Source organism: Rana temporaria, chromosome 4, assembly GCF_905171775.1.
Source record: "Rana temporaria chromosome 4, aRanTem1.1, whole genome shotgun sequence".
Classification (NCBI taxonomy): domain Eukaryota; kingdom Metazoa; phylum Chordata; class Amphibia; order Anura; family Ranidae; genus Rana; species Rana temporaria.
The window spans coordinates 419,571,970-419,709,011 of NC_053492.1; the positions used below are offsets into that span (position 1 = coordinate 419,571,970).

The window sequence follows — 137,042 nt, forward strand, 5'->3', positions numbered from 1 at the left end:
GATCAAATACCACCAAAAGAAAGCTCCATTTGTGGGGAAAAAAAGGATGTAAATTTTGTTTGGGTGCCACGTTGCGCAATTGTCAGTTAAAGCAACACAGTGCCGAATCGCAAAAAGTGCTCTTGTCAGGAAGGAGGTAAATTCTTCCGGGGCTGAAGTGGTTAAAATGATGATTTGGTGAAAATACTCACCTGTCTAATAATTGTGCACAGTGTAGGCTTCATTGAGTAAATGAATGAATAGATTCAGTGAATGTGAATATGCTCACAAACATACACTGTAACTTCCAACAAACATGAGAAATAATTATGATGTTGCCGTTCCACTCTAAACCAAATCACCGGCTTCATTTTAATCTTGTAATGTTCCACTGTCAGCAGCTCCAGGCGGTGTTCAGAATTGTACAGGCTCATCAGTCAGTAAATAACAATTTGTAGAAAGTTATAAAATTGTCCTCCACGTGAAGACATTGTGCTCGTGATGCCTCAGTTACAGGCAGAAAATAACAGCGTTGCATAAGTGCGAGACTAAGCGCTGACTTCGGAAAGAAGAATGTCTAGTACAGAGCAGGCTGATCTCCGGAGAGGAATGTTACTGCGGCTTATTGTACAGCACATGCTGGATTTCATACATGTTTATAGGGTGACCAGCTGGCCACTAGTAGAGGGGACATCAGTCATCAGTAAAGCTGGAGGTACATTATATAATCTGATTGTACCTCCTTTATATTTGCCAAAACTATGTAATAAGAGGACCCACCCAGGGGAGGACTGACAACTAATGGGGCCCTCGGGCAATAGGAGATTATGGGGCCCCCAGGCAATAGGACATTATGGGGCCCCCAGGCAATAGGACATTATGGGGCCCCCAGGCAATAGGACATTATGGGGCCCCCAGGCAATAGGACATTATGGGGCCCCCAGGCAATAGGAGATTATGGGGCCCCCGGGAAATAGGAGATTATGGGGCCCCCAGGCAATAGGAGATTATGGGGCCCCCGGGAAATAGGAGATTATGGGGCCCCCGGGAAATAAGAGATTATGGGGCCACCAGGCAATAGGAGATTATGGGGCCCCCAGGCAATATGAGATTATGGGGCCCTCGGGCAATAGGAGATTATGGGGCCACCAGGCAATATGAGATTATGGGGCCCTCGGGCAATAGGAGATTATGGGGCCACCAGGCAATATGAGATTATGGGGCCCTCGGGCAATAGGAGATTATGGGGCCCCCAGGCAATAGGAGATTATGGGCCCCCAGGCAATAGGAGATTATGGGGCCCCCGGGAAATAGGAGATTATGGGGCCCCCGGGAAATAAGAGATTATGGGGCCCCCAGGCAATAGGAGATAATGAGGCCACACAGTACAGTATACACACACAGTATACAGACACACACAGAATACACACACACACCGAGAAGGTACTGGAGAGGCGGGGAAGCTATAATATTGTTTTTTTTAGACCAAAAGGATGTCGGTAAGGGACATTTCAGGGACACAGATTTTTACATACTGTCCTTGGTTTTACTGAGGCTGGCAACCCTGATGGGGCCCCCTAGTGGCATGGGGCCCTCGGGCAGTGCCTGAATGGTCAGTCCGCCCCTGGACCCACCTAAACAGTCCATTCAATTCGTATTAAATTAGGTAGCACTTGCATCATAGATGATGGTACAGATTGTACAATAAGACTGTATAGTGTATGGTTGCCTTTATGTTTTGCCATTTTCACCAAACATACAGGGCTAGATTCAGGTAGGGCACGCATTTTAACAGCAGCGCAGCGTATCGTATTTACGCTATACAGCCGCAACTTACAGGAGCAAGTGCAGTATTCACAAAGCACTTGCTCCGTAAGATGCGGCGGCGTAGCGTAAATGGGGCCAGAGTAAGCGCGCGTAATTTAAATGTAGAAGGGGGGGGCGTGTTGTATGTTAATGTGTGATGACCTGACGTGATTGACGTTTTTTACGAACGGCGCATGCGCCGTCCGTGTACATATGCCAGTGTGCATAGCTCCCAAGTACGCTGCAACAACGTCATTGGTTTCGACATGAACGTAAATTACGTCCAGCCCTATTCGTGAACGACTTACGCAAACGACGTAAAAAATTCAAAAATCGAAGTGGGAACGACGTCCATACTTAACATTGCGTGCGCCTCATATAAGCAGGAGCAACGTTATGCCGAAATAGCCTTACGCGAACGACGTAAAAAACTACCGCCTGGCGCACGTACGTTTGTGAATCGGCGTAACTAGGTAATTTGCATACTTTACGCCGAAAACAACGGAAGCGCCTCTAGCGGCCGGCGTAAAAATGCACACAATTATACGCCGCCGCATTCAAGTTACGTCGGAGGAGGAAGCCTATTTTTTGGACGTATCTGCCTTGGAGAATCGGCATAACGATACGCCGGCGCAGATTTGAAATTACAGCGGCGTATCTGGAGATACGGCGCCGTAAATGCTTGCTGAATCTAGCCCACAGTATATAACCTTCAAGCATGTGGTTTGTAAATCTTGTCGTGGTTGCTAATACTTATGTAGCACTACCCCTGTAGGGGTTGCAAATGTCAGAGTTCCCCATTGCTGCACAGCCAGTCACATAGCATTTTCTTCTTGTATCCAGACACAGAAATCAGTCCTGGCTTGTTTTTGTTGTTTTTTTTATTTTTTTTTATTAGGGGTTGATAACTCGGGTGGGGTAAGGGATTATGGGATGCCCAACATGAAAATGATCAAACAAACAAACTAGGGACAACATCCTCCCTATGTACAGATTCTTCTTCCTTCCTCCTGCACAAAGTTGGTTTATTTTTGTACAGCTCCTGCTGGGTCACTCCTGGAACAGTCACTTGTTAGCTCAGCAACAGTCCATTACAGGCTAGAAACTTTCAGTCTCTTTGTAAAGTAGCACATGTGGAGTGAACGGCATGTTCCCACTGATCCCAGCTCTACTGCTTGCAGAAACGATATCTCATCTGAGTCACCTCTTTGCCACCATCCCACCTGGCTGCTTTCTCTTCTTAGTCCCCCCGACTGACACACACACATGGAGATCTCCCAGAGCAAGGTTGGGTGAGGACTTGGCACACTGCTGTCTTCAAGAGAGCACTCCTACAGCTGGCAGTCTCTCCCCTTGTCTGTCCTTGAAAAGTGCTGATCTACTCAGGGGCGTAACTAGAAATCACAGGGCCACATAGCAAAATGTTGTATGGGCCCCCCCCCCCCAGAAAAAAAATCACGCCCACCAAAATGCCCCACATCCTTTATTTGATATCATTATAACTAAAGAGGACCTGTCATGGCTCTATACATGTATAGGAGTATAAAGAGGACCTGTCATGGCATTATACGTGTATATAGAAGTATAAAGAGGACCTGTCATGGCTCTATCCTCCTCCAGTCAGTCCCACCCCCCAGTTAGAAACACCTCCCAGGGAACACATTTAACCCCTTCCCTGACAGTGACATTTACACATTAATCAGTGCATTTTAATAGCACAGATCACTGTATAAATGTGAATCGTCCCAAAAATGTGTCAAAAGTTTTTGAACTCTCCACCGCAATGTCGCAGTCTCACAAAAAACAAAACAAAAAAAACAGATCACTGCCATTACTAGTAAAAAAAAATAATAATAATAAAAATGCTTGAAGTGCATAATTTCTATTATTACATTGTTATATAAAATAGTTCAACTCACCATATTGCAGAATCAGTAGGAGCCCCGAGCGTGTCACTTGCCAACGCCACCTGCCTTCAGATGCGGATTGTCACTTGCCGCGTCACCAGATGCGGGTTGTCACCTGCCACACATTGCAGATTGTTACTTGCCACGATGTCACACATTGAGGATTGTCACTTGCCACCTGCCACACAATGCAGATTGTCACTTGCCACAACGCCACCTGTCACACATTGTCACTTGCCACAACGTCACCTGCCACACATTGCGGATTGCCACTTGCTGTGTCCCAGAGTAAAGGCAGGCAGCAGAGAGATAATGTAATCTCTCTGCTGCCCGCACAGTGGGGACGGAACTGCAATGATGCAGATGATGTCATCTCTCTGCTCCCCCGCCTGCTGATTGGCAAGCAAGCCCGCTCACCTGCTGACTGTCCCGCTCGCTGACTGTTCTCCTGTTCTGCCCGCAACGCCCAGGTGAATGGAGCGTGCTGGCAGAACAGGTGGAGCGGGCTGGCTGGCGTCAATTTACCTCACAGTGCAGCGTGGAGCGGGCAGAACGGGTTGGCAACAATTTGTTTCACAGTGCAGCGGGGAGTGGAGCGGACTGGCGGAAATTTGCCCCTCAGTGCAGGCAGGGCCGGTGCTAGGCAATTTGGCGCCCTAGGCAAGACCAGCTACATGCCCCCCCCCCAAAGAAAATGTCCCTGCGTCCATCATATGTAATGTGCACCAGTAAATTTAAGGGGGTGGGGTGGTATGAAGATTACAGGGGGTGGTAGGAAGATGACAGGGGTGGGTGGTAGGAAGCTGACAAAGGTGGGTGGCAGGAAGAAGACAGGGAGGATGGAGATGACAGGGGTGGGTGGTAGGAAGTTGACAGGGAGGATGGAGATGACAGGGGTGGGTGGTAGGAAGCTGACAGGGAGGATGGAGATGAAAGGGGTGGGTGGTAGGAAGCTGACAGGGAGGATGGAGATGACAGGGGTGGGTGGCAGGAAGCTGACAGGGAGGATGGAGATGACAGGGGTGGGTGGTAGGAAGCTGACAGGGAGGATGGAAATGACAGGGGTGGGTGGTAGGAAGCTGACAGGGAGGATGAAGATGACAGGGGTGGGTGCAGGAAGCTGACAGGGAGGATGGAGATGACAGGGGTGGGTGGTAGGGAGGTGACAGGGAGGATGGAGATGACAGGGGTGGGTGCAGGAAGCTGACAGGGAGGATGGAGATGACAGGGGTGGGTGGTAGGGAGGTGACAGGGAGGATGGAGATGACAGGGGTGGGTGGCAGGAAGCTGACAGGGAGGATGGAGATGACAGGGGTGGGTGCAGGAAGCTGACAGGGAGGATGGAGATGACAGGGGTGGGTGGTAGGGAGGTGACAGGGAGGATGGAGATGACAGGGGTGGGTGGTAGGGAGGTGACAGGGAGGATGGAGATGACAGGGGTGGGTGGTAGGATGCTGACAGGGAGGATGGAGATGACAGGGGTGGGTTGTAGGGAGGTGACAGGGAGGATGGAGATGACAGGGGTGGGTGCAGGAAGATGACAGGGAGGATGGAGATGACAGGGGTGGGTGGTAGGAAGATGACAGGGAGGATGGAGATGACAGGGGTGGGTGGTAGGATGCTGACAGGGAGGATGGAGATGACAGGGGTGGGTGCAGGAAGATGACAGGGAGGATGGAGATGACAGGGGTGGGTGGTAGGAAGATGACGGGGAGGATGGAGATGACAGGGGTGGGTGCAGGAAGATGACAGGGAGGATGGAGATGACAGGGGTGGGTGGTAGGAAGATGACAGGGAGGATGGAGATGACAGGGGTGGGTGGTAGGAAGATGACGGGGAGGATGGAGATGACAGGGGTGGGTGGTAGGAAGATGACGGGGAGGATGGAGATGACAGGGGTGGGTGGTAGGGAGGTGACGGGGAGGATGGAGATGACAGGGGTGGGTGGTAGGGAGGTGACAGGGAGGATGGAGATGACAGGGTGGATGCAGGAAGCTGACGGGGAGGATGGAGATGACAGGGGTGGGTGGTAGGGAGGTGACGGGGAGGATGGAGATGACAGGGGTGGGTGGTAGGGAGGTGACGGGGAGGATGGAGATGACAGGGGGTGATAAAATGTATGACAGGCCTCAGAAGTAGGGTGGTGGGATCATCGTGCTCCTCGTCATCCCCCTGTTCCTGGCATCCCACTGGGATGCCAGGAACAGGAGGATGACGAGAAGCATGATAATGACAGGAGACAGTAGGTGGCATCACAGCATTAGGGCTATGTGTGAGGTCATCACAGGCAGCTGGTAGCAGGGATGTTCGGGCGCCCTTGTTCAGGGAGTGACGTCACGGGAATCGGATGCTGTCAGTGTCGGGCAGCGGACCGATGATGCACAGTACCTCGAGACTCGAGAATAATCGCTTCGCTCTGGCAGGTCTTCCACACTACGGGTGTCCATCCTGGAGTCAAGGAGCTGCTCAGCATTACCCGCGCTCTGCACATGGTACTTGGTTGGTAGGAGATTCGCAGAGCGCGGGGAAGGGGAGGAGCCAGGGGAGGAGCACACCACCTACTGACCAAACAATTGGATGATCGAGGTTGTGACAACCTCCCAGCACTGCCTCCTCTTCCTCCACAGGACTGCGCGGCGGCAAGGCTTAAGATTATTCATGTCACACATTAAATGCAGGGGGAGTGGAGCGGGCGGAACGGCATGGCGGGGCTATTCATCCTCACCGGGCCCCACTCGGCTGCGGGCCCCATAGCGCCCGCGTGGGTCGCTATGGAGGTAGTTCCGCCACTGGATCTACTCACTGTATCCCCTTGCTCTCGCCGCCCCTCGGGTTAGGGTCCCTCCAACTGCCTCCTGTGGTGAGAACCTTCCGGGCCAGCCTCCCGAGCTCCAGCCTGAGGTAAAGCCCCTCCCTGGCTGGGGGCCCTCAAGGGCCACTGACAGCCTCTCCTCAGCACTTCTTCTCCATCTTCCATTGACTCCCTGACTGGCATGACCCATGCCTATTTAATGGCTCCTTAGTCCCCTGCCAGGCCCACTCATGGGGATCTGCTAAGGGCCCCTAAATATTCAAGGAAACCCCTCCCAGCTTCTGCCCACTATATTCTAGAACGTTCTCCAACATTACAGAAACAGTGGGAGGCACAAGAGAGCTGTCGGGATGAGTCACCCAGTCCTGAACTCTAGTAACCCTGACCCAATTACAGACTCACAAGCTAAACATGAGTCAGAGTATAGTTTGCCTACTCTCACTACTAGTAGCACACACTAGAGGGTGCTACACTTAAATACAGTCCAACAAATTAACTAAGCTTCCTGCACTGTTATAATGTCATAGGAAGCAGTCACTAGTGGAGTGCGCCTGTTTCAGGTCTATCTGTGCCACCCGTACCAGGTTCTGTTTCAGAGTCAAATAGAAACTAGCATAGGTCTGCGCCTGAGCAGATTCCCACCAGGTGTGACTTGTCAATAGACAGATCACATCCCTTCCCCTGCTCGTGCAGTGATTACCCTACATGAGCAGAGCATGCCCTAAACTGAGTGGGGCGTGGGGATGGGCAGAGAGATTGGAGCATGCGGCTCCAGGTTTCTATTTTCTGTGCTGCCTGTCATAGACATGGAAGACCAGAGAAAAGATCATTCCTTTGCTTGTGCTTGCACCTGCAGCAGTTACCCCCAAAGGAGCCACTGGATGCATTGGGTCCCCTGTTCCCGTGCTTACCGCTCTGCAAATAGCACCACACATTCTGACACACCTGGCTGGGTGGGGAATATTTTTAGCAGATGCAAAATATATGCAGTATATGTCGAACCCCGGTAGCAGAGAAAACATGAAACAACAGCAATGATATAGCAAACAGTTAAACTATAGCATGGAATATATGGCAAAAACAACCATTGGGTGTAGAGAGCAACTTCTCTTAAACCCTACACTGGGGGCAATCCTAACTAAGGATAATTACGCCATTACAGCAGTTCAGCATTCTGCAATATACTCCCCTCTGCTGGCCAGCTCAATGGGGCCCAACTGTTACATTGGAGTGCTCGGGATAATGTCCCTTTGACCACTAATGATGGTACTGACTCTGGTTCCTTTATGCACTGTTAATGTCACTGGCTCTGTGAGTGAACACTTTCCCTCTTTTGTCAAAGTGCAATGTGGATTTGGCCAGCAGCCTCTCACCAACTTCTGGTGTTAAACAGGTGGTCTCCCTCTGGATACTGAGTGAAATACAGACTGTTTGTGTCCATTCGCCCCAGTGCCTTGTGGAATTTGTAGTTTACTCCTTCCAGCTCACCAAGCCAGCTCAGTTTGTCAGAACTACACCTCCCACAATCTTTGCAGTCCACATCCTGTGTGCCTTCCTTGGGCTCAACACTAGATATACAAAGATCTACAATAGGAGTCTCCTGCTGTAGGTGTTCCTGTGTAAAAGTCTCCTATGCTGCTAGACCTAGAATCCTTTTCCAGTCAGTGCTGCAGACTGGGATACCCACCACTCGGTTATTTCCCCCAATTATATATATTTCTTTATTTACTGTACTAACTAGGGGTGGGTGGGGACTGATAGGGAATTGAGAGATTCAGGAAGTTGCTATCAACACAACATTTATCCACATGCAACAGTACCATCTTTCTAATGAGTATGCCTGAGTATAGGTTAAAGTCAGGGCCAGCGTTAAAGCAGTACAGGAGGAATGGCTGCCTTTGCCTTATGGACTTCCCTTCCCTGTTTGTCATATGCAAATAGGGTGTGGGGGGCAATCCCTGAAACCGATTTCCCTGTGGCTCCCCCTGCAGTGCAGCTGGCTTCTCCTCTCCCTCCCATCAACTTTCAGCTGCTGCAGGGGGGAGCCTCAGGGGGATCAGTTCCAGTATTTGGTCCCCCCTCTGCTCTGATCACCTTCCCTTCCTGCTGCTCTAAATCCTTGTGTGCCCTTTCCTCTGCAGCTGTCTTCTTCTCCTTCTCTTCCTCCTGCCAGTTGCAGTTTCTGTGGAGCACAGGGGGTGGCTTCAGGATAGAGTGCCGTTGGGGGGGGGGGGGGGGGTCGTTGGAGGCGGGTGGTAAATATATCATATTTACTGGCTCTTTCTTTTCTGAATGAACACAATCATCGCTCCTGTGTTCATTCATAACTGAAGCATCAAAACTATGTTTACTTTGCTTCAGTTTGTAAATGAACAGGAAGCCTCTACAGAGTGCTTCCTGTACATTGACCTTCAGAAAGGGAGTGGGACTTCAGGGGTCTGTTTAGACCTCTGATATAACACCAAAGTCCTCCAACAGGGCTGTTAAAAAATGTAAAAAGAAAATAAATATAATTGTAAAAAATAATAAAAAAAAATAAAAAAATGAAGGGCTCGTTCACACATCTAAATGTGCGAACCGCATGTATATTACTCTTCAAAAAGCATCTGGCAGACAGTGAGGAGGCGTTGTATCACCTCCATACCGCCTGCTTTAACTTTTGTACCCCACACTGCACTCTGCAACCATGAGCAGTTCATGCAATTGTGGGGCACTTGCATAGCAGCACTGCTTACTTCAAAGGATCACATTTGAGAGGGTGTACAATTTCTGCCATGGCTGTGGCATGTTTGCATTGCCCAGCCTCTGCAGCTAAAGAGTGTGGAAGTTGTGGAGTGGTAAAAGCGCAGCTCAACCATGGTGTTTTACAGTGAATAAGTGGCTTGCTAATGTATCTGAAGCAAGCCTGGGTTAGTGGTTAGTGGTTCCTAATGCACATGGGCTGTGCTCAGGGCCGTACACCTACAAGTGATGTTGTGATTGTATCTGCTAATAACGATTTTAGTGTATTTTTAGTGAACAGATCATTTGGATTTTTTTTCGGGTGGTGGTTGTTGATGAGCTGGGCTTCTCAGGTAGGCTGTATGGGGCCCCATTATTTCTAACAGCAGCTATATTAAAAGTTTCAATGTAATTTCACTTTGGGTAGGGTGAACAAACATCCCCAGTTTCAGGGGACAGTCCCCTGATTGAGGACACGGTCCCCGGTTCAAGTCTGTCCCTGGTTTTGTCCCCAGATTGGATTTAATAGGGGGCAGGGGCAATTTCAAAGACAATCAGTGCAGAATTAAAATAAAAAAAATTAGAATTACATCCCCCCGCTCCGCTGTGCCTACTAGCATAGGGGGGTTGTATTTTTCCCATTATCTGTGCCTCTTTCTGATGATCATGTGCTGGTCGGAGCGGAGGGAATATTTCTTCCGTTTCGGGTGCATGTCCATTCAGCTTCGCCCGCATGTTCTTCTGCTTGGCTCAAATCCTGGCCAGCCACCTGCCCATCTCCTCACCTTCCCTGGCGGAGTGATCTTCCTCCGCTCCCCATCCAGTAGTAGCCGGGGCCCGAAGAGTAAGACTTGAGAGGCTGTGAGGTAGGCGGCGACGGGCAGAGAGTCGCTGATTGTTGCCATTACTAGTAAAGAAAAAATATGTCCCTGGATTTCATTTAAAAAATCTGGTCACCTTAACTTTGGGTGCAAACATATTAATAGAAACTTTCTGTGCCAGTAATCTGTAGGGTCTGCTGTTCATATAACAGTTTTGCTCCAGAGGTGCACCTATCCTAAGCAATATTGCACCTGGACAGCACCAAACCACTCCTGGAAAGTTTGGTAACTTCACAAATGGATTGTTCACAATCTTTCTGCTGTGCAATGCTGAATTTTTTTTAATTCATGCAATAGGTAAAAACTCCACTAGAGGGCAATGTGTAGCAGGTATACAAGAAGATGCTTCTGTACAGCTCTTTTGAAATGCAATATAATGGAGTCTTATGTCTGCTAAGGTTGCAAAAACAATGTAACTGATATGATTTTCTGAGAGAACTCTTTTTAGTTTGAAATCTCTTATCACTTCTGTTTCTTCCAATTTCCATTGTTTTCAAGCAACAGTGTCGATTGAGATAATCTCCCAAATTTCTGGGAAGAGAAAGTGTGACACCTTTTAGGACTAATGCCCTTTACACACGATCGGTTCGTCTGATTCGAACCGATTGTGTGTGGGCCCCGTCGGTGAAAATACTTAGAACCTGTTTTAAAATTATCCGATGGTTAAAAAACCGATAGAAAAAAACGATCGTCTGTGGGCAAGTCCATCGGTTAAAAATCCATGCATGCTCAGAATCAAGTCGACGCATGCTCGGAAGCATTGAAATTCATTTTTCTCAGCACGTCATTGTGTTTTACGTCACCGTGTTTTTCAGAATAAGTAATGCAATCATTTAGAGCACAGGTGTCAAATACAAGGCCCGCGGGCCGAATCCGGCCCTCCAGGCCATTTCATGTGTCCCCCAAGTGGGGTGCACTGTGATGTAAGCAGGGCTTTTTTTCAGGGGGAACTTGGGGGAACTCAGTTCCACCACCTCTGGCTCAGTCCCTTTGGTGCCTGCTCACCACAATTACTTGTAAACACAGAAGTCTGGTTTCTGTGTTTACAAGTGACAGCTCTGCACTCTGTGTGTAACCCCCTGAACTCTGCATTCTGTATGTAATGCAATCCTGGTATTTAATGCCCCTTTAAGACCCTTCTACTGTTTGTGAAATCTGAACGGGGTCGTGGTTGAGTTCCTGCACCTATTTTATGAGAAAAAAAGCTCTGGATGTAAGGGAGAGTGGGGGACTCAACTTCTGATGGTGGGGTGGCTCTTGACATCTAATGGAAGGGGAGGGGATGCGCTGGACATCTGATCTTACAGATACAACCCTTTTAAGGACAATCATAATGCTGATGCGGCCCACAATGAAATTGAGTTTGACACCCCTGGTTTAGAAGCTAAATGAAAACTCCAGTTCACACTTTATGATCAGTTACAGCAAGTCGTTTTTTTTCTGTAACGCTCACCCCCGAAGGAGCCGCTGATTGATTTGGGATCGGCAGATTAAGTTACCCTGACATGGCTCTAGGGGGTGCGGTGGTAAAACAGATAGTGAGCGAAGGTCCAGACAGTGATTGAAGAGTTTTCAATGCTTTATTTCCAGGCCAACACGGCCAACATCAACATCAGTTTGGAAGGACAAGGTTGATGAAAGGATAGTAGGAGAGAACCTTGCAGTATCAGGCCTGGATATTGGATGGAGCAGTCAGTACTGCTCTGTATAGCACCAACTTATATAACTCATCGCCACTCTACTTAGAGTGGGTAAAGTGCCCCCGGACAGACCCCTATGATAGGCCTGGCAGCCGAAGCGTCACTCTGAACTGTCTGGGAGGAACAGGTCTGTCTCACAGACCCGGCTCTAGGGCCTCTGCTACAGGCCAATTTCAATAAAGGACTTAGGTGAATAAAGAGCATCTCCTCCCAGCAGACTTTTTCCTAAACAGGCCCCCGGATGACAGCAATCATACCTTTCAGTGATCCGGACACCCAAACCCAGACTGGGATTCTCTCAATAGATCCTGGAACCCAGCGAAACACTGGAGTCCCCTTTCTCCTCAGGGTGAGGGTCAATGCAGTCTCAAGCTTTGGCCAGGCGGGCTGCGCTGGCGGGGTCCATGGATGCGCGTACCCTGAAGGTGGATACCGCACCTAGTACGGGGACCCTGCAAAGGTTTTGGAACACATGAAACCTGTCCCAGATATACTCTCCCCCAGCATGCTTTGCGAGGGAAAACTCCTCTAATTGGCTGCTGGGAAAGCTTACTCTGCCAGAACCCCTCTAGTGCCAACTGCCGGCCAGGGATGGCATTGCATCCCTGGACCACAGACTGACCCAGTGGACAATTCTGGAATGACAGAGGTCCCGAAATTTGAACAAATCATGAAAGGGAGCAACGTAACTCTCCCATTCCCGATTAACTTTAGCGTAGTGCCCATGCTGAAAGCAAGGGGGCGCTACATACTCCCCCCACTTGAAATGACACTGTCCCCAGTGTCCTAAAGCATTCAAGCCCGAATGCTGACCTGATACCTGCCAAACAAATAGAAAAAGGGAGAAAAGAATGAAGGACAGACTTCACACATTTGTATTACAAATTCTTAAAATTACACACAACATACACAACCCTATCTATCTAGTTGCCCAGTCTCCGCAGTGCTTGATAGTAGGTGGGTCCAAAAGAAAAAAAACCTGTATAAGAGAGAAAGGAGGGGGAAAAAACACACTACACAGTATATCCAATCTCAGATATAGTTTCTTAAAGGGGTTGTAAAGGAATTTTTTTTTTTTCATAATAAGCATCCTTTACCTGCAGACATTCCTCTTTTCACTTCCTCATTATTCATTTTTGCTCAGAAGTTGCTCTATTTCTTCTCTGTTCTGTTCACTTCCTGCTTGTCTGATTTTACTGACCACCGTGACGGGAGGGTTTACTGCGGTGGTCAGTAACGTGCCCACCCCCTCCTGGGAACTACATCTGTGCGGCAGGACGCTCCCTACATGTTAGAGACCTCAAGGAGGTGTGAATTACTGGGTGTGCCACAATTCATACTGGGAAATGTAGTTCTTACATGAACGAACGATGCAAACCAGGAAGTGAATGAGAGAACAGAAACTAGAATGCCGGAGGTGATATAGATGAAGGAATTTAATATGTATTTACTCGTTTTTTAACAGAATCATTACACTATTCTGTCTGTCTACCTTGCAGACATTAATTTTAGGCAAAAATGTTTTTCCCTTTACAACTCCTTTAAGTATATACAATTTTCAGGTTCAGGATTGAAGCTGTGTACACAAACCCGAGCGCAAAACTTCCTTCCCTACTGAGGAAGGTCCTAAAATATGAGTGCTGTGAGAGAAAAATACTAATTTGCAAGAAATAATTCAAAGCACAAAACCTAATATACACATTTTCTTTCCTACAAAGTAACGGTGCAGAACACTGCCCCTAGCGGTCAGTGCGCTGGTACTGCAGCAGGTAAGAGACCCAGCAGCAAAAATGAAAAAAAAAAAAAAAATAGTTCTTTCTCCTCATAGAATGTTCCAGAAGTTCTGCTAAGAGATTTTACAAGGTCCCCACTCTAACCGACTGAACCCAATCCCTCCCAAGAGTTCTTCACAAAAGTTCATGTGGTTCTGGAGGAATAAGGGGGGGAGGGGGAAAACTGTGATGAGAAAAAAAAAAAAAAACAGAGTGGGGGCATACTTGTCCGTAACTTTCCCCTTCCTTGGGTGAGCACCCAAACAAGGCAACTCGCCTGTTCACACACACAGGGCCCGGCAACGGGAACATCGGTACAGGGCGGCATGTCCCAGGTTGGAGGAGCGGTGAAGAAAAAAACATGGACTCACCAGCTCTCTAAGGTAGACATGGGCCACTTGGCCCGCATGATGCACTCTGGACAAGGTGCTTCTTCCTCCTTCTCTTTCCTTTTGAGCTCCAACATCCCCCAAAGCCCTGTTGCTCGGGGAACCGCGGCTCAAATAGGTGGTCGAGCAGATCGCCACCATCCGTCTGGGAGCCCTCTGACCACAGGTCAAGCTCCGAAGAACCCTTGGCCTCAGAGGGAAGATAAACCCTATCTCGGGCTGAAGCAGTGGCCTCGTCAGGCCGATAAAGCTTCCTCAGATTATTCCAATCTATGGGCCGGGCAAGTCTTCCATCAGTAGGCACGCATTGAACAGAGGCCGCGCCAACCGAAACGACCTCGCGGGCAGCTTCGGCCTGTATGCAGGCCGCACGGGCCATAAAGTTGCTTAATTCTCCCATCTCATCCAGCGGGCCTACCTTCTGGGGATTAGTGATCCAGGCAGCTGGTAGCAAAGACTTTTGGGACGGGTCGGCGACTCTCTCATCACACAGGGCCTCCGGCTCTGCGTTCTCCCCGGAGGGGACAGCTTCCGGCCACGAGGCCTTCTCCTCGGCGATGACGGCTCCTGAGGACCTGTTCACATGGTACTCCCGCAGGGGTCCCACCACAGGCACAGTGGCGAACAAGGGTGCCCGGCATCATTGGCATCGGGCAAAGGACAAGAGGCGGACGGCCAGCTCCTCACATCTGGGGCACAGGAGGCCCAACATCTCTGATGACAAAAAGACAAACTGCCCAGCCGTGGACAGCCTAACGCCGTATCTGTCACGGGCACTCCGAGCTTTGCAAGCTCAGAAGGCAGCCTCGGTGTGGTCACAGGGCGCCTCAGGGCGATAGGGGTCTTGGAACTTTCAGACATCTCTCCGGCAGTGGTCCATCTCGTTCAAAGAAAATGGTGGTTCTGCCGATTTTGGCGTGCTAATGGGCGTTCCTACCCCTCGCTTGGCGCGAAATTCTCTGGACGTTGCACGCAGGGGAGGGTGGCTCCGCCCACTTGGAAAGAACCTGTCCGGCACACGAAGCAGGCGCGTACTAGGCCGCATGCACGCCCAAGCTCAACAGTGCGAGGTTAACTGCCTCGCGGCCGGACAGTTCTAGCACACAACACCGGACACTTTTCGCTCTTTAATAAATAGCCACCCACTTCTTCTTGTTGTCAATGGTAACAGCCGAATCCCGGAAGAGCCCCCACGTGTAGCGCTCACCCCCGAAGAAGCCGCTGATTGATTTGGGTTCGGCAGATTAAGTTACCCTGACATGGCTCTAGGGGGTGCGGTGGTAAAACAGATAGTGAGCGAAGGTCCAGACAGTGATTGAAGAGTTTTCAATGCTTTATTTCCAGGCCAACACGGCCAACATCAACATCAGTTTGGAAGGACAAGGTTGATGAAAGGATAGTAGGAGAGAACCTTGCAGTATCAGGCCTGCATATCAATGAAGCAGTCAGTACTGCTCTGTATAGCACCAACTTATATAACTCATCGCCACTCAACTTAGAGTGGGTAAAGTGCCCCCGGACAGACCCCTATGATAGGCCTGGCAGCCGAAGTGTCACACTGAACTGTCTGGGAGGAACAGGTCTGTCTCACAGACCCGGCTCTAGGGCCTCTGCTACAGGCCAATTTCAATAAAGGACTTAGGTGAATAAAGAGCATCTCTTCCCAGCAGACTTTTTCCTAAACAGGCCCCCGGATGACAGCAATCATACCTTTCAGTGATCCGGACACCCGATCCCAGACTGGGATTCTCTCAATAGATCCTGGAACCCAGCGAAACACTGGAGTCCCCTTTCTCCTCAGGGTGAGGGTCAATGCAGTCTCAAGCTTTGGCCAGGCGGGCCGCGCTGGCGGGGTCCATGGATGCGCGTACCCTGAAGGTGGGTATCGCACCTGGAACGGGGACCCCGCAAAGGTTTTGGAACACATGACACCTGTCCCAGATATACTCTCCCCCAGCATGCTTTGCGAGGGAAAACTCCTCTAATTGGCTGCTGGGAAAGCTTACTCCGCCAGAACCCCTCTAGTGCCAACTGCCAGCCAGGGATGGCATTGCATCCCTGGACCACAGACTGACCCAGTGGACAATTCTGGAATGACAGAGGTCCCGGAATTTGAACAAATCATGAATGGGAGCAACGTAACTCTCCCATTCCCCATTAACTTTAGCGTAGTGCCCATGCTGAAAGCAAGGGGGCACTACATTTCCTTTTGGGATAAAGATTGTTCATGAATAGGTAATTAAAATAAAAGATCATTTTAATCACCCTGTCAGTGTTAAGTGGTTTGTCTCATCCATGTAAACTGATACATGCTGCTGGAGAGCTTGAGCTTGTGAAAAACAACAGACTTGTTGCCTGGATCACCAGAAGAAAGTAGAAGAAAGAAAGCCTAAAAAGGAAACTAATGCAGGCACCACATCTAAGAATTGGTAAGCTGCAATATAATAATTTTAGGACTTAATATTGCTTTAACTGAACACCCTGAATCTGACTGGTTGCCAACTGCTCCAGATAATTCCCCCCTCACTGAATGAATCCCTTTTGCATTTGAAGCACCACTGAAATCTGCCGGCAATGGGTTAAAGCAACTCTTTACCCTATGACAGTCATTCTTGGGCTGTTAAAGCTATAAAGTAGTCTATTCACGCATTAATCACAGTTCACACGGCCGTTATAATACGGCAGCTAAGAAAACAAGCGATGAAGTCACCGGTTATTTTTAGCAAGAGACTAAATTTAGAACAGCAAAGGTGACCAGCACTACCGCCACCGTCCGCTAGATGTCACTGCGGCACACGCAGAGGGCAGACGGAGACGCTTGTGCCAGCGATGGATCAGCTCCGCCCCGTCACTGCAGTGCTCGGGAATCTGACAGAGTCGCGCTCACCAACTTGGCCCCGCCCTCTTCGGCTTCACCCCATGCTCACGGCTGGGGGGGCGGCTTGCCAGGAGATGGGAACTTCCGGTGTACACCGGTTTCCTGGGTTGCTGGCATTTAAATCCAGCTGGAAAAGGCTGATGTGCATCTTTGGATCCTCTGCCCTGACCTCCCATCATCAGCACACAGCTGAAAGAACATCATTCTTCCCTTGTACATCATTCTCCTAGCTAGTCATTGCCAGTGATTGCCTTGATCAGCAGCTGCAGAAGCAATAGCAAGAAAAAAAAAGAGAGCATTCTTCTTTCTAATCTGCCCATCATCAGGCTGCAGCATTGGCCTTGGACAGTTCTTACAGCATTTCTGAAAACCTCAGATTTTTATTTTATTATTTGCTGCTGAATTTGTAATTAGTTTTATTTAATTTTGCCTCTCTTGCCTGTATCTGCACCATGTTCAGCTGGCTGGGGACCGATGATCGGAGGAAGAAGGACCCCGAGGTCTTCCAGACGGTCAGCGATGGGCTAAAGAAGCTCTACAAGACCAAGCTTCTCCCCCTGGAGGAGTACTACAAGTTCCATGAGTTCCATTCACCGGCACTAGAGGACGCTGACTTCGACAACAAGCCCATGGTGCTGCTGGTGGGACAGTACTCCACCGGGAAGACCACCTTCATCAGGTAATTCTAGCTTTTGGGTGACGGGGGGCAAAGATGGGATGGGGGTTGTTGCCAGGGGGAATGGTGATACTGAGTGTGCCGTCGCCCATAGCAACCAGCCGATTCAGTTGCTTCCTGTCCAGCCAGATTTCGTATTGGTTCTGATGGTTTGCAGCCCTTGTGGGGGGGTCTTTGCAGGGTGCTGCTCTGCCCGAGCAAAAAGGATAATGGAGAGTGAAAGGATAGTCTAAAGCAAGGGTCTCAAACTGGTGGCCCTCCAGCTGTTGTAAAACTACAAGTCCCATCATGCCTCTGCCTGTGGGAGTCATGCTGGTAACTGTCATTCTTGCAATGCCTCATTGGACTTGTAGTTTTGCAACAGCTGGAGGGCCGCCAGTTTGAGACGCCTGGACTCTAAAGAGATGCTCCACAACCTGGGGGTGTGCCGTAGTATTGAACAAATAGAAGAAGAAGAAAATATGGACAGTCGCACTCCAGAAAAACCTTGATGGTTGTCTTTGTTTAAAAAAAGGAAAAATGCACTACAAGTCACAGCACACTACACGGGAGTAAAACAACTGACGCGTTTCGCACTATAAATTAGTGCTTAATCATAGCTGTAATTTATAGTGTGAAATGCGTCATCTGTTTTACTCCCGTGTTGTGTGCTGTGACTTGTAGTGCATTTTTTCTTTTTTAAATAAAGACAACCATCAAGGTTTTTTGGAGTCCATATTTTCTTTTTCCATTTGTTGCCTTGTGCATTGCCAGCACCCTCCATCTCCTGAGACCATACTGATCATCCTAACACAATCCACCTGAAGCGGTAACTTTCTTTCTTTCATTGTCTTGGATTTTGCAGTAGTGGGGGATGTACAGTAGTTATCAGTATTATTGAACAGTTAGGGGTGGGGATGTGCAGTTGGGTGTTGCAGTGGAAGCACTTAACAGCTGGGGATGGATGGGAATGTGCAGTAGTTAGCAGAAGTATTGAACAGCTAGGGATGTGCAGAAGTTAATAGTAGTTTCAAACAGCTGGGGTGGGCATTAGGTAGCCATAGTATTAAATAGCTAAGGATGTGCAGTAGTTAGTTGTAGTATTCAACACCTGGGGGTTTTCCAGTAATTAGCCTTTAGTATTCAACACCTGGGGGTGTGCAGTAGGTAGCCGTAGCATTAAACAGCTGGAGGTGTGCAGTAGGTTGCCGTAGTATTAAACAGCTGGAGGTGAGCAGTAGGTAGCCGTAGTATTAAACAGCTGGAGGTGTGCAGTAGGTAGCCGTAGTATTAAACAGCTGGAGGTGTGCAGTAGGTAGCCGTAGTATTAAACAGCTGGAGGTGTTCAGTAGGTAGCCGTAGTATTAAACAGCTGGAGGTGTGCAGTAGGTAGCCGTAGTATTAAACAGCTGGAGGTGAGCAGTCGGTAGCCGTAGTATTAAACAGCTGGAGGTGAGCAGTCGGTAGCCGTAGTATTAAACAGCTGGAGGTGAGCAGTCGGTAGCCGTAGTATTAAACAGCTGGAGGTGAGCAGTCGGTAGCCGTAGTATTAAACAGCTGGAGCTGTGCAGTCGGTAGCCATAGTATTAAACAGCTGGAGGTGTGCAGTAGGTAGCCGTAGTATTAAACAGCTGGAGGTGTGCAGTAGGTAGCCGTAGTATTAAACAGCTGGAGGTGTGCAGTAGGTAGCCGTAGTATTAAACAGCTGGAGGTGTGCAGTAGGTAGCCGTAGTATCAAACAGCTGGAGGTGTCCAGTAGGTAGCCGTAGTATCAAACAGCTGGAGGTGCGCAAGTAGGTAGCTGTAGTATTAAACAGCTGGAGGTGTGCAGTAGGTAGCCATAGTATTAAACAGCTGGAGGTGTGCAGAAGTTATTAGTAGCCAATAGCCTTAGTATTAAACAGCTGGGGATGTGCAATACTTAGCAGTAGTATATTGAACATATGTGTCTGGGTGTGTGCAGTAGCATTATTCAAGTGATGGGGATGTGCAGAAGTTGGCAGTAGGATTGAACAGTTGAGAATGTGTAGAAGTTAGTATATTGGTCAGTTGGGGATGTGTAGTAGATAGTTTATTGAACGGTTGGGGGTGTGTAGTAGTAAGTATATTGAACATTTGGGGTTGGGGGTGTGTAGAAGTTAGTATTTTGAACAGTTTGGGGGGTGTGTGTATAGTAGTTAGTATATTGAACAGTTGGGGTGTGTAGTAGTTAGTGTAATGAACAGTTGGGGGGTGTAGTAGTTAGTGTAATGAACAGTTGGGGGGTGTAGTAGTTAGTATATTAAACAGTTGGGGGTGTAGTAGTTAGTATATTAAACAGTTGGGGGGGTGGTTGTAGTAGTATATTGAACAGTTGGGGGTGTAGTAGTTAGTATATTGAACAGTTGGGGGGGGGGGCTGTAGTGGTATATTGAACAGTTGGGATTGGGATGTGTGTAGTAGTTAGTATATTAAACAGTTGGAGGGTGGGAGGTTAGCAGTAGTATTACAAAGTTGTGGCTGGGCTATGAACAGCTCTCTGGTGCTGAAGGACTACAAGACCCACCATGGCCCTGGTTGGCAGGGTATGCTGAGGCTTGTGGTTCCCTAACCTCTGGAAGTCTCTCTTCTTATTAATGAGCGTATTCACTAAATCAGGGAAAATAGCTATCCTTAGAGATGTCAGTGCCCGCATTAGTTAGTTCATGCTCTGGGTGGGGCGGGTATTTTCCTGTGCGATGTAATGGAGATCAGTGCCAGGGCGCCCAGGGATATGGAGTGTCATCTATAGCAGTGTTTCGGTTTCTTGCAGTCATGCCAGTTAAGAGATGGTTTTTTATTGGCTGCTGTGTGTTGATCAGCCTTTGGCATGTCTTTGTTGGTCACTGCCTTACTGAAAGTAATAGAGTAAGAATGCAAAAGTGGAAGGGATAGGAATGAGACAACTCCGAACTACAACCTGGGCTGTGCAGTAGTTAGTAGTAATATACAATTGGGGCTGAAGTATGCAGTAGTGATGAGTAGTTTGGTCCGGGGGGTGCAGTAGTTAGCAGTAGTGATGAGTAGTTTGGTCTGGGGGGTGCAGTAGTTGGCAGTAGTGATGAGTAGTTTGGTCTGGGGGGTGCAGTAGTTGGCAGTAGTGATGAGTAGTTTGGTCCGGGGGGGTGCAGTAGTGATTAGTAGTTTGGTCCGGGGGGGTGCAGTAGTTGGCAGTAGTGATGAGTAGTTTGGTCCGGGTGGTGCAGTAGTTGGCAGTAGTGATGAGTAGTTTGGTCCGGGGGGTGCAGTAGTTGGCAGTAGTGATGAGTAGTTTGGTCTGGGGGGGTGCAGTAGTGATGAGTAGTTTGGTCCGGGGGGGTGCAGTAGTTGGCAGTAGTGATGAGTAGTTTGGTCTGGAGGGTGCAGTAGTGATGAGTAGTTTGGTCCGGGGGATGCAGTAGTTGGCAGTAGTAATGAGTAGTTTGGTCTGGAGGGTGCAGTAGTTGGCAGTAGTGATGAGTAGTTTGGTCCGGGGGGTGCAGTAGTTGGCAGTAGTGATGAGTAGTTTGGTCCGGGGGGTGCAGTAGTGATGAGTAGTTTGGTCCGGGGGGTGCAGTAGTTGGCAGTAGTGATGAGTAGTTTGGTCCGGGGGGTGCAGTAGTGATGAGTAGTTTGGTCCGGGGGGGTGCAGTAGTGATTAGTAGTTTGGTCCGGGGGGGTGCAGTAGTTGGCAGTAGTGATGAGTAGTTTGGTCCGGGTGGTGCAGTAGTTGGCAGTAGTGATGAGTAGTTTGGTCCGGGGGGTGCAGTAGTTGGCAGTAGTGATGAGTAGTTTGGTCTGGGGGGGTGCAGTAGTGATGAGTAGTTTGGTCCGGGGGGGTGCAGTAGTTGGCAGTAGTGATGAGTAGTTTGGTCTGGAGGGTGCAGTAGTGATGAGTAGTTTGGTCCGGGGGATGCAGTAGTTGGCAGTAGTAATGAGTAGTTTGGTCTGGAGGGTGCAGTAGTTGGCAGTAGTGATGAGTAGTTTGGTCCGGGGGGTGCAGTAGTTGGCAGTAGTGATGAGTAGTTTGGTCCGGGGGGTGCAGTAGTGATGAGTAGTTTGGTCCGGGGGGTGCAGTAGTTGGCAGTAGTGATGAGTAGTTTGGTCCGGGGGGGTGCAGTAGTGATGAGTAGTTTGGTCCGGGGGGTGCAGTAGTGATGAGTAGTTTGGTCCGGGGGGTGCAGTAGTGATGAGTAGTTTGGTCTGGGGGGTGCAGTAGGTATAAGTAGTAATGAGTAGTTTGGTCTGGGGGGTGCAGTAGTGATGAGTAGTTTGGTCCGGGGGGTGCAGTAGTTGGTAGTAGTGATGAGTAGTTTGGTCCGGGGGGTGCAGTAGTTGGCAGTAGTGATGAGTAGTTTTGTCCGGGGGGTGCAGTAGTGATGAGTAGTTTGGTCCGGGGGGGTGCAGCAGTGATGAGTAGTTTGGTCTGGGGGGTGCAGTAGTTGGCAGTAGTGATGAGTAGTTTGGTCTGGGGGGGTGCAGTAGTTAGCAGTAGTGATGAGTAGTTTGGTCCGGGGGGTGCAGTAGTTGGCAGTAGTGATGAGTAGTTTGGTCTGGGGGGTGCAGTAGTGATGAGTAGTTTGGTCTGGGGGGTGCAGTAGTGATGAGTAGTTTGGTCCGGGGGGTGCAGTAGGTATCAGTAGTGATGAGTAGTTTGGTCTGGGGGGTGCAGTAGTTGGCAGTAGTGATGAGTAGTTTGGTCCGGGGGGTGCAGTAGTTGGCAGTAGTGATGAGTAGTTTGGTCTGGGGGGGTGCAGTAGTGATGAGTAGTTTGGTCCGGGGGGGTGCAGTAGTTGGCAGTAGTGATGAGTAGTTTGGTCTGGAGGGTGCAGTAGTGATGAGTAGTTTAGTCCGGGGGGTGCAGTAGTTGGCAGTAGTGATGAGTAGTTTGGTCCGGGGGGTGCAGTAGTTGGCAGTAGTGATGAGTAGTTTGGTCCGGGGGGTGCAGTAGTGATGAGTAGTTTGGTCCGGGGGGTGCAGTAGTGATGAGTAGTTTGGTCTGGGGGGGTGCAGTAGGTATAAGTAGTAATGAGTAGTTTGGTCTGGGGGGTGCAGTAGTGATGAGTAGTTTGGTCCGGGGGGTGCAGTAGTTGGCAGTAGTGATGAGTAGTTTGGTCCGGGGGGTGCAGTAGTTGGCAGTAGTGATGAGTAGTTTGGTCCGGGGGGTGCAGTAGTGATGAGTAGTTTGGTCCGGGGGGGTGCAGCAGTGATGAGTAGTTTGGTCTGGGGGGTGCAGTAGTTGGCAGTAGTGATGAGTAGTTTGGTCTGGGGGGGTGCAGTAGTTAGCAGTAGTGATGAGTAGTTTGGTCTGGGGGGTGCAGTAGTTGGCAGTAGTGATGAGTAGTTTGGTCTGGGGGGGTGCAGTAGTTGGCAGTAGTGATGAGTAGTTTGGTCCGGGGGGGTGCAGCAGTGATGAGTAGTTTGGTCCGGGGGGTGCAGTAGTTGGCAGTAGTGATGAGTAGTTTGGTCTGGGGGGTGCAGTAGTGATGAGTAGTTTGGTCCGGGGGGTGCAGTAGTGATGAGTAGTTTGGTCTGGGGGGTGCAGTAGTGATGAGTAGTTTGGTCTGGGGGGTGCAGTAGTGATGAGTAGTTTGGTCCGGGGGGTGCAGTGGTGATGAGTAGTTTGGTCTGGGGGGGTGCAGTAGGTATCAGTAGTGATGAGTAGTTTGGTCTGGGGGGTGCAGTAGTGATGAGTAGTTTGGTCCGGGGGGTGCAGTAGTTGGCAGCAGTGATGAGTAGTTTGGTCTGGGGGGGTGCAGTAGTTAGCAGTAGTGATGAGTAGTTTGGTCCGGGGGGTGCAGTAGTTGGCAGTAGTGATGAGTAGTTTGGTCTGGGGGGGTGCAGTAGTGATGAGTAGTTTGGTCTGGGGGGTGCAGTAGTGATGAGTAGTTTGGTCCGGGGGGTGCAGTAGTGATGAGTAGTTTGGTCCGGGGGGTGCAGTAGTGATGAGTAGTTTGGTCTGGGGGGGTGGAGTAGGTATCAGTAGTGATGAGTAGTTTGGTCTGGGGGGTGCAGTAGTGATGAGTAGTTTGGTCCGGGGGGTGCAGTAGTTGGCAGCAGTGATGAGTAGTTTGGTCCGGGGGGTGCAGTAGTGATGAGTAGTTTGGTCTGGGGGGTGCAGTAGTGATGAGTAGTTTGGTCCGGGGGGTGCAGTAGTTGGCAGTAGTGATGAGTAGTTTGGTCTGGGGGGTGCAGTAGTGATGAGTAGTTTGGTCTGGAGGGTGCAGTAGTTGGTAGTAGTGATGAGTAGTTTGGTCCGGGGGGTGCAGTAGTGATGAGTAGTTTGGTCTGGGGGGGTGCAGTAGGTATCAGTAGTGATGAGTAGTTTGGTCCGGGGGGTGCAGTAGTTGGCAGCAGTGATGAGTAGTTTGGTCTGGGGGGGTGCAGTAGTTAGCAGTAGTGATGAGTAGTTTGGTCCGGGGGGTGCAGTAGTTGGCAGTAGTGATGAGTAGTTTTGGTCTGGGGGGGTGCAGTAGTGATGAGTAGTTTTGGTCTGGGGGGTGCAGTAGTGATGAGTAGTTTGGTCCGGGGGGTGCAGTAGTGATGAGTAGTTTGGTCCGGGGGGTGCAGTAGTGATGAGTAGTTTGGTCTGGGGGGGTGCAGTAGGTATCAGTAGTGATGAGTAGTTTGGTCTGGGGGGTGCAGTAGTGATGAGTAGTTTGGTCCGGGGGGTGCAGTAGTTGGCAGCAGTGATGATGAGTAGTTTGGTCCGGGGGGTGCAGTAGTGATGAGTAGTTTGGTCTGGGGGGTGCAGTAGTTGGCAGTAGTGATGAGTAGTTTGGTCCGGGGGGTGCAGTAGTGATGAGTAGTTTGGTCTGGGGGGTGCAGTAGTTGGCAGTAGTGATGAGTAGTTTGGTCTGGGGGGTGCAGTAGTGATGAGTAGTTTGGTCTGGGGGGTGCAGTAGTTGGCAGTAGTGATGAGTAGTTTGGTCTGGGGGGTGCAGTAGTGATGAGTAGTTTGGTCTGGAGGGTGCAGTAGTTGGCAGTAGTGATGAGTAGTTTGGTCCGGGGGGTGCAGTAGTGATGAGTAGTTTTGTCCGGGGGGGTGCAGTAGTGATGAGTAGTTTGGTCCGGGGGGTGCAGTAGTGATGAGTAGTTTGGTCTGGAGGGTGCAGTAGTTGGCAGTAGTGATGAGTAGTTTGGTCCGGGGGGTGCAGTAGTTGGCAGTAGTGATGAGTAGTTTGGTCTGGGGGGTGCAGTAGTGATGAGTAGTTTGGTCCGGGGGGGTGCAGTAGTGATGAGTAGTTTGGTCCGGGGGGGTGCAGTAGTTAGCAGTAGTGATGAGTAGTTTGGTCCGGGGGGGTGCAGTAGTGATGAGTAGTTTGGTCTGGGGGGTGCAGTAGTGATGAGTAGTTTGGTCTGGGGGGTGCAGTAGTTAGCAGTAGTGATGAGTAGTTTGGTCCGGGGGGGTGCAGTAGTTAGCAGTAGTGATGAGTAGTTTGGTCCGGGGGGTGCAGTAGTTAGCAGTGGTGATGAGTAGTTGGGCCTGGGGGGTGCGGTAGTTAGCAGTAGTGATGAGTAGTTTGGTCCGGGGGGTGCAGTAGTGATGAGTAGTTTGGTCTGGGGGGTGCAGTGGTGATGAGTAGTTTGGTCTGGGGGGTGCAGTAGTGATGAGTAGTTTGGTCCAGGGGGTGCAGTAGTTATCAGTAGTGATGAGTAGTTTGGTCTGGGGGGTGCAGTAGTTGGCAGTAGTGATGAGTAGTTTGGTCCAGGGGGGTGCAGTAGTTAGCAGTAGTAATGAGTAGTTTGGTCTGGGGGGTGCAGTAGTGATGAGTAGTTTGGTCTGGGGGGTGCAGTAGTAATGAGTAGTTTGGTCTGGGGGGTGCAGTAGTTGGCAGTAGTGATGAGTAGTTTGGTCTGGAGGGTGCAGTAGTTGGCAGTAGTGATGAGTAGTTTGGTCCGGGGGGTGCAGTAGTTATCAGTAGTGATGAGTAGTTTGGTCTGGAGGGTGCAGTAGTTGGCAGTAGTAATGAGTAGTTTGGTCTGGGGGGTGCAGTAGTGATGAGTAGTTTGGTCTGGGGGGTGCAGTAGTGATGAGTAGTTTGGTCTGGGGGGGTGCAGTAGTTGGCAGTAGTGATGAGTAGTTTGGTCTGGGGGGTGCAGTAGTTGGCAGTAGTGATGAGTAGTTTGGTCCGGGGGGGTGCAGTAGTTGGCAGTAGTGATGAGTAGTTTGGTCTGGGGGGTGCAGTAGTGATGAGTAGTTTGGTCCGGGGGGTGCAGTAGTTGGCAGTAGTAATGAGTAGTTTGGTCTGGGGGGTGCAGTAGTGATGAGTAGTTTGGTCCGGGGGGTGCAGTAGTGATGAGTAGTTTGGTCCGGGGGGTGCAGTAGTGATGAGTAGTTTGGTCCGGGGGGTGCAGTAGTTGGCAGTAGTGATGAGTCGTTTGGTCTGGGGGGTGCAGTAGTTGGCAGTAGTGAGGAGTAGTTTGGTCCGGGGGGTGCAGTAGTTGGCAGTGGTGATGAGTAGTTTGGTCCGGGGGGTGCAGTAGTAATGAGTAGTTTGGTCTGGGGGGTGCAGTAGTTGGCAGTAGTGAGGAGTAGTTTGGTCCGGGGGGTGCAGTAGTTGGCAGTGGTGATGAGTAGTTTGGTCCGGGGGGTGCGGTAGTTGGCAGTAGTGATGAGTAGTTTGGTCCGGGGGGTGCAGTAGTTGGCAGTGGTGATGAGTAGTTTGGTCTGGGGGGGTGCAGTAGTTGGCAGTAGTGATGAGTAGTTTGGTCTGGGGGGTGCAGTAGTGATGAGTAGTTTGGTCTGGGGGGTGCAGTAGTTGGCAGTAGTGATGAGTAGTTTGGTCCGGGGGGTGCAGTAGTTGGCAGTAGTGATGAGTAGTTTGGTCCGGGGGGTGCAGTAGTTGGCAGTAGTGATGAGTAGTTTGGTCTGGGGGGTGCAGTAGTGATGAGTAGTTTGGTCTGGGGGGGTGCAGTAGTTGGCAGTAGTAATGAGTAGTTTGGTTTGGGGGGTGCAGTAGTGATGAGTAGTTTGGTCCGGGGGGTGCAGTAGTGATGAGTAGTTTGGTCCGGGGGGTGCAGTAGTGATGAGTAGTTTGGTCTGGGGGGTGCAGTAGTTGGCAGTAGTGATGAGTAGTTTGGTCCGGGGGGTGCAGTAGTGATGAGTAGTTTGGTCTGGGGGGTGCAGTAGTTGGCAGTAGTGATGAGTAGTTTGGTCTGGGGGGTGCAGTAGTGATGAGTAGTTTGGTCTGGGGGGTGCAGTAGTTGGCAGTAGTGATGAGTAGTTTGGTCTGGGGGGTGCAGTAGTGATGAGTAGTTTGGTCTGGGGGGTGCAGTAGTTGGCAGTAGTGATGAGTAGTTTGGTCCGGGGGGTGCAGTAGTGATGAGTAGTTTGGTCCGGGGGGTGCAGTAGTTGGCAGTAGTGATGAGTAGTTTGGTCTGGGGGGTGCAGTAGTGATGAGTAGTTTGGTCTGGGGGGGTGCAGTAGTTGGCAGTAGTAATGAGTAGTTTGGTTTGGGGGGTGCAGTAGTGATGAGTAGTTTGGTCTGGGGGGTGCAGTAGTGATGAGTAGTTTGGTCTGGAGGGTGCAGTAGTTGGCAGTAGTGATGAGTAGTTTGGTCCGGGGGGTGCAGTAGTGATGAGTAGTTTTGTCCGGGGGGGTGCAGTAGTGATGAGTAGTTTGGTCCGGGGGGTGCAGTAGTGATGAGTAGTTTGGTCTGGAGGGTGCAGTAGTTGGCAGTAGTGATGAGTAGTTTGGTCCGGGGGGTGCAGTAGTTGGCAGTAGTGATGAGTAGTTTGGTCTGGGGGGTGCAGTAGTGATGAGTAGTTTGGTCCGGGGGGGTGCAGTAGTGATGAGTAGTTTGGTCTGGGGGGGTGCAGTAGTTAGCAGTAGTGATGAGTAGTTTGGTCCGGGGGGGTGCAGTAGTGATGAGTAGTTTGGTCCGGGGGGGTGCAGTAGTGATGAGTAGTTTGGTCTGGGGGGTGCAGTAGTGATGAGTAGTTTGGTCTGGGGGGTGCAGTAGTTAGCAGTAGTGATGAGTAGTTTGGTCCGGGGGGGTGCAGTAGTTAGCAGTAGTGATGAGTAGTTTGGTCCGGGGGGTGCAGTAGTTAGCAGTGGTGATGAGTAGTTGGGCCTGGGGGGTGCGGTAGTTAGCAGTAGTGATGAGTAGTTTGGTCCGGGGGGTGCAGTAGTGATGAGTAGTTTGGTCTGGGGGGTGCAGTGGTGATGAGTAGTTTGGTCTGGGGGGTGCAGTAGTGATGAGTAGTTTGGTCCAGGGGGTGCAGTAGTTATCAGTAGTGATGAGTAGTTTGGTCTGGGGGGTGCAGTAGTTGGCAGTAGTGATGAGTAGTTTGGTCCAGGGGGGTGCAGTAGTTAGCAGTAGTAATGAGTAGTTTGGTCTGGGGGGTGCAGTAGTGATGAGTAGTTTGGTCTGGGGGGTGCAGTAGTAATGAGTAGTTTGGTCTGGGGGGTGCAGTAGTTGGCAGTAGTGATGAGTAGTTTGGTCTGGAGGGTGCAGTAGTTGGCAGTAGTGATGAGTAGTTTGGTCCGGGGGGTGCAGTAGTTATCAGTAGTGATGAGTAGTTTGGTCTGGAGGGTGCAGTAGTTGGCAGTAGTAATGAGTAGTTTGGTCTGGGGGGTGCAGTAGTGATGAGTAGTTTGGTCTGGGGGGTGCAGTAGTGATGAGTAGTTTGGTCTGGGGGGGTGCAGTAGTTGGCAGTAGTGATGAGTAGTTTGGTCCGGGGGGGTGCAGTAGTTGGCAGTAGTGATGAGTAGTTTGGTCTGGGGGGTGCAGTAGTGATGAGTAGTTTGGTCCGGGGGGTGCAGTAGTTGGCAGTAGTAATGAGTAGTTTGGTCTGGGGGGTGCAGTAGTGATGAGTAGTTTGGTCCGGGGGGTGCAGTAGTGATGAGTAGTTTGGTCCGGGGGGTGCAGTAGTGATGAGTAGTTTGGTCCGGGGGGTGCAGTAGTTGGCAGTAGTGATGAGTCGTTTGGTCTGGGGGGTGCAGTAGTTGGCAGTAGTGAGGAGTAGTTTGGTCCGGGGGGTGCAGTAGTTGGCAGTGGTGATGAGTAGTTTGGTCCGGGGGGTGCAGTAGTAATGAGTAGTTTGGTCTGGGGGGTGCAGTAGTTGGCAGTAGTGAGGAGTAGTTTGGTCCGGGGGGTGCAGTAGTTGGCAGTGGTGATGAGTAGTTTGGTCCGGGGGGTGCGGTAGTTGGCAGTAGTGATGAGTAGTTTGGTCCGGGGGGTGCAGTAGTTGGCAGTGGTGATGAGTAGTTTGGTCTGGGGGGGTGCAGTAGTTGGCAGTAGTGATGAGTAGTTTGGTCTGGGGGGTGCAGTAGTGATGAGTAGTTTGGTCTGGGGGGTGCAGTAGTTGGCAGTAGTGATGAGTAGTTTGGTCCGGGGGGTGCAGTAGTTGGCAGTAGTGATGAGTAGTTTGGTCTGGGGGGTGCAGTAGTGATGAGTAGTTTGGTCTGGGGGGGTGCAGTAGTTGGCAGTAGTAATGAGTAGTTTGGTTTGGGGGGTGCAGTAGTGATGAGTAGTTTGGTCCGGGGGGTGCAGTAGTGATGAGTAGTTTGGTCCGGGGGGTGCAGTAGTGATGAGTAGTTTGGTCTGGGGGGTGCAGTAGTGATGAGTAGTTTTGGTCTGGGGGGTGCAGTAGTGATGAGTAGTTTGGTCCGGGGGGTGCAGTAGTGATGAGTAGTTTGGTCTGGGGGGGTGCAGTAGTTGGCAGTAGTGATGAGTAGTTTGGTCTGGGGGGTGCAGTAGTTGGCAGTAGTGATGAGTAGTTTGGTCCGGGGGGGTGCAGTAGTTGGCAGTAGTGATGAGTAGTTTGGTCCGGGGGGGTGCAGTAGTTGGCAGTAGTGATGAGTAGTTTGGTCTGGGGGGTGCAGTAGTTGGCAGTAGTGATGAGTAGTTTGGTCTGGGGGGTGCAGTAGTTGGCAGTAGTGATGAGTAGTTTGGTCCGGGGGGGTGCAGTAGTTGGCAGTAGTGATGAGTAGTTTGGTCTGGGGGGTGCAGTAGTGATGAGTAGTTTGGTCCGGGGGGTGCAGTAGTTGGCAGTAGTAATGAGTAGTTTGGTCTGGGGGGTGCAGTAGTGATGAGTAGTTTGGTCCGGGGGGTGCAGTAGTGATGAGTAGTTTGGTCCGGGGGGTGCAGTAGTGATGAGTAGTTTGGTCCGGGGGGTGCAGTAGTTGGCAGTAGTGATGAGTAGTTTGGTCTGGGGGGTGCAGTAGTTGGCAGTAGTGAGGAGTAGTTTGGTCTGGGGGGTGCAGTAGTGATGAGTAGTTTGGTCTGGGGGGTGCAGTAGTTGGCAGTAGTGATGAGTAGTTTGGTCCGGGGGGTGCAGTAGTTGGCAGTAGTGATGAGTAGTTTGGTCCGGGGGGTGCAGTAGTTGGCAGTAGTGATGAGTAGTTTGGTCTGGGGGGTGCAGTAGTGATGAGTAGTTTGGTCTGGGGGGTGCAGTAGTTGGCAGTAGTGATGAGTAGTTTGGTCCGGGGGGTGCAGTAGTGATGAGTAGTTTGGTCCGGGGGGTGCAGTAGTGATGAGTAGTTTGGTCTGGGGGGTGCAGTAGTGATGAGTAGTTTGGTCCGGGGGGTGCAGTAGTGATGAGTAGTTTGGTCTGGTGTGGGTCCAAGCTTTAACATGTGATTGTAATTCCAAAAGTTGTTGTAAAGTTTTCTGAATCTGCGGCTTCCATGAAAAAGACTCCCCGGTGATCCTGCCATGACGGTCATTGTTTAGGCACTTCCTGTTATGGGTTGTCGGCTGTCTCCCAGTTTGATTGTCACCCTGTCGCATGCTGTCCGGATTGCCCCCCCTCCTCCCTCTGGTGTCACATTTGGCACCTTTCATTTGTCTAATACAGGTATTTTCTCCCACTTGCAGGGAATGAACGCAGCAGTATCAGCCCCTCCCCCGGCACACAAGTCCCAGAAGACAGCGGGGACCACTCAGAATGCGCAGCGTGACGTGCACATGCGCAGTAGGGCACCAGGCTGTGAAGCCACAAGGCTTCACTTCCTGATTTCCTTGGACCCCTTTTACACCGAGGCACTTTACAAGCGCTGAAACGCTAAAAATAGCAAATGTAAAGCGCCTCTTCTGGCGTGCTCGTGGGACGTCAAAAAAAGCCCTGCAAGCAGCATCTTTGAGGCGCTGCAGGAGCGGTGTATACCACTCCTACAGCGCCCCTGCGCAGTTAAATCAATGGGCAGTGCCGCCGAAGCAGAGAGCCTTTAGTAAATCCACCCCTTTCCCTCTGGCAGGAGCTTCCTGTAATAAAGACCGGTCACTGCTGCTCTCTCTCCTTGTGCAGGGTGACTGGTCTTGTCTCCGCCCCCTCATGTAGTTGCTGGGTCCCTCCTACAGCACAGTGATGATGTCACTGCTACGTTTACAAGGTAGTATCTGGGCTTCTGAAGACATTTAGTGCTGACAAAGGGATCTTTATCCTGTGTAGCTATTGAGGAATATAATCATCTGAAGGGGTTTGAAGTCCAGCAATAAGCACTTGAGATGAACGTTGTAAATCTCAGAGTGGATCTGATGTCAGGACTTTGGTCAGTGCCCTCCTGGAATTGAGTGGAGAGTAATAGAGTTTGCTTGTTAGTTATAAAATGTAGTTAAAGTATAACTAAGGGTAGAACTTTTTACAGTATTTTAGTTTGGGACAAAGTGGAGATGGATCAGAACCCCTGTCAGGTTTTATTGCTGTCTGTGACCCGTTAAGGAGATTCACCCTCTCTATTTTTTTTTCCCATCTCAAAAGAAAATCTCACATTTTAGGTTGTCCCCAGACAAGGGGAAATCTTCCAATGGGGACACTAGTTCTGGTGAGCTAGGGGTTCCCATGGGATTCCCTTAAAGGAGTTGCAAAGGCAAAAGATTTTTTATCTTAATGCATTCTATGCATTAAGATAAAAAGCATCCTGTGTGCAGCAGTCCCCCCCCCCCCCTAATACTTACCCGAGCCCCATCTCTGTCCAGCGATGTCCAAGAGTGTCTGGGACTCCCCTCCTGATTGGCTGAAACACAGCAGCTGTGCCATTGGCTCCCACTGCTGTTAATCAAAGTCAGTTAGCCAATCAGGAGAGAGAGGGGCGGGGCCAAACCGCAGCTCCATGTCTGGATGGGCACAGGGAGCTGCAGCTCGGCTTGGGTGCCCCATAGCAGTAACCTCAGTCCTCAAGTAGCCCCAACGGGCCGTGTTTTGGGATCTTCCCTTTGATAAAATAGCTCTTATCAGTACCATGCCATTGATATTGATTTAAAGCAACTGTGCAAAGTAAAGGAAAACCTGAAAACTTGGCCCTTTGGGGGTACTTGAGGACTGAGGTTGAGAACCACTGCCCCATAGCAAGCTGTTCGCTATGTGGGCACTCAAATGGAGGGAGGGGCCAGGAGCACAGAAGAGGGACCCTAGAAGAGGAGGATCCAGGTTGCTCTGTGCAAAACCAACTACACAGAGCAGGTAAGGATAACACGTTTGTTATTTTTATAGTAAAAAAAACAAAAACTTTACAATCACTTTTATTTGCAGGGATTTCCTCTCACTTCCTGTTTGGCTATGGGACAGGAAGTAAAGGTAAATCTCCAAAATGAGACACAGATGGCAAAAAAAATCTGACAGGGGTTATAACCCTGCCTTAGTCCAAATTGAAAATAAAAGTTTTGCCTATAGTTCTACGTTAAATGTGATGAACTCTTTGTGAGGGTTACTGCACTTGTATGGCATTGGTGCTCTTTACTTGCTTTGATGAATAGCTTAGTGGGCAGTCAAGTTGGATTATGATGATGAAGCATGCCCACAAGTGTGCCAATCTGATTGTACACTCTCCCTTAGACGCACCCATAATATGTAGTACAAGGGTCTACTTTAGGCCCTTTTCACACCTGAGCGTTTTGTCGCCTGAAGCGCGACGCTCCAAAACGCTAGAAGGGAAAAAATACATTATTCCCTATGGAGATGGTTCCAAAACGCCTGACGCCAAACGCCTGAAGCTCAAACAAGTTCCGGACCCTTTTTTGTTGTGCGAATTGGGCGGTTTGGGCGTTTTTGAGCATTTGTATTTCCCATAGAAAGTAATGGAAACGCTCGATTCAAGCTTCTAGCGCGACAACGAGCGTTTCTACGGGCGTTTTGTCGCTTTAATCAATAGAACATTTCACCCAGGCAGAAGATAAAAAAAATCTACCAACATAGCAACAAGTGATGAAAAGATGATAATTTTTCCTATTGGCTAAAATAAAAAACGTCGAAGTACAAAAACGTCGGACGACGCTGTATGCAAACGCGCAAATACGCATGAATACGTGCGACAAAACGCCGGAAAAAACAACCAAAAACGCTACGCTCAGGTGTGAATGCAGCCTTATTGGATCTTAGCTGAGTGGATTGTGTAAGATGAAGGGCGCCACGCTCCATCTTTTCAGCGTTCAGTTGAAATCCCTTTCCTCAGGACTACAGTAATTGAGAAGAAGCAGATCCCGGCACACAGCATCTCCTCCAATAAAACTTTATTGATGACACATTTTACACTCAAAGTAACAACCGCTAATGTGTTTCAGTCCTGTAGGCTAAAACATATTAGAGGTTGTTACTTTGTGGACATTATGTGTGAGTAATAAAGTTTTATTGGAAGAGATGCTGTTTAGGGATCTGTGCTCGGTGTATATACAGACTCTGGGAAAGTGACTACTCCTCCTATGTTGGGTGGGTGTTACTGGGAACTTGGATTTAATACCACCAAAGCCTTTTTTTTTTTTTAACCACTTCAATACCAGGCACTTTCCCCCCTTCCTGCCCAAGCCAATTTTCAGCTTTCAGCGCTGTCACTTTTTCAATGACAATTGCACGGTCATGCTACACTGTACCCAAACGGAATTTTTATGATTTTGTTACAACAAATAGAGCTTTCTTTTAGTGGTATTTGATCACCTCTGCAGTTTTTATTTTTTGCTAAAAGAATTTAAAAAAAAAAAACGTTTTTCTTTGTTTCTGTTATAAAATGTTGTAAATAAGTAAGTTTTCTCATTCACTGATAAGCTGCACTGATAAGGCGGCACCGATGAGGTGGCAACAATGAGATAGCACTGATGGGCATTGATAGGCGGCACTGATGGGCACTCATAGGTGGCACTGGTGGGCACTGAAAGGCTGCTTTGATGGGTAGTTATGTGTGGCACTGATAGGCGGCACTGATGGACACTGATGGCTGGCACTGATAGAGTGCACTGGTAGGCATCACTGGTGGCACTGGCAGGCATTTTTAATGGGCACTGGTTGGCATATCCCTGGTGGTCTAGGGTGGCATACCAGGTGGTCATGTGTGGTGGCCATCTCTGATGCTCCTGGCAGCATCCTGGTGGTCCTGGACGGCATCCACGGGGGGCTGCACTGGTAAACAATCAGTGCAGACCCCCCTGTCAGGAGAGTCGCCGATCGGCTCTTCCTGTTTACATCGTGATCAGCCATAACCAATCACGGCTGATCACGTGGTAAAGAGCGTCAGTCAGAGGCTCCTTACCGAGATCGGTGTAGCAGTGTGTCAGACTGACACGCCACACCACCGATGTCTGCGCACGCCGGCGGTTATACTGCTGGACGTCATACGACGCCCAGTCAGGATAACTCAACCACTGCACGGCTGTCATTCTTCTATATGCCGGGTGGGAAGTGGTTAAGTAGAGCAAGAAAGGGTTAATACCTCTGCTGGCTTACTTTTCTGTCTGTGTCTGGTTGGGGGGATTTCCCTTCACTTCCTGTCCAGAAATTGTGACAGAAAGTGAGAGGAAATCTCTCCAAAGTGAGGGGAAGGCTGGTTTCACACTGCTAACCGCAGGACAGGCGTAACCGTGGTTTTCCTGTGGTTAACCTCTTGTTTCCCATTGACTTTCTATTAGATCGCACTTTTTTGGCATGTTTTTTTGCAAGTGCACCAAAGATGAAGGACTTTTTGTGCGTTTTCAGAAAATGCACAACCTAATAGAAAGTCTATGGAAAACAAAGGGTTAACCACACACAAATGGCAGGTACACCCGCACTGCGACACAGCAGTGTGAAAACCAGCTGAGCTCTCCTCTGTCCTGGTTCACACTGGTGCGACGCGGGAACATTGCGAACCCACTGCAGGTTCCCACACCACACCTGACTCGCAATATGCGAACCCCTGAGAGTGTCAATACATTGTTAATGACACCCCCATTTCAGTTTCGCACTGCGAACTGACATTTGGACATTCGGATCGTATGGGTGACCAAAAAAAGGGGTCCTGTGCAAGTTTGGTCAGAATACGATGCAAATTCAGCCATACTACTGAAATCGAATCACACGCGATCTCGCACAGCGCACCAATGTGAACCGAGCCTCTAAGACCGTTCACCACAGGAACAGGTCACTCAGTAGAAGGTCTCCCTTCACCTCTTGTGCTTGTAATGTCTGCCAAATTTTGGGTTTCCCATGACTTTCTGTCTTAGCAACAATGGTCACCAGGACAAACAAAGAGTGGGGGCCAGATTCTCAGAGACTTACGTCAGCGTATCAGTAGATACGCCGTCCTACGTCCGAATCTGCGCCGTCGTAAATTTAAGCGTATTCTGGAAACCAGATACGCTTAAATTAGGCTAAGATACGAGCGGCGTAAGTCTCCTACGCCGTCGTATCTTAGGGTGCATATTTACGCTGGCCGCTAGGTGGCGCTTCCGTTGAGTTCGGCGTCGAATATGCAAATAACTAGATACGCCGATTCACGAACGTACGTGTGAGAGTCGTATGACTTGCCAAAGTCACCTAGACAAGGTTTGACTCGCTCTCAGCAGGTTTTGAAATGCAGAGACGCGATTCCTTGTACACACCGGATCACAACGCTTCCGGTATAAACCGGTATTCTGGCAATTGTTTTCTCTCCAGTTAAAGGAGAAAATCGGGATTTGCAGCCAGCACCATAGAAATGGGTTCACCTCCTTATCGTTGTATCCGCTATCTGGAGTCCTGTTATTTTGTTTCATGTTTATTGGGTTTAATCACAGACTATAAAAAAAACTTTACAAAGAGTATTGATTCATTAACCACTTCAATACCGGGCATTTTCACCCCCTTCCTGCCCAGGCCAGTTTTCAGCTTTCAGCGGCCTGTCACACTTTGAATTACAATTGCGCGGTCATGCAACACTGTACCCATTTTTATTATTTTTTTTCCTCACAAATAGAGCTTTCTTTTGGTGGTATTTGATCACTTCTGCGGTTTTTATTTTTTGAGCTATAAACAAAAAAATAGCGACAATTTTGAAAAAACACAATGTTTTTTACTTTTTGCTATAATAAATATCCCAATTAAAAAAAAAAAAGCAAAAAACAAATGTCTTCCTCAGTTTAGCCCGATATGTATTCTTCTACATATTTTGGTTTGCACAAAAGTTATAGCGCTTACAAAATAGGTAGGGTTGTCCCGATACCACTTTTGTAGGACCGAGTACAAGTATCGATACTTTTATCAAGTACTCGCCGATACCGATTACCCATACTTTTTCTAAATCTTATGTGACAGTTATATGTGTCAGTATTATTTTTTTTTTTAACAATTTGTTACATATTTTTTTTTTTTTACAATGCTTTCTTTTTATTTTAAGGGGGTGGGGGGGAATGGACAGTATCAGTGTGTTTTTTTATTTAATTTTTTTTTTTCAATTCCTTTTTTTTATTATTTATTGCAATTCCTTTTTTTTTAATCAGCCCTGTTGGGGGGCTTTGGTGAGATATCGGGAGTCTTAACAGACCTCTGACATCTCCCCTTTGAGACAGGGAACGGGACTAGGGACACAGATTCCTCAGTCCCTTTCTCAGCAGCACTGAAAATGAATGGAGAGAAGACAGCGGCTCCTCCCCATTCATAAGCCGAAACATTGTAAACACAGGTTACGATGTTTCAGTTATGTGAATGGACAGAGTCAGTGATCACTGACTCTGTACGTTCGGAAAAGGTAGGACCCGGATTTACCAGGTCCTACCTCCGCTCTCCATCCTGACAGTTTGAGGGGGTGGAGGAGGAACACGGAGGGGGGACACGGCAGCACGGTTGGGGGAGGTGGCAGCACGGAGGGGGACATGAAGCAGCATGGAAGAAGACACGGCAGGACGGAGGGAGATGGCAGTATGGAGGGGGACACGGAGGGAGATGGCAGTATGGAGGGGGACACGGAGGGAGATGGCAGTATGGAGGGGGACATAGAGGGAGACGGCAGCACGGAGGGGGACATGAAGCAGCATGGAAGAAGACACGGCAGCACGGAGGGAGATGGCAGCACGGAGGGGGACATGGAGGGGGGCTGGAGGAGGATACAAGGACAGTCAGCGGTGATCAGTGCTTGTAACTCCCCCACCGCACTGATCACCCTGACTGTCCAGGTATTGGGTGAAGCATCTGAGCATTTGCCCGAGTACAAGTACTCGGGCAAATGCTCGGTAGCGGGACAACCCTAAAAATCGGTTATTGATTTATGGCATTTTAATTATTATTATTTTTTTTTACTAGTAATAGCGGCGATCTGCGATATTGCGGCGGACATATCGGACACTTGACGCTTTTTTGGGACCATTGACAGTTATACAGCCGTCAGTGCTATAAAAATGCACTGATTACTGTGTAAATGTCACTGGCAGGGAAGGAGTTAACACTAGGGGGCAATCAAGGGGTCAAATGTGTTACCTAGGGAGTGATTCTAACTGTGGGGGGAGGGGACTGACTGGGGGAGGTGACCGATTGGTGTTCCTAAATACAAGGAACACACAATCTGTCTCCCCTCCCCTGACAGGACATGGATCTGTGTGTCCACGTTCCTGTTCTGTGACCAGCAATCGCGGGTGCCCAGCAGATATCGCGGTCGCTAGGCACGCGCATCTCCTCCCGAGTGACAGGTGCACCCCCTAGACCGCCAGGACCGAGGACGTCAAATGACAGCTGCCAGAGATTTCAGAAAACCCATGCCTGCACACGTCCCACGTCTGATAGAAGCAGCACAGACACACCCGTGTACCCCAACTCTACAGTACTGAACAATCCTATAGGGAGCCCATTAAACAGCTGGTCCCGGTCTCCACCATGTGTGCTCTACCAGATACAGCAATGACTCATCTCCCTGAAGATATATATATCACTATACAGTATACAGATGTTTCCTAGTATATACAGATTTATGGATGACATTAATTCCAGAAATTCCAAGCATGGGAAAACCTCCACTGTAATACTAAACCTCTCCGAAACGTTTGGCTAGATGAGAAAAATCTATCTATCCATCTGTCTCTGCTCTGTGAAAAGAGATCCACTGCAGATTGCACTTCACAGAGCGGAACAGGTATAAACAAGGCCTTGTGCGTCAGGGAGACATACTGTTGCCATTCAACACTTCAGGGGAGATTTAGGCCCAGATTCACAACTGAGATACGCCGGCGTATCTCCAGATACGCCGTCGTATCTCTGAGTTGCGCCGTCGTATCTATGCGCCTGATTCTTAGAATCAATTACGCATAGATTTACCTTAGATCCGACAGGCGTAAGTCTCTTACGCCGTCAGATCGGAACTGCATATTTACGCTGGCCTCTAGGGGCGTGTACGCTGATTTACGCGTCACCTAGATACGCGAATTCATGAACGTACGCCCGGCCGACGCAGTACAGTTACGCCATTTACGTTAGGTTTTTCCCGGCGTAGAGGTACCCCTGCTATATGGTGGCGTAAGTGCGGCGTACCAATGTTAAGTATGGCCGTCGTTCCCGCGTCGAATTTTGAATTTTTTACGTTGTTTGCGTAACTCGCCCGTGAATGGGGCTGGGCGTAATTTACGTTCACGTCAAAACCAATACGTCCTTGCGGCATATTAGGAGCAATGCACACTGGGAGATTTCCACAGACGGCGCATGCGCCGTTCCTGAAAAACGTCAATCACGTCGGGTCACAAATTATTAACATAAAACACGCCCCCTGTTCCAAATTTGAATTAGGCGGGCTTACGCCGGCCTTTTTACGCTACGCCGCCGCAACTTATGGACCAAGTGCTTTGAGAATACAGCACTTGCCCTTCTAAGTTGCGAAGGCGTAACGTAAATCGGAGACGTTACGCCCGCGCGAAGATACGCGGATCTACGTGAATCTACCCCTTAAAGTGATTGTCAAGGTTCGTTTTTTTTAAATAACAAACATGCCTATGATTACCTCCTCTGCGCAGTTGGTTTTGAACAGAGCGGCCCGATCCTCCTCTTCTGGGGTCCCTCAGTGGCGCTCCTGGCTCCTCCTCTTCTCGGGTGCCCCATTGGAGAGCTGCATTCCATTGGGGCACTGGTGCGGGCGCGCTCCTTCTGCTGCATCCATTGACACAGACAGCAGGACCTTTAATAAAACTGGTGCACTCAGAATCTGGTGCAGCTGTGCATAGTAATAGTAACCAATCAGTTTGTTCAATTACGTTTTCACAAAAGAAACTGGAAGCTGATTGGCCACCATGTACAGCTGCACCAGATTTGCACACTTCAGTTTTAGTAAAACTCCCCCGTCACGTATCATCAGATGCTGGAGATTCCTTGGCCAGCATAGCTCTTCAAGTGAACAACGTTTGGGACATTTTGACTTTTTATTTGCTTTTGATGTCACAATGTAGAGTATAAGATTTCCTATCATCTGTGCCCAGTCTTGCCACACAGAGTTAATCCAGCTCTGAGCAATCCTCTTTTATTGTTCAATGAAAATGAACAGACTTTCAGATAAAACCCTGTCTAAATAAAAAGTCCTTTCCTCTCTCCTTGCTTTGAGTGACAGGTTATTTACATATCTAGCTTGGACATGTTTATTATATGTTATGTTATGTTTATTATAATATGAGGTGATCCACAGTTCATTGTATATTACCAGGATGTGTTATGTGGGGGAGGGGTGGATTTCTCACTTTTTATACTGTGGATCACCTCATAGTATGATTAACATAACATATGATAAACATGTCCAAGCTAGATATGTAAATAACCTGTCACTCAAAGCAAGGAGAGAGGAAAGGACTTTTTATTTAGACAGGTTTTTATCTGGAAGTCTGTTAAAGGGGAGGTTCACCCTAAAAACTACTTTTTCTTATTCCACTGCCCCCCCACATTACAATCTGATTAAGGCTCTTATTATTTTTTTCCTGCTGTACATACCTTAGTACAGCATATTCACCCCTGCATCCGGGTTGCGAGTCCCGCGGGAGTGGGCGTTCCTCACATGTGTGTGATTGACGTTTTGCCCAAAAACGAGCCCCCCCCCCCGTCGCGTAAGCCGCGTCACGATTGGCGAAAGGAGCCGAACGGCCATGCGCAGTATAGCGCCGACTCGCCGTTCGGCTCCTTTCGCCAACCGTGACGCGGCTTACGCGACGGGGGGAGCTCGTTTTTGGGCAAAACGTCAATCACCAGCATGTGAGGAACGCTCACTCCCGCGGGACTCGCAACCCCGAAGCCAAAGGTATGTACAGCATGAAAAAAATAATAAGAGCCTTAATCAGATTGTAATGTGGGGGGGCAGTGGAATAAGAAAAAGTAGTTTTTAGGGTGAACCACCCCTTTAATTTTCGCTGAACAATAAAAGAGGATTGCTCAGAGCTGGATTAACTCTGTGTGGCAAAACTGGGCACAGATGATAGGAAATCTTGTACTCTACATTGTGACATAAAAAAAATTGGGTTTACATCCACTTTAGATCTTCAGATCTTCAAAACTTTTTACAACACATTTCGAGGGGTCTTGCAGCGCCCCCTTTGTCAGGTGTAGTTTCCAGCCTGCCCACAATGTCAGTGATGGAAGCAGCTGATAAGACCTCTTGCACATGGATGCCCAAGCCCCACTTGTTAAAGTGATTGTAAAGTCTTGTTTATTTTTTTGCTATTAAATAATAAACTTGTTATACTTACCTGCTCTTTGTAATGGTTTTGCACAGAGCAGCCCCGATCCTCCTTTTCTCAGGTCCCTGGCTGGAGCTTCTAGCCCCTCCCTCCTGTTGGGTAACCCCATAGCAAGCAGCTTGCTATAGGGGCACCTGAGCCAAGCCATGGCTCCGTGTATCCAATCAGACATGGATCTGCGCCTAGGCCCAAATATGTGAATTCACTGGAGCCCACCCTCACGTTTTTACACAGGGACTCTCTGAAATCTGATGTTCTGGTGTGCAAGTACCCTAAATCCTACTACACATGATCAGAATATTGTACAAAAAATATTGCTTTTGAATCGATCGTACGACAATCTGATCGTTTGCGCACAGCTTTCGTCTGAAATTATCCTGAAGGGACAAACAAACATTTTACGATCGTACAATTGTCGTTTAACTTAAGACGGCTATAGCGCAGGCTTAAAATGCTGGGAGGGCGTCCATATACGTTCTTGCGCTGCAGGCGTGCCCCATGGGATTGATTAAGGTAAAGGGCCAATCACAGCGGGCCCTTTACCATGTGATCCGCTGTCAGCCAATGACGGCTGATATTGGAAGTAAACAGAAGCTGGTTACCAGCTTTTATTTATTTTTCTTCACGCTGTCGGCATTTGTTAGAGGGAAATCAGTCCCTTTAGTGCCCCCCAGTGCTGCTAGTCAGTGCCACCAGTGCAATCTATCAGTGCCCATCAGTACTGCTAATCAGTGCCTACCAGCGCCACTCATCAGTGCTGCCAATCAGTGCCCATCACTGCCTCATCATCAGTTTCACTTATCAGTTGTGCCCATTAGTGCCGCCTCATCAGTGCCACCTATCAGTGCCCATCAGTGCTGCCAATCAGTGCCCATCACTGCCTCATCATCAGTGTCACTTATCAGTGCTGCCTACAAGTGCCACCTATCAATGCCGCCTCATCAGTGCAGCCTATCGGTGCCTATCAGTGAAGAAGAAAAATTACCCGTTTGCCAAATTTTATAAAAAATGTCGGTCTTTTTTTGTTTGCTTAGCAATTGTCATTCGTAGTGTGAGAGCGCTGAAAGCTGAAAATTGGCCTGGGCAGGAAGGGGGTATATGTGCCCAGTAAATAAGTGGTTAATTAGTACAGTTTTCATCTGAAAATACAAAACAAGTAAAATACATTACATCATTTCCAAATTGTTATTCTGTCATATGAGAATTGTTGTGCTTTAGTAACCCCTTCATTTTCGATATGAGCCTAGCATGCAAAAAAAAAAAGAATGGATGATCATTTGCCAGGCTTATGTATTGGCATGGACAGCTGTTGGAGGATTCTGTCCTGAATGTATTCCTGTGGTTGGTGTGCTGTATGTCCTTTGCTTTGTAGCGGATCTATAGATATACCCCGGGGGGGGTGCATTAGTGTTCTCTGATTGCATCTACAATACTCATGAAAATATCGATTTGCTTGAATGAGAAGGGAGGAAGTGTGGAGCTGCCGGGGGGCCCAATCCTTGTTTTATTAAAGTGGAACTCCAGCCCTACCTTCCTTCTTGCACAGTTGTACAGGTTTCTCTCCTGTGATGAAATAGCTTACTCTGATTTCACTTCACACTGTGAGCTTCTCACAATGTGCATCAGAAGCTGCTGCAAGTCAGATTGAGCTCACCTAATTTCCTGGCTGGAGGACATCAAACGTTATCTAGCACATTCCTCCCTCCCTGACTGTCCCTAGCCTTCCCTTTTTCTCAGTGGATTTCAGCTCCTTTAATAATGGAGAGTCAGCATCACATGCAAGCGTTACCTATGGTGGAATGCATGCAAATACTATATAAACTGCATAGAAACGCCCATTTCCAGACTGACGTCCGCCCATAAGGCATTTTGAGATTTGCATAACTCCTCCAAGGAGCCAGCTCACTGTGACATCAGAACTTACGGAGAGGAGTACTGAGGCAGGTTGTTGTCATGTTTTCAGGAAGCCATGTACAGCAGCCTGCAAGCCCCTCCCACCAGCCATGATCTCCCGCATTGCATAGAGACACAAAGAAACACAGTGATGACATCTTCTGAAAACAGAAAGATTATGGCCCATATTCTCAAAGGAGATACGACGGCGTATCTCCAGATACGCCGTCGTATCTTTGAGTCTGAGCGGTCGTATCTATGCGCCTGATTCTTAGAATCAGTTACGCATAGATTTCTATTAGATCCGACCGGCGTAAGTCTCTTACGCCGTCGGATCTTAACTGCATATTTACGCTGGCCGCTAGGGGCGTGTACGCTGATTTACGCCTAGAAATATGTAAATCTGCTAGATACGCAAATTCACGAACGTACGCCCGGCCGACGCAGTACAAATACGCCGTTTACCTTAGGCTTTTCCCGGCGTGAAGTTACCCCTGCTATATGGTGGCATAAGTGCGGCGTACCAATATTAAGTATGGACGTCGTTCCCGCGTCAAATTTTTTATATTTTACGTCGTTTGCGTAAGTCGTCCGCGAATGGGGCTGGACGTCATTTACGTTCACGTCGAAACCAATACGTCCTTGCGGTGTACTTTGGAGCAATGCACACTGGGATAAAACGCCAATCACGTCGGGTCACAAGTTATTTACATAAAACACGCCCCCCTGTTCCAAATTTGAATTAGGCGGGCTTACGCCGGCCTATTTACGATACGCCGCCGCAACTTACGGAGCAAGTACTTTGAGAATACAGCACTTGCCCGTCTGAGTTTTGGAGGCGTAGCGTAAATAGGATACGCTACGCCGGAAACAAAGATACGCCGATCTACGAGAATCTGGCCCTATATTTGAAAATATCTTTAGAATGTTGATATTTTATTTATTTATTTCAGATATTTTTAAAGCACTGTCAATTTACGCAGCACTTTGCATATACAGTAAAACCTTGGATTGCGAGCATAATCTGTTCCAGAAACATGCTTGTAATCCAAAGCACTTGTATATCAAAGCAAATTTCTCCATAAGAATTTATGGAAACTCAAATGATTCGTTCCACAACCATTTAAAAGTCCTTCAGTTTATAGTCCATATAAAAAGATTATAGCAATGTGATAGGTTGTGTAACCATAAAATGTTCATCCACAAATGGAAGCCTCCACAAGGGAATTTGTAGCTCCTGCTGGATTTTGCTTCTGAGTATAAAAGAGAAGAGAGGCGCCTCTAAGTGTAGCAATACGTTGCTAAATGTTGTACCTTCATTAAATGTAATCATATTGCTACTCTAAGGCCCCATACACACGAGAGGATTTATCCGCAGATACGGTCCAGCGGACCGTTTCCACGGATAAATCCTCTCAAAGATTTCCGCAGATTTCTATGCGATGGAGTGTACACACCATCGCATTGAAATCCGCGCGGAAATCCTCTGGCGATGACGTGTCGCGCCGTCGCCGCGATTATGACGCGGCGACGGCGCGACGCTGTCATATAAGGAATTCCACGCATGCGTCAAATCATTACGACGCGTGCGGGGAATCCCTTTGGACGGATGGATCCGGTAAGTCTGTACGGACGAGCGGATCCATCCGTTGGAATGGATTCCAGCAGATGGATTTGTTGTGCATGTCAGCAAATATCCGATCTGCTGGAATCCATCCCAGGGGAGAAATATCCGCGAAAACAGATCCGCTGGAGTGTACACACCATAGGATCTATCCGCAGAAACCCATTTGATGGGATTTATCTGCGGATGGATTCTATCGTGTGTATGGGGCCTTAGAGGAGCCTCTCTTCTCTTTTATACTCAGTTGTGACATGATGGTACTTGTATATCAAGTCAAAGTTTATTAACAAATGTTGCTTGTCTTGCAAAATGCTCTCAAACCAAGGTTTTACTGTATATTGTACATTCACATCAGTCCCTGCCCTCAAGGAGCTTACAATCTAAGGTCCCTTTCACACTGAGTAGTTTTGCAGGCGGTATAGCGCTAAAAATAGCGCCTGAAAAACTCCTGCCCCAGCATTCTCAATGTGAAAGCCCGAGGGCTTTCACACTGAGGCGATGCGCTGGCGGGAGAGAAAAAAATCTCCTGCAAGCAGCATTTTGGAGTGGTGAGAGGAGCGGCGTGTATGCCGCTCCTTTCCATTTAAAACAATGGTAAACCGCGGTAATACCGCCCGCAATGCGCCTCTGCAGAGCCGCATTGTGGGCGGTATTAACCCTTTTTCGGCCGCCAGCGGGGATTAATACCGCACCACAAGTGCCCGAATCCCGTGGCAATTCCGACAGTATAGCGGCGCTATACCGCCACCGCACCTCCACTGCCCCGTGTGAAACCGATTTCTCATACGATTTGACAGGTCAAATTGCATGACAATTCGCAGCCTATCGCTGGCAACGACACTGTTCCAATCGGTGCGACGCCAACTTTGCAGCACCACACTGATTTGCAAAAGTATTTCCTGCGCTACTTTTGCCCATTTCCCACTTCAATAGACATCTGTGCATGAAGCCGCACAGATGCGTTTCTTTCACCTGACGTCGCATGGACATGCTGCTTTGAAATCATGCGGCTTCAGATCAAGTCGCACCATTTCAAAGGCGTGTTCAGTGTGAACGAGGGCTAAAATGCAACTTGTCACAGGTCACACACAGGGGGAGATTTACTACAACTGGAGCACTGTGCCTGGTAGCCAATCAGCTTCTAAAGTCAGTTTGTTCAATTCAACTTTGGCAATAAAACCTGGAAGCTGATTGGTTTCTATGCAGATTTTGTACTCTCCAGTTTTAGTAAATCTCCCCCGCAGTCTGTAATTATTATTAAGATTGTATCAGTCACTGAGCTGGAATTTGTCCCTGACGTGTGACGCAGAAGTCAGAGTCCACAGCCCTGAATATGTTACTGCGGCCTGCTTACACTTACTGCTTCATTAACCCCTGCAGCTCTGGAGAAGTCCCTGCATCCTCCTTCTCTATAACAAGGGTGACACCTGCAAAGTGCCAGTGTGGGAACTGCCTAATGTCTTTATAGAGCCAAAGCCAGGGCTCGACAAATCCCGGTCGCCATGGCGACTAGAAATAGCGTACTGGCGACTTGGCTTGAAAGGTGGCCCTAAAACATCCTGCCTGCAGCTCGCTGTGATCCTGGGAAAAGGCCGCGAGCGGCTTTCCCAGGATCGCTGCGGGCAGGATGTTTAAGGTGAGGCAGCGGCTTCGGCCTAGTACGCGGAGCGCCTTTTCCCCAGGATCGCGGCGGACTAGGCCCCCACCTCCCCCGCCACTCGATCGCGGGGGGCCCGTGATGTCCGGTAATTGAGGCTGCGGCTTTGCGGCCTTGTGAAGTCCCCAGCTCTTCCTTGTGTGAGCTGGTGGTGGCCGTTGGTATTACAAGTTAAACAGCAATTCTAATGTAATTTTTCACTGCCATCTTCTTCCCTCTAATTAGAACCCCCAAACATTATATATATTTTTTATCCTAACACCCTAGAGAATAAAATGGCGATCGTTGCAATACTTTCTGTCACGCCGTATTTGCGCAGCGGTCTTACAAGCGCACTTTTTTGGGAAAAAATTACACTTTTTTTAATAAAAAAATAAGACAACAGTAAAGTTATCCCCATTTTTTTTAATATTATGAAAGATAATGCCGAGTAAAGGTTACGCCGAGTAAATTCATACCCAACATGTCACGCTTCAAAATTGCGTCCGCTCGTGGAATGCCGACAAACTTTTACCCTTTAAAATCTTTATAGGCGACGTTTAAAAAAATCTACAGGTTGCATGTTTTGAGTTACAGAGGAGGTCTAGAGCTAGAATTATTGCTCTCGCTCTACCGATCGCGGCGATACCTCACATGTGTGGTTTGAACACCGTTTACATATGCGGGCGCTACTCACGTATGTGTTCGCTTCTGCGCGCAAGCTCGTCGGGACGGGGTGCGTTTTCTGGCTCCTAACTTTTTTAGCTGGCTCCTAGATTCCAAGCAAATTTGTCAAACCCTGGTCAAAGCCGTTTCAGCTCTATACATACATACTCACAGATAAAAAGTCACAAGTGGCGTGTGTTTATGGACATATGCTCAGTAAAGTAGGAGAATTATGTTTAATCTTTTTTATTGGTTTTGCAGTCCCAATAAAACAAATCGTCAAAAGCAATAATGTCATTAAATACAAACGGGTCAGAGAAGCTTGATCATATCAGTGCTCGCAACTGTAGGTAATGCATAGCAAGAATACAAGTATCAAGAATAAATCCCCTTCCCGCCGAGCGTACGCATATATGCGCCCTCAGCTTGGGGGTTATACCGGCATGATGCCCGCAGCTGCAGGCCATTCCAATTCATCCTGTATATTCGCATTTGGATTGATATAAAGGTGAATTTGGATAGATTTGATATAGCAGGGAAAGCGGGTGGTCAGGTCTGGAGGACTGGGAGATCATTGGGGAGACTTCCCTTCACTTCCTGTCTCTCAGCCACAACAGGAAGTGAGAGGAAATCCCTGCAAATAAAAGGGAATTCTTTGGGGACCCCCATGTCACCAGAACTAGTCCTCATTAGAAGATTTTCCCTCTATTACTTTTCTGGGGACAAACCAAACTTTGGGATTTTTGTTTTGCTTTCAATGATAATGGTAAACTGAACAAATGGAGAGGGTGAATCTCCCTAAGGCCCCTTTCACACTATTACCACTTCAAAGTCGAGCGATTTTACCGCGATTTCAGGGAATGCCTGTGTAACTGGCATCAAAGTCAGACCAAAGTAGTGCAGGGACAACTTTGAAGTCAGAACGACTTGAAGTCGTGGTAATATAAATGGTTGTCATTGGAAACCACGGGGAATGACGTGTAGTCCCAAATCGTGGGACAAGTTGTATAAGTGTGAAAGGGGCCTAACTGGGGCACAGACAGCAATAAAAACTGACAGGGGTTCTAATCCCTCTTGACGCTATCCAAAACTAAAAGAAAATTTTTTGCCTTTACGCCGCGTACACACGGTCGGAATTTACAATGGAAAAAGTCAGACGGAATTTTTTCATTGGATATTCCGACCGTGTTTATGCCCCATCTGACTTTTTGCCTCGGAAATTGCGATGGACTTAGAAAGTACTGCCCGGATTCACAGACACTGGCGCATATTTATGCCGCCGTAGCGTATCTCCTTTACGCTACGCCGACGCAGCGCAGAGAGACAAGCACTGGATTCACAAAGCACTAGCTCCCAAATCTGCGCTGGGTTTCTCAGGCGTAAATCGGCGTAAGTGGAAGTGAGCATGAGCCATGCTAATGAGGCGTGACCCCTTGCAAATGATGGGCCGAGCGCCTGATAGATATGTATTGCCAACTGCGCATGCGCCGTCCCGTGGGCGCATCTCAGTGCGCATGCTCACAATCACATCGGAACAACTGCCTAAGATACGTCGGATCACTGCCTACAGCGTGAACGTAACCTACGCCTAGTCATATTCACGTCCTACGTAAAATACGTCGGCTTGTGTTCCCTGGTGCAGCCCTTTGCATGGATGCTGCTGAGTTACACCTCCTTTATGGGGCATAACTTTACACCGGACGTATGACTTTCCGCGCACTGCGTCGGACGGACGTCCGTGAATCGGCGTATCTCCCTCATTTGCATATTTGAATAGAAAATCAATGGGAGCGCCACATGCGTCCAGCGTAAATATGCGCCCACGATACGCCGGCGTAGGCAAGTTACGTCAGTCGGATGAAGCCTATTTTTAGGCGTATCTTAGTTTGTGGGTCGGCGCATAGATACGACGGCGCACATTTGTACTTATGACGGCGTATCTTGGGATACGTCGGCGCAAGTGCTTTGTGAATTCTGTTTGTCTGTATGGAATTCCGATGGAGAAAAAAACATGCATGCTCTGAAACAATTTGACGCATGCTCGGAAGCATTGAACTTCATTATTCTAGGCTCATCGTAGTGTTGTACGTCGGAATTTGGTGTGTCCGTGTGTATGCAATACTATTGGGGGTTGTTAGAGGATCCCTCCATTGTTTAACATGATCCCTTGCTTTACCAATACAGAACAAAGCATCAGGTTCACCTCCAAGATATATATTGCCCACATTGTTTAAAAATAAATGAACAAGTAGGGCTGGGCAAAAAATCGATTTGCTCATAAAATCCAGTTGGTAGGTCAAATCGATTCAGATTTTGACCAAATCGATTGTTTCGATTTTTTTTCCCCAGGACCGGCGCTGACACTGAGGAGCTGTGGGCAGGAGTTTTTAGGCGAGGCCGTGGCTTCGGCCTAGTCCATGAGGCCGGACGCCGCTGACTAGGCCAAAGCCACGGCCTCGCCTAAACTCCTGCCCACAGCTCCTCAGGATCGGCGTGGTGTCCATCAAAAAATAAATAAATATTTGAATTGTAAATCAAGTTTTTTTTATAAAAAAATCGCAGATTGTTTTAGGGGGGAAAAAACGCCCAGCTCTATGAACAAGGCACATGAGGATTGCTCTTGCTCCTCCCCTGCAGAAATTTCTCTCCAATGTCCAGCTCTGTTCCTCTTTCAGGATGATTTCAGCCATTTAGCTCCAGATACTGTATGTCCTGAAATGTCATGGAGTCATGTAAATCCTGATGCCTATGCAGTTTTTTTAGACAAATGTCTGACCCAAATCAGCCCCCTGTTGCAGCTTCACACCTTATGACTTACTACAGTGTTGCAATCTGATCACTGAGGGAGAGGGGACTGTGGAAAGGCTTCATCCTGTCTGCAGCAGACTGATAACATCATCTTAGCCTAGGCAAAGTCACTGGATGGGAGCTCAAGGATGGCTTTTAAATGATAAAAGATGGACCTTTTTTGAAGAATAATGCTATGTCCATGTTGTGACATGTCAGGAATGTATTTATACACGCTTGATCAAATACAGGTCCCCTTTAAGTGTCCAGTCTGTCACAGGTCCTTTTGTTCACCTTCAAGTAATAAATTATTACTATTATGGATAGAGCAAGAGAGGTTCGTAAACGCTGTCAGATTTTTTTCCTGCAATCTCTGTCTCATTGCATAGATTTCCCTTCACTTCCTGTCCCATAGCCAAACAGGAAGTGAAAATAAATCTCTGGCCCGGATTCACATACATCGGCGCATATTTATGCCGCCGTAGTGTATCTTTTTTACGCTACGCCGACGCAGCGCAGGGAGACAAGCACTGGATTCACAAAGCCAGTGCTGCCAAATCTGCGCTGGGTTTCTTAGCCGTAAGTCGTCGCAAGTGGAAGTGGGCGTGAGCCATGCTAATGAGGCGTGACCCCATGCAAATGATGGGTTGAGCGCCAGATAGATACGAATAACGAACGGCACATGCGCCGTCCCGTGGACACATCCCAGTGCGCATGCTCAGAATCACGTCGGAACGAATGCCTAAGATACGACGGATCACTGCCTACGGCGTGAACGTAACCTACGCCCAGCCATATTCATGTACAACGTAAACGACGTAAAACACGACGGCTTGAGTTCCCTGGTCCATACCTTTTGCATGGGTTGCGCCTCATATATGGGGAATAACTTTACGCCGGACGTACGACTTACGCAAACCGCGTATATTATGCGCCGGGCGCAAGTACGTTCGTGAATCGGCGTATCTCCCTCATTTGCATATGTGCATAGAAAATCCATGGGAGCGGCAAATGCGCCCAGTGTAAATATGCGCCCACGATACGCCGGCGTAGGCAAGTTATGTCGGTCGGATAAAGCCTATTTTTAGGCGTATCTCAGTTTGTGGGCACGGCGCATAGATACAACGGCGCATATTTACACTTACGCGGCGTATCTCGAGATACGTCGGCGCAAGTGCTTTGTGAATCCGGGCCAATGAATCTCTATTACGGGGAGGGGGGGCGGGGCACAGACAGCAATACAAACTGACAAGCATTCTAATCCCTCTGCACATTATGCAAAACGGAAAAAAAAAATGTTTTGCCTTTAGTTACACTTTAAGTAGATACAATGATGACTGTTGGCAATATTTTATTCATTGACCTCGTTCTTGTTTTCCCAGAAGAATAGATAGAGGAGGAGTCTTGTAGTTGGTTTCTGAATACACAGAACACTCTTTTATGCCAAAATAATTCCTCCTCTGGGTATGGCTGTCCCGGAACAGTGTAATCATTAACTCTCGCTTGTCTGGGTCATTTACTCATTCTTGTTTTCTCTTTTCCTACTGGGCTAAGTGTGCCTGCCTTGCAGTGTGCCAATATGCTGGCGTAGAGTGAACACCAAGGGGCGGTGGGGGCGTCCAGCCTTTCCCATGATGTGCATGTAATGTAGAGCTGCTTGTGCCGCCCTTCCTTTCACCACCCTACAGCTCTTTCTATCCCAACGAGATGGTCATACTGGTGAGCTTCTCCCTGTGTGCGCTCCTTTTTTTTTTTTTTATTAACCACTTGTCCACCGGGCCTATTTTGGCACTTCTCTCCTTCATGTAAAAATCACAATTTTTTTTGCTAGAAAATTAATCAAAACCCCCAAACATTATATATATATTTTTTTTAGCAGACACCCTAGGGAATAAAATGGCGGTCATTGCAACTTTTTTTCTCGCACGGTATTTGCGCAATCATTTTTCAACCGCCTTTTTTGGGGAATGAATTAAAAAACAACAAAACAGTAAAGTTAGCCCAATTTTTTTGTATAATGTGAAAGATGATGTTACGCTGAGTAAATAGATACCTAACATGTCACGCTTTAAAATTGCGCACACTCATGGAATGGCGCCAAACTTTGGTACTTAAAAATCTCCATACGTGACGCTTTAACATTTTTTACAGGTTACTATTTTCGAGTTACAGTGCTAGAATTGTTGCACACGCGACGATACCTCAGATGTGGGGTTTGAACGGCGTTTACATATGTGGGTGGGACTTGCATGCGTGTTCGCTTCTGCGCGCGAGATAACGGGGACAGGGGCGTTTTGAAAAAAAAATGTTTTATTTCATTCTTTTTTTACTTAACTTTTTCTATTTTTACACTTTTTTTTTTTTATCACTTTTATTCCTATTACAAGGAATGTAAACATCCCTTGTAATAGGAATCAGTGTGACAGGTCCTCTTTATGGAGAGATGTGGGGTCAATAAGACCCCACATCTCTCCTCCAGGCTTACAAGCATGAAATCGGTGAAAAAAAAAAACACTGATCACATGCCGACAGCTGCGATTGCGGCTTTGTTTACTTCCGGGTACCGGGCGTGACGTCATAACGTCGCGCCCGGGCCTCCGACGTTCATAGAGATGACTGGTGACCATCTGGTCACCAGTCATCTCTATGCTTTCCAGGCAGCGCCGACCGATTCGCTTTCCGGGCCCCCGATGGCACGGGAGAGCCCGGAGAATCACCGGATGGAGGAGGGGGGTGGGGAAACGTCCCCTCCCGCTGCCTATAAGAACGATCGAGCGGCGCCGCTTTGAACGTTCTTATTGTGCACAGAATCGGCGGCTGAAGACGGCGATATCTGAATGATGCCGGTAGCTGCAGGCATCATTCAGATATCACCGCTCAAAGTGGCGGACGTCATATGACGTCCTCCCGTGGACAAGTGGTTGAAGCTGCTTCAACACCTCCACATTCTTCCAAACGCCCAACGCGTTTCTCCTAAATGGGTATCATCAAGGAAGGCAGCATAGTTAGTTGGTGCAAGCTTAACCGAATAACTTTGTAAAAATACCATACCTGCAATTCTTTTTTAAAAACTATTCTTGCAGGAAGGCTCCCCCTTCACTACAAGGGTTAAATGCTTGTTTTTGGCTTGATAGTTACATAGTTACATAGTTACATAGTTAGTCAGGTTGAAAAAAGACACAAGTCCATCCAGTTCAACCTCAAAAAAATAAACAAACAAAATAAAAAACGCAATACAATCCCATACACCCAACTCCATACCCACAGTTGATCCAGAGGAAGGCAAAAAACCCCAGCAGAGCATGATCCAATTTGCTACAGCAGAGGAAAAAATTCCTTCCTGATCCCCCGAGAGGCAATCGGATTTACCCCGGATCAACTTTACCTACAAATCTTAGTACTCAGTTATTTTATGTACATTTAGGAAAGAATCCAGGCCCTTCTTAAAGCAATCTACTGAGCTGGCCAGAACCACCTCTGGAGGGAGTCTGTTCCACATTTTCACAGCTCTTACTGTGAAGAAACCTTTCCGTATTTGGAGGTGAAATCTCTTTTCCTCTAGACGTAAAGAGTGCCCCCTTGTCCTCAGTGTTGACCGTAAAGTGAATAACTCAACACCAAGTTCACTGTATGGACCTCTTATATATTTGTACATGTTGATCATATCCCCCCTAATTCTCCTCTTCTCAAGAGTGAATAAATCTAGTTCCTCTAATCTTTCCTCATAGCTGAGCTCCTCCATGCCTCTTATCAGTTTGGTTGCCCTTCTCTGCACTTTCTCCAGTTCTCCGATATCCTATTGATGAGCTTTTTAGTTAAAGGGGTTGTAAAGGAAAACATTTTAGCTTCCTTTATCTTAGTGCAGTCCTCCTTCACTTACCTCATCTTTCCATTTTGCTTTCAAATGTCCTTATTTCATCTGAGAAATCCTCACTTCCTGTTCTTCTGTCTGTAACTCCACACAGTAATGCAAGGCTTTCTCCCTGGTGTGGAGAAAGCCTCTTGAGGAGGGAGGGGGCGAGCAGGAGGGTCAGGACGCTCTCTACTTTGCAGATAGAGAAAAGAGCTGTGTGTTAGTGGGCGTCCTGACACTCCTGCTCGCCCCCACAAGAGGCTTTCTCCACACCAGGGAGAAAGTGACGCATTACTGTGTGTAGTTACAGACGGAAGAACAGGAAGTGAGGATTTCTCAGAAGAAATAAGGACATTTAAAAGCAAAATGGAAGGATGAGGTAAGTGAAGGAGGACTGCACTAAGGTAAAGGAAGCTATTTAGGGAAAAATACAATTCCTTTACAACCCCTTTAAGTTATTCCTCCCTCCCCCGACACCTGGCATTCTCTTCTTCCCAGACCTTTGGCATCATCACTTACATCCTCACCCTTTTCTGTCTCATAGAATGTAGGCCCTCCAGCATTGTATGTGATAACTGCTGGCAGAGCATTGAAGATAAAAGGGTTGTCCTGAGAGATCACATGGAGAGGAAGATTTTTCTTTTGCTTATGTATGTAACAAGACTGAAATGTGTGTTTTTTTTATTTTTTTCCTTAGTCCCGCTCTAAGTATGTTCATTTTCCATGCACTCACATTCCTCGTTTTAAGGTGCATCATTAAAAAATCGCATTAACCTATACACCCGAAATGCTTTACATATTTGACACCTTCCTGGTATTTCAGAGCACCCTGTGATGGAATTTTATCTTCTGAGTTTTCCACGTGTAGAGAGATGAATTTTCTCTGTTCACTGTCAGTCCATTTGTTGCTGTGACCCCTCTAACCTGGCAACTGAGATCAGCAAAACTAAAGGTATTCCCCACTCAAATGTGAATAATTCACATTATTACTATTATTCAGGGTTTATATAGCGCCAACAGTTTGTGCTGCACTCTACAGAATAAATGGAGACACTACAGTTACAATGTAATGCAATACAATTGGATTAGGGGGCACTTACATTCTAAAAGGAAGGGGCAAGTAATGCAAAAGTTAATGACTTGCCCCATGCTCCTCCATACCTATTTATTAGAATATTCTCTTCACACATCCCCCTCCCTTTTTTTTCATGGGGTCACATGATGCTTTGTCTTCAATTATTCCTTGCGGCAGCAGCGGGCGATATTCAGTCCTGCAGACACAGACTACACACTATATTGCCAAAAGTATTGGGACACGTGTCTTTACACGCACATGGGCCCGGATTCACAGACACTGGCGCATATTTATGCCGCCGTAGCGTATCTGCTTTACGCTACGCCGACGCAGCGCAGAGAGGCAAGCACTGAATTCACAAAGTCAGTGCTTCCAAATCTGCGCTGGGTTTCCAAGGCGGAAGTGGAAGTGGGCGTGAGCCATGCTAATGAGGCGTGACCCCATGCAAATGATGGGCCGAGCGCCAGACAGATACATATCGCCAACTGCGCATGCGCAGTCCCGTGGGCGTATCTCAGTGGGCATGCTCACAATCACGTCGATTGAGTTCCCTGGTGCAGCCCTTTGCATGGATGCTGCTGAGTTACACCTCCTTTATGGGGCATAACTTTACGCCGGACGTATGACTTTACGCGCACTGCATCGGACGGGCGTACGTTCGTGAATCGGCGTATCTCCCTCATTTGCATATGTGAATAGAAAATCAATGGGAGCGCCAAATACGTCCAGCGTAAATATGCGCCCACTCTACGCCGGCGTAGGCAAGTTACGTCGGTGGGATGAAGCCTATTTTCTGGCGTATCTTAGTTTTGTGGGCACGGCGCACAGATACGACGGCGCATATTTGCACTTACGCGGCGTATCTCGAGATACGTTGGCGCAAGTGCTTTGTGAATCCGGGTCTTGAACTTTAATGGCATCCCAGTCTTAGTCCGTAGGGTTCAATATTGAGTTGGCCCACCCTTTGCAGCTATAACGGCTTCTTCTCTTCTGGGAAGGCTGTCCACAATGTTTAGGAGTGTGTCTATGGGAATGTTTGAGCATTCTTCCAACGTTACTGCGCACCAGTGCACAAAGCAAGGTCCATAAAGACACGGATGAGCAAGTTTGAGGCCGGACCTCAACCCGATAGAACACATTTGGGATGAATTAGAGCAGAGACTGGACTTCTTGTCCAACATCAGTGCCTGATCTCACAAACAAGTTTCTGGCAGAATGGTCAAACATTCCCATAGACACACTCCTAAACCTTGTGGACAGCCTTCCCAGAAGAGTTGAAGCTGTTATAGCTGCAAAGGGTGGGCCAACGCAATATTGAACCCTATGGACTAAGACTGGGATGCCCACCCCTTGGCACGCTGCGTCATTGATTAGATTGACAGCAGCTCAACAGCGGCTTCTTCTCTTCTGGAAAGGCTGTCCACATGGTTTAGGAGTGTGTCTATGGGAATGTTTGACCATTCTTCTAACTAGGGTTGTCCCGATACCACTTTTTTAGGACCGAGTACAAGTACCGATACTTTTTTTCAAGTACTCGCCGATACCGAATACCGATACTTTTTTTTAAATGTCCCCCCACAAATGCAGCCATGTCCCCCCACAAATGCAGCCATGTCCCCCCACAAATGCAGCCATGTCCCCCCACATATGCAGCAATGTCCCCCATATATGCAGCCATGTCCCCCCTATATCCAGCCATGTCCCCCCTATATGCAGCCATGTCCCCCCATACCTAGATGCCGCTGCCGCATGGGTTAAACAGCGTGCGGGGAACATCACAGCTTTCATTTGAATAGCTGTAGTATTCCCCGCTGCGCCGCGTATAGACACTCCCCCTTGCTTGGGTGGGGCAAGTATTCTATTTAGGTATCGAGGGTATTTGCGGGAGTACAAGTACTCCCGCAAATACTCGGTATCGGTCCCGATACCGATACTGGTATCGGGACAACCCTACTTCTAACGTTACTGCGCACCAGTGCACAAAGCAAGGTCCATAAAGACATGGATGAGGAGCCAACAGCCTGAAGACGAGCGAGTGGCCAGTGCGTTCACGACACGTGACTTTCGAGGGCTCAGGTAAGTAAACGGGGGGGGGGGCTTGTAAGCATCGGATGTTTTTTGCATCCTATGCATTAAGGTGAAAAAACGCGAAGCTTTACAACCCCTTTAAGGTGAAAAAACACCTTTCACCCCCCCCAGCCCCCGTTTTACTTAACTGACCCCCGAATCTCTGTGGGCGCGATCCTGCATTGCTTTCCCCCGGGTCTTGTCAGCTCTTCATTGGATAGATTGATAGCAGCGCAGCCATTGGCTCCCGCTGCTGTCAATCAAATCCAAAGAAGCGGCCGCCGTGAGGCAGAGTCATACAATTGGCAGCTATCGACGCTGATTGTATGGCACCGAAGCACACCCGCAAGGTAACCCCCTTGGGAGAGAGCTTCCCAGAGGGGGGTTAGCTGTTGCGGGGAGGAGCCGCGAGAGACGCCGTGGGACCCCAGAAGAGGATGATCGGGGCCACTCTGTGCAAAACTAACTGCACAGTGGAGGTAGTAAGTATGACATGTTTTTTTTTTTTTTTGGATGAACATTTACAACCCCTTTAAAGTTCATGTGTGTGGGCTAATTTAAAAAAAATAACTGATTTGTTTAAAAAAAAAAAAAAAAGGTTTCTGAACCTCAAGGTCTCTCTATCCGACATGTTTCCAAAATAATCAACAGCAAATACTCAGAAGTAGCCACTGCAACTTATCGTCTTTGGGTTACTTTGCTTTATCCCTTGATATAGGATGTGGAATAGTTTGGCTCTATAGGTGATCTGGAATTGACATTTGCACGTATCCTTTCTGTCTTCACAGGTATCTTCTAGAACAGGACTTTCCGGGGATGAGGATAGGACCGGAACCCACCACTGACTCTTTCATAGCGGTAATGCAAGGCGACGTTGAGGGGGTCATTCCAGGCAATGCGCTAGTGGTGGACCCCAAGAAACCCTTCAGAAAACTGAATGCCTTTGGGAATGCCTTCCTGAACAGGTGAGCTTGTTTAGATGTTTCCTTATTTCCACCAGAGAGGAACTTGTTGGAAAACCAAGGATATGTTACAACCTTACCGTACAATGGGCTAGATTCAGGTAGGGCGACGTAAATTTGTGCGGGCGTAGCGTATGTTATTTACGCTACGCTGCCGCAATTTAGAGAGGAAAGTGCAGTATTCACAAAGCACTTGCTCCGTAAGCTGCGGCGGCGTAAATCTGCTGGCGTAAGGGCGCCGAATTCAAATTGTCAAGAGGTGGGCGTGTTTTATGTAAATAAAACATGACCCCACGTAAATGACGTTTCTCATGAACGGCGCATGCGCCGGCCGTGAACGTATCCCAGTGCGCATGCTCCTAATCTCGTCGCAAATAGTCAATAGTCGGCAGTATGCTGGATGGAATGGTATATAATTGTTTTAGGGTGAACCTCCACTTTAATATCACTTTAAAGCGGTAGTTCCCCCTCCAAACATTTTTTACCCTTAGATTGATGCTCATTTTGTCTAGGGGAATCGGCTAGTTGTTTTAAAATCGACGCTGTACTTACCGTTGTAGAGAGCGATCTTCTCCGCCGCTTCCAGGTATGGTGTTCGGGTATGGGCGTTCCTTCTTGATTGACAGTCTTCCGACAGGCTTCCGACGGTCGCATCTATCGCGTCACGATTTTCCGAAAGTAGCCGAACGTCGGCGCGCAGGCGCCGTATAGAGCCGCGCCGACGTTCGGCTTCTTTCGGCTACTCGTGACGCGATGGATGCGACCGTCGGAAGCCTGTCAATCAAATAGGAACGCCCAGTCCCGCAGCCCATACCCGGAAGTGGCGGAGAAGATCGCTCACTACAACGGTAAGTACAGCGTCGATTTTAAAACAACTAGCCGATTCCCCTAGACAAAATGAGCATCAATCTAAGGGTAAAAATTTTTTGGAGGGGGAACTACCGCTTTCAGTAAGAATCTGATTGGCTCATGCACAGCTGTTGCCATGATGTTGCACTCTCCAGTTTTAATAAATCCACCCCATTGCATTTCCTTCAGGTAAATCAGACTTGAAAGACATGGGTATGCCATCTTCTGGAAGTGCTTCTTTTCTGGCTGTTTTGCTGAGCCACTGGCTTCGGTTCTTTCTGCGTCACGGACCTGGAACAAGTAAACAGATCAGGAATGTCAGAACTGTCCTTATCTTCATGCTAGTTCTTGCTTGTTCTGGGATAGTTACTTAGGGCATTGAAGAAAGAAGGGTAAGCAATACAGATGGTTAGCCAACACGTTGCACTGTGAAAAAAAAATAGAACATGCGTTTCTTTTTAGCGCACACCAAGACAGCGCACTGGTGTGAAATGAAGTTATGGCACAAAAGGCAAATTGCCCAGCTCTTGTGTTGGGACTGCATTGGGCAACACTTTCTAATGCAGCCCAACAGGGGCTGGTGTAAATGAGCTCTAACACTGTGTTTGATTCCCGAAGCCTATCATATTTATTATTATAAGGCTCAGCATTAATATGTATGTGGTCTAACAGGCTGGGCGAGGATAGTGCTAAAGATACAGAAAAGAACCTCCTTGTGAAGATCCTGGTGTGGGCTGCGTTTAACCAAACATTAGGAATTTGCTTTGTACTGAGGGTTGTCTACACGCCCTTCTCTAATGTGCTGCCAAAGTCTGGACATTACAGAGCGAGGCACGGAAAGCTTGGGAGGAATATCTGCATTCCCATGAGGGCTGTTTGTACTGAGCACTCCGCACATGGACTAACACTGAGATAACCAACCCAACATTACAGGAGAGAGGAGGAAAGCTCTAGAGACTGGAGAACCTAAAATCCATTAGATATCAGCCATCTGGTTTAAAGAGAAAGTACAATGTGTTTTCAGTGACGCCCTTAAAGCCCAACGCCATTATCAAAGAAATAAAAAATTCTACAATTGTTACCAGAGGATCACAAATATCATCAGAGGAGGCTCCAGCACTGTGTAAGAGCTCATCCTCTTGTGATTTGTAACCATTGGCTTTTCCAGAATCCTGGGAGAAGGCCCAGTGACGTCACCTCGCTTAGACGAGCGCACCAGAAGGCGGGTGTAACATTAGTATTTTTTACATTTTTTCTTCCCAAGCTTTGCTTTTTTTAATTGAGTTCACTTTAAAATGAAGTGTCCTCTACTCCAGTGGGATGCTGTAAAGAGTCCTCAGGGGTGCCACGTCAAAAATCTGTATGTACAGTCCTACCTGCGTGGGTTCTGTCTTAAAGTGGAAGTAAACCCTTCAATTTGATAGTTACAAAAACAGTTAACATTCCCGACATGCCGGAAATGCTAGCTGTCACATTTGTTTGTGCTCTCAACCAAACTGCCAAACCATCCAATGGCTGGTTTCATAACAGGTCACATGTGCAGCATCATGGGAGTTGCAGATTAAACAGAGGTCAAGATGGCCGCTTCCTTGACTGAAAACGATAGGAGGGTTTACTTCCACTTTAACTCCAGTAAACAGGCAGGAGGGAGAGAGCACAGCCTGCACCTCCTCTCAGTGCTGACCTCCTCTTTGCCCCTATTTCTCCTTCTGGTAGAGACCTAAACAGCGGTGCCAGCCACCTGCCCGCATCCTACCAATCAATGACGTCATCCATTGCTAAGTACATATTGGGTGGCTGGGATGGCTGGGATTTTTGATAGGGGAATTTGTGCTAGGCGGGGGATTTGGGGGTGGGGGGGATTGTGCTAGAAGGAGGAATTTTGAATTGGGGGGGATTTGTGCTAGGAGGGAGGATCTTGGAGGGGAGCATTTTTATTATTGGGGGGGATGAACATCCGCTGACACCCGTAATCACCCTCCTCCGCAAAGATCCGATTTTGCGGACGGAAGAAAATCCTATTTTTTCTTCCGTCTGCGGATCGGATTGGATGAACACGGACACACGGTCCGTGTTCATCCAATCCCCCCATAGGGGAGAGCGGAGAAAAGACAGGGCGGTCCCTGCACAGTGTGCAGGGTACCGCCCTGTCAGCCGACGGCTCAGCGGGGATTTTACGGAGGATCCCCGCTGAGCTGACGGACACACAGAGGCGGATCATTACTGATCCGCCCCGTGTGAAAGGGCCCGAACTTTATTGTATTCTGACAGCGAGGACTCCACTGCCAGAATAAGCTGATCAGCACTGCAGCTGCCAATGGAAGGAATTTGGATCCATCTATGGCCAGCTTTAGGTCACCAGAAATGCATGTACTGTAGAGAAGACTCGGGGTTGGGTCTTCCTCGGTAGGTATGGTGTGAATTTTCACAGCTATGTTCTGATTATTGGACAGGGACGTGTGAGGTCAGGTTAAGAGACGGCTAATGCTCAGTCAATTTCCATCTTACATAGCAGGAATATTTGTGCTGTAAGCTCTAATTGAATGTGTGGTGTACTCGGGGACAGAGCAGGCAGGATGAGTGCAGATATTATCAAAATGATACATTTCCTTTAGGCCCCTTTCACACTTGTGCGACTTCTCATGCAACTTTGGACATCAAAGTTGCATGACAAGTCTTCCCCCATGTTTTCCATTGATAACCATTTATATATGTGCGACTTAAAGTTGCAACTACTTTGGTCTGACTTTCATGCAACTTGAGGGCCATAGACTTCAATGTTAACCTTCAAAAGTTGCATGAAAGTCGTGCCCGAATGTTATACAATGCAACTTGTGTGCAACAGTTGTCCATTATCACTGGTCAAAGCCAAAGTCGTATGCAAGTTGCACCCATTCAAAGTTGCACTCCAAAGTCGGCCCAATTTTGGAGTTGTACAAGTGTGAATGGAGCCCATTTAGATGCAAGTGTATGCATAGAGGTGCGTTTTTTGTAGTGCAAGTGTCCTTTAACACTTATACGACTCTGAAATTGCGCCGGCTTTGGCGAGTGCAACATGGATACGACTTTGACCAATGGTAATGGATAACTGCTGCACACAAGTTGCATTGCATAAAGCCCTGTACACACGATCGGTCCATCCGATGAGAACGATCTGATGGACCGTTTTCATTGGTTAACCGATGAAGCTGACTGATGGTCAGTCGCGCCTACACACCATCGGTTAAAAAAACGATCGTGTCAGAACGCGGTGACGTAAAACACAACGACGTGCTGAAAAAACGAAGTTCAATGCTTCCAAGCATGCGTCGACTTGAGCATGCGCAGGTTTTTAACCAATGGACGTGCCTACAAACGATCGTTTTTTTCCTATCGGTAAGGTATCCATCGGTTAAATTTAAAACAAGTTGGCTTTTTTTTAACCTATGGCTAAATAACTGATGGGGCCCACACACGATCGGTTTGGTCCGATGAAAACGGTCCATCAGACCGTTCTCATCGGTTTTACCGATCGTGTGTACGCGGCATAACATTCAGGTATGACTTTCCTGCAACTTTTGAGGGTTAACATTGAAGTCTATAGCCCTCAAGTTGCATGAAAGTCAGACAAAAGTAGTGCATTAAATTCTTTGAAGACACTGCAACTTTAACTTCATCTGAAATTGCACAATTTCAAAGTCGCATCTTAGGTGGGACTTTGAAGATATCTGTGTGGCCTCTCCAGCATATAAACTGAATTGCACGTGCATGTACAGCTCCGCTTACACTGCCGGTCCAGTCTCTGTGTGCAGGGATAACTGACTCCTGCGCATGCACAGAAGTGACCTCATCCCATGCTAGCCAATGAAGATGGCCGAAGACCGCCATACAGCAGAGGATACGGGTGGCCACTAGGGATCGGACTGATGGAGCGAAGGTAAGTTTAATTCAGCTTCAGCACAACTAAATGCATAAACTGCATGTAACATGTAAACGGGCCCTTAGGGTGACCATCACCCTTTAACCCCCCGCTGCCACCAACGTATGCCATACATTGGCAGCAGAGGGGGTGAGGTAGAGGGGTTACCATAGGTGTGCGCAGCCTTTGGCATTAGGGTGTGCACCCCAAAGCTCAAACACACTCTACGGATCGCTCACAATGTTCATTCAGAAAGAGAAGGGGCCGGTAAATGGCATATTTACTGGCCCCTTCCCCCATTCATCCTAAAAACATCCACAGCAACAACTGGTGGGAGAGGAGGGAAGCCGGCAGTGCTGTGGGGGGAAGGAGGGGGAGCCAGGGCAGTAGGGGGAATCTGTTCTGCACAGAGTGATTAGGGTGTGCCTGGGCACACCTGGCACACCCTTAGGTAGATTCACAAAGAGTTAGGCCGGCTTATCTACAGATAAGCCGACCTAACTCTGAATCTAAGCCGACCTATGTTTAAGCGTATTCTCTAACAGAGATACACTTAAACATATCTAAGATAGGACGGCTTGCGCCGTCCTATCTTAGATTGCAATGTTTTGGCTTACCGCTAGGTGGCGCTTCCATTGCGGCCGACGTAGATTATGTAAATGAGCATTTACGACGATTCCCGAACGAACGCGAGCCCGCCGCAGTCGATTAACGTCGTTTCCGTAAGCGATAGGCCGCCTAAAGTTATTCCACCTATGAGGTGGAATAACAATATTAAGTATGGCCGCCGTTCCCGCCGCGAGGTTCGAATTTTTTACGTCGTTTGCGCAAGTCGTCCGTGAATCGGGATTTACGTCGTTTACGTACACGTCGAAATCAATAGGCCCGTACGGCCTACTTAGCCGCAATGCGCACTGGGAAATGTAGTCGCCCGGCGCATGCGCAGTGTCAAAAAATGTAAAAAAAACGTGAGGTCAAGCCTCATTTCCATACAACACGCCCCCCTCCAAGTCATTTGAATTGGGCGCGCTTACGCCCGCTCGTTTTAGGCTACGCCGCCGAAAATTAGCAGGTAAGTGGTTTGAGAATCACTACTAGCCTAACTAATTTACGGCGGTGTAGCCTAAAAAGACTAGGCTAGGCCGCCCTAAAGTTAGGCGCCCCTACGTGAATCTACCTACCTGTGTGCACGCCTATGGGGGTTACACATACTGTAGCAGATGGGATTGTGTAAATCTGACAAGCAGACTGTTGGCTGTCATTATGAAAGCGATGGGGCGGAGCCACGCACATCCCAGCTGAAGGTAAACAACCTCCAATAAAAAGTTACCTCACAATTCAAGTAAAGGGGATGCCGCTTGGGTGTAGGTGGATGATGTTTGTGGCCATGCTTTGAGTTCTACTCTAAAATATGTGTTGTAGGATGAAATGTGGACTGTGCCTTTAAGTGAGAACCATGTTGGAGGCCGCTGTAATTCTTGTATTATTGTGAAGCCGAAGCCTCGTCTCATGAAGGGTTACAGGCCAAGCTTGATCTGGTTCCAGATTTTCTGTCAGTTTATAATTTCACACTTGGAACAAACACTGCATGGTGAATATGTTCCACAAACACAGCGGCTCTGTGAAAACAAAGCCATGTTTGCAGAGTATGTTTATTCCGACACGTTCCTCTGCGCTAAAACTCGCCCGTTTATGTCCAACTTACAGTATGTGAAACAAAACTCAATTTGATAAGATCAGCAATCAGCTAGTGTTATGCCGCGTACACACGATCATTTTTCGGCATGAAAAAAACGTTGTTTTGATCGTGTGTGGGCTTCACATTTTTCAGTTTCTGAAAAAGCTGCATTTTTTAACGTCGTTTTAAACAATGTCGTTTTTCGGGTTGTAAAAAATTATCGTGTGTGGGCTAAACGACGAAAAAAAAAAACGCGCATGCTCAGAAGCAAGTTATGAGACGGGAGCGCTCGTTCTGGTAAAACTACCGTTATATGGAGTAAGCACATTCATCACGCTGTAACAGACAAAAAAGCGCAAATCGTCTTTTACTAACACGGAATCAGCTAAAGCAGCCCAAAGGCGAATAGAACTTCCCCTTTATAGTGCCGTCGTACGTGTTGTACGTCACCGCGCTTTGCTAGATAATTTTTTAAAAACGATGGTGTGTGGGCAACATCGTTTTAGTGATGAAGTTGGGAAAACGTTGTTTTTTCGCCATGCTGAAAAACGTTTTTTTTCATGCTGAAAAATGATTGTATGTACGCGTCATTACACCAGGACATAGGAGCCCCATAGAGGCTTTATATTCAAACTGTAGAGTCCCCCAGCAGTGCAGAGCAGGCCCGAACTTGCCATAGGGCACACCGGGTGTTTGTCCAGTGGGCCGGCGCTGCCAGTCCATGTGTGGCCCAAGGTAGCTACAGTAGCTGGACTGCTCCATTAACCCATGCCACTCACCCGTCCTGTCGCGGCCAGCCACCTATTCAGGTCAGTAGTCGAGGCCGGAAGGCGGAAACTACCCAGCTGCCCCATGACCGTGAAGGGTAAGGAGCTGCTATAGACCCCATTGCCTGCTACCTGCTAGACCGGAGAGAAAGTGAGTGCAGCCCCAGTGTGCAGCTGGATAGGAGAAGTGGCGGGACAGCTGTATATAGAGGAATTGATCTTTTCATATTCCTCCTGCAGCTGCTGAATGCCTGCAGGAAGAGATCGATTGCTCTATATGCAGCTGCCCCACCGCTCCTCCTACCCAACTTATTTTACTGCCCACCCCCCCAGTGCTCTCCAGTTCCCCCCTGTGCTCTCCAGATTCTGCCTTTGTGCTCTCTGGCTCCCCCCAGTGCCCTTAGGCTTCCCCTGTACTCTCCAGCCAACACTCCCAAGTGCTCTCTGCCACTCCCCCCAGGGGTTACCAGCCCCCCTCCCCCATGCTTTCCACCCCCCGCCAGTGATCTCTTCCCCACCAGTAATCTCCGCCCCACTGCCGTGCTCTCCACCCTTGCCTGTGCTCTCTGCCACCCCTGTGCTTTTTCCCAGCCCCCCACATTGAGTGTGTGTGTGTATATGGTATTGGGTCAGTTTATTTCATTGAACCCGCTGGCCAGCTTTACATAGGGAAAGGAGCAGAGTATCCTAGCAGTACAGAGAATTTTAGAAGAGGAAAGTTAGATAGAGGGAGGGGCAGAACCCCTAACTGTGCAGAGTATTTCAGGAGAGGAGAGTTGGATGGAGGACGGGACAGAGTCTTCTGGCAGTGCAGAGTATTTCAGGAGAGGAGAGTTGGATAGAGGACGGGACAGAGTCTTCTGGCAGTGCAGAGTATTTCAGGAGAGGAGAGTTGGATAGAGGATGGGACAGAGTCCTCCAGCAGTGCAGAGTATTTCAGGAGAGGAGAGTTGGATAGAGGAAGGGACTGAGTCCTCCAGCAGTGCAGAGTATTTCAGGAGAAGAGAGTTGGATAGAGGACGGGACAGAGTCCTCCAGCAGTGCAGAGTATTTCAGGAGAGGATAGTTGGATAGAGGATGGGACAGAGTCCTCCAGCAGTGCAGAGTATTTCAGGAGAGGATAGTTGAATAGAGGACGGGACAGAGTCTTCTGGCAGTGCAGAGTATTTCAGGAGAGAAGAGTTGGATAGAGGACGGGACAGAGTCTTCTGGCAGTGCAGAGTATTTCAGGAGAGGAGAGTTGGATAGAGGAAGGGACTGAGTCTTCTGGCAGTGCAGAGTATTTCAGGAGAGGAGAGTTGGATAGAGGACGGGACAGAGTCCTCCAGCAGTGCAGAGTATTTCAGGAGAGGATAGTTGGATAGAGGACGGGACAGAGTCCTCCAGCAGCACAGAGTATTTCAGGAGAGGAGAGTTGGATAGAGGACGGGACAGAGTCCCCCATCAGTGCAGAGTATTTTGAAAAAGGGGAAATGGAGGAAGGAGTAGAGTCCCCCCCCGGGAGCTCAGATTATTGATGGGAGGCTCCTTTCACATTATGTCTATTGTAGAGTTCATACATCCGTGTGTATCTTAGAAATGTTCATGGTTTGTATCCTTTTTCTATTATACAGGTTTGTCTGTGCGCAGTTGCCGAATCCAGTTCTGGAGAGTATTAGTGTGATTGACACTCCGGGGATCCTGTCTGGGGAGAAGCAGAGGATCAGTCGAGGTGAGACTCTCTTTATGCTCTCTCTTCTCAGACTCATTGTCATTACGTATTGATATTCTGTAGGGCTTTGGTTTTTTACTAATAAAAGGGACTTCAATAATTCAGATCTGTATTGCATGTATCACCTCACTATACAAAATCTTCTCAGTAAAGGAAACAAAATAACCTGTAATTGGATAACATAAATACACAAAAAATAAAAATAGCCATAGATGCCTCCATCCACACAAATGATGGGTATGGCAGAAGCCCCTCCTGTGCTGCGACAATGTATTTTGACAGTGAGACTCCGAATACACCGACCAGCAGCTGATCGACAAATGTTCTCCAGCGTGTCCCTTCAACAGAGGTCAGTCAATCGATCAACTTCTGTTAAAGCGGGGGTTCCGCGGGAATACGTTTTTTTTTTTTTGGTTATATGCATCTTCCGCTCATCCCACAGTTATTCTTGTACTCACGTGTCCTTATTTCGTAGGCGCCCGCAATGTCTTTCTGCCGCAAAACTTATAAAAATATTCTCTGGAGGCTTCCATCTTGCTTGTGGGCGCTCTGAAGCCCACAAGCAAATCCTTCCCGGGATGCGGTGAATGCTCGCCATCACTTAAAATGGCGGAATTGTATCGGCCCTTGTCACATGACCGGCACATGACCGCCCTCTGTTTAGCTAAGGAATCGTCTCCTGGGCAGCGTCACGCTGTGCTCCCAGGAGACATCGCAGCTACAGCGACACGCCCACTCCCGCGGGAGCCGAACCAGGAAGTGCCTGGTTCACAAAGGAAAAAAGAAGGTATGTAATTTTTTTTAAAATTTTTGGACAGCGAACGTGAAATGTACACACTGATCCCCTGTGATTAAGGTGGACTTTAATTTTAGGGTGAACCTCCACTTTAAGCAGAGACGGCCACACATGGAGCAAAATTCAGCCAGTCCCAGCTGAACCGTCCAAATTTCGATCTGTCTATGTCCTGCATAAGCAAAGCATGCTGTACATAATGGAAGAATACATTATCACAGTGAACAGGCAGGAGTATAATGTCAGCAGTTCTGGATCACACATCCTGGCATGATGCTCAGCAGCCTTTTCTGCTGCAGTTAATTCCTAATCTTAACCTGTTGCTGCCCACATAACCCATATTAGGGAGCGGCAATGAGGATGGACTTTACAGCCCTCATGCCGCGAATATGCATCTGAGTTTTCTGTTCAAAGAGTGCGCTTATTTCACAATGCCAGCATAATACGCGAGCTGTCATAGACAGATCCTGGTCTCTAGTAATGATTGAGAGTTGGCGGGACAGCCAATCACAGTGGTCACATCATCGGGCAGTCCTCAGTGTGAAGGGGCGCTTAGAGCTGAAGTTTAATCTGCTTGTATTTCACCTTCTCTGGTACCTTCCTGCCTTCCCATTACCTACATACTAATGATTTCGTTTTTCACACTGGGGCGGTGGGGGCAAAGCGCCGCTATTTTTTGTTTTTGCGGCGCTATTCAGCCACTGGCGGGGCGCTTTTAACCCCCGCTAGGGGCCCGAAAAAGGGTTGACGCAGCTGCGATTTGCCGGTGGTTCGGCGGGACTGCCCTTTGATTTCAATGGTCAGGGGCGCTTTAGGAGCCGTGTATAGCAGTGGGACGGCTCTTGGGAGGAGTTATGCAAATACCAAAACACCTTGGTGGGTGGATGTCAGTCCAGAAGAGTGAACGTTCCTAGGCAGAGTACATTTGCATGCACTGGACTGTATGTAGCACCCACATGTGATATTTAGTCCCCATGATTGAAAAAATTAAAAATCTTATGGATGAAAAGGGCAGACCAGGAACTAAAAGTCTGGAAAGGAAGGAGCTAGATGATGCTGGACATCTTCCAGCAAGGTAAGGCAGGTGCTGTCTGACTGCAGCATCTGATGCACACAGTGGTCCGGATTCAGAAAGAGATACGACAGCGTATCTCCTGATACGCCGTCGTATCTCTGAGTCCGGCCGGTCGTATCTATGCGACTGATTCAGAGAATCAGTTACGCATAGATATCCCTAAGATCCGCCAGGTGTAAGTGTCTTACACCGTCGTATCTTAGGCTGCATTTTCAGGCTGGCCGCTAGGTGGCGCTTCCGTATGTTTTACGCAAGGAATATGCAAATTAGGATTTACGCCGATTCAGAAACGAAACGACCGCCCGGCGCTTTTTTTTTACGTCGTTTGCGTTCGGCTTTTTCCGGCGTATAGTTACCCCTGCTATATGAGGGGTAGCTAATGTTAAGTATGGCTGTCGTTCCTGCGCCGAGTTTTGAATTTTTTACGTCGTTTGCGTAAGTCTTTTCGCGAATACGGCTGGACGTAATTTACGTTCACGTCAAAACCAATGACGTTTTGCGGCGGATTTTCGAGCATGCGCACTGGGATGTTTTCACGAAGAAAAAAAAAAACGTCAAATACGCGGGGTCAATCAAAATTTTAATAAAACACGCCCCCTACATCCCCATTTGAGTTAGGCGGCCTTACGCCGCAACACATACGTTACGCTGCCGTAACTAAGGGCGCAAGTTCTTTCTGAATAAAAAACTTGCGCCCAAAGTTAGAGAGGCGTAACGCCGGGCGGACAGATACGCCAATGTATCTGAATCCAGCCCATTGTGTTTTTTTTTTTTTTCTGTCTTTTTTTGTTTATAGCGCAAAAAGTAAAAAATCGCAGAGATGATCAAATACCACCAAAAGAAAGCTCTTTTTGTGGGAAAAAAAATGATAAAAAAATAATTTCGGTACAGTGTTGTATGACCGCGCAATTGTTATTCAAAATGCGTCAGCGCTGAAAGCTGAAAATTGGTCTGGGCAGGGAGGGGGTTTAAGTGCCCAGTAATAACGTGGTTATAAATCAAGCAACAACAACAAACATTAAAAAAAATTAAATCATAAAAATAACTTTCATGTACGCACAATAGCAGTGACTTGGACTGCATGATTTTAAAATACATTGTAATTTCCCTTTTCAAGTCTATGGGATCACTTCCAATAAAGGTGTCATTTCATTCAGAGAAATCCCCTCCTGTACATTGCAGTTGGAAAGTTCCGTGCGGACCCCAATGTGTCACTGAATTGTTCTGTACAATAGGAATTTCCACCGATTCATTTATCACCATCTGGAATTTCATCTCTCCCTCCCTTCCTCTGAGCTGACCTTGCCATTGGCTGGGGATGAGAGGGGGAAGCTGCATGCTGCCCTCTAGGGGTCATTGCCATTGTCACAGTCAATTTCCTCGACATGAGATATTAGAAACTTGGGTTTTGGAATAGGTCAGGTCATATGGAAATAAGTTATCTAAAGGAAATGTGATAGGATGACTGACTATTAGAATACAGCAAAGTTCACAATACAAAATATTATCAAGTGTTACATTCCATTTAATTTCCTTTAGTACATGTAGTACAGAGACTGCGTGTCATGTCATTGTCTTGTGTGTGCCGTGTACAGCCAAAAGTATTTAGAATAACTCAAATATTAATTCTCACAAAGTCTGCTGCCTCAGTTTTCATGGCAATTTGCATATACTCCAGAATGTTCTGAAGAGTCATCAGATGAATTGTAATTAATTGCAAAGTCCCTCTTTGCCATGAACATGAACTTAAAGCGATTGTATTTTTTTGGGGTTAAAAATAACAAACATGTTATACTTACCTGCCCTGTGCAGTGGATTTGCACAGAGCAGCCCATATTCTCCTCTTCTCAGGGCCCTCTTCGGTGCTTCTGGCCCCTCCCTCCTGCTGAGTGCCCCCCACAGCAAGCAGCTTGCTATGGGGACACCCGAGCACCTGTCCATTCAGACACAGAGCTGTGGCCCCACCCTTTCTTTATTTATTGGCTGACTGACTTTGATAGCAGGGGGAGCCAATGGTGCTGTGCTGCTGTCTCAGCCAATGAGGAGGGGAGTCCCAGACACTCCTGCAACATTGCTGGCTCTAGAGCAGTGGTTCTCAACTCTTGTCCTCGGGAGCCACTAACAGGCCAGATTTTAAGTATTACCTTGGGGAGATGCAGACTAGAATACTGCAGTCACTGAGCAGCAAATTATACCATCTGTGATGTATTTCAGTTATGTTGCAAACCTGGCCTGTTAGTGGGTCCTGAGTACAGGAGTTGAGAACCACTGGTCTGGAGGGACCTCAGGTACATATTGGGGGGGGGGGGGGCTGCTGCACACAGAAGGCTTTTTTTCTTAATGCATTAAAGTGATTGTAAATTTCCGTGGGCTCGTTCCTGCATCGTTTTCCAAGCGGCTTAAAGGCTCTTCATTGGTTAGATTGATAGAAACGCAGCCATTGGCCATCCAAGAACAGTTTGGTGATGAACAATGCCTTTTCCAGCATGATGGAGCACCTTGCCAGAAGGCAAAAGTGATAACTAAGTGGCTTAGGGAACAAAACATTGAGATTTTGTGCCCATGGCCAGAAAAGCCCCCAGACTTTAAAGCGGAGGTTCACCCTAAAAAGAAAAATTGCCAAAAAGGCTCCAATTTTTTTTTTTAACTTACCAGAAATGGCTGTTGCTAGGCAGATCATCCTAATCTGCCACTTCCTATTCTGCGGTGATCTTCTCTCTTCTCCTCCTCGCGTTGCCTCCTGGGAAATCGGGCGCGCTGTCTTCTGGGACCTGTGTGTGTCCCAGGAGACAGCCACCCATTCACAAAGCACCGTGCGACTCGCACATGCGCTGCCTGTTTCCCTTAGTGAGAATGGCAGCGCCGGCACACGATCCGGAGGACGGATCGGCCTTGGGCGGCCGAAATCACAGGCACCCTGGACAGGTAAGCATAAAAAGTCAGCAGCTAAAGTGTTTGTAGCTGCTGACTTTTATTTTATTTTTTTCTTAGCTGGACCTCTGCTTAAGGCCTCTTTCACACGGGATGGATCCGCGATGATCCGCCCCGTGAACCTCCGCTTGCTCGGTAGGGATCACTTTGCGGATTCCCGCTGAGCTGGCAAACTACAGGGTGGTCTCCGCACACTGCAGGGACCGGTCTGTCAGATCTCCGCTCTCCCCTATGAGGGGATCGGATGAACACGGACCACCTGTCCGTGTTCACACGATCCGATCCACAGATGGATGGAAAAATAGGGTTTTCCTCCGTTTGCAGAATCAGAGGATTGCGGACCCGGATGAGATCAGGTGTTAGTGGATGTTCAGCCGCTGACACCCGCAATCTCATAGGGATCAATGTATGTCCCTTTTTCATCTGTGCACGGATGGATGAAAAAGATCCCCGCATCAACATAGCAATGTGCATGCAGGGATCTCCCCCGCCGTGCTATTCTATTCTGACAGGGGGCGCTCCACTGCCAGAATTACAAGAACAGCGCTGATCCAATGCTGGTTTTCCAGCATGGCTGTGCAACAGAAGTGGGTTATATAGATGAAGGAGCAGAGTCCTCCAGCAGTGCAGAGTATTTCAGGAGAGGAGTGTTCTATAGAGGAAGGAGCAGAGTATTTCAGGAGAGGAGTGTTATATAGAGGAAGGAGCAGAATCCTCCAGCAGTGCAGAGTATTTCAGGAGAGGAGTGTTATATAGAGGAAGGAGCAGAGTCCTCCAGCAGTGCAGAGTATTTCAGGAGTAACAATATCCGTCACACTGAGGAGCAGAATCCGTCACACTGGTATTGGTATGGTGTACTTTTTGGCTCTTCCAAGAGTTTTCATCTGTTCATTTGCTATAAGCAGCAAAATAATCAGTACCTTACTTTTTTCCGTTCTCGGCTTAATCTTCTAGGAACTTTTTTCCCTCCCCTCCTTCAATTCAATGATGTTCTTATTTTTGTTACTTTATTTATTTTGTTGCAATGACTCATCTGTCAGACTGTCATCTCACAATCTTGAGTTTGCTTTGTTTTTTTTCTTTTTTTAAGCCAGACTATAATGATCTAGTTTTAAAATAGCAGCAAAAAGAATGTATTTAGAGAAGTTTTTCCCATTTTAATAGAATGTCTCAGTTTGAGGAATATGATCTCATTGTGAGTTTGGCAAATGCCAGTTTTCTCGGGTCCCTCCAGAAGGGCTTGTCACTTTACCACAGGGGTGGGCAACTGCGACCCTCTAGCTATTACAGAACTACAAGTCCCATCATTCCTCTGCCTCTGGGAATAATGCTTGTAACTGTCAGGCCCCGTACACACGACAGAGAAACTCGACGTGCTTGGCACGTCGAGTTCCTCGTCTCGTTTTGGGATGAAGCCGCCGAAGAGCTCGGCGGGCCGCCTTCTCCTATAGAAACAACGCGGCCAACGAGAAAATAGAGAACATGTTCTCTATTTTCTCGTCGAGCTCCTCGGCGGCTCCATCGAGCCAAAACTGTACAGACGACAGAGATTCTCGGCAGAATCCGGGTTTTGACCGAGTTTCTCGGCGAATTCTGCCGAGAATCTCTGTCGTGTGTACGAGGCCTCAGTTTTGCAATGCCTTATGGGACATGTAGTTCCAAAACAGCTGGAGAGCCACAGTTGTCCACCTCTGCTTTTCCACAATATATGTGCTAACAAACCTGTCCTGCAGATGAGTTACCATGCAGGGAAACCGGTTAATATAAATTTTATATATATATATATATATATATATATATATATATATATATATATATATTATATATATATATATATATATATATATATATATATATATATATATATATATAAAATAAGTCCTATGAAATCTCACTCCAGCCCTCATAAGGGGCACAGCAGGTGTGCAGACTATCACAGACAGAGGTCTATGTACGAAAGACAGTCTAGGTCAGGGGTCTCAAACTGGTGGCCCTCCAGCTGTTGCGAAACTACAAGTCCCATCATGCCTGTGGGAGTCATGCTTGTAACTGTCAGCCTTGCAATGCCTCATGGGACTTGTAGTTTCCCAACAGCTGGAGGGCCGCCAGTTTGAGACCCCTGGTCTAGGTGATTGCTGGAATGTACTTGAGACTACATAGAGATTCTAGTGTTGCAGAAGCACACAGTGTGCACAAGGAGTCACTGGACGACACAGGACAATAGTGCACTGGAGTCACAAGGGACCCAGCAAGTAATGGAGTCACAGAGGTCTCAGCATGCACTGCATTCGCAATGGTCACAGGCTGCTCAGAAGGCATTGGAGTTAATGGGGTCTCAGATGTCAACGGGGTCTCAGGAGGCACTGGAGTCAACGGGGTCTCAGGAGGCACTGGAGTCAACGGGGTCTCAAGAGGCACTGGAGTCAACGGGGTCTCAAGAGGCACTGGAGTCAACGGGGTCTTGGGAGGCACTGGAGTCACAGGGGTCTTGGGAGGCACTGGAGTCACAGGGGTCTTGGGAGGCACTGGAGTCACAGGGGTCTTGGGAGGGACTGGAGTCACAGGGGTCTTGGGAGGGACTGGAGTCACAGGGGTCTTGGGAGGCACTGGAGTCAACAGGGTCTCAGGAGTCACAGGGGTCTCAGGAGGCACTGGAGTCAACGGGGTCTCAAGAGGCACTGGAGTCAACGGGGTCTTGGGAGGCACTGGAGTCAACGGGGTCTTGGGAGGCACTGGGGTCTTGGGAGGCACTGGAGTCACAGGGGTCTTGGGAGGCACTGGAGTCACAGGGGTCTTGGGAGGCACTGGAGTCAACAGGGTCTCAGGAGTCAACGGGGTCTCAGGAGGCACTGGAGTCAACGGGGTCTCGGGAGGCACTGGAGTCAACGGGGTCTTGGGAGGCACTGGAGTCAACGGGGTCTTGGGAGGCACTGGAGTCAACGGGGTCTTGGGAGGCACTGGAGTCAACGGGGTCTTGGGAGGCACTGGAGTCAACGGGGTCTCAGGAGTCACAGGGGTCTTGGGAGGCACTGGAGTCACAGGGGTCTTGGGAGGCACTGGAGTCAACAGGGTCTGAGGAGGCACAGGGGTCTCAGGAGGCACTGGAGTCAACTGGGTCTCAAGAGGCACTGGAGTCAACGGGGGTCTCAGGAGTCACAGGGGTCTTGGAAGGCACTGGAGTCACAGGGGTCTCTGGAGGCACTGGAGTCAACTGGGTCTCAAGAGGCACTGGAGTCAATGGGGTCTCAGGAGTCACAGGGGTCTTGGAAGGCACTGGAGTCACAGGGGTCTCTGGAGGCACTGGAGTCAACTGGGTCTCAAGAGGCACTGGAGTCACAGGGGTCTCTGGAGGCACTGAAAACGCACAAAAAAATGCATAGGTGTGAACCAGGCCTAACTGAACAAGCTGAAGTTAGAAGCTGATTGGTTTGTATGCACAGTTGCACCAGATTTTGCACTCTCCAGTTTTAGGAAATCAACCCCAATGTGTGTCCCGAAACTTCACTGGCTGCATGCTTTTTCGGGCTCACTTTACCAAAGAAAGCTTCCATATTTTTTTGTTCTGAAAAATTCCCTTTTATGTGAAGCCCTTATTAAAATTCACACATCCTATGAGTGACATGCCTGCGTTAGATGCTTGTGTGGATTTGGCGGCACTATGTTACTTCATTCTCCATTCTTGTGGATTACGTATAAATATTACAGAAGTGAAACATTCTAGAAGCCTAGTAAAATTTTCTAGAAGAGCCGCAAGCCTCATACAGTGCAGTGCCTGGTGTCCACATTCCAGCGATCGGTCACCTGAAACTGGAAACTGAGATCAGAAGGCCGATTAGCTACAAATTCATTTCACCCTCTAAATGAAGAACTTTCACTACCCTGCAATAGAGTACACTGCTAAAGAGGGACTTTTTAACCAGTTCAGACCTCATATCTGTGCCCCTTTGGGACCAGGGCAGTTTTTACACTCTCTGCTATGGACCTATAGTCAGCTAACTTTGTGATTATTTAAAATAATAAAGTAGTTTATTTTGGTGTCATTTCTACAAAAATTATTTCATATTTTTTTACGCTGCGTGATTCTGGATAAACTGAGAATCACCATTTTTTTACTTAGAATAAAGATCACAATTCTTGACGTAACTTTCACATTAAATAAAAAAGTATAATTTTTTTATTATAATTTTTTTCTTCATTAAAGTGTATTTTTCCCCCAAAAAATTGCTTTTGAAAGTACACAAATGCAACCATTCTCTAGGGGTTCTGCCTTGGAAAAAAAAAAAAAAAATATTTATAATATATATATCATTATATATATATATATATATATAGAGGCCCGGAATCACATACATGGCGCATATTTATGCGGGCGTAGGTATCTAATATACGTACTCGACGCAGCGCACAGATGCAAGCACTGGATTCACAAAGGCACTTGCTCCCACTCGCTCTTAAAGATACGCTGGTTTCCTCGGCGTAAGCCAGCGTAGGTGGAAGTGGGCGAGAGCAAGCTATGAGGCGTGACCCCATGCAAATGATGGATAGAGCGTATAAAGATACGAATAACGTACGGCGCATGCGCCGTCCCGTGACGCATCCCAGTGCACATGCGTATAATCACGTCGGAGCTACTCCCTAAGATTCGCTGGATCACTGCTATGAGTGAACGTAACCTTTCGCCCAGCCCTATTCACGTACAACGTAAACGACAAAAGATAAGACGGCTTGTGTTCAGTGGTCCATACCTTTGCATGAGTTGTGCCTCCTATATGGGGAATAACTTTACACCGGATGTATGACTTACGCAAACCGCGTATATTATGCGCAGGGCGCAACTACGTTCGTGAATCGGCGTATCTCCCTCATTTGCATATGTGCATAGAAAATCTATGGGAGCGGAAAAAGGGCCCCACGATACGCACGGCGTAGGAAAGTTACGTCGGTCGGATGAAGCCTATTTTCAGGCGTATCTCAGTTTATGGGCGTGGCGCATAGATACGACGGCGCATACTTACACTTATGCGGCGTATAGGGAGATACGTCGGCGTAAGTGCTTGGTGAATCCTAGCCATAATATATATAATAGGGTTGTCCAGATACCGATACTAGTATCGGTATCGGGACGATACCGAGTATTTGCGGGAGTACTCGTACTCGCGCAAATACCCCCGATACCTAAATAGAATACTTTCCCCCCCCTTTCCCCCCCCCCCCGCCGCTGCCGCCGCATCGCGCCGCCGCATCAAGGGACATGGCTAGAGGGACATTGCTGCATATGTGAGGGACATGGCTAGAGGGACATTGCTGCATATGTAAGGGACATGGCTGTATATGTGAGGGACATGGCTAGAGGGACATGGCTGCATATGTGAGGGACATGGCTAGAGGGACATGGCTGCATATGTGAGGGACATGGCTAGAGGGACATGGCTGCATATGTGGGGGACATGGCTGCATTTGGGGACACATTTAAAAAAGTATCGGTATTCGGTATCGGCGACTACTGAAAAAAAGTATCGGTACTTGTACTCGGTCCTAAAAAAGTGGTATCGGGACAACCCTAATATATAATATATATATATATGTGTGTTTGGGAGTTCTATGTAAATTTCTAGCAAAAAATACAGATTTTAACTTGTAAGTAACAAGTATCGGAAAAAAGCTTACGCTTTAGGCTCCATCAAATTCTCCACGTATGGGGGTGACAATCGTGGTAAAAACACGGAATCGTGGGATGCCAGTCGCCCAAAAGAAGTCCCTGTATTTATTTTGGGCGACAGACGTCCGCGATTCTGTTTGCTAATTTTTACCACGATTGTCACCAGACAAATCGCGGGAATATCGCACCGCGTTTGGGGTGCTATTAAACTTCAACCCGGGAATGCACGGGTGTCCTGCGATTTTCCGCTATTGTGAATTGAGGGAAGAATTGTGGCGATTCCGTCCCGCAATTCAGAACGGGGAGATGTGAACGGAGCCTGTGGTTAAACTGGCCTCATTTGCAAACCGAACTTCATCCCTTTGATCTAAAAGACCCAAATGATACAATGTTTCTTTTTATCTCTCAGCGCTGAGCAACATTGTGATAAAGTTTGCTGGCTGGCTTTTTTTTTTGACAGCTGTGAGTAGAGAACAGCTCTGCACTTGAATCGTGGGACTGGAGGATAAAGATCGTAAGGGGGATTGAATCGAGATCGCGATTTTTTATTTTTTTATTTTTTTTATGATTAATCGTGCAGCTCTACAATCTATAGACAAAAAAGGAAACTTTTCTACTTTGATCAGTGTTTCTAAATAATATTGCTACTGTACATAGAATAAAATTCATACTTTCATAATTTGCTCTATTTAAAATGACACTAATGACATTTCTTTTTTAGTGCAGCAGTAAAAAATTTATAAAGAAGAAAGACGAGTTTAAATACTAAATGTTAGCCCACAAAACCCGCATTCCGTGCACAGTTCCTGCACCACATTAAAAACATACTGCAGTTGCGATCTGCACAACGGGCCCAATGTTAAGTTAACAACACCCCAAACGCAGGTTGCAAATGCATTCTGTACCACAGTGGCAGCTGGTGCTCAACATTTTAGGGGGGCGCAAACAAACTGAAAAATTCTGAAAAAAACCCCCATCAATTGCCAGCCTCACTGTGCCCATCAAACGCTGCCACTGTGCCCATCAAACGCTGCCACTGTGCCCATCAAACGCTGAATCAGTTACGCATAGATAGGGCTTAGATCCGACAGTGTTACAATGTGTTACACTGTCGGATCTTATTTTCGATTTAAAAATGGCGCCGGGGGCGTTCCCGCTGATTTACCTTGAATAATATGTAAATCAGCGAGATACGCAAATTCACGAACGTACGCGGACCCGACGCAGTCTTCTTACGACGTTTCCGTAGCGGCTTTCCCGTCGTATACTTACCCCTGCTTTTATCAGGCGCAGCCAATGTTAAGTATAGCCGGCGTTCCCGCGTCCGAATTTGAATTTTCTAACGTCGTTTGCGTACGCCGATTCACAAACACGCGCGTCGCAAAGTCACGCTCACGTCGAAACCACTGACGGTCCTAGTGACGTCAGTGGGAGCAATGCACGCCGGGAAATTCCACCGGACGGCGCGATGCTCATTTAAATCAGCGCGGGAACGCGCCTGATTTAAATAGTACACTCCCCCTAGCCGCGGAATTTGAATTCCGCCGGGGGATTTAGGATCCGCCACTGCAAGTTTGGAGGTAAGTGGTTTGTGAATTAGCCACTTGCTCTCAAACTTGCGGGAGCGGATCTTAAATCACGTAGATCGAGCGGATCTATAGATCCGCTGAGCTACGTGAATCTGGCCCCCTGTGTGCTTCCTAGCGTGAACTGGCCCTTTAGACCCCCTTCCACACTGAGGCATTTTTTCAGGCGCTTTTGGGCTAAAAATAGCGCCTGTAAAGTGCCTGAAAAACGGCTTCCCCTGCAGTCAGTGGAAAGCCAGAGTGCTTTACACTAAGGCGATGCGCTGGCAGGATGATAAAAAACTCCTGCAAGCAGCATCTTTGGGAGAGGTGAAGGAACAGTGTATACTCCCCGGTTCTCCAACGCTCCTGCCAATTGAAATCGAGTGGGTAGTGCGGCCGACCGCCCGGGGTAAGTGCCACTTAACCCTTTTTGGCCTGCTGGGGGGGGGGGGGGGGGGTAAAGCGGCCGAATACCTCCGCAAAATCGACGGTAAAGGGAACGCTGCAAGCTAATTTCTTCTTCACAAACAAATCCAAAAAATTACTAATGTCTCTGCAAGATTGCGTTTTGTAGCGCAGCGTGTTTTTGATTAAATAGGTGCATATCTTCCTGCTACTGAATAGTGTCACGTTCACCAGAACTTCTATGGAGCCCCTGGTTCACACTGGGTACGATTTGGAACGATTTGAGATACGATTTGACATGTCAAATCGCATCACAAATCGGCAGCAATTGTCGGCAATGGCACTGTCTAATCTGTGCGACGCGCATCTACCGATTTCAAAAAAGTAGTTCCTGTACTACTTTTTGCGATTTCGGGGCCGCGATTTACATTAAATTGCGGCCCAAATCGCGGCGAATTTGCAGCAGTGGTGAACCTAGGCTGAAGGCAACTTATTTACCTCCATCTTTTTATTTTTTTAGGGACCTCGTGTAGAAAAAACCCTTTCTAGTCATCACTTTTCCCATAATAGGAATGTGCTTTCCCTTTTTTATATCTCTCACTTCCTTCTTGCCGTCAGGATGTTGGTGGTTCAGTTCATAATTCAGCAGGATGGAAATTGTGAAAAGCTTGTGAAATAAGATTGATGTCTTTGTTGAAGCAGAATCCTTCCCTCCGAGGTGCACAGGCTGTAAATAATGTAAAAGTTATAAATCTTTCACAGGATACCTCCAGCTTTGCTGCGTAGTTGTACTTCTTATTCTTTGATCCCAATGCTGTAGGCAGGCCGCGTGTTGTCAGTGGTGCAGTGGAAGCATGTGCCGCTCTGGAAGGAATTACGTTTATGCAAATTCTCAGCACTTTTTTATTATTATTTTACAAGATGGGCTGTTTTTTTTATTGTCTGTTAGCCAGATTCAGGTAGTGTTTACGCCGGCGTATCAGTAGATACGCCGTCGTAACTCTGAAATCTAAGCCGTTGTATAATTAAGTGTAATCTCAAAATGAGATACACTTAAATCTAGCTAAGGTTACGACCGCGGCGCCGTCGTATCTTAGTTGTCTATTTAGGCCCGGCCGCTAGGGGCGTGAACGCTGATTTACTCTAGAATGCGTAAATCAGCGAGATACGCATATTCACGAACGTACGCTTGCCCGTCGCAGTAAAGATACGGGGCCCGATTCACGTAAGCTCAGCGGATCTATAGATCCGCTCGATCTACGTGAATTAAGATCCGCTCCCGCAAGTTTAGGAGGCAAGTGGCTAATTCACAAACCACTTACCTCCAAACTTGCGACGGCGGATCCTAAATCCCCCGGCGGAATTCAAATTCCGCGGCTAGGGGAGTGTACTATTTAAATCAGGCGCGTTCCCGCTCCGATTTAAATGCGCATGCGCCGTCTGTGGAATTTCCCGGCGTGCATTGCTCCCACTGACGTCACTAGGACGTCAGTGGTTTCGACGTGAGCGGGACTTGCGACGCGCGTGTTCGTGAATCGGCGTACGCAAACGACGTTGGAAAATTCAAATTCGACGCGGGAACGCCAGCTATACTTAACATTGGCTGCGCCTGCAAAAAACAGGGGTAAGTATACGACGGGAAAACCGCTACGGAAACGACGTAAGAACACTGCGACGGGTCCACGTACGTTCGTGAATTTGCGTATCTCACTGATTTACATATTATTTATCGTACAATCAGCGGGAACGCCCCGGCGCATTTTTAAATTGAAAAACAGATCCACAGTGTAACCCACCGTGTAACACTGTCAGATCTTAGTCCTATCTATGCGTACCTGATTCTATGAATCAGGCGCATAGATCGGCCCAGTGTAAGTCAGAGATACGATGGTGTATCTGTATATACCCTGTCGTCTCTCTTTGTGAATCTGGCCCACGTTGTTTACATAAGGCGTTTTCAGGCGTAAAGTTACTTCCCCCACCAAAAAGTTGCCTAGCCCCCAATGATAAGTTATGGGACGTCGGTCCCGCGTCGAATTTTGAAAAATTTTACGTCGTTTGCGTAAGACGTCCGTGAATGGGGCTGGACGTAAATTTACGTTCACGTCGAAAAACCAAGTCCTTGCGGCGTAATTTCGGAGCATGCCGCACTGGGCTACGTCCACGGACGGCGCATGCGCCGTTCGTTCAAAACGTCAATTTACGTGGGGGTCATGGTTTATTCCATAAACACCACCCCCTCTTCACAATTTGAATTAGGCGCGCTTACGCCGGCCCATTTACGCTACGCCGCCGTAACTTAGGACGCAAGTGCTTTGTGAATACAGCACTTGCCTCTCTGACTTACAGTAGCGTATATGTGATACGCTACGCCTGCACAAAGTTAAGCCAGTCTTTCTGAATCTGGCTATGTGTCTCAATGGAGAAATTTGGGCTTCAGAGAAGGAGCAGGATGTAAGCAGAGATCTCTCCAAAGGGAAGGGACAGTTGTCACCAGGTTTCCCCATCAGAAGAATTCCCGCTGTTTTTGTACTATGTTTACCGGGATAAATAGGTTGGATCACCGCAGCATTTGACTGCAAATGGTATCATTGAGTAGGAGGTCCAAGTGAGGACAAACCTCCCCAAAGGACCTCTAAATGCGGACTTTATAGGCACACCACGAGACGATCATTTATATAACAATTCATACTTTATTACAATTCAGTTAAAATATCCACAATAGATATAAAATGGGGTAAAGAACCCACTCATAAAATCAAATACCCTCTACTGGATCGATGCTCAAAGGCTTGAACATTGATGAATAAACAATGCAATGTAGCAATATTGGGGCATATTCTTATAGATCTGAGGCGGCGGAACGTATGTCCTTTACGTTACGCCGCCGCAAGTTTAAGTGGCAAGTGCGTGATTCCCAAACCACTTACCTGTAAACTTGCGGCGGCGTCGCGTAAAGTCCACCCGCGCAAGCCCTCCTAATTCAAATGATCCTGGTAGGGGGGCATGGATCATTTAAATTAGGCGCGCTCCCGCGCCGATCGTAATGCGCATGCTCCGTCGGGTAAATTACCCGACGTGCATTGTGCTAAATGACGTCTCACGGACGTCATTTGTTTTGACTGTAACGTAAATGGCGTCCAGCGCCATTCACGGACGACTTACGCAAACGACGTTAAATTTTCAAATTTCGACGCGGGATCAACGGCCATACTTAACATTAGTACGCCACCTAGGGGGCATCTTATCTTTACGCCGCGTATCGCTTACGGAAACGACGTTAAAACACTACGGCGGGCCAAGCGTAGGTTAGAGAATCGGCGTGACTAGTCATTTGCATATTCTACGCTGACCGCACCATAGCGGTCAGCGGTAAATATTGCAGCCTAGGATACAACGGCGCAGGCCGTCGTATCTTAGGCATGTTTAAGTGTATCTCATTTTGAGAATACACTTAAACATAGGAAACAGACTTACGTCGGGCGTATCTGCTGATACGCCTGCGTAAATTATTAGAGAATATGGCCCATTATGTATAACCAGGATGTGCCAAATCCAGAAGTATGCCAACACGTTTCATGGCTCTGTACCTTCATTAGGACAACCTGTACCTTCATCGGTTAACCTGTGACAACGGTCCTTCAGACCGTTGTCCTCTGGTTAACCTATTGTGTGTACGAGGCTTAAAGTGGAGGTTCACCTCAAAAAAAATTCTGTCATCACACGGAGTCGCGCCATCCTACCGACAGAATGCCGTGTTTTTTTTTTTTTTTTCTCAGCACATACCTCTTAAGCCCGATTTGCACCTCACGGCAATCCCGCGGGAGTGGGCGTTCCCAAGCACTGCCTGTGATTGACAGGCTTCCGAACGCCGCATGACTGCGCGTTCACAGGTTGCCGAAAAAACCCGAACGTCGGTGCGGCTCTATACGGCGCCTGCGCACCGACGTTCGGGTTCTGTCGGCATATGCTTCAGTTAGGTATGAACACAGTGCTGTCGTTACCAAGAGCTCACTGTGTTCATTCAAAAAAGGAAGGGCCCTGGTCAATTATACCCCGCTCTCTATCCTGAACAGTCCCCCACAGCAGTCCCCGACGGGAGAGGAGAAGATGGGGGACCAGGGAACATACAGCGGAACCATAGATGTGCGCAGCCTATTGCATTAGGGTGTGAACCCTGAAGCTCAAACACGTGTGTTTGTGTGTCTACATATATATGACCCCGGCACATTTATCTCCCTTGAAGCACAGTTAAAGGGTCACTAAAGGATTTTTTTTTTTTTTTTTAGCTAAATAGCTTCCTTTACCTTACTGCAGTCCTGGTTTCATGTCCTCATTGTTCGTTTTTGCTCTGATGTTGCTGTAATTCTTCTCTGTTCTGGACACTTCCTGGTTGTCTGTTTCCTGATGACCACAGTACTGGGAGATTCTAGTTTCATGTTCCAAACCATCACTTCTCTATACAGCACAGAGGCAGGATAACATGCAAAAACGAAGCTAGATGCAAAAACGAGGTACATTATATGATTGATTTTTAATCAATTATTAAAAGGAATCATTTAACTATTATGTCTCCATACCCTGTAAACAGTCATTTCAGCAAAACATTTTTTTTCCTTTACAACTCCTTTTAAAGAAGAGCATAAACACTTCTCTTATGGCACAGCCAGCAAGAGGGAGATATTTCCCATCTTCCTGCCGCCACACAGAGTGATAATACTAATGTTCATGGAGTGAATAGGGTTGTGCCCAGGCACATCCGGCACACCCTGTGCGCACGCCTATGAGCGGAACTTGGGCAGCAGAAAAAGGGAGAACCTTTTGGTAGGAGGGGTGGCATTTACTGGAACCAAGTCCCTGTATTTTCCTCCTGCAGCAGCTGAATACCGGCGGGAGGGAGAGTAGGAGAAGCTTGGCATTCAGCTGCTGCAGGAGAAAATACAGTGAATTGGTTCACTAAATGCCGCCCATGCTGTGTATCTACAAAAACTCTGTTTAGTTTTTGAATGGAAGAGAGAATGGTTAAATCACTGGTCAGGTTTTTCTTCTTTGTGTGTCCCCCTTGGGGGTGGGGCGTTGGGGGGGATTTTACATACTTCCTGTCCCAGAGGCAACAACAGAAGTGAGAGTAAATCTCTCCATAGTGGAGAGCAGGGGCTCGACAAATCCCGGTCGCCAGGTCTCCATGGCGACAAGAAATAGCCTCCTGGCGACTTTGGCTTGGAAGGTGGGCAAAAAAAAAAAAAAGTTTTTATTATGAAGTCCCCAGCTCTTCCTTGTGTGAGCTGGCGCCATCTGGTGGTGGCCGTTGGTATTACAAGTTAAGCATTACAAGTTTAACAGCAATTCTAATGTCATTTTTCATATTTTCACTGCCATCTTCTTCCCTCTAATTAGAACCCCCAAAACATATATATATATATATATAGATATATATATATATATATTATATATATATTAAATATATATATATATTTTTTTATCTAACACCCTAGAGAATAAAATGGAGATCGTTGCAATACTTTCTGTCACGCTGTGATTTGCGCACGGGTCTTACAAGCGCACTTTTTTGGGAAAAAATTACACTTTTTTTTAATTAAAAAATAAGACAACAGTAAAGTTATCCCATTTTTTTTTTTATATTATGAAAGATATGTTACGCCGAGTAAATTCATACCCAACATGTCACGCTTCAAAATTGCGTCCGCTCGTGGAATGCCGACAAACTTTTAATCTTAAAATCTCCATAGGCGACGTTTAAAAAAATCTAAAAGTGCATGTTTTGAGTTACAGAGGAGGTCTAGGGCTAGAATTATTGCTCTCGCTCTACCAATCGCGGCGATACCTCACATGTGTTGTTTTAACACCGTTTACATATGCAGGCGCTTCTCACGTATGTGTTCGCATTCTGCGCGTGAGCTCGTCGGGACGGGGGTGCGTTTTCTGGCTCCTAACTTTTTTAGCTGGCTCCTAGATTCCAAGCAAATTTGTCAAACCCTGGTGGAGAGAAATATTCTCAAACAGAGATATCACAAGAGAAGATCCACTGCGCCGTTTAGGTGGGGTCACCAGCTCTTTTCCCGTGACGTCATCGCAGCTCGTGCAATCAAAGGACCGGAGCCCACCAACCCGATAGGAAGACCGGGTGAAGATAGAAGCCCTGTTAGTGGCGACAGCTTCGCTTTAAGGTACGTTTTACATAATGTGCTAGTATTTAAAGCATACTAGCACATTATAACTTTGCCTTGCAGGTTTAAGAAAAGACAAAAAAGAAAAGGTGGATTCCTACCGCTTAAAGTGTTCTGGAGAAAATGACATTTTGATTCTAGTCTTGACTGCATTCCTGAAAAGGAAACTGAATTTGCGCTGTAAATTTTCTGGACTAGCCTCCTGGGGCTGTACTAGGATGGTGATCTTGGCACAGAAGCTAAAAGTCTGTAATTTTCCACTTGTGCCCAACATTTACAAGTTACGTCAGGCCCTTTGCTGTTAAGTGTCCTGAATAGAACGTAATGAATTATGGATAAGTGTCCCTCTATGCTCAGCTGTGTTTATCCTCTCCAGCTGCACAGCACAGTGACCGCACTGCTCCTTTCTGTGGTTCTGCTCCACGCTGGGTCTTCCTGCCGCGTATAAAGGACAGCGCTTTGTTGAGGTCAATCACCCTTTTCTTTTTTCTTTGACCTTCTTTGTCTGCTAAATATATTCGTAAAGCTAATAAAACATTGTTCATGTACTTCATTCCTCTTGTTTTAGTCAAGGGCATACTTCTGACGTACAGTGCCTTGAAAAAGTATTCATACCCCTTGAAATTTTCCACATTTTGTCATGTTACAATCAAAAACATGAATACCGTATTTATCGGCGTATACTGCGCACTTTTTTTCCCTGAAAATCAGGGCAAAATCGTGGGTGCGCGATATACGCCGCTTCCCGCGCTTTGTTCGAACCACTGCGCCGACATATACCAAACGCAGTACACTCGGGTATAGTCGGGCAGGCTCGGCTCCTCTCGCGGTCACGTCCTGTGCGTCCTGTACATCCTTTACGCGAGAGGAGGCGAGCCCGCCCGACTATACCCGAGTGTACTCCGCTCGGTATATGTCGGCGCAGTGGTTCAAACACAGCGCGGGAAACGGGGATGGCCGCAGAAGGACACCGGACCGGACGAGGCCGCCGATGGGCGCGATGGACGACGGGCAGGACGCGATGGACGACGGGCAAGACACCGACGAGGGGCATCCAAACTGTAAGTATTTTTTTCTTTTTTGCAGGAATCTTCCTTCAAGTTCGGGGGTGCGCGCTATACGCTATAGCCCGATAAGTACGGTATATTTTATTGGGATTTTATGTGATAGACCAACACAAAGTGGCACATAATTGTGAAGTGGAAGGAAAATTATAAATGGTTTTCAAGATTTTTTACAAATAAATATGTAAAAAGTGTGGTGTGCATTTGTATTCAGAAGTCCCCGCAGAGAGGACTCCCGGACGTGGGTGCAAATACCTTTGACAGGTATCTGCACCCCCCTGCCCCCTGAAAGGTGTCAAATGTGACACTGGAGGGGGGGAGGGTTCTGATGAGCGGAAGTTCCACTATAGGGTGGAGCTCCGCTTTAAACAATTGTATCTCAGATTTTTACCTGCTTTTGTCCTGTAGATATTGAGGCCATGCTAGTGCACTTGCGGGTAGTTTGTTGTAATCACATCAGAAGACCTGGGGGTTTGTTTATAACTGTTTTTACACAGGATTTAAGTGAAACTTTTCTGCATCTGAGGACCACAAACCCAAAACACTGTTTTTAATTCATTTTATTCATCCCCCATCCATCTATGACTCCATGCTTTATTTTGCTGGGAAATCACTTTGAAAAGCATCCCCCAGTATTTCTGGCCATGGCCATTATGAGAAAGGACAGAGAATTCATGTAGCATTTACTTCCAGGAATCCATCTGACCTGAGCTTAACCACTTCAGCCCCGGAAGATTTCCCCCTTAATGGCCAGGCCATTGTTTGCGATACGGCACTGCGCTGTTTTAACTGATAATTGTGCGGTCCTGCGACGTTGTACCCAAACAAAATTGTCGTCCTTTTTTTACCACAAATATAACTTTCTTTTGGTGGTATCAGTGCTATAAAAATGCACTGATTATTGTATAAATAACACTGGCAGGGAAGGGGTTAATACTAGGTGACGATCAAGGGGTTAAATGTGTTCCCTGGGTGGTGTTTCTAACTTTGGGGGGGAGGGGACTGGGAGTACAGAGAGATCGCTGTTCCTGATCACTAGGAACAGACGATCACTCTGTACTTCCCTGTCAGAACGGAGATATGTTTGTTTACATTGACAGATCCCCATTCTGGCTCTCTGTGAAGTGATCGCGGATGGTGGCCACGGGCATCAGCTCACGCGCCTGCTATGCTTGTTAAAGGGACCAACGTACAGCTACGGCGACTGTCCGCAGTATAATGGTGGCAGCTGGTCGGCAAGCGGTTACCATGCAGGTGTTTCGTCAGAATCGGGGACCCGTCAGATTAGGGAACGGAAGTGATGTTCTGTCCCCTGTGCATGTGTACACCGCTACCAGGTTTGTTAATCTGACACCTGCAGTCAGAAGAAGGCAGCGGACATCTTACTACACCCAGCTACGTCTTGAATTTCAGAGTAATTTTTTTAATAAAGTGAGCGTATATAAATAATTACAGTATATTGGCATCTGTGATGCTGTTTGGATGTTTAATTTTGAAAGGCTAAATATTTAGTGCTGAGCAGTGTGGGATGTACCAAGATGGCCTCCGCCACCTTCCTACAGCTTCTTTCAAAATGTAACATGAAACAGCATCACAGATGTCAACATACCGAGGGGCATATTCTTAAAGATCTGAGGCGGCGGAACGTATGTCCTTTACGTTACGCTCCTGCAAGTTTAAGTGGCAAGTGCCTGATTCCCAAACCACTTACCTGTAAACTTGCGGCGGCGTCGCGTAAAGTCCACCCGCGCAAGCCCTCCTAATTCAAATGATCCTGGTAGGGGGCGTGGATCATTTAAATTAGGCGCGCTCCCGCGCCGATCGTAATGCGCATGCTCCGTCGGGTAAATTACCCGACGTGCATTGCGCTAAATGACGTTTCACGGACGTCATTTGTTTTGACTGTAACGTAAATGGCGTCCAGCGCCATTCACGGACGACTTACGCAAACAACGTTAAATTTTCAAATTTCGACGCGGGATCGACGGCCATACTTAACATTGAGTACACCACCTAGGGGGCATGTTTATCTTTACGCCGCGTATCGCTTACGGAAACTACGTTAAAACACTACGGTGGGCAAGCGTACGTTAGAGAATCGGCGTGACTAGACATTTGCATATTCTACGCTGACCGCCACCTAGCGGTCAGCGGAAATATTGCAGCCTAAGATACAACGGCGCAGGCCGTCGTATCTTAGGCATGTTTAAGTGTATCTCAGTTTGAGAATACACTTAAATATAGGATCGGACTTACGTCGGCGTATCTGCTGATACGCCGGCGTAAATTATTTGAGAATATGGCCCCATATTTTTTTTATATACACACACTTTATTGATAAAATTACTGTGAAATTCAAGACGTAACAGGGTGTAGTAAGATGTCCGCTGTCGCCTTCTTCTGACTGCAGGTGTTCTGTCAGATTAGCAAACCTGGTAGCGGTGGAACGCATGCGCAGCTGACGGAATGTCACTTCCGTTACATAATCTGGCTGGTTGCCGATTCTGACGAAACACAGGAAGGACAGTGTGCTTAGCTAAGAGAACCCCTCCTCCCCTCCTGAAGACTCCTAAAAACCAGGAAGTAACTGAATAAAAAAAAAAAAAAAAAAAAGACGTTAAAACAAGTAAATATATTAGCATTGGTAAATAGATTGCAATGTATAAAAGCATAAGAATTAAAAATAGTCAGTGTTGACTGAGAGGTTGAAGTTTCGGTTTATGGCGACTTTGATTAACATATTTTTCTCGTTGGATTTGATTAAATAAATGTGTGACTCCTGGGTGAGTTTTATGTATCCTGTATGAACATAAATATTCCCTCAAGCAGCCTTAGATATGCAACAGCTTTGCAGAATTTTAAAGCTGAATTCCAGCATAAGCAAATGTTGGCTAAATACAAAAGCCTTGTGTATTCTTATATGAATCTCAGTGTGCTTTGTGTATTTCTTCCAGATCTGTGCAGTAATCCAGTGTGAAACTTTACCTTTCTGCAGGAGCTTCCTGTAATAAAGACCGGTCACTGCTGCTCTCTCTCCTTATGTAGGGTGACTGGTCTTGTCTCCGCTCCTTTGTGTAGTTTTCTATAGCCATCCTGTAGTGCTGTGTCCTACTGGGCCCCCCCCCACAGCTCCTCCCTGCACAGGATGATGTCTCTGCTGTGTGTGTGTGTGTGTGTATATAATATATATATATATATATATATATATATATATATATATATATATATATATAGCTAGATTCAGAGAGACTTAGGCTGGCGTATCAGTAGATATGCCAGCCTAAGTCAGAATTTGCGTCAACGCTAATTTAAGCGTATTCTGGTAACCAGATAGGCTTAAATTAGGCTCAGATGCGAGCGGCAAAAGTGTCTTACACCCTCGTATCCTAAAGTGTAATTTTTAGCCTGACAGCTAGGTGGTGCTTCCATTGCGGTCGACGTAGAATATGTAAATCAGTAGATATGCCTATTCACGAACGTACGCCCAGCCAACGCAGTACAGATACGCCGTTTACGCAACGCATTAGCAGGCCTAAAGTTATTCCATCAAATAGATGGAATAGTAATGTTAAGTATGGCCGCCGTTCCCGCTTCGAAATTCGAAAATGTTACGTTGTTTGCGTAAGTCGTCCGTGAATAGGGATTTACGTTCTTTACGTCCACGTCGAAATCAATAGGCCCGTGCGGCGGACTTAGCCGCAATGCACACTGGGAAATGTAGGCGCATGCGCAGTTCCAAAAAAACGTCAATCACGTCGGGTCAAGCCTAATTATCATAAAACACGCCCCCTCAGCCTAATTTGAATTAGGCGCCCTTACGCCCGCCTGCTTTAGGCTACGCCGCCGTAACTTAGCAGGCAAGTACATTGTGAATCATGTACTTGCCTCGCTAACTTACGGCGGCGTAGCCTAAATGCCATAAGCTACGCCGCCGCAAGTATGCGCTCGCCATCCTGAATCCAATAGTGCAGGTCAATTAAAACCAATAAAGGTTTATTTATAAAAGTCATAGACAAAATATGACATGGATAAAAGTGATCACGTACAAAATAGCAATATGGGGTGCTCAATAGCAATACCCAACGTGTTTCGGCCACATAAGCCTTCAACAGGGTCTACCTGTATTTGTGTCGGTAGTTCATGCACATGCACGTATATCATGGATGTTGTTGCCTCACATGGTATTATATATTTTAAAGTCTGAGTTTGCTAGCGCTACATTTTTTGTTTTCTAGTCATCTGTACATAACAATAGGGCAGAGCTGGGCAGCATTAGTAGCAGCACTTCACACTGAGATATCAGGACACAGCAAAGGACTAAAGCTTCAAGGGACAAGGGAATTTAAACTGGGATAACTGGCAAGTATGAGGCAGCTGCTTTGGGCCCCACAACAATGACAGGGCCCAGGGCAGCTGTCCCTTTTGCCCTGCCTTAAAGACGGCCCTGGGTGGCCCTTACCTTGAAGCATAAACTGCTCTCATAAACTACTACTCTCTCTAAACTACAGTAAGAAGCTTGTTGAATATGTTAACCTTGTGTCCTAGAAACCTTAGATCGTTTTTGGCAAAAAATGTATTTTATCTTCACAATTTGACAGTCACTCTGTCCTTGAATTTTGGAATTTAACATTGAAATATGTAACAGATTTCCTCCTCAGTATTTTGTGTACAGCTGTGGAGAGGCGACCTAACACTACCCAGGAAACGGGGAACCGTATAACAATATTACTTATCTCCTTAGCAGCCTTATTAGGGAACCGAACACGTGTTTTTGGCTGACATTTATCCGCATGCTTGATGTCTTTCTCTGTTGTTGTTTTTTTTTATTTTCCTGTTCAGCACGAGAGGAGAATGGATATAGTGGTCTACGCCGATGCGTTTACGGAGGTATTGGAAAGAAAAGCACAAGAGCTTTTTGCAAATTTCTCTAAGGCTTTGACTTGCATGAATTCTGTTTTGTTAACAGCTCTGACAATGTAACCGCAACACAGTAACCGCTAACGAGCACCCGCTGCAATGCAAAACTCCCATTTTGCATTGATTCCGTTACTTACAAGTTTATTTTTATTTGACTAGTATTATTATAACTGCTTTCATATATTTATTAATATTGGCAAATCATCTAGTGTTTACAGTATAAAATTCTCCAAGTGTTATAGCAAAGGAAATAATAAACTACAAGCTGCCTGCTGCTAGGGTACAAGAGAAGAAATGGATTAGGCAGAAATGAGGCTTGTCTCAGATTGTGGATAGATTAGGCACAGGCAGAGCCGATCCGCCCTATACGCTCACTATGCAAGCTACGTAGGGCCCCACAAATTACTCGAGGCCCCGCCTCTCCCTTGTGTCATAGCGCGACTCTGGGTGATCGCTGCGATCCTCATTGATCACACATATCCATCCATCTCACACCAGCAAACTTCTATCACACGCCGTATTACTGTAAGCCCCTGGGTGGGCGTGTCATGGGAGGAGCCAAACACCCAACCAGCAACTAGCGTTCTCCCAGCTTACACGCCTCTCCCTCGTGACACAGCCTGCTGGGTGGGGTTATAAGGACGCCGCATCTCCTCTCTTCACTGGCATCAAAGTCAGTTCGGAAGTTTTCCGGAAGTAGCCGAAGGTTGAGGGGGCTCACGACCGGATGCAACATTGAAAGGAACGGTCAGAAGAAGAGAGCGAGGAGGAGGGGGCTCGGAGCGGAGGGGTGATAAGTTGTGCTAGGGTACTGGGAATAGGGCAAAATGGTGACCTGGAGTGACTAGGAGAGGGCTAGGGTGGTGACCCGGAGTACACCGACCAGACATTCCTTCCTGTTCATGGCTTGCCCGGTACAGATCGAGAGGGTTACCCGACACACAGGTAGGTGACCCGGAATGGGTGAGGGTGTGAGTGTACATCTGTAATGTATCCCATGACATGAAAACAATCGGTAAAGTCCTAAGGAGGATCCCACATCTACAAACTACACGAATTGTCACATCCTAGGATTCTACCAAGTCAGGAGCAACCAATCCGCTTCTAGCTTCTGTCTGTGTAGTTAAGCTTTGAAAATAAAAGCTAGAAGCTGATTGGGATTGGGAGCACTGAAGTGTCAGGTGTGACAGTGTGGCAATGGCAAATGGTTTACATAGCTCACGGCATCACTGGTCAGGTAGAGGGACCCTTAGCAGAATTTTGCTAAGGGCCCCAGGGAGGTCAGGATCGACACTGGGCACAGGCCATGGTCCGAGACCAGTAGAGCTTGGTTTTACCTAGGCTGAGTAGACTACGACTACGTTTCAGGGTTTCTGTAGGCCCAGTTTTTCTTTCACTTTATGTTTATTGGTAAAAAATAAAATGAAGGCAATACTTATACATAGTATACAAAACCTAAATCGCCTGTTTTGTCCGGTTTTCCAAGGCACTAGGGAGAAGCCGCTCCAGGTGGGAACCCAGATGAATATCCTCCGCTGCAGATAAGCTATGACTAAGCACTAGTTTCAGTGCGAAATGCGTCAGAAGTCAGGTTTTATTTTATTTTGCTGTGACTTGTAGTGCTGTCCTTCTTTTAATAAAGGCTACAATTTGTTCAGAGTGCGGCTGTCCAGAGACAATTTTTGTTCCTGCTTTTCCAAGGAACTAAATTACAAAACATCACCCAATGCAGGTCTCTCTCTCTCTCTCTCTCTCTCTCTCTCTCTCTTGTAAAACGAATAGCTGTGAAAGACAATCTTATTGGTCATTTTGAAGGTAGAACAAGACAAGCCAAGGCATATGCAAAAAATAAGGAGGAAGGGGTAAAACATTGTCCCAGTTTTTTTGCGAGACCATATAGAGTAGGCCTCGGTGATCTGCTGTAAGATGCTTGGGTATGCTTAGGCCCAAGTTCTGGTCAGGTCTAGGCTTGAAAACCAAGAGAGTTTGAGACTGCCCAGTTTTAGGTTTTGGACAAGCCACATAGAACTTGGCTTAATACCAGTAGAATGGATCTTCATCTTGTTTAGGTCCAGAAGGTGCATAAATATTGATAGGATGATCAATGGGATTGCTAGCCATTGTACCTTAATTTTCCTGGTGGTAGATCACCAGGATTTATCTGGCTTTTTTTCTGTAGATTCCAACTCTCAGTAGGCTACAGTTATTGCCTCTCACCCCTGGCTACTAGTAAAATAATGGATAAGGCTTGTGTCCTACTATTCAATATCTGGGTTGCCATGTCAGACGCTGTAATATGGTTAATCACAGTACCAAGCTTCAGGTATGGCAGGGCAAACTGAAGGCCTATGGAGATTTAACCTCAAAGTTAAAGCGGGGGTTCACCCTGTCTACCAATGCATCCAGCATACTAGCGTTAGCAACAGTATGCCTTTATTTTTTATTTTTTTCGCTGTACTGACAGTTTAATCCATTCAGACTCCCGCGGGGCGTAGGCGTTCCTATGCAGAGGGGAACATGATTGACGGCCGGCTATGGCGCGTCACGCTTCCCGAAAATGGCCGAAATAGGACTCGGCTCTTCACGGCGCCTGCACTGTCAGCTCCTAGTCTGTGCGCAGGCGCCGTATAGCACCGTAAAGAGCCGAATCCTACTCCGGCTATTTTCGGGAAGCGTGACGTGCCATAGCCGGCCGTCAATCATGTTCCCCTCTGCATAGGAACGCCTATTCCCCGCGGGAGTCAGAAGCGAAACTAATGGATTAAACTGTGAGTACAGCACAAAAAAAAATAAAGGCATACTTTAGCTGACGCTAGTATGCTGGATGGCATGGTAGAAAGTTGATTTTTATGGTGAACCTCCGCTTTAACTTGTGCTCTACCCATGAATGGCAAAGTGTTGGGCTCCCTTTAACAATGGCCCCACCAGCAGCTTATACTTACCTTACCTTCTCTTCGCTACCCTGTTACTCTGTTTGGCTGTCATGAGCAAAGAGAAGAAGCCCTGCTCTAACTCCTTACTTGGAGTTTACCCAGCCTTGGACTCTCTTCCCAACCCTATGTGACAGTGCTAGATGCCTAAGTATGCCTATCAGCAAGTGCCAATGCTGTGGCATGGGATAGATGTCACATGCTCCCTCCTATGCAGACGTCCATTTTATTTATCCTCTCTTTCTAAAGTGAACCTTTGACATTGCTCTGCATGGGCCTTGAGGTTGTTTAATCACCCTCTGTTACATCAGTGGTCGCCAACCTTTCGGACCTTGGGGACCACTAAAATGACAATTTTGAATCCCGCAGACCACTAACATGCATTTTACATGCCTTATACACACAGGGCCGGATTCAGCTACATTGTTGTATCTATCCGCGGGGCGTAACGTATCTCAGATACGTTACACCGCTGTAAATTAGGGTGCAAGTTCCGTATTCAGAGAGAACTTGCGCCCTATGTTACGGCGGCGTAACGTATGTGGTCCGGCGTAAGCCCGCCTAATTCAAATGTGTTTGATGTGGGCGTGTTTTATGTAAATTCACTGTGACGCCACGTATTTGACTTTTTTTTACGAACGGCGCATGCCAATTCCCAGTGCGCATGCTCGAAATTACGCCGCAAATCGTCAATGCTGTAGACGTGAACGTAACTTAGGTACAGCCCTATTCGCGAACGACTTATGCAAACAACGTAAAATTTTCAAAATTCGACGCGGGAATGACGTCCATACTTAACATAGGATACCCCTCATATAGCAGGGGTAACTTTACGCCGGAAAAAGCCTAACGTAAACGACGTAAAAAAATAATAAAATAGGCATATCTACCTAATTAGCATATTCCTTGCGTAAATATACGGAAGCGCCACCTAGCGGCCAGCGTAAATATGCAGCCTAAGATACGACGGTGTAAGACACTTACGCCGGTCGGATCTTAGGGAAATCTATGCGTAACTAATTCTATGAATCAGTCATATAGATACGACAACGCAACTCAGAGTTACGACGGCGTATCCGGAGATACGCCGTCGTATCTCCTTTCTGAATCCGGGCCACAGTGCTCTCTGCCCCCAGTATTAACTGGCAGCATGCATTGAGAACATTTAAAAAAACATTGGGTGGTATACATCTGCCGCAATGTTAATGTGCGGCAGGAACCCTGAGAACCACCCAAAAAAGTTTGTGGACCATGCGTAGTCCACGGACCACTGGTTAGCGACCACTGTATTAGATGACCAAGCAGACTTCTGGACTGTCACATAGTCATCATAACGTGAACAGATAAATAAATCTAAGTGGTGATCAGCAGTAGTGTCCTTACCAGATCCAATACAATTACTAATGCTTGGCAATGCCACGTAACTTTCTCAGAACCTACCTATAAAACCAATTGATCTCTTTGGCCCTATCTACTATTGAAAATCTCATAAAATACAAATTTTCAAGGAAAGCTGGAACAACTCAAGCCTCTCAGAGCAGGCCCGGTAAAACCGCTTGCCAGGGTTAAGAGTGGGCCATGCTGCAGGTCAGCTTTGGAAGGCAGCTGTAAAGGTTTCCTACTTTCTCTATGAATCTGCTCCATTGTTGTTCTCCAGATCCGCTCTCCTAAATTTTCAGTCCCCAGAGGCTGCTGCCTCAACAGCCAGACACTTTCCCTGCTGAAAAAGGTTAGTCATTCTAGTTTCAAAGTTTTTCTTCATAAGAAATAATCCCCATGACACCACTCTGCTAAAGATGAAAGGACGCAGCTCCCCCGTTGCAGAGGAAATCACGGTCGCTCGGTAGAGTCTTGCAGGAAGGGGATGCCAATTCATCCAAATTAGTCAATTGTTTTGTGAAAAAGAAGTACCCCCCTTTGTTTTTGTTGTCCTCTCTATATAATTTCACCCTTTGGTGTCCTTGTGTGCCCTTTAGAACAGAACCATGACTAAGATCTCAAGACTCCTAACAATCCAATAAGAAGTGTATATCATGGAGAAAGAAAGAGGATACATCTGTAATGTGCGGGATAAAAATAGACCGTTCATGGGTTCTGGAGGAAAGACTTCTATGGGATTAAATAAAAATTTCCTGGCAGTTTTATACAATTGTTCTAAATTGTGCATATATGAGTAAAAACATTCAGTTGCAGTCATAAATTCCTCCAATAGACCGCAGTTGGTAAACGACAGCATTGGCCCGGATTCACATACATTGGCGCATATTTATGCTGGCGTAGCGTATCGAATATATGCTACGCCGACGCAGCGCACAGAGGCAAGCACAGTATTCACAAAGCCAGGGCTCGACAAATCCCATGCGCCAGGTCGCCATGGCGACTAGAAATAGGGTCCTGGCGACTTGGCTTGCAAGGGGGGCAAAAAAAAAAACATATTTTTTTTTTGTGAGCTGGCACCATCTGGTGGTGAGCCGTTGGTATTACAAGTTATTGCCACCAGATGTGTAAGCTGGCGCCATCTGGTGGTGGCCGTTGGTATTACAAGTTAAGCATTACAAGTTAAACAGCAATTCTAATGTAATTTTTCACTATTTTCACTGCCATCTTCTTCCCTCTAATTAGAACCCCCAAACATTATATATATTTTTTATCCTAACACCCTAGAGAATAAAATGGCGACCGTTGCAATACTTTCTGTCATGCCGTATTTGCGCAGCGGTCTTACAAGCGCACTTTTTTGGGAAAAAATTACACTTTTTTTAATTAAAAAATAAGACAACAGTAAAGTTATGCCCATTTTTTTTAATATTATGAAAGATAATATTACGCCGAGTAAATTCATACCCAACATGTCACGCTTCAAAATTGCGTCCGCTCGTGGAATGCCGACAAACTTTTACCCTTTAAAATCTTCATAGGCGACGTTTAAAAAAATCTACAGGTTGCATGTTTTGAGTTACAGAGGAGTTCTAGTGCTAGAATTATTGCTCTCGCTCTACCAATCGCGGTGATACCTCACATGTGTGGTTTGAACACCGTTTACATATGCGGGCGCTGCTCACGTATGTGTTCGCTTCTGCGCGCAAGCTCGTCGGGACGGGGCGTGTTTTCTGGCTCCTAACTTTTTTATCTGGCTCCTAGATTCCAAGCAAATTTGTCAACCCCTGCACAAAGCACTCGCCCCCAGTCGCTGTTAACGAAAAGCTGGGTTTCCTCGGCGTAAGCGGGCGTGAGCCATGCTAATGAGGTGGGACCCCATGTAAATGAAGGACTGAGCGTCATAAAGTTATGAATAACCTGGGGAAAAAAGTGTGGGAACTCCCTCCTAAGATCCACTCCCCCACCCAAAAAAATAAATGATACGCTCATATGTATAATTACTAAACCACATTTTTATTTTATTTTTTTCTGATCCACTGTACCTTAGTAATCCTTTATGTTACTGGCCACTTCCTGTATATGGATTCATCGGGTAGTGTGCGGGTATTCCGTCACTTCCTCGATGCCGCAATGTCTCCTGGGAGCTTTTGTCATTGTTCCCAGGAGATATTGCGGAGGTCTGCTGCGAGTTATCGCAGGATTTAGAAAGAACTTTAAGCAAGTTCTTTCTAAATCCGGAATACAGGAAGCGGCCAGTAACAAAGGATTACTAAGGTTCGCCTGCCCCTGACAGTGACTCGAGCTGGGCATCGCCGCTTAGTGAAGAATTGGCTCGGGCGGCTCGGCTGCTCTAGTCCTGCAAAGGGAAGTGCGTTCCTGCTGTGAAAAAAGTGCAGGGACTTCGTTCCCATGCATTCCCACAGAACTTGAGCCCTGCGAATAACGTACGGCGCATGCGCCGTCCCGTGGACGCATCCCAGTGCGCATGCTTAGAATCACGTTGAAACAACTACCTAAGATACGTTGAATCACTGCCTACGACGTGAACGTAACCTACGCCTAGCCCTATTCACGTACTACGTAAACAACGTAAAATACGACGGCTGTGTTCCCTGGTCCATACCTTTGCATGACTTGCGCCTCCTATATGGGGAATTACTTTACGCCGGACGTAGGACTTACGCAAAGCGCGTATATTATGCGCCGGGCGCAACTACGTTCGTGAATCGGCGTTTCTCCCTCATTTGCATAGGTGAATAGGAAATCAATGGGAGTACCACTTGCGGCCAGCGTAAATATGCGCCAACGATACGCCGGCGTAGGAAAGTTTCGTCGGTCGGATGAAGCCTATTTTCAGGCATATCTAGTTTTGTGGGCACGGCGCACAGATACGACGGCGCATACTTACACTTATGCGGCGTATCTCGAGATACGTCGGCGTAAGTGTTTTGTGAATCCGGGCCAATGTGCATACATTTTAGAAAAGGCCAATGACTTTTTATACAGGGATCTCAGGTCTAAATGTGTCATTGTGCATGAACCCCAAGTGTTCTGGGCCCCGGAGTGTCCGTGTGTCATGATTCTGAGACCCACAAGTGTCAATGTGTTTTTGTTATTGGATCCTAAGGCCCCGTACACACCATAGAATCCATCCGCAGATAAATCCCAGCAAATGGGTTTCAGCGGATAGATCCTATGGTGTGTACACGCCAGCGGATCTTTTTCCGCGGATATATCTCCCCTGGGATGGATTCCAGCAGATCGGATATTTGCTGACATGCACAACATATCCATCTGCTGGAGTCCATCCCAACGGATGGATCCGCTGGTCTGTACAGACTCACCGGATCCATCCGTCCGAAGGGATCCCCCGCATGCGTCGCAATGATTCAACACATGCGTGGAATTCCTTATATGACAGCGTCGCGCACGTCGCCGCGTCATAATCGCGGCGACGGCGCGACACGTCATCGCCAGAGGATTTCGGCGCGGATTTCAATGCGATGGTGAGTACACTCCATCGCATTAAAATCTGCTGAAATCCTCGAGAGGATTTATCCGCGGAAACGGTCCGCTGGACCATATCCGCGGATAAATCCTCCCATGTGTATGGGGCCTTAGTGTTGCAGTGTAATTGTTTCAAGATAGTATATCATAGTATATCATTGTCCCCCCCCCCCGAGATGTCAGCGTGTCATTGTTCAGGGACAACAAAGTGACGGCGTGTCTTCGTTCTGTGATTCAAAGCGTGGGTGCATCATTGTTTCGCAGCCCCCCAAGTGTCAGTTTGTCATTATTGTGGCATTCCAAGTGTGGGTGTGTTGTTGTTTCGGGGCCCCCCCAGGTTTCAGTGTGTAATTGTTTGGGGATTCAAGTGCCAGTGTGTCATGGTTCTGGGCCCTCAAGTGTCAATGTATAGGGGGATATTGTAGGGCTGGGGAAAAAATCGATTTGAATCTTGAATCGAGTTGGAAGGTCAAATCGATTCAGATTTTGACCAAATCGACGGAGAAAGCCTTGCATTACTGTGTGGGGTTACAGACAGAAGAACAGGAAGTGAGGATTTCTCAGAAGAAATAAGGACATTTAAAAGCAAAATGGAAGGAAGAGGTAAGTGAAGGAGGACTGCACTAAGGTAAAGGAAGCTATTTAGGAAAACATTTTTTTACCTTTACAACCCCTTTAAGTTAAACCTCTTAAAGGACCAGGAGGCACCGGGGGGTGAAGAGGTTAATGTTCTGACGTTTTTAAAGCGGTAGTAAAGTTGAAAAAGAAAATAAACTTTCCCCCTGCAAGGTAAAGGCAAATCCCATGCTATCACATTATGAGAGACTTACCTTAAAACCCTTAAAACAAAGCCCTCCAGCGACGCACCACCCCTGGCTCACAGGGTGTCCATCTTTACCCGGTCTTCCTTCCAGGTTCGTGGGCTCCGGCCATTTGAATGGCATGCTGTCCCTTCAGAGTACAGTGCGCATGCACCGGGTGCAGAAGTAGTGAATGTCTCCAAAACAGTGCACATTTAGGAGATATACCTTGTACCTATAGGTAAACTTTATTATAAGCTTACCTAAAGGTTCAAGGGAGCGAGCGATATTTACTACTGCTTTTATATAAGGGAAGATTTTTTCAGTTTGTTTAGTTTGTGCAACTGATTGCATCCCCCATAATGTAATTTGCAGACTAGTGAAATAGAATTCATAAGAAAGAACATTGATGGAATTGTTCAGTTCCTCCTTCAACTTGTTACACGCCTTTATTGTGTTTGGCTTCCAAGTTGCAACTTGTGTCACTTTTCTTGCTCTGAATTAATCCTGCATTCAAGAATTGTCTGCTGTATGTGTGCCTGACAGGTACCCTTCACAAAACATTGTGGTACATACCACTGGTATATATCTTTTTGTAGTTTAGTTCCATTTGCAAAAAAAAAAAAAAATGTCTGCGTCCTTGCGTGGGTTAGTTTTGTGCACTTTCAGTGTAATATTTGCATGTCAGTTGAAAGTTAAAGTGTTACTAAACCCACAACAGTAAAATCAGTCTGTATATGCAGTAAAGCATGCTTGTTATACTCTCTGTGGAACCTAAGGGGTTAATTCTTGGCATTGAGAAAAAAAGCTTTTTGAGCCTGCCTTCTTTGATCCAATTCAACTCCTAATAGTACAGAGCCTTGGGGGCACTCTGCACATGTTTAATTTGGTGTGTATTGCTAGAGAATTATTATTATTATTTTTTTTATGGAAGGGTGCATGTGATCGGCACAGGGCCAATCGGCACAGTCCAGACAGGTTCAGGACATAAATGGTAAGACTGGGGGTGAATCCAATCTAGCAGAGCAGGGCAGACAAACGGTGAACTTGGAATCTGTGTAATAAATGCAATATCACAATCATGAGACTGCAGGCTCGGCTGGCTTAAATCAGGTTTGGTCTCCACCCAGAGACTGGCCACATCAATCAACTTGCAGATGGACAGACAGACAGGGATGCATCATAGCCAAAATCAGGATGCTGGAATGAGACCAGCAGCTGTCAAAGAACAGGAGTGTTTAGACTCTCCCGGCAACAGGATGCAGTTCCTGGCTAAATATGAATACAGAAAGCAACCAAACAATTGTTCAGGTCCACAAGGTAGGAAGAAGTGTCGAAAGGAGACAGAACCTTATTTAGAACTCTTCTTACGACGTAGAGAGTTATGCCCTGTACACACGATCGGTTCGTCTGATGAAAACGGACCGTTTTCATCGGACGAACCGATCGTGTGTGGGCCCCATCGTTTTTTTTTTCCATCGGTGAAAAAAATAGAACCTGTTTTAAATTTTTCATATGGTTAAAAAACGGATTGAAAAAAACGATCGTCTGTGGGGAAATCCATCTGTCAAAAATCCATGCGTGCTCAGAATCAAGCCGACGCATGCGCGGAAGCATTGAACTTCATTTTTTCTCAGCACGTCGTAGTTTTTTACGTCACCACGTTGGGATTTTAAACCGATGGTGTGTAGGCAAGACTGATGAAAGTCAGCTTCATCGGATATCTGATGAAAAAATCCATCGGTCCGTTTTCATCAGACGAACTGATCGTGTGTACAGGGCATAAGTGTCGGATAATATATTCCCAATCAAGAAAGATGGATACTGCCCCCCCCCCCAGCAAAGAATGCACAAGGCAAGTATAAAATACTGTTCGGAGCACCATCCACTAGAAAGTTTCAAGCAACCAATATGGGGGTGCTTAGAGGGAGACCAAAATTGCATACGTCCCAGCTGTAGAGTTATCCCATAGATCCCACACCTTGAATATAGTAGACAACACCTGTAGTAATTTCCAGAGGTGGTGAGTGGTCCGCGCACTGGATTGTAGTGTCCTCCTTGCACCCGAGCAAACATGTAGGTAAAGGAAAGCCGGCAGCTCGATCTTCCACAATAAATACATTTATTAATCCAGGTGTGGTACAACATTTTACAGGGCTTACGCGTTTTGGCGTGTAGCCTTAGACCCCTTTCACACTGAGGAGTTTTTCAGGCGGTACATCGCTAAAAATAGCGCTGCTATACCGCCTGAAAAACTCCTGCCCAGCAACCTCAATGTGAAAGCCAGAGGGCTTTCACACTGAGGCGAGGCGCTGGCAGGAGATAAAGCGGTGAGAGGAGCGGCATGTATACCACGGCAATACCGCCCGCAATGCGCCTCTGCAGAAGGGCATTGCGGGCGGTATTAACCCTTTATCGGCTGCTAGCGGGGGTTAATACCACACCGCTAGCGGCCGAATCTGACAGTATAGCGGCACTATACCGCCACCGTGGCTCCGGCCCCAGTGTGAAAGGGGCCTTAGTCCTAACCATGGAAGATCGAGCTGCCGGATTTCCTTTATCTACAGATCCCACACCTTGTTGAGATTTTTTGGGCAGCCTCTTAAGAGGTAAGTTTTGGGAAGACCTGTTTAAAGATTGTATTGCTGCCCAGAGTTAGGCTTCAATTATAATAAACTGAAATTAATTGATCAAAATGGCAGGTTTTTCCGTTGTAAAAAGAAAGATTAGGCTCTTTGCATATGAGTAAATTAACTTTTTTAGCCAATTAAATTTCGCCTTGTATTTTTGCTAATTTGGTCCAAGTATTTTGGGCAACAAGGGTTCTTCTTCATTCTAATTCTTTTATACTCGTCCCGGTTTATTGGTTGCTATAGACAATACAAACAATCCCTTCTTTGATACATAAGGCACGGCATCAACCTATTTAGAGGCATTGTGCCCTTTGGCATTCAGGGCATGCTTGGGCTTTTGGTTCTTGCCATGGATTGCTCCAGCCTAGCCTAAGCTGTTTTTCACTGGTATTTTTTAGTCTGAGCCGTGAGCCATTCTCCGTCATGTTAGGCCTCGTACACACGATCGGACAAAACCGATGAAAACGGACTGAAGTTCAGTTTCATCGGTCCTAACCGACCGTATGTGGGCCCCATCGGTCAGTTGTCCTTCGGTCCACAAAAAGAGAACTTGCTTTAAATTTAAACAAATGGACGCCTGACCGATAGGTCAAAACCGATGGTTAGTACGCAAAAGCATCGGTTCAAAACCCGCGCATTCTCAGAAGCAAGTCGACGCATGCACGTCGTTGTGTTTTACGTCACCGTGTTGGACTCGATCGGTTTTTTAACTGATGGTGTGTAGACACATCAGACCATCCTTCGGACCGTTCTCATCGGATGGACCGATCGTATGTACGCCGTCTTAGTGATTCCTGTAGGAGAATGACACTTCATATTTGACATCAGTCGATCCAGACACTTTCTCCTGTGATCACTGTCGCATTAGATTTGATAAGATATATCCCTCCTCATCATAAGGTTAATTGGAATGGACAGCGGCCCGCTAAGCCCTGCGTTCACCCTTCTCAGGGCGATGGGGGAGGAAGCGCTGTTCAGTGACACCGCACAATATATGTAAGCAGCTGGTTAGTGCTGCGTAAACATTTTAAGCTCAGGATGTGTAAAGGGTGATAATCCCGCTGTGTAAATCCGGTAAATCCAGGGACGGCGTTTTGCTCTTTGTTTTACTAACAGCGGGATTCCATTACCTCTGACCTGGTTTAAAAAGATCAAGAATTGTTGGTTTATGAAGCTGTGTTCTTGGCAGTGCTGGTGAAATTCTGTTATGATAGGGGCCCGGAGCCCACTGTCTCCTCCAATAATGGCACTTCCCCTACAAGGAAACTGTATTTCAGTGAGCACACACTTAGACACACTGGGCCAGATTCACATAGAACTACGTTACGCTGCGGTGGCGTAACGTATCCCATTTACATTACACCGCCGCAAGTTTACAGCGTAAGTGCCTGATTCACAAAGCACTTACCTGTAAACTTGCGGGGGCGTAGCGTAAATCCGCTCGGCGCAAGCCCACCTAATTCAAATGGGGCGGACATCATTTAAATTAGGCGCGTTCCCGCGCCGAACGTACTGCGCATGCTCCGTCCGTAAAATTACCCGACGTGCATTGCGCTAAATGACGTCGCAAGGACGTCATTGGTTTCGACGTTAACGTAAATGGCGTCCAGCGCCATTCACAGACGACTTATGCAAACGACGTGAAATTTTAAATTTCGACACGGGAACGACGGCCATACTTAACATGGGTTACACCACCTAGAGGGCACCCTTAGTTTTACGCGACGCATCTCTACGGAAACGACGTAAATTTAGATCGACGGGCAAAGCGGACGTTCATGAATCAGCGTAACTAGTCATTTGCATATTCTACGCCGACCGCAATGGAATCGCCACCTAGCGGCCGGCCTAGAATTGCAGCCTAAGATCCGACGGTGTAACACAAGTTACACCTGTCGGATCTTAGGGCTATCTATGCGTAACTGATTCTATGAATCAGCCGCATAGATACGACAATCGTATCTCAGAGATACGACGGCGTATCAGGAGATACGCCGTCGTATCTCTTTTGTGAATCTGGCCCCAGATTTTATACCTGATTGTCGGACACTGGGGGAGAGGAACATCATGGTATCACTATTGTGCTGCATGGCCAGGACAAGGGGTGGGCATGAGGGACAGCTGCCCTGGGCACTGTGGATTTATGTGGTGGGGGGGGGGGGGTGCACCAAGGAGGTTGGGGGAGGAGATTTGTGTTGGGAGGGGGAATCCTGAAGGGCAGCAGGGGGTAAGAATTGTTCTAGGAGGGGAAATGTGGGGGTGGTGTTCTAGGAGTGGTGATATGGGGGAATTTATGTTGAGATGAAGAATAAGGATTTTAACAATTGTTTAGTTATTCCTGAAATTGTATTCAGAGTGGGAATTACCTGACTCATGTCACTAATATGCGCAACAGAACTTCATTTGGCCAATTGGAGAGCTGGATTGGGCAAGGAGAGGGGAGAAGGGTCTATGTGTTGACTGGATGTGCTAACACACTGTGATAGTATCTTGCTCTGAAACCCCCTAGCCAGTAATTACACACCGAGACGGTAATAACAGACACAAATAAACCTTGTGAGAACAATACAGTTTCCTGTATCGGCAGCAAGCGACCAACCTTCCTTGGAAAATATGAAAGCCTAAAAGTGACATTTTAATGCAGATAAATGTGAAAATCATTGCCTGGCACTGCTAAAGAGATCATCATTCACCAGAAAGACCTCATATTCTGGTGACTCTTCTTATACCCTGGGAATAAGCGGATCAGTTCCAGCTTGGCCCAGATCCTGCACTTTACAGTTAGTAGAACAATGATTTAAAAGGGAAACCTTAATGCATTTTAAGTATTGGTCATATTCTGAAATTAAAAGTATCATTTTTAATGTTACATTTTGCATGGTTTTTGTAATGGTCAAATGTATGTCAGAAAATGTCCCTGCTAAGGACTGTCAAGCTCTAATATATCCAGCGAAAGGTACTCAAGACTCATAAACCTAAAGTGTTTCTAAACCCATTAACAAACATTTTAAATATTGCAGCTTACCTGTCCTTACATGTGGTGATTGCATTCGTTTTCATTTTTTCAGGCTATTTTTTCTTTCATTTTCATATAATGATCTTGCCTGAAACACATCTCCTGTCCTCAGGTGAAAGTGGTGAAAGTGCTGACTGTATAGGAAAAACAAAGCAGAGAAAAAGGAGCTTCGAAGTGCAGTAATAAAACACTTTTAGGTAGATTCAGGTAGAGTTAGGCCGGCGTATGAGTAGATACGCCGACCTAACTCAGAATCTGCGCCGACCTATGTTTAAGTGTATTCTCAAACAGAGATACACTGAGGCCCCATACTCACGACCAAACATGTCTGCTGAAACTGGCCCGCAGGCCAGTTTCAGCAGACATGTTTGGTCGTGTGTGGGCGCGAGCGGGCCGAATTCCAGCAAACATTTGCCCGCCGGGCCTTTTCCCAGCAGACAAATATTCCTGGACTTGTTTTAAAACAGCCCGCTGGAATTCAGCCCGCTCGGACATGTACGGTCGTCAGTACAGACCTACCGTACATGTCCAGGCGCCCGCCGTCCCTCGCATGCGTCGAATGACTTCGACGCATGCGTGGAAGCATTTTAAAGGCGGGCCGCCCACGTCGCCGCGTCATTGTCGCGGCGACACCGCGTCATCGACGCGGCGACACCGCGGACACGCCCCGCGTATTGTTTACGCGCGGACTTCTGTACGATGGTGTGTACAACCATCGTACAGAAGCCCTCTGGCAGACATGTATGGTGAAAACGGTCCGACGGACCGCTTTCACCATACATGTTTGTCCGTGTGTACCCGGCCTTAAACATATCTAAGATACAACGGCTTGCGCCGTCCTATCTTAGGTTGCAATATGTCTGCTGGCCGCTAGGTGGCGCTTCCATTGCGGTCGGCGTAGAATAAGCAAATCACTAGATACGCCTATTCACGAACGTACGCCCGGCCGCCGCAGTACATTTACGCCGTTTACGTAAGAGATAGGCCGCCTGAAGTTAAAGCTGGGCCCTAGGTGGCGTAGCCAATGTTAAAGTATGGCCGCCGTTCCCGCGTCGAAATTCGAAATTTTTACGTCGTTTGCGTAAGTCGTCCGTGAATAGGGATTTACGTCGTTTACATACACGTCGAAATCAATAGGCCCGTGCGGCGTACTTAGCCGCAATGCACACTTGGAAATGTAGGCGCCCGGCGCATGCGCAGTTGATTAAAAACGTCAGGTCAAGCTCCATTAACATAAGCGCCCCCTTAGACAAATTTGAATTAGTCGCCCCTACGCCCGCCCGCTTTAGGCTACGCAGCTGTAACTTGGCAGGCAAGTACATTGTGAATCATGTACTTGCCTCGCTAACTTACGGCGGCGTAGCCTAAATGCCTTAAGCTATGCCGCCTTAAAGTTGCGGCCAGGTATGTGAATCTACCTATTTAATGATAAGGAAGGGAAAATTAGGCATATCAATGAATCCTTAATGTCCAGCTCCTTCCAACTTGCAACTAGGCATGCTCCAAAACATGTCCCGCCCACTCTGACATCACTTCCGATTGCCTGTATTCCCTGCTGGTCCTGACAGTACGGCTCTCCATCTTGGATCAGAGACACAGGGGGTTATTTACTAAAGGCAAATCCACTTTGCACTGCAAGTGCACTTGGAAGTGCAGTCGCTGTAGATCCGAGGGGGACATGCAAGGAAAAAAAAAAACAGCATTTTAGCTTGCACATGATTGGATGATAAAAATCGTCAGAGCTTCCCCTCATTTCAGGTCTACAGATCTACAGCGACTGCACTTCCAATTGCACTTGTAGTGCAAAGTGGATTTGCCTTTAATAAATAACTCCCACAGTGTTTACCAATGCTGGTCAGCTGGAACTTCCACCTGCAGTTGTTTTTTTTAGGAGACATCATGCTGAACGTTATGAATTCATCGATATGCCTGTTTGTGTTTTAACCCTTCCTTGTCATTAAAGTGTTTTATTACTGCACTTAGAAGCGCCTTCTTCTATGCTTTGTTTTTCCTATAGAGCAGGGATATGCAATTAGCGGACCTCCAGCTGTTGCAAAACTACAAATCCCATCATGCCTCTGACTCTGGGTGTCCTGCTTGTGGCTGTCAGGGTCTTGCTATGCCTCATGGGAATGGTAGTTCTGCAACAGCTGGAGGTCCGCTAATTGCATATCCCCGCTATAGAGTGTGCTTCCCTCTTCCCAAGTGCTGCTGTGGTGCATTAATCACATTTTAGCAGCCAGTCATGTACTGTTTGTTAAAGTCTCCTTGGTGTCCAGAGAGCCCCGTTCTCCGCACTCCTAATGCTGACTGACTGCACTGTATCTACGGAGAAGCCAAATTGTCATTGTAACGGTCAGGGGTTAACGCCGTTTACGATATTCCATTCCACCAACCCACGACAGCTTCTCGACACTCCACAATCCAGCAGACAGGACCCATAAGAATTCCCCAGACAAACGAGACACAGCTCTGTTCTCTGGTTCCAAACGGATAGCTCTTTAATGGGGGAACTCAGGCTTCTTATATACAGTCAGTAGTAAAATAACAATGGCTTAACTCCACCCACAACATGACACAAGGAACTCAATACACATTTTTAGTCAGAATTTCTGGCACCAATATGAGCTAATTACTAACCATTTACCCAGACGAGGTGACTCCGAGATAAGAAAAACAAAATCCCATAGAGACACCAAGACAGGGTGTCCCCGGGGATGTAAGGGGCTACAAAGGCTCCGACTCCGAGATAAGCTCTTTTCACCTCAATACAATACACATTCCTTTAGTAAACATAAGTCAGACATCTGACCTTTTAGATTGTGCTAACTCACAACACACATTATCATCAATAGAAATTCACACAAAACAGTGTTAATTAGCATCACACAATGAACAGGTCTTTAGAAGCCAAACTAAGGTTAATTTACATGACACTAGCAGACTTAATTACCCCCTTGACAGACTATGTTTCACATTGAACGAGGCACTCTATTGACCGGTTGTAATTAGTTCTTCTAGACATTCTTAAATATATTGTGAATTATTACTGTCCCATCTCATGTAATCCAAGATATCAGTTCTCAGTCATCCTTTGCCCCTAGTGGACATAGGATGACCCTAGACACAAGAGTCATTGGTGAAGCTGAAACAGGAGTACCCCACACCCTTCTGGGTCCCACGGGCCATACCGTTACAGTCACCCTAGGCTTTTATCCCGATTTTGACATCATAACACCTCTTTCTCTCCTCTCTTCCATAACATGGGGAGCCATTCTGTAGTCAAGCTGGGAAGAACTTAGCCGGGGCTGACAACACTTCTTGACATTTCAGTGCAGTAGAAGCAGTGTTGTCAGCTCACTACGGGAAGTTTAGAGCTAAATGGATTTCTGGCAGGATAAACAGATAGCTTTGTGTACTGGAAGCATTTTTGTAGGGACAAAATATAGGAACATTTGCATGTATTGCAGAGATGTACTGAATCTTTTTTTATTTTATTTATTTATTACTGTATAGATTAAAATATATTTTACAATGTGTGTTTATTTTTTTGTTTTTTTTGTTTGAAAAAATTGTAATGTTGCACTTGAATAGTTAGAAACATAACAGACCAAGTGGTTCATTGAGTTTGCCTTTTTTTGGTAACAATTTTATCTGAAAACAGACCTGTGTTTATTCCACATACTGTATGTTTCATTTTACTTATTTTGCCAATAGGTGGAGCTGTAGCTTTCACATGTTTACCTGCCTACTCTGAGCTGCCTTATTGAAAGAAATACAGGGCCAGATTCAGAAAGAACTGCGGCGGCGTAACGTATCGTCTTTAAGTTACACCGCCGCAAGTTTTCCTCGTAAGTGCCTGATTCACAAAGCACTTGAGTATAAACTTGCGGCAGAGTAACGTAAAGACGTCCGGCGCAAGCCCGCCTAATTCAAATGGGGCGTGTACCATTTAAATTAGGCGCGCTCCCGCGCCGGACGCACTGCGCATGCTCCGTTTTGAAATTCCCGCCGTGCTTTGCGAGAAGTAACGTAATTTTTTTGAACGGCGACGTGCGTAACGTACGTGCATATTCCCAGACGTCTTACGCAAAAAAAAAAAAATTCGAAATTCGACCCGGGAACGACGGCCATACTTTAACATGGCTCGTCTAAAGTTAAGCCATGTTAAAGCAGGCTTAGCTTTGCGACGGGAAAAAATTACTAGCGACGACGTAACGAACGCGAAAACCGTTGTGGATCGCCGTAAAACCTCATTTGCATACCCGACGCTGGAAAACGACACGAACTTCACCCAGTGGCAGCCGTAGTATTGCATCCTAAGATCCGACGGTGTAAAGTCAATTACACCTGTCAGATCTTAGGGCTATCTATGCGTAACTGATTCTATGAATCAGCCGCATAGATACTCTCAGACATGCGACGGTGTATCAGGAGATACGCCGTCGTATCTCTTCTGTGAATCTGGCCCACAGAGTTCAGTAGCTAAAGCTCAGATGTACATGCACAACAAATTGAGTTGTAGGTGTATTTGTTCCACCACTATCAACTGTCAATTTGCAACAGCCGAAGACTGTAAAAAAAAACAGGAGAATGGAACATACCCTGTCTGACTAAGAGCTCTAATAGAATACAACATTTTCAGTTTTATTAATATCACAAGATTAACTTCACCTTTATTTCTGTTACTTAATTTTTATTTTTTCTAATATAGTAACGTGCCGGATTTTCAACAGACCTCATTATTCAGTTCCAAGTTTTTCTTTATACTAATGGCCTGTAATAACTCTATCATGTTCTGTGTTGCAGGATATGACTTTGCAGCAGTGTTGGAGTGGTTCGCGGAGAGGGTGGACCGCATCATTCTGCTGTTTGATGCTCACAAGTTGGACATTTCTGATGAGTTCTCAGAAGTCATCAAAGCTCTGAAGAACCATGAAGACAAAATGCGTGTAGTCCTCAACAAGGCTGACCAGATAGAGACCCAGCAGCTGATGAGGGTCTATGGTGCTCTCATGTGGTCCCTTGGGAAAATTGTCAACACCCCAGAGGTGATCAGAGTCTACATTGGTTCATTTTGGTCCCACCCGCTTCTCATCCCCGATAACCGCAAACTGTTTGAAGCCGAGGAGCAAGACCTCTTCAGAGATATTCAGAGTCTTCCACGAAATGCAGCCCTGAGAAAACTCAATGACTTGATCAAAAGGGCGCGGCTGGCAAAAGTGAGTCACGTTGCTGATGTTTTAACACTTGATACTGAGGAAATATTAATCTGTGTTGTATTATATTAAGAAAATATAAATCTACAGGTTCTATTTTAAAACGACCGTGTTTCCCCCGAAAATAAGCCTGGGTCTTATATTGATTCTGGCCACAAAAGACACAGTAGGGCTTATTTTCGGGGTAGGTCTTACCATGTAAAGTGCTGTCTTCTCTCCCTCCCTGCCTGATGGGAATCTCCAGTGTGAACTGAGTTAAAATGCTTGTAAGATCCTATAATCCACTCTATTACAGCATTATATAATGTATAATGTGTGTGTTTCTGTAATATAATTGTGCCAAATACCTTTGTTATATCGCCGCTCGGCACTTCTGCGGATTATAGGATTTTACAAGCATTTTAAACTAAGGCTTATTATCGGGGTAGGGCTTATATTGCAGCCCTCCTGGAAAATAACGATAGGTCTTATTTTCGGGGTAAGTCTCATTTTCGGAGAAACACGGTAAAAGTACATAGCTGTGAACTCTGCTAGTTCTAAGTCTGGGTTATCACTGACAGACATTGATTAACGCTCATTATCATAGAGATCACATGATGTTTGTTCACAAACAAACTTGTTGGACTTAGCTGTCACTGTCCCTGGCGCAGCATCCTAGTGAAGCCCTGAAATATTCTTTTGGGGCTGGAGCTTCATTTTCACACACAGTTGTTTATATTGGCCTTTACTGGAGCCCTGAATATTCCTTTGGGAGTGGACTTTCAATTTTATGATTCATTGTTTGATTAATAAGGAATATGTTTTTGTTTGTTCTTTCCCACTGTATTGGTGGCTTGCTTTATTGATGTTGATATTATTTCTATCACTTTACTGTTTGTTTTCATCGTGATTTTTATGGTTTTGCACACCTTTTTTTTTTTGTTTATTTTTTATTTTTCCCTGTACAGTGAAACCTTGGATTGCGAGTATAATTAGTTCCGGTGACTTGTCCTGAATGTTCCCCTATGGGGGAAGTTCCTCCACTGACTGCGCAGGCGCAAGCTTCCCGACGGAAATCCCCGAACCTCGCCCGGCATCCAGGCTCATTCTTTAACATCCCCGTGGATTGGAGGATGTTAAAAAAAGAGCCAGGAGGCCGAGCGAGCGAAGCGAGCCGTCCGTGCGCAGCGAGCCGTCCGAGCGCAGCGAGGACGTGAGGCCGACTGGCCACTTACCTCACAATCCACGTCGCCCTGGATGCCGGCCGCCGTTCGGGGATTTCCGTCAGCAAGTTTGCACCTGCGCAGTGTTTGAAGGAACTTTCCCGATGGCTGGAACCATCTCAGCGCATCAGTTCGCGCATGCGCTGGAACTTCCATGATACATGGAACCAGCACGTCAGATCCCCGGGAACCATGCTTGTAATCCAAAGCACTTGTATATCAAAGCACATTTTCCCATAGGAAAAAATGTAAACTCAAATTATTCGTTTCACAACCATTTATAAAAAGATTATAGCAATGTGATAAGTTGTGTAACCATAAAATGTCCATCCACAAATGGAAGCCTCCACAAGAGGGTTAGAAGCAAAATCCAGAAGGAGATACAGAGTATAAAAGAGAAGAGAGGCGCCTCTAAGGCCCTGTACACACAAGCGGATATCCGATGAAAACGGTCCGCCGGACCGTTTCCATCGGACATTTCTGCTCCGGATTTTGATCTGATGGCTGTACACACCATCAGATCAAAATCCCTGCGGAAAACATACGCGGTGACGTGGCAGCGCCGTCGCCGCGACGATGACGTGCGCGACCCTGGAAGGTAAATACTTTGTCGAATCACTTTGACGCATGCGAGGGATGGGGATCGGTCAGACTTTTCCGGTGAGTCTGTACAGACGACCGGATAAGTCCGACGGACAGGTTTCCAGCGGATAGATTTCTTAGCATGCTAAGAAATTTTTATCCGCTGGAAAACGGTCGGCTGGACAAATGTCCGCTAGGCCGTACACACGACCGGATTTGTCTGCTGGAACTGATCCGCGGATAAATCCCAGCGGACAGATCCGTTCGTGTGTACGGGGCCTAAGTGTAGCAATATGGTTACATTTAACCACTTAACCCCCGGACAATATTGCTGGTCAAAGACCAGAGCACATTTTGCGATTCGGCACTGCGTCGCTTTAACTGAAAATTGCGCAGTCGTGCGATGTGGCTCCCTAACAAAATTGGCGTCCTTTTTTTCCCACAAATAGAGCTTTCTTTTGGTGGTATTTGATCACCTCTGCGGTTTTTAGTTTTTGCGCTATAAACAAAAATAGAGCTACAATTTTGAAAAAACTGAATATTTTTTACTTTTTGCTGTAATAAATATCCCCCAAAAATATATAAAAAAACTATTTGTTTCCTCAGTTTAGGCCGATACGTATTCTTCTACATATTTTTCGAAAAAAAAAATCGAAATAAGCGTTTATTGATTGATTTTGCGCAAAAGTTATAGCGTTTACAAAATAGGAGGTAGTTTTATGGCATTTTTATTAATATTTTTTTTTTTGCTAGTAATGGCGGCGATCGGCGATTTTTTTTTTCGGTACTGCGACATTATGGCGGACACTTCGGACACTTTTGACACATTTTTGGGACCATTGGCATTTTTATAGCGATCAGTGCTATAAAAATGCATTGGATTACTATAAAAATGCCACTGGCAGGCAAGGGGTTAACACTAGGGGGCAGGGAAGGGGTTAAGTATGTTCCCTGAGTGTGTTCTAACTGTAGGGGGGGTGGCCTCACTAGGGGAAATGACTGATCGCTGTTCATACATTGTATGAACAGACGGCCAGGCATTTCTCCCCTGACAGGACCAGGAGCTGTGTGTTTACACACACAGCTCCCTGTCCTCGCTCTGTAACGAGCAATCGCGGGTGCCCCGCGGCGATCGCGCCTGCCGGGTGGCCTCTTCGAGAGCTGACGTAGAGCTACGGGCTCTCGCGCAGGGGAGCCGACCTGCAGCTGTAGAACTGCGGCGGCTGGTCGGCAAGTAGTTAATGAAGGTACAACATTTAGCAACTTGCATGGTTGACGATTAAAAGAGGCACATCTAAGTATGCAGGGGCTGGGGTAAAGCGATCCACATAGACCGTCCTCCTTACCGCCGGCTCTCACCGCTGTCAGTCTGCAATTGTGACCGGGAAGACTACCCTGCAGTAGAGCGATTCGAAAGTGAGGCTTGAACCGCTTGTGGAAGGGACGGCATCAATGGCGGTGCAGAGGATGGTCTATGTAGACAGCTTTACCCCGGATGCCTGCATACTTAGATGTACCTCTTTTAATCATCAACCATGTGAGTTTCTAAATGTTGTACCTTCATTAAATGTAACCATATTGCTACACTTAGAGGTGCCTCTCTTCTATTTTATACTCAGCTGTGACATGACGCTACTCTTATATCAAAACATTGCTTGTATATCAAGGCAAAATGTATTAAAAAATGTTGCTTGTCTTGCAAAACGCTCTCAAACCAAGTTACTCTCAAACCAAGGTTTTACTGTATCTGGAACAAAGGGCCAGATTCACAAAAGAGATACGACGGTGTTTCTCCTGATACGCCGTCGTATCTCTGTTTCTAACTATGCGACTGATTCATAGAATCAGTTCCGCATAGCTAGCCCTAAGATCCGACAGGTGTAATTGAATTACACCGTCGGATCCTAGGATGCAATACCTCGGCCGCCGCTGGGGGGAGTTTGCGTCGTAAACCAGCGTCGGGTATGCAAATTAGCAGTTACAGCGGATCCACAAAGGTTTTTCCCGTCGCTACGTCGTCGCAAGTTTTAGATTCCCGTCGCAAAGATAGGGCACCTTTAATATGGTGTAAAAGTACTCCACCATGTTAAAGTATGCCCGTCTTTCCCGCGTCGCTTTTGAATTAATTTTTTTCCCGGTGTAAGTACGTTACGCACGTCGCGATTCTCAAAACGTCGGCGCGTCGTAATTTCGCGCAAAGCACGTCGTGAAAATTGCGACCGGAGCATGCGCAGGATGTCTGGCGCGGCAGCGCGCCTAATTTAAATGGTACCCGCCCCATTTGAATTGGGCCGCCTTGCGCCGGACGTGTTTACGATACACCGCCGCAAATTTCCAGGTAAGTGCTTTGTGGATCGGGCACTAAAACTGAAAACTTGCGGCGGTGTAATGTGAACGGGTTACGTTACGCTGCGCCACAGCTATGTGAATCTGGCCCATAGTGTGCAGCATTACCCTCTAGCACCAGAGCGTCATTATTTGGTTGTTCAATTGCTCAGTTGATGTCTGTCCTAGTGAATGTTTAAATGGTTACATTTTAAATATTTGGAAGTCAGGGACACAAAAATGTTTTGAATTAGCTATTTTAAGGGAAACAATTGGTTATTTATACTGAGCACATATTTTGATTAATTATTACAATATTTACTATTAAGCCAAATTGCACTTTTAAAATGTTTTAACTCTTCATGTACTGTATATCCAGCACCAAGTAGTTTTACAAATATAAACTCTGCCATTTTCCTCCAGTGCTTTTGAGGGCTGTCATCACAGATCCAGACCAGTATAATCTTCACTTTGTTTACTTTTATGCCTCATACACACGACCGGTTTTCCCGTCGGAAAAACTGCGATGAGAGCTTTTGTCCGGGAATTCCGATTGTGTATATGCTCCATCGCAGTTTTTCCGACGAGAGCAGGATAATTTTTTTCCTGTCAGGAAAAAATCCTAGCGGGAAAACTGTTCTCTGTATGCTGTTCCGAAGAAGAAAAAAAACGTGCGTGCTCGGAAACAATTTGACGCATGCTCGGAAGCATAGAAGCTAATTTTTTCGGCTCGTCGTAGTCTTTTACGTCACCGTGTTCTTGGCAGTCAAAAGTTCACTGGACTTTTGTGTGACCGTGTGTATGCAAGGCAGGCTTGAAAGGAATTCCATCGGGAAAACCATCGTTTTTTTATCCAACGGGAAAACCGGTCGTGTGTACGAGGCATTAGTCTGTCTACAGCCTGCACTGTTTAACTGTATAGTGGGCAACTCCCTGTTTGATTCTGTATTGTCAGTGCCAGGACCCACAGATGATGCTTTATGTGCTGCACTGCACTTATGTAATCACAGGTGGAACAGGTCACAAACTGCTTCAGGATATTCAAGAACTGCCATCCCCTCATTACATGTGATTCCAACTCTGGAAGCAGTATTCACATCCAGAGGGACACCTTATTTGTTTTGAATCTCAGCCTGTGGCCTGTACTTTATACAGTGCAGATTGAGTGCATATCATTGTTCATTGCAGATTGCCTAAAAGCAAACAAAGCAGGCTTTACTCTATGGGCCAGATTCACATAGAAGAGCGGCGGCGTAACGTATCGTAGATACGTTACACCGCCGCAATTTTTCATCGCAAGTGCCTGATTCACCAAGCACTTGCGATGAAAACCTACGCCGGCGGCCTCCGGCGCAAGGCGGGCCAATTTAAATGGGCGTGTGCCATTTAAATTAGGCGCGCTCCCGCGCCGGACCTACCGCGCATGCTCCGTTTCTGAACTCCCGTCGTGCATTGCGCGCCGTGACGTCATTTTTTCGAACGGCGACGCGCGTAGCGTAATTCCGTATTCCCGGACGGCTTACGCAAACGACGTTGATTTTTACATTTCGACGCGGGAACGACGGCCATACTTTAGACAGCAATACGCTTGCTGACTAAAGTTAGGGCACCTAAAACGACGACTAACTTTGCGACGGGAAACTAGACTAGCGGCGACGTAGCGAACGCGAAAATCCGTCGTGAATCGCCGTAACTCCTAATTTGCATACCCGACGCTGGTTTACGACGCGAACTCCCCCCAGCGGTGGCCGCGGTATTGCATCCTAAGATCCGACAGTGTAAAACTATTACACCTGTCGGATCTTAGGGATATCTATGCGTAACTGATTCTATGAATCAGCCGCATAGATAGAACAACAGATACGACGGAGTATCAGCATATACGCCGTCGTATCTCCACTGTGAATCTGGCCCAAAAGGAATAGAATTACACAATGACTGAACTTAGAAGCCTATTTTTAGTGCCAGTATATGTTTATATATTTAAAGTAGTATTGCATCTTCCCATTTTTTAGGTAATGCATTCGTAGAAAATTTGTAAAATCTTCTCTTCACATTTTTATGTATAATGTACACATGACCGTTTTTCAGGTTGTAAAAAATGAAATTTTTAATGGTCTAGAAAAAAAGAAGTTTTTTTCAACCCGATCGTTAAAACGGCCTTGCCTACACACGATCGTGAAAAAAAAATGCTTGAGCAAAGCGCGGTGACGTACAACACGTACGACGGTACTATAAAGGGGAAGTTCCATTCGGATGGCGCCCCCATTTGGGCTGCTTTTGCTGATTTCGTGTTAGTAAAAGACGTTTCGCGCTCCATTACGAACGCTAGTTTTACCAGAACGTGCGCTCCTGTCTCATAACTTGCTTCTGAGCATGCACGTTTTTTTTGCGTCGTTAAAGCCTACACACGACCATTTTTTACGACGTTAAAAACGTTGTGAAAAATTAGAGCATGTTCGAAATTTTTAATGCCCATTTTTTACACGTGAAAAATGCTCTGGAGCCCACACACGATCGTTTTTAATGACATTTAAAAAAAAAAAAAAGTAAGTTTGCGCTCACATAAGTGAGCGCAAACACATTATGTAGTATTCACCACTATCGGCTCCAGGTCCTTCATTGCAGCCTTCCTGAAACTCCTGTTGCAGAGCGCACACCGAGTATCGGGTCACAAGGGACAGTAGAGATGCCAGCAGGTGTCCCATCTACTAGCTTGGTGGGTGGAGGAGCAGGGGAGTGGCTTGTAATCCTGGGCTCCAGCGTTTACATCACAGCGTCCTAGCACAGAGCTGGGGTTAGATTGTGTATAAGCCCTAAGGTTTTTGTTAAATTTTTGGATGAACTTGAGAAGAGAAAAAAACATTTTCTATGCTTCTCCCAGTTAGGGAGATTTAACCTTGCTTCCTATCCTTGTGACAACAGACCAGGAAATGAGGGAAGGTTACCAGGACAGAGAAACGTGTATAGTAATTATAACCTATCCCCATTTCACTGAATAATATTTTTATACTTCCAATTCCAAAATGTAATTATAACCTATCCCCATTTCACTGAATAATATTTTTATACTTCCAATTCCAAAAATGTTTTGGCTGGAGTTGAATTTCAGAAATAATCTTATGACTCTGCTTTGTTGTCGTAGGTTCACGCGTATATTATCAGCTCCCTAAAGAAGGAGATGCCAACCGTGTTTGGCAAGGACAACAAAAAGAAAGAGTTGGTTGCCAGTCTGGGTGATATCTACAGTCGAATTGAAAAAGAACATCAGATCTCACCAGGAGACTTTCCCAACCTGAAGAAGATGCAGGTATTATTATTACCGTGTTTCCCCGAAAATAAGCCCGGGTCTTATATTAATTTTGGCAACAAAAGACACAGTAGGGCTTATTTTGGGGGTAGGTCTTACCATGTAATGTGCTGTCTTCTCTTCCCCTCTCTCGACCTGCCTGTTAGGAATCCCCAGTGTGAACTTAGTTAAAATGATTGTAAAATCTTGTAATCCACTCTATTACTGTAGTATATAATGTACAATGTGTGTATTTCTGTAATATAATTGTGCCAAATACCTTCATTATAGCACTGCTCTGCGCTTTTGTGACCTGCCGGAGCTCTCTTCCCTGCCTTTATGTTACAGAAACACACACATTGTACATTGTGTACTACTGTAATAGAGTGGGTTATAGGATTTTAATTGCAGTCCTCCTGGAAAATTACGCTAGGTTTTATTTTAGGGGTAGGTTTTATTTTTGGGGAAACAGGGTATACAGGATTTATATAGCCCCAACAGTTTGCGCAGCGCTTTATAATATGAGGGCAGACAGTACAGTTACAATATAATTCAATACCTAAGGAGGCCCTGAGCGATATAAAAAAAAATGTTGGCTGGTTTAATGTATCAGCATGTACCAAAAACTGAAATATATGAAGCCGCTTTGAAATATATATTGTAAGTGGCGTGACCTTTTAATAAAAAATTGCTCAGACATCGAATGGTTTTAGAAAAATTCTATAGCAGTTTTTCTAAAGATAAAAAAAAAAAAGGCTAAATATAAGTGAACTTTCTTGTTTATTTAGGAAAATGTCAAACTTTTCCAAGGCAACGCTGTCATTTACTAGATTAATAAAAGCCATGGCAAGGAGTTGTGATAAGTTCCAGATCCCGCTGGTGTAAACTTGGCTCCGTCCTAAGGGAAGAAGATCCAAGCAGAATTTTTTTTCTTTTTTTTTTTTTTTCAGAAGAAGAGGGCTCTGGCAGAAGTAACGGGATATCTGTGATTTATTTCTCTCTGTATTATGTTTGTACGGACCTCATTTATAATATGTTAGTAATGTGGATTCTCCTGGGTCTGCATGCTTAGATGTTGGTGTATTCTGTGGCATGAAAGCTTGACACTGTAATATTGTGGAGGGTTAAAATGCTGGCATGGGCAAAAAAAAAGAACATTCAGTACATCCCTACAAATGGTGCATGTGGTGCATCAGTGTGAAAGCAGCCTTAAAGCGGTGTTTTCACCCTAAAAACTAATTTCTAGCATGCCATCAAGCATACTAGCGCGAGCTACAGTATGCCTTTCTTTTATTTTTTGGCGCCGTACTTACAGTTTACTGCCGTAGTGAAGTTTCAGACTCCCCGCGGGGAATGGGCGTTCCTATGCAGGGGGAAGATGATTGACGGCCGGCTATGGCGCGTCACGCTTCCCGAAGATAGCCGAAATAGGACTTGCCTCTTCACGGCGCTATACGGCGCCTGCGCACAGATATCGGAACTGACTGCGCAGGCGCCGTGAAGAGGCAAGTCCTATTTCGGCTATCTTCGGGAAGCGTGACGCGCCATAGCCGGCCGTCAATCATCTTCCCTCTGCATAGGAACGCCCATTCCCCGCGGGGAGTCTGAAACTTCTACGGCAGTAAACTGTAAGTACGGCGCCAAAAAATAAAAGAAAGGCATAGTATGCTTGATGGCATGCTAGAAAAAACATTTTTTTTTAGGGTGAACCCCCGCTTTAAGACCCAGTTGGACCCTCTATTCACCTCTATGCCAATTTACCCCCACTTACCTCCAATCCAATCCGCAAAAATAACAGAAGGGGATCCGTCCCCTTCTGTCTGGGCGGATTGAATTAGAGTAGCGTGGGCTGTGTCCGTGTCCGTTCAGCATATGCAGCAGACCTGTCACCCACCCATTGCACTCATTTTGGCCCGCGACCGGTTACCAAGTCGCTTCAGTGGCCCTCGCTCTTCAAAAGGTTGGGCACCCCTGGCCCTACATGGATACGGTTCACATGTTCTCCTGATGAAGATGTTTAAAGCATAAGAAACGCTTTGAGATGACATGTGGATGTTGAAATGAAATAAAATCTGTGGACTTTATTTTGCAAATATTGAACATAGTGCTATATGGTGCTATATACAATTTAATATCTGTATAATAAACATTATGGTTTTATGAATTCATTCTGTGGTGTCATTTACTATATGCCCAGAAAAATCCATTGCTACAAGCATTCTTTTGATTCATTTAGTGAACACAAAGTGGATTTATTTTACTCTGTGGCTAATGAAGAACATATTTAACCACTTGCTTACTGGGCACATATACCCCCTTCCTGCCCAGGTGAAATTTCAGCTTTCAGCACAGCGTCGCTTTAAATAAAAATTGCGCGGTCGTGCGACGTGCCTCCCAAACAAAATTGACGTCCTTTTTTTCCCACAAATAGAGCTTTCTTTTGGTGGTATTTGATCACCTCTGCGGTTTTTATTTTTTGTGCTATAAACAAAAAAAGAGCGACAATTTAAAAAAAAAAAACACACAATATTTTTTACTTTTTGCTATAATAAATATCCAATTTTTTTAAAAAAAAATTTTTTTTTTTTTTCTCAGTTTAGGCCGATATCTATTCTACATATTTTTGGTAAAAAAAAATAATAAAAAAATCTCAATAAGCGTATAGTGATTGGTTTGCGCAAAAGTTTAAGTGGCTACAAAATAGGGGATAGAATTCTGTAATTTTTTTTATTATTTTTTTTTTTTTTACTAGTTATACGGCGATCTGCGAATTTTGTCAGGACTGCGATATTATGGCGGACACATCGGACACTTTTGACACATTTTTGGAACCATTCACATTAATACAGCGAACAGCGCTATAAAAACGCACTGATTACTGTATAAATGTGACTGGCAGGGAAGGGGTTAACACTAGGGGGCTAGGAAGGGGATAAATGTGAATCCTTGGAGTGATTCTTACTGTGGGGGGAGGGGACTGACTGGGGGAGGTGACCGATGCTGTGTCCCTATGTACAAGGCACACAGCATCAGTCTCCTCTCCCTGACAGGACGTGGAGCTCTGTGTTTACACACAGAGCTCCACATCCCTGCTCTAAAACTGCCGATCGCAGGTACCTGGCAGACATCGTGGCCACCAGGCACGCACATCGGCATTGTGTCACGCGCCCCCCAGTGGCCGGAGGACCCGAGGATTTATAGAGCCACCTGGAGGCCGTCTTTTTACTATGGCCCGGGTCTGTAGTAGTTAATTAGGAATTTTTTGTGCTCTGAGTTTTACTTCAGAAACGTTGCAGATACAGATTAAATACCTGTTGTGTGAGCTTCTAATGTTCCTATTTTTTTTTGTTTAGGACCTTCTACAATCCCAAGACTTCACAAAATTCCAACCCATAAAGAACAAGCTTCTGGAAACCGTGGACGAGATGTTATCACATGACATCGCTCACTTGATGATCCTAGTTAGACAGGAGGAATCGCAGAAACCAGTTCAGATAGTCAAGGGAGGTGCATTTGAGGGCACCCAGAATGGCCCATTTGGACACGGTTACGGCGAGGGGGCAGGAGAAGGCATCGATGATGCAGACTGGGTGGTATCCAGAGACAAGCCCATGTACGATGAAATCTTCTACACGCTGTCTCCGGTCAATGGCAAGGTCACCGGGGCCAATGCCAAGAGGGAAATGGTGAAGTCCAAACTGCCTAACACGGTGCTAGGCAAGATCTGGAAACTGGCCGACATAGACAAGGATGGCTTGCTGGACGACGAAGAGTTTGCCTTAGCCAATCACCTCATCAAGGTTAAACTGGAAGGCCATGAGCTTCCCAACGATATCCCCTGCCATCTCATCCCACCATCCAAAAGAAAAATGGTCGGGTAATTTTAACCAGATAAAGATGGAGGAGACACAAGAAGTTCAAATGTGTAATGTGAAGTGAACCTACTGTGAGCATTTTGGTTGATAATTCTCTATCTATATCAGAATGCTAAAGAAGGAAAAAAAAGGATGCAGAGCTTTTATTAACAGAATAACCTAAAGCTAATGGAGTTTTTTTTTTTTTCGGGCTGACAACTACTAAAATAAACATTTCTGAAGAAGGGAAAAAAAAGAGACCTCGAAAAGACATGCCGTACTTCCCAGTCTGTGTTGCGCTGTATTGTGCTTACAATTCCTTTTATTTGCTATCTAAATACCTCATCGGTTTGTTGTTTAATGTTGTTCTTTGTATGTAGCCATCTTGTCATCCCCGATATCAAAATTTCCTTAACACATCCTTGTAGCTAGATCTTAACAATGACATTTTAGCGCATTTGTTGTGTTATCTTTCACAGGACAGTGTTTATGTATGAGGAATTGAGATTTAGTGAGAATAGTAGATGGATGAGGGTCTCAGAAGGTCTAATCCAGACAGATATGATTAGAATGGGGAAGGGTTACAACGTCTGTCGGGTTCTTATTTCTTCCAGCGGAAAGAATTCCTTTCACTTCCTGTCCTGGAGATGTGACAGAGTACATTTTTGCAAAGAGAAAAGAAGCACTACCTCTGATCTCCCCCTTTTTATCTGCTCTGGTGTAATAACCTCCAGGCAAGAAGCTAAATCCACAGATGGAAAACTGTACATCTATGGGAGCTGATTTACCCACCAAAGAATTTGATTTATGTCACTTAAAGTGTTACTTAACCCTCAGCAGTAAAATCAGTCTGTATATGCAGTAAAGCATGCTTGTTATACTCACTGTGGAACATAAGGGGTTAATCCTCTGCATTGTGTTAATACGCTGTTTAATCCTGTTCTCGCTGATCCTCTCCTTCCACTGTCCCCAATCTGAACAGAGCCTTGAGGGCACACTGCACATGCTCAGTTTGGTGTGTATTGCTCGAGATTTTTTTCTTGGGAGGGTGCCAATCGGCACTGTCCAGACAGAGGGTCAGGGGTCCTGTAGCATCATCGGACAGTCAGAGCAGAATGAAAATTCCTCCTGCAAGCTTTAGCTAGACACTCCTAGAAGTCATAAGACTGCTATATACTGCTGATGAGAAATTGTGTTTAGCAGTTTATATTTACTGAAATTATTGCATTTCCATGTTCTGTGTAAGGTGGGAGACCAGATATAGTGAATGCAGGGTACTGGGTTTAGTAACACTTTAAAGCCTGTGTCAGGACAGTGAACGAAGAAGAAACTAAGCTCATCTCCCTGTCACTCTGCTCTCTCCTATCAGCATGCTCCTTGCAATACAGCACACCTAGCTGGCTCTCTGTGCTACTTCTCCCTCCCCCAATCTGAGCTCTGCTATATAAGAGACTGATACCAGATCAAACCTATTTACTTACACTGTATGTATTTCAAAAATACATTTAATGATGTATTGATTATATTATAGCTGCATTATTAGTTGCCTTTTTATATCTGCCAGTAATTGAGCGTTCTGACCCAGACAGATTCCCCCTTACAATGACACAATGGGGTCATTTACAGAAGGCAAATCCACTTTGCACTACAAGTGCAAAGTGCACTTGAAATTGCACTGAAATTTCACTTGGAAGTGCAGTCGCTGTAAATCTGAGGCCCCGTACACACAAGAGGATCTATCCGCTGGAATTGATCTGCGGATCAGTTCCAGCGGATAGATCCGCTGGTGTGTACAACCCAGCGGATCTTTTTCCGCTGATTTTTTTCGGGCAGACCGATTTCCAGCGGATAAAAATTTCTTAGCATGCTGATGCTTCCAGCGGATCGATCCAGTGGTCTGTACAGACTCACCGGATCGATCCGTCCGAACACATCCCTCGCATGCGTCGTAATGATTCGATGCATGCGTGGATATCCTTATATGACAGCGTCATAATCCGCCAGAGGATCAAAATCCGCCAGAGGATTTATCCGCGGATACGGTCCGGAGGACCGTTTCCGCGGATAAATCCTCTTGTGTGTACCCGGCATGAGGGGTAGGTCTGAAATGAGGGGAAGCTCTGCTGATTTTATCATCCAATCATGTGCAAGCTAAAATGCTGTTTTTTATTTTCCTTGCATGTCCCCCTCTGATCTACAGTGACTGCACTTCCAAGTGCATTTTCAGTGCAATTTCAAGTGCACTTTACACTTGTAGTGCAAAGTGGATTTGCCTTTAGTAAATAACCCCCAATGATACATGATAGAGGTTTTTACTAAGTTTGTTTATTGAACTTCCATCAGGGGACAGGTAGTGTGACACAAAGGCGTTGATTTACTAAACCTGGATAGTGCAATGTCTCGTGCAGCTGTGCATGGTAGCCAATCAGTTTTTTTAAACTAAGTGCTATGAGAGAGATTTGGCCAGAGGTTGACAAGATGGCAATGTAAGTGTGATTTTGTTTGAATATGAATGTTAACAAAATATTATTCCATAAGAGTTAAAAAGCTCACGTTGTCATTTAAATGACTTGCCATAGACTTTATATAAGTTTAGATAAGACATCACAAAGAGAAGTATTGTGCGGTTTTGTCAGTTAGGCGTGGTTGGAATAATAAATCCAATTTTTGATTGGCTGCCCAGGGAAGGTGTTCTTATGCATTTCCCCACAATCCAATCACACTTCGCCTTCCAATAACCACACCACTTCTGCCATTATACTGACAATTCTTGTTATGAAAAAATTGCAATTAACACTAATTTCCTACCTTGCATTCAGTCTTGTACAGTTGTGAAGACTCCTCTCCTGCACTGATTTCACTGCACACTGTGAGCTTTACACAATGTGCAGATGTAGCCTGACTGTCTCTAGGCCCCCCCACTTTCATTCTGTGGATTTCAGCATTTCCAATCATTAAAGGGGTTGTAAAGGAAACATTTTTTTTTTCATAATAAGCATTCTTTACCTGCAGACATTCCTCTTTTCACTTCCTCATTGTTCGTTTTTGCTCAGAAGTTGCTCTATTTCTTCTCTGTTCTGTTCACTTCCTGCTTGTCTGATTTTACTGACCGCCATGAAGGGAGGCTTTACTGCGGTGGTCAGTAACGTGCTCACCCCCTCCTGGGAACTACATCTGTGCGGCAGGACGCTCTCTACGTGTTAGAGACCTCAAGGAGGTGTGAATTACTGGGTGTGCCGCAATGTATACTGGGAAATGTAGTTCTTACATGAACGAGCGATGCAAACCAGGAAGTGAATGAGAGAACAGAAACTAGAACGCCGGAGGTGATATAGATGAAGGAATTTAATAGGCATTTACTTGTTTTTTAACAGAATCATTACACTATTCTGTCTGTCTACCTTGCAGACATTAATTTTAGGGAAAAATGTTTTTCCTTTAAACTCACATGTGGGTATTAAATATATATCAACAAAAAAAAAAATGGCGCAAAGATTATTATGGTATAGTCGAAAAAATTGTCCAATATGAGAAAGCACTAGCGGCAGCTACCATAAAAGCAGAAGATATGATGGAAAAAAGAAGGTGCGCCAATCTAAGTGCAGTATAAAGGATGGTTTATGTCAGCAAATAGCTACTCACAAGATGATGAAAAATACAGGGCATATATAGTGGGTGGTCCGGTGTCACTCAGCAGTCCGTGGGGTAGGTGTGAAACCCAAATGCCGCGTTTCTCAGCATCCGCTGTTTCATGGATCTGATGAAACAGCGGATGCTGAGAAACGCGTCATCCCATTGGTCCGTTTTCCTTCCCACGTCACTTCCGGTCCGACGCTGCGCTCCACGCTGAGGCGCACTTCCCGTTCCGGCCCAGACTTCCAGGAGGTCGTGTATTGTATTACAGCCAGCTTGTTTACAGGCCGAGGATTCTCCTGCAGACACCGGATTGCTGCCCCATCCTCCAGCGCTTCACATTTGGGTTTTACACCTACCCAACGGACTGCTGAGTGCCACCGGACCACCCACTATATATGCCCTGTATTTTTCATCATCTTGTGAGTAGCCTTTGGCTGTTTATATTGCTGCCATATTAAACATCCTTTATACTGCACGTTCTTTTTCCCATCACATGTGGGCATTACCTAGGGTGGTCTGCATGTAAATACAGTCTACCTAAGAACACCCACTCTTCCAGACTGACAGCCACCCATCGAGGCATTTTGATAATTGCATTACTCCTTCCAAAATCCAGCCTACTGCTCTTAAATGGAATACTGAGACAGGGTGCTGTGATGTGTTTTATCACCTTTGTGCAGCACCCTGATGCCCCACCCCACCACCAGCCATAATCTACATGTGTTATATACAGAAGCACAGAGACCTAGTGATGACAATTGGAATCAATGCTTGATGATGCCTATTGATTATACAGTGAGGATGTAGGTGACACAGGAATCTGCCAAGCTTATTCGGGTAAAATTGCTGTCACCATCATGGCAGTGCAGCAGACTTGTGCGAATTACAAGACTGGCTGAAAAGAATAAAAAATCCTTAGGGAGTTAAAACAATAGATGTAAATGTATTCCATCTGTGCATTTAGCTGGAGTTGGTGATTCTGGTGCTGAACTCACAAGTTGTCTGGATCTTTGAGGACACAGCAGGGCAGTGAGACACTCATCTGCTGTATAAGGAAAGCCTCGTACACACGACCGAGGAACTCGACGGGTGAAACACATTGTTTTCCTCGTCGAGTTCCTTGTTAGGCTGTCGAGGAATTCGACAAGGCAAGTTTCTCCATTCCCGTTGAGGAAAAAGAAGACATGCTCTCTTTTTGGCTCGACAGGGATCCTCGACAGTTTCCTCGTCGAAAAATGTACACACGACCGGTTTCCTCGGCAAAAAAAAAAATCCCAGCAAGTTTCTTTGTGTGTACGAGGCCGAAGACAGGTGAGAAAGCCGCCACTCCAGGTGAGCACCTCCAGGCAATCACTGTCTGCTCAGGAACCAAATGGGTGCTGGCAATGCACAGGACATGCGGATAGAGACAAAGATGGACAGCCGCACTCTGGGAGTGCGGCTGTCCATCTTTGTCTCTATCCGCATACGAGGCCGAAGACTTTACTCGCTCTCTGCGGCTGCTTAGGGTTTTTGTCGGCAAATGAGTGGCGTCTTATGCCTCGTACACACAATCGGAATTTCCGATGGATGACTTTTTACATCGGAAATTCCGACCGTGTGTATGCCCCATCAGACTTTTTCCAGAGGAATTCCATCAGAGTTTAGATAGAGAGCATGTTCTCTTTAACTCTGATAAAATTCCGTCGGAATTCCGATGTTAGTTTGGCCGGGCAAAAGCCTGATCGTGTGTACGGGGCATAACTCATTCATCCAATGAAGGGGCCACACAGACAGGTGAACGCACATTTTGCCGATCCTGTCGCTGGCATGTTCTCAGATTGCTAGTTTGCCATTGGCCTAAGAATACTGTGGAGTTGATAAACCGGAGAGCGCAAAATCTGGTGCAGATGTGCTTGCCAGCCAATCAGCTTCTAACTTCAGCATGTTCAGGTAAAGCGGAGTTCCACTGGTTTTTGAGTTATAAGTACAGCTGCTGACCTTTAATAAATTGACACTCACCTGTCCCATGGTGCAGCAATGCGGCCGCCCGAAGCCTCCGTTCTCTCCCCCTCATCTTCATGACTCTGACATTGTAAGTGTGGGCACCCGGCTGTGAAAGTTTGCGGCTTTACTGTGCATGCGCTAGCCGCGCTGCGCTCCTGCAATGGTCAACCAATGTTCTGTGACGTGTCCCAGAACATTGCCAGGAGGGAGGGGCCGGCTAGGGGGAGAGGAGTTGTCGCCTAGGCAGCCGGAAGGAGAAATGGGACAGGAAGTCCCACTCCAAACCAGGTCCCCCCCCCCCCCCCCCAAAAAAAATGACATGCCAATTGTGGCATGTCAGGGAGCGAGGAATACTTAAAGGGACACTAAAGGCAAACTTGTTTTTGTTTAAAAATAACAAACATGTTATACTTACCACCGCTGTGCAGTTCGTTTTGCACAGAGTGACCCGGATCCGTGTCTTCTGGGGTCCCTCGGCGGCTGTCTCGGCTCCTCCTCGCAAAAGCTTTCCACGTTCATGCGAGCTCCCTCGCACGGTGGAAAGCTTTTGCGAGCGCGCTCCCGATATACCGCGGCTGCCATAGCCGCCGACTGTATCACTCGGCCCTGCCCCCCGGCGCGCCGCGTCATCCGCTGTGATTGACAGCAGCGCCAGCCAATGGCTGCGCTGCTATCAATCCGCCCAGCCTAACCAATCAACGGCCGGGCTGGGAACCGAACAGGAGGACGAGAATGCGCACAGGACTTTTGAGTGGAGAGGTAAGTAAAACGGGGGCTCGGGGGGGGGCGGTGCTATCAGATGTTTTTTTACCTTAATGCATAGGATGCATTAAGGTAAAAAAACTTTTACCTTTACAACCCCTTTAAAGCGAAGGATCCACTTTTGGGTGAAACTCCGCTTTAAGCTTGGACAAATAAAACTGGAAGCTGATTGGCTTCTCTGCACCTGCTTTCACACTCTCCAGTTTTAGTAAAGCAGCCCCATAGTGTTTTTCAGTAATCATTACAATTGCTAAAGAACTTTTACTGTAAATCTCCATCCAGGATAAGAAATAACTACAAAACAGTGTGAAAAACAAATAGTATTTTTTATCTTTTGTCTATAATATGTAACTTATTTTATAAATATATACTTCAAAGTCTTGCTTGGTGTGTTTTACTGTAATTCTATATTTTATGGTATTTATATGTTTTACTAAGCTCTTCCACTCCCAGCTCTTGCTAGTTTCCTTTCTTTGTCTGGCTGTGATGTTGGATGTGATAGTGTGATGTATCCGTATGATTTATTCTCCTGATTTACACACTGTACACTGAGGATCGGGAAGTCATAGTAGTAGGATGTACACAGGTTGCACACACAAATAGGATTATTTCATTGGGCACTGTGCATAGCAGTAGTAATGTGTGAAGTGCTGCAAGGTATGCAGCAGGAGCCAATCGGATCTAAGCTTGTGAGTTTTTAGCATTTAGTGTTCCTGCAGTTTAGATGTGTTGCTATAATGCAAGGCAGTGCACTGCACTTTATTAAGCCCCAAAGCAAATACAGAGATGTGAAAAAGTAAGTACACCCTATAGGAACTTTTTTTAAACATGTTTGAACAGACAAGCATTGTAGATCTTTATTCAATTCGTGCCTATAGATAAAAGTGATATACTTGAATAAGAAACATTGGCATTTTCAATCATTTATTTAATAACAATATCATTAGCCATATAAAGAAAGTATAGCCTTGGCATCAGATCTGGTATGGCCCCTTTAGCAAAAGTTACTGCCCACTAGTCTCTGATATTTTTCACCACTTCTGCATGCAAAATTCATTCAGTTGCAAGATGTTTGTCTCTTTCCTTTAGATCAGTGATTCTCAACCTTTTAGTTCCGTGACCCCTTGATAAAAATTTCCCAAGTTGTGGGGACCCCCAACAATAAAAATATTTTCGTAGCCTGGGTTGTCAGCACCCAAGGCAAGACAAGTAATTTGCGCCCCTTACCCACGGAAATTTAGCGGTCCTGAGCCCCTCCACTCGTGCAATATTAAAACTTCATATGGTACATTTTAGGATGTACCAGTCTCTTTGTTCTCCTTTCTTTCCCTTTTATCTCTCGCTATCCAAATTTCTTGTCTTTCCCCATCTCTCTCTAGCCATCTTTTTTTTTTCTCATTCTTTCTCTCCCTTTTTCTTTTTTCCTCTCCCTTCCATGTATTCTCTATTTTTATTCCTTTTTTTACTCCTTGGTGGGGGGGGGGATGGGATGAGTGGCAATGCTTGGGGGTTGTTCTGATCACTCTTAGGTGCTTTCGATCATGGTCATCTGCTGATCCGAGAACTGTAGTGGGGCCTTTTAATGGCAACTAGAATCGCAGGTAGTGTTACTCACTGTGTCCGACCTTGTGGTTTCTCGTAGCAGTGACACCTATGCAGAAATCAGAAGATGGGGTCTCCTCCAGCCCCTCCCACCTCACAATCCTCACCAGTCAGTGGACCTCTAGTCTCTGCCCCCCAGCTATGCCATGAACTGAATGGGCGGCTGCAAAGAGGCTAAGTGGGCTCCAGGAACAGCCCAGCTGGGCAGCCGCAAAAAGGCTGGGAGAGGGGTGCGGGCTTCAGGAACAGCCCAGGATTTGGTGACCCCTGGCAAATCATCATTTGACCCCCGAGGGGGTCCCGACCCCCAGGTTGAGAACCACTGCTTTAGATGGATGTCATTGGTTCATTTCCTAGTGTGATAATATTATAGTATTAAAAGACTTGTTTCTTGACCCACTTTAACGTTTGAAATGATGGCCTCACATTCTTACTAAGCACACTTTGATATGATTCCGAATGTATAGTTTAGTCAATGACTGTAAGCTGTCCAGCCCCTGAAGCAAAAATGCAACCCCAAACCATAACATCACCACCATGCTTCACAGTTGGTATAATGCCACGTACACACGATCATTTTTCAGCATGAAAGAAAATGTCGTTTTTCAGCATGTCCAAAAAACAAAGTTTTTCTAACTTCATCATTAAAAACGACGTTGCCCACTCACCATCGCGGTGACGTACAACACGTACAACGGCACTCTAAAGGGGAAGTTCCATTCGCCTTTGGGCTGCTTTAGCTGATTCCTTGTTAGTAAAAGACGATTTGCGCTTTTTTGTCTGTTACAACGTGATGAATGTGCTTACTCCATTATGAACGATAGTTTTACCAGAACGAGCGCTCCCGTCTCATAACTTGCTTCTGAGCATGCGCAGGTTTTTAACGTCGTTTTAGCCCACACACGATCATTTTTTACAACCCGAAAAACAACATTTTTTTAAAACCACGTTAAAAAATGCAGCATGTTCGGAAAAAAAAATTGACGTTTTTCAGAAACTGAAAAACGATGTGCAGCCAGCCCACACACGATCATTTTAAATGATGTTTTTCTATAAACGACGTTTTTTTCATGCTGAAAAATTATCGTGTGTACGCGGCATGAGAGTTTTCTCCTCATAAATTGTCAAGCATGTCTACAGCTACGGTGACCAAACAACTCTATATTTTATTGATAAGTCTTCAGAGAGCCCTGTATGTGCCTATAGGTGCAAAGGTGAACTGTAATCTTGCTGTAATATTATTTTTAAAAAAGCAAGGGCTTTTTTGTTGTTAAACCATCACATCTTTCATGCAGATTGAATTGGTGAATAAGGTTGTATAAGTTTGAGTTGAATTTGCTGGGTCAGCCAGTCCTGGACAAATTAGCAGTTGTTTGTCTTCCATGCAACTTGTTTTCCTTACAGTGGAATTATTGATTTCAAATAATTTTGTAATCTTGTTAAATACCGTATTTATCAGCACATAATATGCACCCTAATTTTAAGAGGGAAGTTTCAAGAAAAATAATTAAAATTTTAAATAAATAAATTTGAAGGGTCACAGCCCATCAATGCAGCCTTATCAGTGCCCATCTGCAGCCTCACCAGTGTCCATCAATCCAGCCTGATCAGTGCCCATCATTGCAGCCTGCTCAGTACCCATCTGCAGCCTCACCAATCGTCCATTAATGCAGCCTGCCTGATCAGTGCCCATTTGCAGCCTCTCTATTGCCCATCAATGCAGCCTAATCTGTATCCACATGCATCCTCTCTATTGCCCATCAATGCAGACTGATCTGTGTCGATCTGCAGTCTCACCTTTGCCCATCATTGCAGCCTCATCAGTGCCGGATTACACAGAGCCACAATCTCAGATACACAAGAGATTGCGGCTCTGTATAATACTGCAGCACTTGCCCCCTCCTTCCCCTCCGAGGCAGCCAGGAATTGGCGTATAACATGCACCCATGATTTCCCCTGATTTTCAGGGGGGGGAAAGGGCGTGTTATATGCCGACAAATGCGGTACATTATATGCAGTACTTATAGGAATCCACAACCTTCTTTCTGAGGGCCACAGGGAGCTCAGTTGATCTTTTTGTTTCTTAGATTTTCGAAAATGGCTAGATCATGTCAATTTTATGTGTCTTTTGTTCAAATATATCATATCTATCTGTAGACCACATTTGAATCTGCCAATTTATGTTAAAAATCTTCACTTTCTATGGGGTGTGCTTATTTACATGACTATATGCAGTGCACTAGGACACACCTGCAATAAAGCCACAACACCCAGATGCAATTTTTTTGTGCCTTGTGGTAGGTTCCACTTTGAAAAAATGGGCAGGAATTTTTTCCACGCTGCCCAACACAACTGTGCCTTGATGCAGTGTACTGCATTGTGGTATGAATGGACCTGTCATGTAAATCTGTCTTGAACCTGTAAAACCCACATGTAGCAGGGGTTCATTTTAGGTACCAAATCACAAATTGGTGGACAGTGTATGCCTGAATTTGCCTCCAGCCTTTTAAAAAAACTCATCTGGGGGTTCATCTTACAAGAGACTCTTAGTCCCCTTTCACACTTATACGACTTGTCCCACAATTTTGGACTGCAACATCGTATGACAGGTCATTCTCCATGATTTTCAATGACTACCATTCATATTGGCACAACTTTAAGTTGTGCCTACTTCAAAGTAGTCCTTGCACTACTTTGGTCCGATTTTGATGCCACTTACACAGGCATTCATTGAAATCGCTGCAAAATCGCGCGACTTTGAAGTCGTACAAGTGTGAAAGGGGTCTTAAGCCGCGTACACACGATCAGTCCATCCGATGAGAACGGACCGATGGACCATTTTCATTGGTTAACCGATGAAGCTGACTGATGGTCCGTCACGCCTACACACCATCGGTTAAAAAAACGTGTCAGAACGCGGTGACGTAAAACACAACGACGTGCTGAAAAAAACGAAGTTCAATGCTTCCAAGCATGCGTCGACTTGATTCTGAGCATGCATGGATTTTTAACCGATGGTTGTGCCTACTAACGATCGGTTTTGACCTATCGGTTAGGAATCCATCGGTTAAATTTAAAGCAAGTTGGCTTTTTTTTAACCGATGGTTAAATAACCGATGGCGCCCACACACGATCGGTTTTGACCGATGAAAACGGTCCATCAGACCGTTGTCCTCTGTTTAACCTATCGTGTGTACGAGGCCTTAGAGGGCAGTGCTCCAACACACACTAGTCAAAACTGTTTCCTTACTGTTCAGAATATATCCACCCTTTTCATTGGTACCTACAGTACATGCTGGGCTCCACCCTAGTTTTAGCCAGAGTTTTTACTCTTGTCTAGATTAGAGCCAAAGCAGTTTTTTCGGACTCCAGCGCAGATGATGACATCATGGAGTGGGATCAGATGGAAGCTGACCACCGGCCACCAGTGACACCACATCCAACAGTAAAGTGTAGGAACATAGTCAAGAAGTTTCCATTCCATTGTGGTTTGTAGATTACAGTTTGAAAAGTTGTAGGTTGGATCATTCAAAGTAAATAAATGAATACTGTTTGGTAGATGCTAAAGGTTTCTGCACATTGCACTTTCTTCTTTGCAGCCGGGAATCGGGCCAAGTGTTCTTCATGTTCTTCAAGAATATCGGGATTACAGGGTTTAGGAGACATGAGGACTTACGTGAATTAACATGAGGAGTATAGATGGTCCAGCAGGTGATCTAAAGAAGTTTTGATAGTGGAAAAAAATTAATGTTGCAGGAGGTGACAGAGGAAGAATTAGAATTTCTTGTGAAGACAGGTTCATATAGGATACTGTGGGCCAGATCCACAGAAGAATTACGCCGGCGTATCTATTGATACGCCGCGTAATTTCAAAGTTCCCGCGTCGTATCTTTGTTTTGTATCTACAAAACAAGATACAACTGCATCTAGGCTCGATCCAACTGGCGTTCGTCTTAGTACGCCCTCGGATCTTAGGTGCATTTTTCCGCCGGCCGCTAGGTGGCGTTTCCGTCGAATTCCGCGTCGAGTATGCAAATTAGCTAGATACGGCGATCCACGAACGTACGTCCGGCCGGCGCATTTTTTACGTCGTTTGCGTTCGGCTTTTTTCGGCGTATAGTTACCCCTGCTATATGAGGCGTATCCTATGTTAAGTATGGCCGTCGTTCCCGCGTCAAATTTTTTACGTCGTTAGCGTAAGTCGTTTGCGAATAGGGATTTGCATAGAATGACTTCATCGTCGTAAACATTGGCTTGTTCCGGTTTATTTTCGAGCATGTGCACTGGGATACCCCCACGGACGGCGCATGGGCCATTAAAAAAAAACATAATTTACGTCGGGTCACGACGTATTTACATAAAACACGCCCCCATCACATCCATTTGAATTGCGCACCCTTACGCCGCCGTAACTTACGGCGCGCATTCTTTGAGGATTCAAAAATTTTTAGTTACGGCGGCGTAGTGTATCAGAGATACGCTACGCCCGACGCAAATATGCACCGATGTACGTGGATCTGCCCCAGTGTTTTTTTACTAGATTTAGATGCATTTGAGGTTTGATGTTTGATTCCTCAGGATATAATTAGGCCCCGATTTCCAACCTGTGTCTCTTTTGAACCTTCAGTTAATGGTGGGAACATTGATGTGGTAGGGGCTGTATTGGCAGTGATTTCTATCAATTTTACTGTGACTGTTAGGCCGAGGAACTCGTCGGAAAAGACACATCGTTTTCCTCGATGAGTTCCTTGTTAGGCTTGTCGAGGAACTCGACAAGCTTGCTTTGCGTACACACTGTCGAGACCAAATCTCCTCGTTCTCAAACGCGGTGATGTACAACACATACAACGGCAGGGGAAGTTCGATTCCACTGGCACAACCCTTGGGGCTGCTTTTGCTAATTTCATGTTACTGCGTGTTAAGTAAAAGTTTGGTCGGAGACGATTTGCACTTTTCAGTCTGTTACAGTGTGAAAAATGTGTTATCTCCATTACAAATGTTAATTTTACTCCCGTCTCATACTTTATTCTGAGCCTGCGCGGGTTTCTTAGCATACACACGCTCCAGTTTCTCGACGAAAACCAGCCCAACGAGGAACACGACGAGGAAATTGAGACTCCCGTCGAGGAAAAAGAGAACTTGTTCTCTTTTTTCCTCGTCGAGTTCCTCGACGGTTTCCTCGATGAAAAACGTACACACGACCGGTTTCCTCTGCAAAAAAGCTCTGCCACCAAGTTTCTTGATGGATTCTGACGAGTTTCTCGGTTGTGTGTAAGAGGCCTTAGAGTTCACAGTCTCACACACATACCATGTCCACAGCCTTTGATCATCTTCTCCATCATATCCACAGACTCTTATGCTGCGTAAACACGACCGTTTTTTTCTGTCAGAATAAACTCTGTCGAGTTTTTCCGATGGAATTCCGCTCAAGCTGGCTTGCATACACACGGACACACCAAATTCCAACAGTCAAATACGCGGTGACGTACAACACTACGACGAGCCTAGAAAAATGAAGCTCAATGCTTCCAAGCATGCGTTTTTTTTTTCTCCGTCGGAATTCCATACAGACGAACAGAATTTCCGATAGAGTTTTTTTCCGTGGGAAAAAAAGAGAACATGTTCTCTTTCTAAGTCCGTCTGAATTTCCAACGGAAAAAGTCCGATGGGGCATACACATAGTCGGAATATCCGATGAAAAAATTCCGTCAAACTTTTTTCTTCGTAAATTCTGACCGTGTGTACGCGGCATTACCATCTGTTGTATTATGTCTGTAGTGTCTTCGATTTTTTTTGTAATTTGAGAGTGGAGAGGCCCTACCATTCTGTTACAAAATACTGATATCTAACGTTAGCCATAGACAGCTTGAACTCCAGCCAATGCCTGCTGAATAGGCCTTAATTCGAGCCACAGGTGGCCCTTCAAGTACCATCTGGTTTAACAAAGGTAGATTTCAAAATCAGCTGATCCAGCCGAACAATGACTACATCAGATGCAGTCGGTCCCATTGAATTTAGGCAGCTTCAGGTTCTCCATCCACCCTGAACAAAACAAATATTGGGTTGTGTATGGTCAGCTAAACATATAATGCAGGTACTTCTCCATCTCTGCATTAAAGAATTGTAAAGGATTTTTTTTTTAATAACAAATACGTTATATATACCTGCCCTTTGAAATTGTTTTGCACAGAGCAGCCCCAATTCTCTTTTTCTGGGGTCTCCCTCTGGCACTCCTGGTTCCCCCCCCCCCCCCCCCGCTGTGTGCCTTCATAGCAAGCCACATGCTAGGGGTGCACTCGTGCAGGCTTAATCCTGAGCCGCACTGTGTGCATCTACTGTCACACACAGTGAGGCTTGGCCCCGCCCCTACCCTTCATAACTGGATTTTATTGACAGCAGCAGGAGCCAATGGCAAGTCCTGTGGGGAGGGAGGGCAGGGCTGCTGCTCTAATGCACAGCACTGGACAGAGATCATGCTCGAGTAAGTATTTTGGGGAGCTGACCATGGAAGGTTTTTTACCTTAATGCAGAGAATGCATTAAGATAAAGTAAAAAAACGTTAGCCTTTACAAGTTGCCCAGAAGAGATATGTGATTTTTTTTATCAGTGTTAGAAAATTGAATTTGGCTGCTGAATGAAATTGAATATTCAATTTTATGAAACAATGAAATTACGGTATGGCTGACATAGTAACAATTTTTATGCTTCAATATTTTTGGAGGGTCTAACTTGGAACAAAGATATATAAAAGTTTGACATTGATCTGCATTCTTGTTCAGGTCAGCTAAGCAATGGCAGTCCTTAGGTCTCGGTCATACGTACCGTATCTCATCTCAAGCATTTCGATGAACCAATTAATTGCTTATTTTGATTGTATCTAGTAAATGCTGAATATTTTTGAATTAATACTTAGTCCTCTAAGGCCCCGTACACACGAGAGGATCCATCCGCTGGAATTGATCCGCGGACCGGCTCCAGCGGATAGATCCCCTGGTGTGTACAATCCAGCGGATCTGTTTCCGCGGATTTTTATCCCCTGGGATGGATTTCAAGCGGATAGAAATTTGAAGACATGCTTTCAAATCTATCCGCTTGAATCCATCCCAACGGATTGATCCGCTGGTCTGTACAGACTCACCGGATCAATCCGTCCGAATGAATCCCCCGCATGCGCCGTAATGATTCGACGCATGCGTGGAATTCCTTATATGACAGTGTCGCGCACGTCGCCGTGTCATCATCGCGGCGACGGCGCGACACGTCATCGCGAGGGGATTTCGGCGCGGATTTCGATCCGATGGTGAATACACTCCATCGGATCCAAATCCGTGGAAATCCTCGAGAGGATTTATCCACGGAAACGGTCCGGTGGACCGTATCCGCGGATAAATCCTCTCGTGTGTACTAGGCCTTAGACCTATTTCACAACATCCTGATGTAGCTGAATACGATTGGATGGGTTGCAAATGTTTAGGCAAACAATCGCTGACAAATAGTTTGCCCCGTTGAAATTTCTTTCTAAATCAACTCAAAATTGGCGCTGATTGTGTAATTTTCAATGTAAGCACAAAACCAATGTTTTCAGGGTGACATTTAACAAACTCGTATTGACTTTTGTTATTGCAAGTTATGAGATTGACTTATCAAATTTACAGTTGGTGTTCTATAAAACAATTGTTTTCTAAAATGAGTGTGCATGACCTGCATAAAACCCCTGTACTCTTGGGATCCATTTTTTACAAGGCCAAAGATCTCCTCTAAACACAAAGAGGTTGGTTCAGCATGATTTTAGTAAAGTTTATCAAAAAGCAAAACTTTTTTTAGAGTTTTGGATGGAGTAGATGCTGACTTACCTGTCCACTGATCCTGCGATGTCGGCACCCCGAGCTGATTC

At 46.6% G+C, this 137,042-nt stretch overlaps 1 protein-coding gene across 1 annotated transcript; it reads left to right on the plus strand.

Moving 5' to 3' along the window:
* Positions 1–16,890: 16,890 nt before the first annotated feature.
* On the plus strand, positions 16,891–121,370 carry EHD3 (EH domain containing 3). Its single transcript, XM_040351321.1, has 6 exons — positions 16,891–17,524; positions 56,749–56,925; positions 65,728–65,825; positions 109,501–109,913; positions 117,165–117,329; positions 120,662–121,370. The coding sequence occupies exons 1-6, from the start codon at positions 17,298–17,300 to the stop codon at positions 121,187–121,189; spliced, it is 1,608 nt and encodes a 535-aa protein (XP_040207255.1). The 5' UTR covers positions 16,891–17,297; the 3' UTR covers positions 121,190–121,370.
* Positions 121,371–137,042: the final 15,672 nt, after the last annotated feature.

Excerpts from the sequence above, each read along its gene's own strand:
- EHD3 (XM_040351321.1), top strand. The coding sequence starts at position 17,298 with ATGTTCAGCTGGCTGGGGACCGATGATCGGAGGAAGAAGGACCCCGAG. Across the intron at positions 65,826-109,500 it reads GAAGCAGAGGATCAGTCGAG|GATATGACTTTGCAGCAGTG; the intron begins GTGAGACTCTCT and ends TCTGTGTTGCAG. Across the intron at positions 109,914-117,164 it reads AAAGGGCGCGGCTGGCAAAA|GTTCACGCGTATATTATCAG; the intron begins GTGAGTCACGTT and ends TTGTTGTCGTAG.